This window comes from Athene noctua, chromosome 2, assembly GCF_965140245.1.
Source record: "Athene noctua chromosome 2, bAthNoc1.hap1.1, whole genome shotgun sequence".
Lineage (NCBI taxonomy): Eukaryota > Metazoa > Chordata > Aves > Strigiformes > Strigidae > Athene > Athene noctua.
Window position 1 is genome coordinate 39617427 of NC_134038.1, and position 144179 is coordinate 39761605.

General features: G+C 37.7%; 1 long non-coding RNA gene across 2 annotated transcripts; it reads left to right on the top strand.

Annotated features, from left to right (window-relative positions):
- Positions 1–32206: 32206 nt before the first annotated feature.
- Positions 32207–108776, top strand: LOC141956856 (uncharacterized). Of its 2 annotated transcripts, none has more exons than XR_012633026.1 (3): positions 32207–32293; positions 100511–100634; positions 108646–108776. It is a non-coding gene; the product is annotated as an uncharacterized LOC141956856 (long non-coding RNA). The 2 variants fall into 2 exon arrangements; XR_012633025.1 differs by lacking the exon at positions 32207–32293 and adding an exon at positions 78828–78901.
- The last annotated feature ends 35403 nt before the right edge of the window (positions 108777–144179 follow it).

Here is a 144179-nt window from a genome sequence, read left to right on the forward strand (position 1 = left end):
CCATCTTTCTTGTAAGACCCCTTTATATACTGAAAGGCAACAATAATGTGTCCCTGGAGCCACCTTCTCTCTGGGCTGAACAACCCGTCTCTATAAGCCTTTCTTCATAGGATAGATGTCCCAGCCCTCTGATCATTTTTGTGGTCTTTCTCTGGACCCACTTTAACGGGTCTATGTCTTTCTTATGCTGGGGACACCAGAGCTGGGTGCAGCACTGCAGGTGGAGTCTCACCAGAGCAGAGCAGAGGGGGACAATCACCAGCCTTGACCTGCTGACCACATTTCTTTTTATACAGCCCAGGAAATGGCTGGCTTTCTGGGCTGAAAGTGTGCATTGCTGGCTCACGTCCATTTTTTAATCCACCAGGTTCCCCAAATCCTTTTTTACAGGGCTGCTCTCAATCCAGTCACCCTGTAGTCTGTACTGGTACTGGGGATTGTTCTGACCTGGATGCAGGACCTTGCACTTGGCCTTGTTGAACTTGATATCAGGAAAACTCAGCCATCAGTGAGCTGGGTTTGTTCTGCAATCTAGCTGAAGAGCTGAGTTCATTTTAGCCTGCCAGGATTTCCCCTATTCCTTCTTTCCACTTAGTATTTCTCAGTGTCTTTCAAAGCCCAGGTGATCTGAGTGTTAGAGTGACAGTGTAAGCAAATTTGTGCCTTTGCTCAAAAGATGTAACCAGAAAAGTGGTGCATGTATCTCCTCCCACAGAACAGAAGAGGCTGCCCAGGGTGAACTCTCACTGCAACACTCACAACTAGAAACTTGTATTTGTTTTTTAAATTGAAATGAAGGATGCTTATTTCTAGAACTTCTTTTAACAGAGAGAATAGCAAACAATGTAATTTTGGGGAGGGAGAAGTGGGAATAGTGGCAGGATGCCTACCTTGACAGTAGACCTTGGTGCTTTGATTGTCCTCTGATGAAAGCCTTTCCTTTTCTCCTGCTGCTCCTTTGCTGCTTGCTGCTAATACATCCATGTAATATGATGTGGGATGTCACGGTTGTGTCCTGAAAGAAGTGTAGGCTTCCAAAAGGTAATTGCTTTGAGTGCAGTGTTGTGCAAGTGTTCCTATGGTATTTCTGGTTCTGGAGCTGGTTTGCTAATGCTACCTGTGTGTATCACAGTTTGGACATGCCCAGAATTATCATATTAGCACTTGTCAGAGAAAAAAATGTTGGTTGCTTTTTTTCGGCTGCAGTTTTCTAGGGAGAGAAGAGGGAAGGACTGAGGCAGTGCTGAAATCTACTGCTGTCTCCTCTTCTTGTTTGTTCCTACCCCTGGTAGGGCAGAACTGGTGAGTTGTGAACAAAATTCTCGATCAGTACATACCACTCTCACGAGGCTGTCTGAAAGTACTGTTTTTCACAAATCCTGTTTTCCCCAGTACCTAAACATTTCTGCTGAAATATTAAAATTATGGGAAGAAATTTTACTCCATTAAAAAAAAAAAAAAAGAAAAGAAAAGAAAAAGCAGAAAATAAAAGAAAAAGCACAGAGGTCAGCCAGTTCCAATGTAAACTTCCCCCTTCTCTCTTCACCCGCTGGATGTTTATGATAAATTGAATGCATCTTATCTGTGACTTGCTTACATAATGAGGTTGGTCTTTATTATCACATTGCTGCTCTCTCTAAAAGGAGAAAGGGTGAGCTTAGGTTTTAGATCTTTTGTAATTACAGGAAAATATGCAACTAAGCCATGTTCTCCTCACAGGATTCTCAAAGCTTTTCCATTTGATCCTTCTTACTATTTTAAGAAGAAAGTGTTTGGAAATGTATGTGATTTTTTAATTTTATTTTTTATTACTCTGATGCTTTATTGTGCAACTGTGTTGGAAGCATGATTGATGCCATTCCTACCTGCCTAGAAAGATAATGATAAAATATCTTAGGGAGTATTTTCTCCAAGTGATGCATATGTGGAATTCCCATTAATGTTAATGGGAGTTGTGCAGATCCACCCAGTGAGTGAAGACAACAGCAAAGATTCAATAGTTATATTAGGGTTTATGTCCTTCATGACAAGCAGACTTCTAAGTGGCAGGCAGGTTTCTTTGAATTTAACAGAAAGCCATGCTAAAAAATGCCAGTTCTGTATGATATGCAGATATAGTGCTATTAAATCGCATGCCCAAATCTTACAGTTATAGCTGAACTAGCTAAAGAAGTAGGCTTCCACTAATCAGTTTCTGTAATTCCAGCATCATGGCTGGAACTCAACAAAGGATTTTAATAAATTGGCAGAAGCTGAAAATGAGGAAAGATGAAATTCAAAACATACCCCTAAATGATTTTTTCTGAGCAAAGCAATGAGGATGAATTGAACACCCAAGGCAATACTGAGAAGGCCCTGAATCTACATTCCTTCCCTATTTTCTTTTGCCAGCAAGAATCTAGTGTGAACATGTGTGCAGCCTGGCATGTCGGCTGAGGTCCAGTGTTTGCACTTACAACATCTGGCACAAATTCGCTCCAAGTGAAGAGACAGGTTTTGTCATTCTGTCACCTACTGTCTGTCTGTAAGTTTCATTACCAATAGTGTAATTGTTTGTATTGATCAGATAAAAGAAAACACAGATTTTTAGTAGCTCTGGAGATTTTTGCAGTTTACAACATTAAAATGGGCATACCATTTTATGTTTGTTACTGCTTTTCCTGAGGTGGTGTTGAACTATTGGTCAGCATTGAGTCGTGAGTGGATGAAAGTCTTGACAAGTTCTAGGAGGTGTTTTTAAGAGTCAGCCATGCCAAAATATTTACTATTAAGATATTTAGTTACATTTAGAAACCTTAAAAAATTGCTTTGATTTTCATGTCTGACACTCAACTGTCCTTCAAGTTAGAAGAGCCAAAACTGTCTATTAAAATGGTCTTTTAAAAATCTTCTGCTGAAGAGGACAGAAACGCTGGGGCCTTGAAAACATTCTTACAAAAGAACAAGTTATGGGAAATCCTTCCAAAACCATGGCAGATTAGATCAGCACTAAGAAAAAATGTCTGCCACCTGAGAAAAATTTTGTCATAAATGTTCTTAGAAGTGGTGCATGTTGGATTCTGCTCTTCAAAGCCTTTGGAGTATTAAGATTTATTAATACAGATCTCCAGGCCCTGAAATTGGATGTAACTGTGCTTTTGCAGACCTTGCTGCGACGGCTGAAGGAGTGCATTGAGGCCTGAGAGGATTCTGTGGCTATGCCTGCCCCAGTAGATGGAGCAGAGTCAGGGTGGGGACTTCAGTGTCATAGAGTGGCCATCATACTTGTTTATTAGCACTTCAGGCTTGTGCCAAACAGCATTTTCTTAGACAAAACTTTCTCATGTTTTGGAGAATAACACAAGTTAGGGGCTGCTCTCAGTAGGGAGATTGGATTAGACCACATTGTTCTGGGGAAGAAGAAAGAGTTTAGCCAGATGGCCATGAGCCATTATGACATTTGCCTTTAGGGTTCACTAGTCTGTTTTATTTTTCAGGGTAGTCATCACCTGTAAAGTCTCATATGTTTGTAGCAGTGGGATGCCTGTTAGTAACTAAGACAAAAATATCCTGATTCCTTTGAAGCTTTTATATGCATTGACCCAAATCACTCATTTTTTCAAGGACTTCATAAAAAAAAAAAAAATTCAACATATGAATTAAATCAATTTGATATCTCATCTCTCAAGTGTTCAGTTGATAGTCTGTCGGCTAATCCTAGTTGCTCTCTTTCCCAAGGCACCTTGGAGATGCACAGGATCTTGCTCCAGGCTAAATTAATTATTCTAGTGATGGTGGCAGCTGCATGATCCCAGCTGCCTTCTTTTCTGGCCACATGATAGCAGTAGGGCTCCAAGAAAAAGGGCTACAGGCTTCATGTATTAATCTAGTAGTGGGGACTCACTCCCAACTGTACTTGTGCTTGAGTCAACCCTTGAACGTACACAGTATGGTTCATGGGAGGTCCATGCATATGTTCCAGAAAGCACTGGGCCTGCTGCGTGTATGATTAGGTCTACCTACATCATGTCTGCTGATATTCGCAGAGAGAGAAGTGGCCCATTCAGCCAGAAAAGCTGTGTGCCATTGTTGTACATGTTCATGACTACTGTTCAAGTGTCATTCTGTTCCTTTTGAGCTCATTAACTCAAGAGCAAATATTTGACTCTAGGGTGTCTTGGTTCCAAATTGATGCCCAGCTATTGCTTAGCCGACTTGGTGCCCCAAGAGCCTTGACATGAGACTTCAGCCAGAGAATTCCTAGTGGCCTTTGTTTCTGTTGCTTGGCATGATCCCTTTCAAGCAGGGAACCTGAAAATGCCAAACTGGTCAGTGCCTAAACCTTAGCAAGATTCACAAACCACAGGTGTGTTTTTCTGATCTTCTTGGCAAGTCCTGATATAATAAAATATCTCAGGATGTCTTTGCCAGCTTGGGTCACAAACAAAACTCAATGATCCATTTCAGATGCTCAATAGCCCAGTACATGGAGCACTCATGCATAGTACAGAGGCTCATTTTCTTCTCCTGCTTGCTTTCGGACACATATTTGAAGCCACATCTTACTCTCCCAACAGAAAATGTTCTACCAGGTCAAGAATTCACCAGATATCACACAATAGCATGCTCTAAGATGAATCTCTCATCCTCTCTCAGTGAAGATAATCTACTTAATATAAAATACTTAAATATTCATAGTAAATATTCAGACTGTATAGCTTAATGACTATGGCTATTGCCTGGAAGACTGGATTTCTAGTCACTATCCTAATGAATAAACATCTGAGGTTTACAGATAGTGGATGATGCCAAAAAGAATGTACTCCTTTCAGAGTAGGGTGTATTATCTGTGATTATTTAGCCAAGAAATTATTACAGTTTCCTTCAGCTCCACAGGGGCAAATTTTGACTGGAGAGACCCCTGTTTCTAGGAAGAAATTATACTTGCAGTGCAGAGATACCATAGTGATAGCATTCTATACAAAAATAAAAAAGAACGTAAGACAAATTCTTTAACCCAGTCTCAGTATTGTCGTAGCCTACAGGAAAGATCTTCAACTGAAATTGCAAAGTTAGACTGACAGTGGTGCTTTTGGATGATTGCTCCTATTCATCAGACTTCCATTCCTTAGTGAAATCAGGTTGAAGAGGGTTACATTGTTTTTTCTGTAGTGTAGGCTTAGGAAAAAAAAAATGTTGTCTTATTCATTTATTATCAAATTTGAACAGTTTGCTTTTGAAATGCTAAGAGTTACCCCAGCTGAACTCTCCTTTTTAGGAGGTAACTAGTTCACATTGGCTTCCATGGGACTCTAAAATCAATATAGAGAATGAGAGATAGGCAGGAAAATGTGCGTTAATCCATTAATTTAATCTCCATCTTCAAGTCTTTACACTAGAAAAAAATTAAGGTTCTGATACATTGGAATTTTTTCTTTTCTCCTATGACCCACTTAGAAATCGAGGTCATAAAGTTTTGCCTTGTCACAAGCTATAAGTTATGGTGGCACAGCAATATTTTTTACCGTCCAGATAAAAAAAGGAAATTACTAACTCCATCCTTGCCTGGTGATGCAGTTAGCTGCCTGAGGTCTCAGTGGTTTCACTTCATTTAACATGAGGAAGTATAAAACTGACATATAAAAATTCCCTTGAGCGATCATTCATAATTGTAAAAAACCCCCTTTTTGTAAGGTTTTCTGATCTATCCACACATTGATTTTTATGAAAAAACATCTTTTACAAACAAAAAGTTCTTTCACATTTGTTACATAGCTTTCTATTTTGGTTTTCATTTGTTTTATTTCAATACTGTGTTTAAATTTATTCTCTACATCCATTTTTTATGGTCTCTGAGATGATCAGATGTTGAGATTTTGAGAATCTTCTGCCTTTTCCAGGTATTGCTGGAGATGCTAAATTTGGTAATGAGCCTTTTTTGACTTTTTTTGTCAGTAAAATAATCCATATTAACAAAGTTAACATTGCTGTTGTTTTATGAGTCCAGTCTCCCATATTCAGTGAGGAAGAAGACCTTAGGGCTCTTCAGAAGGAATTTTTTTAAATTGAAAACATAGATTTCCATTCTGTAATTATGGAGCTTACAAGCCTCATGCTTTGAATATCTAATCTCTCCAGGTAGGCTATATTCACAGGAAATGTTGATCATACCATGGTGGCTGGAGTTCATGTGTGTAAGACATTTGGAGTGATTGCAAATATATTAAGATAAATGTGCAAACACTAGTGATTTGTATGAAGCACTGAAGTCAGTATCAGTATTTCCCATGTAGTCCTGAATGTGTCAGATCTGCGGAATGGTCTTGTTAAAAAGAAAATGGATCCTTTTAAAAGATACCACTAAAGTTTTGCAGAGCCCAAACTCTTTTTTCTTCTAATTAGTTACCAGGTAATTTATATTTTGACTACTGATTGTTTTAGTCAAGGTAAAACAGTGATGAGAGTGACCAAATGCCAAATAAAGTCTGAAACAAACAAGCGTGCTTAGGCCTGAATTCGATGGGGAAGCCAGGAGATTTGGATTTCAAGATTTTGTGAGGAAACTATAAATAAAAGCAAGTTATAAATAGACCTCATTTTAAAAAAATGAGAATGATAACAGATATTCATTTATAATGAGGAATTACATCAGACTGACCAATTCATAGCATTCTCAGAGAAACTGTATATGTGTTTTTAAACTTTATGCTATTGCAGCAATGTGAGATCATCAAAATCTCAGCTTTTAAGTAGGAAAAAAATTATCCCTTCATGGCTGTATAGAAGAAACTGGAAAATGGGATCCCAGAAGGCTTAAGATAGAAAAGTGAGTCATGAGACAAAGTTAAAAATATAATTCTACTGATTTTTATAGCAACCTTTAGCTCTTTGATGTCTGCCTGAAAAATCTATGAACAGTTGTCACAGAGAGACATTGCTGATGGCATCCAGTGCCTCTGAGCTCTTAAGTTTGGTGGGAAGAGCCTCTGAATTCAATGTCACAGTAGCAGGTTAGTTCACCTCATTCCTTTCTCTCGATATCTGTGGCTTCCATGAAAGAGAAAATCATCTGCCCAGGACCTAAGTGAATGGATGTAGCATATGCCGCTGTTACCATTTAGGATATGATAGACTGTATGTCTTTTTAATTTTCTAGAAATTAAATGTTGGTTACTTGGGTAGTCAGTGTGAGACAAAGGAAACTGCCAAAGATAATTCAACCCACCTGCAGTAGACACCTGATTTAGACTGGGATGAATTACCCTTGAGAATTGGCCTCACTGGTACTGGGAAAACTAGGTCAGGCAAGCTGTATCTCTTTTAGGTGCTTCATGTCAGGTGAGAGCTCTAATTACAGGCCATTAAGCTTTATCCAGCAGTAATCACAGTAGAAGGAAATTCCTCATGTGACTTCTGTGAAGCTAAATGCTCAATGTCATCACTTGACCACCTAATTCCAAATCCATGTGCCAGCATATGGGGCACTATAGATATCAAAGGTAAATTTTGTTCCACAAGGACAAAATGATATCTTTTTCCTTATTCAGAAACAAATTATTATTTTCAATTGAAATCTTGCAGTAAACCCTAGATTACATGCTGAAGTAGATACTGATTAGGAATCTGCCAGTTCACAGGGTGAAAGTGGACCACATTATAAGCAAATGAAAGCAAAGACTTGCAAAGAGAGATGCCAGGCAATCTTGGGGTGGAATGCCTGTCAGCTCCACCTGCAGATAACCAATACAAAAAGCACACAAAAGACTAACACTGATTATCTGTTTCAGGTGTTTAAACGGGTGGCTTGAAAATGCATGATATGACCGTAACTTATATAAAAATCTCTACATACGTTGTTGCAAGCATGATATGATAACCAGAGATGATATTTAATTAAGTATTGTATATTTTCTCAGGAGGCTCTTTTGTCTCAGAAGATGATAAAATACTCAGGTTCTTACAGATGGTTCCCATTCAGAGGATTGATAATTGATAATTGATAATTGAGTGCATTTAGTTATTAAGGATAATTAAAGCTGTGTTTCCCTGAATCAGTAGGCACCATACAGAAAGAGAACAGTTCTTTTGCTCATAGCTTCGGGACCCATTTGCACTGGGCTTGCTGCTTCCTTGAGCTTTATTTCAAGTGTTGGTTTTAGCTGTAACCTTAGTATTTCTAACCTGGTTGTGAGAGTGCTGGGTATGTGTGACAGCTTGTGCCTCCCACTGCTACTTCTGTAGCAGTAATCAGACCTCTCTACACTATAGATGTGGGAAATATCTTTTGTGCCTGTAGATCCTTAACACTTGCACTGGCCACAGAGGCAGGAACTGGATGGGTTCCACATCTACTGGAACTTGCCGTCACATAAATGTTTTCTGGTCTGGGATTTCACTGCCTTTAGACACATATGTATGCATACCTCACATGTGACTAGTAATATTTGAGACAACGCCCCTCCAAACTTCTTCCATGTGCCTATATGCTTTCCCCATGGTAAAGCTCCTGTTGTATAAAATGAAGAAGTTTTCACTAAATAAACTGTATCTTTAAAATTGGATTAAAGATAAAATTGTCACTGGTGAAACACAGCTGCCAGATTCTTCCTGTCAGCTACAGATTATGTGGCATAGCCTGGCGGGTGCTGGGCCCTAGGAGTCTGATCCTGCCTGTTTTATTAAGCAGTATGAAGCTGGCTGTCAGCTATTAGCATGCAGAATATTAGCAGCACCATACCTGTCAAAAACGAAAAAAGGGCCTCCATACAGCTATATCACTGTAATCCATTCATCAGTTTATTGAACTGAAGCTTGATAGGGGGTTTCTCAAATGCGTGTGATGCCCCATGCTGTTAAGAGTTTTGTATTTTGATCTCAGATTATGCTGAAAGATTTGTGCTAGCTCCCTTTTGGTTATGTATCTGAAGTTGTTCAAAGGCAAAAGTTATTTCTTCTAGAGCTGAGTGTAATTTGCACTCACCATGTTGCCCCAGAGACACCTGTTTCATGGTTTAGGGTACGGGAGGTGGATAGAAATTCATCCTTCCATTTTGCTTAGTGTGCCACTAGAGGCATCCTCTGCACTCCTGTGGTTCTCCTGCTGCAGGCTTTCAAATCTGGGCCTTGGCCACTTTGTGTCTGGCCATAGTGCAGTGAAATCTGGCTACAGCAAAGCTGAGGAATGATGCCAAGATGTGGATTAGGGAGGTTCCGCTTGGTGATAGGCTGTTGTATGCACTTTACAGAGGTGAGATGGTTTTATGATAAGAAAGGTTTGCATCTGAGATTAAATGAAATGTGCAAGAGAGAAGATAGACTTTGGTATCTTTCTGAAAGGCTCGGTGCCATTCAGCTACCAATCCCCCCTCTCCAGCCCCCCTTCATCTCTGTTCTTTGTAAACTGTTGGCTGAAGATCCTAGAGCTCTCAAGAGGTCTTGGCAGAGGTTAAAGCTGCTTGAATACCTGGTTAGATTTCTGTGTGGAAATCTGGAAAGTTGGCAAGGGACAGTTTTGTGGATATTCTTTTTGTTCATTTGATGACCCAGAGCACAGTAACACCATAAATACATAGAGGTCATGAAAAAGTGTCTTTAGGTAGCCTCAGAGTTCAAATTTCTTGTCTTCAACATCCAAAGTTCACATCTGTGGTCCTCACCCTCTGTGCCCGGGTGCTTAGACTGTGCTCTGTTCCCTTTGAGAGAGAGTAAATGTAATTATCAGACTTCCTGAATCACAGTACATAGCTGACAGCCCTCTTCAAGCCCTTATGTAGTTCATTAGAAAACATGAAATTTACACAGGAATTCTAAAATGCAGGAAGTTGAGTCTTACGTATTATACCAAATAATATATGCCTGGTTTTAGTGGATGGCTTTTCATGTTTTGTTCAAAAATATTTGTGTCCTTTCCAATACTAACTTAAAAATATGTAAAATTGCCTTACTAGCAGAACAGCAAAAACTGTTGCTAAAACTAGCTATCATGGAGCAGATCCTTATAGATCATGCTAGTGGAATATAGATGCAACATTTCCTTCAGGTTCTTGAAACTGAAATGGTTACTTGCGATTGGTGGAGCTATCAACCTTTGGTAAGATTTTGGTTGGTCTAAAAGGCTGAGCTTTATTTTATACTATAAATTGCAAGTTTCCTGGGATACCAATCTAAGATTGTGTGTTATCAATCTACATTCTATAAACTTTATTTACTATGTCAACAAGTTTTTTAATCTCAACTTTTATTTTTCTTATGTAGTTCCCAATCCTCAGTAATTTTGAGAAACGTATATTTAAGGATATACAGAATCTATATACATATGGTTCTATAGCCAGGTAGATGTTTGTTAAAATCTGTCATTTTTCTTAGTGAGGTCTGAGGATTCTGTAATTTTTCTGCACAGTGAACATAGAGCTTGAGCAAGAAACTGAAAACTTGATATGCAAGTGGATGAAACTTGAGTCTCTCCAAAAAGTGGCCTCCAAAAATTTCCCCAAGTTGTCTGGCAGGAACACTGTAATGAAAATAATCAGATTTGGCAATTGTGACATCTTACCTTTGTGGAATACCAAGGAGAGCCACTGAAATACAATTTTTCCAAAGTAAATAACATATCCATTGAAAATCTTTTGAGAAGAAAATTCCTTTGATCTTTATTTTGAAACTCATTATTTTCCAGGATATGATGTTTCCTGACAAGTAGCTGAGATGCTGTGATAATATGACAACAGTAGTCCAATGTTCTGGCAAACTAGCAAAAGCGAAGATGCAAAGATGTCAAAAATTAAGCCCAATTGTAAAGTGAATTTCCAAATTTTTGTTCTACAATATAGACACAAAGTTTTATCAAAAAGAAGGCCCATATTGTTAAGATATAGACTAAAGAGACCAGAGCTGTCCCACAATCCAATTTACGTGTTTAAAAACTTATCTACTAACCTTTAAAAAAATTTATCTTCAGCTATCTAGAGGAACAAGACTTGTTGCACTTGAGTGTACATGTCAGGTAATCAGTAAGAACAAAACTAAATATTGGAGTTTGGACCATCTGCGAGGTGACCACATGGAGGACCTACTAGAGCCATTTACCATGTGAGATGCTGATCTCGAATCCTACAGAACTGCAATTCTTGGTGTGAGTTCTGGCCTGAATGGGGTCAGAACCGGTCTTTGTTAAACTATAAATTTACACATTTGGAGAAGCTGTTATGTGGCATGAAAGGAACTGTGTGGTGGGTCTGACCTTTTATAATATGAGGAACTGGCAAACTTCAGCATGTTCTGCAGCTAAATATAGGGGGACAACAACATCATTTCCAGATTCAGAAATCACATTCAGATTCAGAAAGACAGAAAATATTTCAGATTTGCCCATATTTAGTATAGATATTTCTGTGTAATTTTATGTCCCTTGGCCTTCATCAGTTTTTCTACCTATGTGCATGCCTCACATAAAGACTTTTCTGTTTCAAAGCAAGCCAGAGCAAATAGTTGAAAGGGTATCTCTGTGACAAGTGCACACAAAGTTCACAAATTAAAAATCTTTTTAAGAAGAAAAGCAACCTGAACATGGGTTTCTCTGCAGAAGGATTTTTTATTACTCTTAATGTCCAAAGACAGTAGTTCACATTATGAACTAATGGCCTGTGAAATGTCATTTAAAAATAAAAGATGTGATTGAGTCAGAGTAATAACAACATCTTTGACTATCCTATTTTTTTTTCCCAATGTTTTGAAAGTCATTTGGGTTTTTTTTTCTATTTTTTTAAAAAAGATACTTGATCTCGGGCTAAAATACGACAGACTTAATTACAGACCATAGCTTTTTTTGTCTCAATTTGCACAATTTTGACAACAGTGCTTTAAATGCAGGGACACTAGCACAGCTTAATTGAAATTCTGATGATGTTTTTTGCACTAATTGATACCCATGTTGGCAGACTGAGCTCAGCGACCCAGGAATGAATGGACAGGAAGAATGAGACTATCAGCTTAGCCTTGCAGGTGGTCTTTCCTGATCAAGATTAAAGAACATTGGCAGAGCACTGCAGGAGAGCCAGCACCGCTGATACCCTATGCTATTCTCATTTTGTATTTAAGCACAGGATTTCAGTGTTCAGGCTGAGATTTTCAGTCTGACTCCATTTGCAGTAATAATAAAAATAATAATAATACCTAGAAAAGACTGAGAAATGACTTGATTACACTGTGTAAGGAGGTTGGCAAGGAGAAAATACCAGGTACAAAAGAGGCCTTTAAGCTCACAGAAAAAGCGATAGGTGAGAACTAATGATTTGGCTTGGGTTTAGCATGAATTCATATTAGTATGAGATACAGATTAATAAGGGGGTAGAAGGAGAGTGTTAATAAATTCTGAGACAAACTTCCAAGGATATATTAGATTCTGCATCCTTCAAAGCCTTCAGATAGCTGTCTAGCACAGGGTCTTGGGCTCAGCACAAATAAAACTGGTAGGATATACCATGGTCTACAATATACAGGAGATCAGACTAGTCAGTTCTGTCCCTTAAAGGCTATTAATGCTGTTAATACTTACTTCTTATGTAGTGTTTTCATCAAAGAATTTAAGAAAGCAGATCAACTGCAGTGTTCCCATTGTACAGATATGGGGACTGTATCACAGGGAGGTTAAATCACTTGTCATAAGACATTTAAGAAACCAATGGCAGAAAGAGGAATGCACAACCTGTTTGTCAGATTATGTCTTATCAACTGGCCACAATAATCCGTGGAAAAAAACCTCACAGATACAGTTAATTTCATTTCATATTTAAAAACAAAGGAAGGAAATAATATTTGGCAATTGAAAACAAAACAAAACAAAAAAACCCAGAACAATAGATTAGACTAGCATAATGATCTCTTCTCCCGATGCCTCTAGGATGCACATAGGACCCTCTTAAGGTTAAATTAGTAAGTGAAGAAATATTAGCCCAACTCTTAGTTCAGTAACTTCAGAAGCCTCCCTATAGAAATCCACTTTTGAAGGCAACCTTACCCCATTTGGAAAATGTTTGCATGAGGAACTTCTATTTATTTTTTAAATTAAAGAGCATAACTGTTAACTGGCCTAGGGTTAGGGCAGCAACTGCAGCAGTTTACCTTGATAGGAAGAGGCTTTGTTGGAACTGCGGTGCTGAAAAAGCTGACAGGGCACTTAATCTGGCTTCGTGATAATTGAAAATGAGATGGCCTATTGGCTTGGGATGTGCATTTGGTTTTATGGAACTGCACCAAATCAGATCTTAAGGTGGAACCTATAAATGGCTTTTGTACATCTGTGCCAGACTATTTTTTGCTGTTTTTCATTTCATAAGGTAGAGCAAGTACTAGTATAAATCCCCATCCTGAAACATGTCAGATTTCTACTGATGACAGACTATACAAGAACATATGTAAACTGCGGGGGACAAGATAATAAAAAAATATAGAACCATTTTGAAATGTTGCAATATTGGTTTTTATATTGTTAAATATCTTTATTGCACAGTGTAGACAACTGCCAAGATTTTGTGTGTGAGAGGCTGTGCCAATATTTAAATTCAGATGCTTCAAAATCCTGGGAGGAGAAGGAAAAAAGAAGATGTTTTAAATGAATAGATGGTACAGCCTGTCCTCCATAACATAGTGAAATGTTCTCTGGTAACTAAATGTGATCAGCTAGCAGTTCTGAATGCACTATCACATTTATCACTGATGTTTATTAATATTATATTTCTAGGGCAATAAATCCAGGTTATTGTTAAAATGATATTGTTCGCATGAACTAAGGTTCATTGACCTAGAATTAGGTTTAAGAATAAGCTCTTTTCCTAAGACTGGGTGTCTTGCACACATGTAGGCTGATGTACATTTTCACAAAGGTGCATTGGTATAAATTTGAATTTAAATCTCTCTACTGTACCTGCTGATCATAGATAGCTGTGCTCTTTTTAAACACAATTAAATCCCATTGTTATCAATTGTCTGCAGCTTGAAGAGCTCACAGTAAGGCAGAGCACTTTCAGAGCTGAGCAGATACTACTTATGCTTAGTTTGCTTTTTCTGGTAGGTTGGGAATGGTCACAGTGTAGTCTTTGGTTTGTTCCTGGGTCTGCACATGTCAGCAGAAGGGTGAGCTTGAGACACCATTAGAACTGTCACTGACAGGAGAAGAAGAAACTGGGATCAGGTTTTGAACAGCTGGAGTCCTCCCCATAGGATCTGAGGGAGGCAGGGTAAAGTGAGAGCTTGTAGTTCTCCTACAGCCTTGTTTGAAGAGCCAGGTCATTCATCTGAAGGGTTGGTCAGATGGGCATTTGCCCATGATATCAAGCAGGGGATTTGAGAAAGAAGGAAGTTCTAGAGGAATATAGTCAAGATTTAGGAAGTTTCTTGAATGTTCATATGCTGTAGTTTGTTTGCTGCAGATAAGCTTATGATGTAGGATAATAGCAATGTGATTAAGTCACGTGAATATTTGATTACAATTAGAATGGATTCATTCTACTATTCATCTTTAAAAAATGCTGCCGCCTTTCTTTCTCGTGGGTGGGTGCTGTTTTTATTTAAATTTAGAAGGTGCAAGAACATGCAAATGCAGCAGCACAGTCTTATCATCATTTTGATTCAAAAGTCAATGGCCCTCTGAGAAACATGCAGTATCTCATACATCAACAGGATGGTGAACAGGAATATAAAGTATGCTGGTAGGATATTGCACATGCTGAGCCTGATTCTTCTCTCATGGACACTGTTAAAACACAGGAGTAACAGCACTGAAATCAACACTGTTATACTGGTGTATGTGAAGGAAGAGTCAGGCTTTCTATGTGTCAAATTCTTTGATCATCTCAGTCTGAAAAGGAGACCCTTCTAAAATGCTTTGGAAGATACATTCACTGAAAATACTCAGCTGAACCAGCACTTCAAAAATGATATTTTCTTGTGTTCTTTGAAGCACTTAGTCAGCTAAATCATTTGAAATACATTATTACAGAGGCAGTCAGTGTCACTGCCACAGCCAACGTTCTTTTGGAACATCCATTACAAACCTTGTTTTGAGTATTTTCCGTAGTAACTCAACCATTTCTATATTTGCTTTGGACCCCGGCACAACAAGTTTGCAGCCCTTGTAAATTCCTACTGAAAATACATGAAAGTCTGTTTAGCTGTGTGTGTTTGTTTCTTTCTTAAATTAAAAAAAAAAAAAAAATCAGATCAATTTTTTTGATCTTCTAGTTGAATATGTATGTAATTACTTGAGAAATATCTTATTTTGAATGTTGAGAAGGAGGTTAAAATAACTAGCACTATACTCCTACAATAAAAAAAAAAAATTAATCTGTGAAATAAATATATATTTTCATCTTATATTTTCCCTGCCTAGAAATCTCACAGCAACATTTTATCTACAGGCCAGTCCCAATATCCTATTGTCAGTTTTGACTTTCAAGACAAACAGCTAAAACTTGGTTTGTACCTTAATTCTGCAAGTGCAATCTTTCCTATCATCTTCTGAAGACACCGTGAAATTCAACCATTCCCTTTTTATAGATGATGAAATTGAGAGGCGTAGTTTTTTAAATTTTATGAGACCTGGACATGAAAAGCTTCTTGTTCTACAGAAGAGGAAACAAATCCCCTAATGATTATGACAAGAACTAAAGAAAGCCCATAGTTTGCATGAAGGATAGAAGACTTTTATGTATACCAATTTCTCAATGAGGCTTTATTGAGAGTTAAGTTACAGTTTTCTTAAGAGACATAACTTCTTATTGCACTAAGTGCACAGAGGCGGCAAGAAAAGAGGTATTTATGATACCAGTGAAGAAAATTGTAGTTGTTTCTCATATTTTAAGTGGAGTAAAAAGATTCATGTACATCTCCTAGTAAGTTTGGCATTTTCTCTGTGTTCTCTAATTTATTTTATGATCTTTTTTTAAACCAAGAAAAAGCTCTATAAACAGACATTGACTATGGAAGAGACTGACAAACTTCTCTCCACATGGTAGTCTTGTACTTTGGCTCACTGTTTTTTTCTGTGTGCATTTTCATTTTGAATCATGCTTTTGACATGTTGTGATGTCTGTTGTTTACATGCTAAAAAACATCCTGGTGTTGCAACGTGCTTTTCTTGTTCACCAGCAAGCTTCTTCTCAGATTTGACTGGTAACACCTAGAATTACTCACTCATGAGAAATATTGCCCAGGCTGGCAGGCAGAAGAATATTGATCTGAGGACATCCACATATTCCTGGCTGGTGCTACTGCATAATAATATGTTGGTTAAGGCTTCTCTTCAACAGCTGTAGCCTTGTCTGGGGTCATGGTGATGACCTGGCTCCTCAGTACTAGAGGGAGAACCAAAGCCAAATTGGTGTTAGAGGAATCCCCTTGCCTTGAGTGCTGTTCAGCATAGATGCTGGAGTACATAACTGTGGCATGGGTTTTGGTGTTTTTCTTGGTATGCATATTATGATTGTTTGATATTTTGTATTAGGTATACTTCATATTATGAAAAATGTTTCAGCTTGCTAAAGTTTTGCTAGACTTTAAGTACATGGGTTGACATTTTCCCTAATGGGTATTTGCTTCAGCAGATTTCTTTCCTTTTGTTCTTTTTCTCTTGAAGTTACTTTCAAAAAAGTTGTGGTGATTTTCAGTAACCAGGTTTGAAAAGCAGCAGCAATACCCTTTTAACCCTATACAAGAAAACAAAGGAAATTTCTGGTACTTTTCTCTTTGAAGAGCTGAAGAGTCCGTCTGCTTTGGAACAAGGCATTTAGCAGAAAGGAGCCTTCTGTGCTCTGTTTTATGTCTGTGTCTCTTGCCAGCCCTGTGTTTGGTCAATTCATGTGCCTTTGGAAGACTGGTTTGCACACTCACACATAGATGGTAGGGAAAGCTTGGATTTCACCAGCAACATTGCTAACGAGGAGGCTGAGGCTCCTGTTGCAGGGTTTGCTCCCAGTTATTGCTGTGGCCACAGTGGGCTGTGCTGGGACCAGGGATGGTGGCTCAAAGGGTTTGTCCCCATGTGCTTTCAGGGAGTCCTTGTGGAGCACAGACAACCTGGAGAAGGAAGCTGGGACTGGGACAGAGACATTTTGCATAAGGTCTCTGGAGTGGAGTGTGGGACCGGTGTCTCAGAGCACTGGACTGATTGCCTCCATCTGCACCAGTAGAAGAGCTGGAGCTGCTGAGATTGGCCAGGCAAATGCATAAGGGTGAGGTGAAGAAGGCCTCCTGGCTTTGGATGGAAAATCTTGTCGTTTTAATAAAAAGTTATTTTAATTAAGCTTGTTTATAGGGAACATTGGGAGCATTGATAAAAATTGTTGGACTTTGTGACAAACAGCATGAATGCCGAGTGCCAGTACTCTGCTCTTGGTCAGAGGCTTCAACACACTGGATGTCTTGTAAGACTCAAAAGCATTATCCTGTGCATATCTATGCAAGTGAAAAAGCACTTGAGAAAGAAGCATAATGTGGCCTGTAAAGTCTCAAGCAAAATATATCTACCTTCAGAATTATTTGACTAATCCTCCTGAAACTAATGCTTTTGGTCTTGATTTAATTTTTTAAATTTTTTGTTTTCATTTTGCAGCTCTGCATATCAGCAGCAGTAGTTATTTGTCTCTTCTGACTCATTTTAGGATCACCTTGTAAGATGAAAAATAAATGTGTATTACCTTTTACCATGTCAGGATTTGGACACCTGCATTACAACTGTTCATATACTGTTATACTGTCTGACTGTTAACAAAGGTTTGCTTAATATTTACAGCAAGAATTTTGCAGAAATTTGTTGCTGAATTTTTAGATTCATCTATCAGGGTACTAAGCCATGGTGTTACTGTAAAAATGTTTAGCAAGACGAAAAAAAGTGTTAGCAAGACATTTTTGTTTACAATGGGATGAAATCCTTATCTTAGTACCATCATCCCAACAAAATCTACACAGCTGAATTTTTTTTTCCCAAACAGTTTTAAATTTATCCTGAAGTGGCTTCAGAGAACACAGCTTGTCTTGTTTGGAAACTATAATTAGAAAAGAGAGTTCCCATTTTGCTACTGATATTTCCCTTACATAAGATTCATTCAATAGGTAAAGAGCACTGGAATCAGTCCTTCTGGTGTTCTGCTTCTTTCTGAAACTGTTGTCTGATTAGCTGGTAAATAAGTAAATAAGTATTAAGTGTTGGGAGCCAAACTTTTGCTACTAAAAGCAGTGTGAATCCAGTGTACTCTAACCCAGGGTGATTACTTTAGGGTCAGACAAATTTAAGTCGGGAAAAATAAAATGGTAGATAAGTATAAGTATTTTCTTTGTGAGTTGTGTTTCTGTATTAAATATTTGTGCATGTGTGTATATAAGCACTTTTTGGTAAAATAGTGATTTATCTTTTACTAACTAATACTGTGAGTCTGAAGTATTTCTTTGATTGTGACCTTTAATATAATTTTTTTCAATTTTCTGTTTAGCAGCTGACTTTAACATATTTCAAATAGAGCTATTTAATATAGCCCATTATAATTTTCCAACCTCATCATAATCTATTTTTCTAGCAGGGTCACCTTTAACATATGATGAGATGAATGTATTTTATTAGTATCTATTCTTTTATAAGGATCTCTGATTGAAAGCTGCATTTTTTTCTTAATCCATAAGATTTTAAAAAAGACTCATACACAAATTTGAAAAATTAAAAAATGGGTTACTCTAGGATAAAAGTATACTCTCTTCTGACAGTCGTCCTCTGTCTTGAATAATATTTTGTAATCTACTGACAATTGACTCTAAAAGATTTCTAATCTGTCCTTAGACATGGCATATAGCTGCAGTTTGGTATAATATCTGTTTCTGCTGTAAAGAGCATTTAAAATACTTTTTATAGTATTTAAATGTACTGTGTAGTTTCTTCATTTGGGGAGAAAAAAAAAATAAGGCAATTCAGAGTTCCACTGCTGGGGGCTGTCTGTTAATCTTCTTCCATTGTTTTATTTACACAGATTTATGAAATCCCAACAGAATTATATTTGTTTGTGTGTAGTACTGCTACTTTGATGAGGAGGAAGTAGTGACTCTGCCCCCCATACACAAATTCATCAAAATGTTTATTCAATTTCAGGCTCATTTGTTTAATCTTTTAGACAATAGGAATATAGAAAGCTTATCAATGGGACTTTTGTTTTGACCAAACTCTAAAAATATAGATGATTTTTTTTTAATTTGGAAGAAGGTTTATTTCTGGTCTGCTCTGACAGAAGGGTGATAGGTTTCTATCTCTTAGTCTAATTAATACCTTTAATCTTTTTTAATGGTTAAACAGTCTTCCTTTGGTTGCAAGGCAGAGAGGAGATAAAGGCACATAAGGCTGGAGGTTAATCCCTGTATTTTATTTCTTAATTTCTGCTATAGGGATTCCCTTTCCATCATTTCTGTTTACTTTTAAGCACTCTTCAGATGCTGGGAGAAAGAGACAACAAAAAGTTTGATTAGGGCTATCACTCAAGATTAGGCAGACATTAAACTTTTTGGAATTTAATAAGAAATAGTTGTTAGTTGAACAAATGGGCTAATCTGGTTCTATGCCCATTTTTTATTATGATGTCTGAGAAGGAAACAGAAAATAATACTTTTATGTGGATGGTTTTGTTCAGAGAGTGCTCTCTGCCTTGCATTATTTCAGAAGAGATTGTATGTGAAATGCAGTAACGCAAAAAATTACAGAAAAAAACTATTAGGTGTCTGGATTAGGAGAATACTGTATGCATTTTCATTGGTTTCTACCAGTGTCTTAGGTCACTTCTTCATGGACAAAATCTTATGCCAATGTTATGTTAACTTAAGTATGAAATTAAAAAGGCACAGAACATTAATGGCATTTCATTTAATATGCTCTCACCTTGGAAGTATGAGGTGAGACATTCATTTAAGTAAATTCTGAGGTGGTTTAAAGGACATTCTGAGAAAAAAAAACCCTCAGGTAGAACATGGGAATTTCTACCACTGACAGTGGTGTGGGTCAGGTTTTAGCCTTGTTGCTTCTGGGGGAAAAAAAAAAAAAAAAAGAAAGGATATTTTGTCTGGATGCCTTCAAAAGGATGTTGGAGATGGATACATTGTACTTTACGGGTTGTAAGTACTGTCACAGAAAGAGTTTGGTGATAAAAATCACCTTTTCTTGACTTTTCCATTTAGAATTTTAATGTGTTTAAGTGAACAGTAGATGTGGGAGTATCCTGCAAATAAGATTAGAAGCTCTGATGTAAACCTTCCAAAGAGATTATAAGATTTAGGATCTGGGCTCAGACATGTACGTGTCCTTAAAAGAGACTTTTAAAAGAATTGGATTTGTTTTATTTTCTTTTGTATACACAGAAATGCTGTCTTCTTCATTAAGTGAAGCTTGTATGCTAGAGAAACTTGAGTAAATGGCTTTCCATTTGCCATTGAAATGTTATGGACTATTTTCTGGAGAGGAATTCTTTAAGTAAAACACAAATCCAAAGACCACCAGCTAGAGATATAAAAGTTAGACAAGAGCAGATAGTACCTGTAGTTTTTATATGATTTTTTTTCTACTTTGGAAAGTTACAACAGCTTTATAAAGAGTCATGCTTCTTTGAATGTAACATACTTGTTCAGTGTCAGTTTACAACAAAAGTAGTAAATGCCAATATTGCCACAGTCTCTGCAATATTAGTTTTCTGCACCATGGGGTGCAGGCTAGCTCAGCCACGCTCTCTCCTGATGGGGCCCATCTATTCCCATACACCCAGCAGCCATGGGTCATGCAGCCATGGGGCTTGCAACAGGCAATCTCCCTTCCATTCACCTCCTCCCCTTCTCCCTCCAGCAAAGAGCCCTTTTGGTGCTATGACGACTTCTGGAGGTGATACTTTCAGAGGCTAAATGGTCAGCGGGTTAATGGAGGTGCCTGAAAAGAGGGAATTTTGGGTTCTCTTTGTGAATTGCTACATGCTTCATAGATGAAATAGGAAAACATGCACAATAGTATTGGTGGTGCATAAGCAAAACAAGGTTTTAAAAAAAGGTGGTTATTTGGTTGACATTTTGTGAAAAAATATGCAAGTTCTGAGGCACATGAGTTCTTCATGCCACATTTATGAAATATCTCTGAATGGTTTATATTATGGAGATTAATAAACTAAACACTTGATTTAAAGGTTAGAATCTTAACTGACTATCCCATAATGTATGATGTACTTCTACAAGGAGTAAGTAAAGTTGCTCTACTTTGGGCCCCTCAGCTGCTTAAAATTTAAGCACATGCATAATTGTTTTCCTGAAACAGATGTAAAGTGTTCAAATCTGGCACGAACAAACCCTCAATTTTCAATTATTCTTGTTCATATGATTCACCATGACTTAAAAATCTGAAAGAATTACAATTAGTGGTGCCAGAAATTCTGCACTTCATTTTTTGTTTGTTGATAGGATTACTGCTAGATGGAGGAAAACAGTAGAGTGGTTGAAAATATTCAGGTTTTTTTCTGTTTCATACTATTGATTTTCAGCTCTGCTCTAAATTATTCAAGTTGAACAGCAGTTAAGCCAGTGGATAATATTTTAAAATACAACTAGGAGAATGGATTTTCATTCCTCTCTCTTCCACTTTTTGGAAGAAGTAGCACTTTAGCAAAAAAAAGGCAACAGGTCCAAACAGTCCAAGGGTCTCCAGTATTAAGGGAGACGATGTAGTTCTGGATTAGCCCAGATTTATGGACCGAGGAATTCTTGAGTTCCTGATTTAAAACAAATCACATAGTAGATGTGATAATGCCACAAACACTGGGAGCTCTGGGACTATTGAGTCTGAAAGGATCCTGGCCTGAAAGGGACCTCAGGGGCAAGGTTTTCCCAACAGGCACCTCTGTGGCCTGCAGAAATCAGGAGAATGAGATTTGGAAGCATGTTTGCATCTCGGGTAGTTGTTTCGATGTTGCTTGCTGAAGTGCGAACCTTCATAAGGTCTGAAATGCCATTAAAATGAAATTGGTTTGGGGGGATTTCTAATGTGCTCTTTGTAAAATTCCATGATGTAGTTTGTGACGAAAGAGGTAAAAAAACCTGAGTCGAGAAATTCGTTAATTTGTAAGGCATTGTATTTTCCCCTGTGCTCAATCCACTTCCATTTTGCTATGTCTTATACATCAGCAATATAATCTCTATAGCAGGGAATGTTGGAATGAGGCACCTACAAGAAACACCTGATTTATTATTGGGGCAGCTAGGTACTATAGTAATACAAATAATTAGCATTAAGTGGCCTTTAATGAGGGATTTAAAAGGGAAGAGCATATTGCCTTTATAGAATAGTTCATTAGACATAAATGTATGTTAAAAAGTCCATTTTAATTTAGTGCTTCATAAATAAGAGTGTCTTATCATAGAGGAAAGAGGCGATGACTTTTCTTATACTAGCCTCACCTCATTATCAGGAGGATATTGGCAAATACAAAGAGCAGAGGAAGAGTCATGCAGTGATTTCTAACCCAACCATGTCCTCAGAATTGACTTTCCAGATTTTTTTTAAGAATGGTTTGTTGATATTTGAAATACGTACCCAGTCTCTACCCCTCTAGGCAGAATCATGCTTGGGAGCTCTTGATTTCTGCAACCAACCCTTTGAAGGAAAGATTTCTCATTTTTACCTCCACAATCTTAATAGAAATAAATTAAAAATTGAAAAGGAGACTGGAGAAATAGTCTCAGTTATGGTGATAGGCTGGAAGACCTAAAAATGTATAATTTAACTACAAGATGATACTGGTCTACAATATTCAGAGGGTCAGCCCTTCACAAGAAATTATTTAGTGCACTAGAATTAGGTGTAATGGCCTAAAATATGGTCTGAATATATGTAAAACTTCCTGACTGGTAAGTCTATTAGTCTTTGGAATAGTCACAAGAGAAGTGGTAGAAGCCAATGACTTGATAATTAAATATTACACTGGAAAATTTGTTATACAGAATGATTCTGTCTTGGTTTGGGAAGATACCAGGTTACCTAATAAGACTTCTGAATCTACAGAATACACATTCACAAGACAATTTTCTTTTACAATAAAGGAAATATATTTTCTCCAGGCAGCTTTGGAACAATTGCTGACTCTCTTTTGGTGATACTCTTGGGATCAAAGGCATCTCATGTGTTAACACAACATTAACATTAGTACTTAGTCTTTGTAAGTTAGCTGTCAATTGTACAAAAAGACCTAATAAATATCACCCGCCATCACTTTATTATGGCAATGAATTCAGAGCCAATTCTGATCTAAATTTGTAAGCTAAAAAACAAACTTGTTAATAAGATATGGGGAAAAGACCACTATAGAAAATTTTTTCATTGACTGAAACAAGCATGAAGTATCTTGGTAAAAAGAAGGCAGCTAGAGCAAAATTTCCATTCATAAATATACATCCGCTATTTTGGTATCTTCTTTATCTACAGGGTATTTTAATAATGAATTAGATACAGAAGCAAGTAAGCATAATGTAGTATTTTCTGAACTACTCATCGAGTAATCCCAGTATTAAACAGATAATTGTCAATAACACAATAAACATTTATAGTCTGTGTATGCCCCTTATGAGAAGTGCTGTCCTGTTGCTATGTTGGCTTTCCAGGGAAAATGCGCTTTGCCCACATCCTATTGTATAAATTGTCCTTTACTACAGAAGCTTTATTCATAAAAATAAACAATCAAATTTTATCCAGAGGCCCTTTTGAGTTCTGGAGAAGCACCATTTTTATATTTTACTCATACAAACTGATTTCTGTTTTCCCCATAGCTCAGATTCTGCTTGAAAGCTAGAAACATTGTGATCCTGCTTCATTTTTTGGAAGTATTTATTCTGAAAAATGACATACTGTAAGATAGCTCTGAGTGAAACTGCTGTGCTCCCTCTGAGTCAAATTCTCTCAGATGAATCTGATTGTCAATTTTTTTGTTGTGAAAGACTCAAGTTTTTTACTTCATCTACTTGTTTGTTATGGAATGTGAACAACAGTGTACATGGATAAAGTTTTATTAAAGGAAGAATTTAGACACGGTTTGATAAATGTAGAAGACGTGGGGTTTTTTGGAATATGACCTCAGGGATTTTCTGGTTTTTCTTTAAGCTTATAGCACCAATAATATTTTAGAAAAGAAAAGGTCCTTTCTCAAAGTCACCAGGCCACACTGTCATTTTTCACCATTGTTTTCATCTCAGCTTCCTTTCCAAAGAAAACTTCTTTCATTATAGTACCCACCGGTGTGTGTAAGGAAGTTCACAAGGTCAGCTGTAGTTATGAACCATAGCAGAGACAGAGGCAACAAAGTTTGGTCAATACCAGAAGTTTTTGTCATCCATCTGTCCTTCCAACTCCCATACAAACCGTTTCTCCAATATACATATTGGAGAAATGTCTCACACAGAGAGATTCTTTTTCTCGCAAAGCTAATCCTTTACATCTTCAGAAAGATAGCATAATCTCTTAAATACCAAATGTGTATTTATCCAATGTTCTGAATGCAAAATTCCTCCAGTATCTAAATTCTGAATGAATGTAGAGATCTTGCAACCATGAACAACTCATTAGTAATATTAAACAGACTTTCTGCCCCTAAATTCTTTCTTACTCACCTTATCACACATATACCCTACACAAAGTGCTGCCACTGCCATGAAGGCCAAGGTGCTGGAGGTCTGACTGCTTCTGAAGGTCAAGAAAAGACCTTGTCTTATTTCACAGACATCTAGAAACTGTCAGTATGAGCATTTCAGATATGAACAGACATGCCAGCAAAACAGACAGAATGGTCTCCTCTTACATGATCATAGCCTGAATAGCTCTGGACATCACAGACCACTCGTTACATGGTGCAGATGACATGGACAGAACGGTTCAACCCAGGATGGAGGTGTGACATTTCTGAGTGGCTGTCAGAGCACTGCTGAGAGGGAACTGCAATAATCCATGTGTGAGGTGCTAAAGCACGGCCATGTACAATAAAGTCTACACTTAAAGGAAAAAAATGGCCATTATAATTGTCTAAGTATAATTCACACAGTGAAGCTTATCAGAAGGCATTTGTGTGTCATTGATGAGACTACCTTTGCAAAATGTATATATTTACTTTGTAAATTAACCAGAGAATGTGTAATTTATTTCTTTTACTACTTCTTCATTAAGCCATAATGTTGAACTGAATTATATTTGCTATAAAGCTTGTTCAGTAATTCATCTCCAAATGTAAGGAATGTATCTCTGTTTCATGCTTTAAATGGATTAAGCCTGTTACCAAAACTATAGTTGATAAGAAATGCTGTCTAAAAGTTTTAATTTAAAATGGAACTAAATGTGCTGTAACTTTAAAAGGTTTGTTACCTATTTTTTTTTTTTAAAGTGTTTCTTTAAAACTGATAAGCTCCTTTACTCAGAGCTTTTGTAAATATACAAAACTGGAGAAAGATGAAGGCTCTGACTTTATTTACATGTCACTAGAGTAGAAAGACAAGCTTTAAATTACCGTCAGTCCAGCCACAAAGTGTTCTCATTAGCTTTACCAGGGAGCCAGACCTCTTCTCATATTGGAGGGAAATCACATCAGAAGGCACCAGCTTCTCCCTCATCCTGGAGAGGATCTGAGGCGGAGGTTTTCCCTAACAGCTGACAGCTCTACATGTTTGTGCCTGTCAAACATCTGTCTGGAACACCCTCTTATGGCTCGGTGAATATGTCAGCTTTATAAGGTGGTGGGCCTCCAGAGGCACCCCAAAAGAAAAGGAGAGACTGTAATACATTCCCTCTCTTAGCAAGCACACATGCTGCCCCAGTAGGATGAGAGCTGCTGCCTGCTGCTCTGGCTGCAGGAGATCCTACCTGGGTAAATACACTCAGTATCAGTAGAGCCAATTTCCCAGACTTGTAGTTGGTGAAGCAGCCATGGTGAATGTCAAACATTATGATTTTCTTTTTAAAGATTAGATGTGGGAAGTAGTGAATGTCTGAGCTTTGTGTGTAGTGTGGAAACTGAAACGGGTGTGACTGAGACAGGGAAAACTCCACCTGCCTCTTCTGGAGCCACATATGCATCCAGAGGAAATGCCCTCCCATGTCCTCTTTTTGAGAAAAACCACAAGGTGACGTCTGTGGTTTTGGGCCATGTTCTTGGGGAAAATTAACAAAACAATCCACCAATAACATCAATGTATTTTGAAGAAAACATCAAGATTTTCAGGTTGTGCTATCTTCAGTATTCTGTCTGAGAATCATTGGAGATGTTGCTTAATTCCATCAACAGGACCTCTGAACTGATTATCAGTATGTCTCCACTTTTAGCTAAATAATTTCCAGTTCTGGAACAAGCCAGACTTTTAAAAGTCTAGCATTGTTCAGGAACTACTTTGCAAAAATAAAGCAGTTCAAGAGCTCACAATTTTCCACTTTTCCCAGGAGTGTTTATAAAAGCTGCCTTTTCCTCTGAGAAAGTATTCCTGTTCGAAAAACTTCAACCTCGTTTTTAATTCCCAGCATTGTTATTGAATTGCCATATGGCCTTGGGCAAGATACTGAACATTTTTCTGTATCTGGGTTTATCTATTTAGTAGAGTGCTTACACAGCACAGTGCGCCCATACTAACACTTCAGAAAAAAGTCAGACCAGCCAGTGCCATACCTCTGGTCAAGTAAGTACTTTTAGGGAAGAACAGCAGAATTGATTATTATTATTATTATTATTATTCTGTTTGAAGAGAAGAAGGGTAAGATGTGCTTTCTGTTTCTCCTCAACCAATATAATACACTCCTGGGGAGTGTATTTTGGAACAAAAGGAAGAGAAACAGAGGAAAATTGAGAGATGGGCCCCATCTAATTGGATACTTAATTCCCTAGCAACTTAAGTGGAAAGTCATTTCTTGTTGGCACAAATTTCCTACCTCTGGGCAGATAACCACTTTCTGGAGCCATCATCTAATGCCTATGACTACACTCCGAAACTGTTACTGAACGCAGATCAAGGGGGATCCTTGGTGAACCAAGAGAGGAGGTTGGAATAACAGAAATAAAAACTAGGCAGGAAGGTGAGAGATAGTTTTAAAGAAAATGCAGCTTTGGAGGGAATTCTGGGCAAAGGGAAAGGAAGCAATGTCACCTACTCCTTGAGTCAGCAACTACAGGAGATGGAACTGCAGGGAAACACAACCACAGATATTGCCTGTTGTGTGTTTGGGAGCTGGGGAGAATAAATGAAGGAAAGTGATGACTTTGGGAAAGATCCCTGTGTTGTACCCAGCTCCACCCTGGAAAGACAGAATGCTCTTACCATCCATCTGCTTACGGCAATATTGGCTACCTGACTGCCAGTCTTGCTGTGGTCCAAGCCTTCATCATATCACAGCACGGTGCATAATCAGTTTTGACTTGCAAGAAATGAAAGAAGAAATCTCAGTGAGATCTGCAGATCAAACAAGACACATAATCAACTTTGGCCCCGCTTATTCACACTGAACATCCCTACCGTCTCTTCTCTCCATGTTAGGCCAAATTGTAGTATTTGCCACTATCCTAGGTAAGGCTTGAAGCAATATAGCACAGTATTCAGATTTTACTGTGGAAAAATATCTGACCATATGTTATTACTACACTCTCTTTCCAGTGTCCTTTGGATGGACAGTACAGGGAAAATAACAGTGGTTTGGTTTATAAAGTCCCAGATGAATGAACTTTTAACAGTATTTATGTCATTCTTCCTAATATCTAATATAAAGAGCATTGTACATTTTTTACTGTTCCTGCTCTGTTTGTAGTATAGGTTGTTGTGTTGTTCTCTCTGTTAAATTACCTGTAGTACCACTTCCTAATACTGGAATGAGCCACTCTGGGTGGTGGCTACTCATACACATATCAAGCAGCAAGTGCTAACTGGGACAAGCCCACAGTGAGCAACGCTGCCTCACTAGGAGGGCTAGGAAGGGAGGCTCAGAGGAACAGCTTAGGGGTGATTTCTGACACAATAGAATGTGTAACCAAAGTTCATCATATATTTCAAAATTTAAATTCAATCTGAAGACACAGTAGCATCTGCTGTACTGCCTGGTTCTACGTGCTGAGGAGCCTTTGATGGAAACATCCACTCTTTGTTGAAACTATAAACAAAAATCTGCCAACTTGCTTTAGACAGGAATGTTATACTGATTATGAATTAATTAAAGAAATTATTTTTATTCTGCTGTGCCTTGGGAAAATGAATTCTTTTTCTGGCCACAGACAGATTGCATGTTTTAAATAACTAGGTATGTATTTTGTTTAGTTTAAAAATTTTAATTTTCTTTAAAGACATACAGGTCTTCAAGGCTGAAAATAAACTGCTTCCTTTCATTTCTGTTATTTTGGGGGGGATTGCATTAGTGAGAAATGTGTTTGAAAGCTACTACCAACCTTAAGAATACAGGTGTGGATAAAACCTCTGGATTGTTTTCATGCACTTTTACCTCCTTTTTCTTAGTAGTAATATGACAAGAATAAAACCAGTTTTGAAAATACAACTGTGACATACTGCATTTGAGATACAAAGTAACCGTGTCTAATGATAGGAAGTAATGACTTTATCTTTAATCTGTAATTTAATGTATTTCTCTTTATATACTATTCATTATAGAACTAGCTGTTTCCAGAATGTATTAAATATTTAATATGACAATGCCCACACGATATTTTTTTATGTAAAAGATTTAGATCTACTAACCCAAGTCCACATTAAGCTGTTATCCAGAGCTGCAGCTTCCCAATTTATGTATATACATGCACACATATATATATATATATACAAACAGGCAACTGTTTTTTATATGGAGAGATAGCTCTCAGTTGTGCAAACTAGTAAAATCTTCCACACTATTGTTATAAAAAAAGAATTTAATATTCAACTATTCCAAGGAAAAAAGGACTCTAATACAAAAAGCCATGCTTTTATTAGAACCGAACTGAGTCTGCTGAAATTAAATACTAGGGCTGCAAGAAATTAATCCAAGTAGTGGGATAAAAATTGGAGGTATTTACTGTTATTTTTTTCCTTCTCCAACCTTCGGTCAGGTACATTATCATCAAAGACAAAGATTAATAAAAACAGTGTAATCTCACAAAGGTTGCCCATAAAGCAAGATTTGTCCCAATCTTGCTTTATTTTAGAAATATTTTCTGATTTTCAGTTTTAGTTTAGTTTTAGAAGTATTTTCCCAAGAGTACTTAAAACTGCTGTGGACCTTCCAACAGGGACCACACCTTTGGAGATATAGATTTATATTTAGAATGTCAAGTGCCTTCAAAATGTGCCAAATTAATCGCAGTCTGCAGTGCCCAACCTCCATGGTACATTTTTTGTCGTACTTTATGCCTCGAGCCCTTCTGCCTCCACCAGCCCAGGATGAAACACCTTCAGGGACAGAGGGGACAGTTGTCCCCAACAAGGGACAACTTGTTGGGAGAAAATTCAAGTGACAATATGTGTCTGGAGCCCAGCACTTCTTGCTAGTCCAGGCTGCGAAAGGGTTGGGTGAACTGTGAGTATAAACACCATTGTGCTCTATTAAGGCTCCTCATGTTCACTAGGCGTGTATTTGAACTTCAAGACCTCAGAGAACTTTCCAGTTTGTGAGTCTAAATCCTCTGTGCAAATACATTTTACAGCAACATCCAGGAATGAGGAGGTCATCTTGGTGTCTTCCTCCACATTCTGGTTTCCATGGGGAAAAACCACAGACACAAGGACCAGAAAGAAGCCATGTCATGTTTCTGAGTATCGTCCTGAATATGGACCAGGACCAGTCAATGGATCATACCTGGGAGTTGTGCAGAGGGGCACATATACCCTAGGAAGATGTATCTAAACCTACTCTTTGAATATCTAAGAGGATCAATCTACTATTATGAGCCAGGGCTAACACAACAGTTTCTAGAAAAGCTGGATTTAGGAATATTTAGCAAAATGTCTCTGTTACCAGACGCTTGGACAGACAGGTTCATTTTTGCTCCTGCTATCTTACCCTGATAATTGATTGACCTTATCAGTATTTGCATAAAACTTCATAAAACTTTGGCTTACTTTTGTTTCATTTGTCTTAATTAAAGAGGCAAAAGGTGGTTATATAAAGGAAAAGACATTAACAAAAGTGAAATTTAGGGGGGCAGTCATGACAGGAGTATTGCTCTGTCTACTGTAGAATTGGTTGGTATTTTAGCTCTCATTGATGACTTCTCATAGTCACTTCTCCACCTTGGACAATAGGGAGAGCATTGCTCTCTCTGCACTTCCATTTCCTCACAGGTAAAATGAGGGGACTTATATTTTTGAAGCACTGTTTAGAATGTAGTGGTGCAAGGAATAAGCAAGCTATTATTACTGGAAAGTTGGCCAAAGGTCTCCTATTGTTCATCATCACTCACTACTCATTTCCTCATCCCTTTCATCAAGTAGCACTCATCATTCTCACATGACAGCTGTTTATTTTTCCATCTACATGCATTTAAAAAGTAGTAAATGCTGAAATTAAATGCAGTGTATTAAAAGAGCTGATGCATGTTGCATATCTAATGGAGACTCAGTTGGAGCACCTAGCAGAAGAGGAAAGATGATGAGACAGGCAGAACTGTCATCATTTTAACTCAAGGAGGGTGCTCTGATACTACAGCAATAGCCACAGCAAGCAGGATGGTTGTGACCTGGCGAAAGGTATGGAGGAGCACTCACTGGAAGTGAATGTACATGTTGAACACAATAAATCGCTTTCTCCTATAGTGGACAGAAATGTACACTGTTAGAAGTCCAGTGCTATGCAAGTGTTTAACAGTCTAACACTATAAATATATGAGACCAGAATTAGTGCTTAGTGAAATGATAGGAAATTCCAATTAAATCATGAGGTTGTCAAGAGGTAAAGGTGGGATTTGTCCCGGAGGTTAAATGAATATATGTGTGTTTGAATGTTATTATTGTTGTCTTTATATGGGTATGCTTCAGCAAGGAATGGTAGAAGAGCAGTAGAAGAAAATGAGTTCACAAATTTTCTAAACATTACATGCTATTCCAATTCATCTAAGCAGTGGTCCTCTGGGATTATCTAGAGTTTAGTCCCTTAGCAGGCTAGTTAAAAGTGTGTGTGTGTGTGTGTGCATGTGTACAGAAATGTTTCTTCTAAGAACATAAGGCCTCTGTGGATTGTCTTGTACTGTATTTTCCACCAAATTACTAGGCCAATGCTTTACAATAAAAGGGACAAATATATTTTGCACTACTTCTTCCATCAAGAATAGACTCCCGTCCTTACATGGGTGTTGTTCATCAGTACCCATGTTTGTGTATATGTTTGATTTACAAGGATTTAAATGTTAACCTCTCTTGTTTAAGATACATAGAATGACCTACCACCTCTATACTTTACCTGACTCTCTCCTTAATGTGCTGAAAGGTCCAGTTTCAGAAAGTTAACAACTGCATTAACAGAATTAAAATATCAGAAATCAAAATGGAAATCCATTCACTTTCTTATGAGAGGGAAGGTAGCAAAGGTGTGTGTCACACAACATGACAAGACTGAGTTCAGAGATGGGTTATTTTATTCATTTTGTATTTGTCTCATGCAAAAGGTATGTAAATGTAATGCGTCAGGTGATAGATTTTTTTTCTCAAGTCAAAGGAAGAACCAGAACAAAAGAAATCCAGATTATTCTTTGTATAATTAGCAAAAGGGATTTAGTATTGATCTCCCAAAAGAGTATATTTTCAGGTGTCTAACCTCATCATGCCCATATGCACACCTACAAAACTGCTTCTCAAAACCCACCTTTTTTTTTTAATAATAAATCTGTGCCAAGCAAACTGTGTTGCCACAGATGATTAACTACTTAGAATGTTTGGCCCTAAGATCTGAGTCAGTTTTCTCAGATTTACTCTTACTGTCCTGGATTGTGTTTGAGAGGTGTGAAGGTCAAGTGGAGTCTGCATCAAAGGTGCAGAAAGCCAGAAATTTTGTAGCTGTGTCCATGTTTCCCACCCCAAAAGACCATCACTGGGAAAGTACTTCAGGTATATCACAGGTCTATGTGCAAGAACTTGCTCTCAGAGAAGTAAAAGAGGGATCCCAACACCACCTTTTCTTCTGTTGGTCCTGATGTTTCATTGTAAGCCTTTTTCTCTCTAGCTTTTCAGCAGTGGAGAAATTGGGATAAAATACCTACCTTCAGAAGAGCATGCACTGCTACAGACCCTGCGCAGAGAAGAGGAATTACCCAGCTGAGTAGAGGTAGGTGTCCAAGCTTCCCTCCATATGATGTCTTCTAGTTCTTGCCACCCCAAGTGAGTTCTCGCTGCACTGGTTCCCCCAAGGTGTTTAACTTCCCTCTGCTCTAAATGGGAGCAGAAACTCCAACTTTGGGGCTGAAGACTTCAGGGGATCACTGAATGTTTTGAGAACCTAAACATTTTTCTTTGATGAGGATTTCAATGCCTCGGGCTGTTTCAAAAGGCTCTGAGGCCCTGAATCACCCAGACATTTTTGTTACCTAGAATCACTACAAATATCTTTGGTCTGCAAATACATCCGAGATAAGTGACCATGTGCATTTGACTAGCCCCACTGAATTCAACAGATCTGCTGACATGCTTTGGGTTAGTGTTTATGTGCTTCCTGACCCAGACCTAAGCAAAGATAGTCTACCAAGATTTTATCTTCTCCTTAAAACAGTGGCTGCACTACAGCACTCAGACATTTACATTTTGCTTTTGTAAAAGTCCATTGTTGCTTTGTTGTTTCTCAAAGCTTCCTCTGTTATTGTCCACAGCTGGCATACTTTTTGCTATCTTTTTTTTTCCCTTGATGTTTTTAATTCATTGATATTATATATATTTGTGAGGTACTAAGATTTAAAAAATAACTAGAATTAAAAAGCAGTGTTGTTCTGGGATATTAACATGGTTGTTGACTCAGCAAAAGGCTGGATTACCCAGTGTCATTCTAGAATTTGTGTTAGGAGAGCGTTTATGACTACATACAGGTGTTTTTTCTGGAATATATGAAATATATTTTCGTATGAAATATGAAAACACAAAGAAGTACATAAATTACAAAAATATGTGAAATGAAGACTAATCTGTAGATCCTCATCTTGCTATACTGTACCATCTTGCTGAGATTATTATGATTTCACTGTAGAAATGAGAAGAAACAGCTATTTCTTGTAACAGTACATTTTTTTGATACATGGAATACAAGTTGTAAAATAGTTTGCACTAATGGGAACTGGCAGTGTTCTTTGTTTGCCCTAGTAATTAGGAAGAGATATAGTATTTAGCTTGTTTAAACCTATTTTTCATAAAGAATGACTGAATTTGTTGCTCAGTTTCACACTGCAACATTAATTCATTTTATGCTTTAGGGATGGGCACGTGGGCTGTGACAGTCCAAAGACAGAGCTGGCCTCTGGTGACACTACAGATATGAAACTGAATATCCTCAGCTTGCACAGCAGAGTATTTCTAATGTTTATATTTCTGAATTGGTTTATTGAAAACATAAATAAAAGAAAGGTGAGTCTCACCTTCAATTTCTTCAGGATGAATAGGGCAGAGTGCAGAGATGTTTAATTTTATGAAGTGAAATAGGAAGCCAGGGATTTGTGTGTTTATTTCAGATGACTGCTTAATTTCTAAAAGCAGTTTTCATAAGTTGTAATGAAAGAAAAATTTATTATAATTACCACTGGAGGATTGTTTGTTTGTTTGTTTCTCATTATAATGTATCGATTGGAAGTGTTACAGTTGAAAAAAATAGAGACTGTTTCAGGATGGGTTTCAATTTCCACATCTTAGGGAATTTTGATTTAGAAAGAATACATTCATAGAGTGTCCTGAGATAGAAGGGACCCACAAGGATGATGGTACACATTTATTTCCTACCTGTTGAGGGGGAATAGTGGTGGGGGGTCTTGTGTGTGGTGAATGTTTTGGGAAGAGCTACACTCAAAGACTATTTCTGAACAAGATGAGATTTTTGGCCATACTTGTCGTGCAAGGAGTGGTCCCTGTCCTCACAGCTCAGTTTCTGTGACACTTTTCTTGCTGGTAAGCATGACCCTCTTGCACCGATTACCTGTTGTTGCAGAAGGTGCCCATCATTACAGATGACGGTCATGAGAAGAGGGCTCTGAGTAGCAGGGCAAAAACCTCAGTCCTAACCATATGTGGGAAAGAGCATTGTTAGTTCATTCACTTGACAGGTACATAAAGTTCGAGATAGAGCTTTTTCATACTAAATAGCTTAATTCATAAATGTAGTGAGGTACAATAATCAAAACTAAAATTTAAAACACAAAAGCAAATCTTGGTTAGGCACTCACAAGTGGATGTTGTGGTTCTATTTCTGTCCTGGTCTGGCAAAATCTGAAAGATCCTGGGCTGCCAACTAACTTAACAGGGAGACAGGTATCTTTGATCAAGGGAAAGGTTATAAAAGAAGCAAGTTATTAAAATAAATGTCTCAATTGCATTGCCTCTTATTTATGCCAAAGTTCAGGTTTAGCCTATTGTTAAGGTGGAATGTGGATGATGTTCTGATGTGGCCAGAGATGTCTGCATTACACATGGTCCCTCTGAGCAGCCCTGGCAGCTTAGTTCTGGTTTCCTCTCTCAATGACTGTTGAAGAACATGACTGAGGGGACCAAGTCTTATCGGGCTGTATAGGTGAAGGCTTTGGCAAAGAGGACAGTATGCAAATAAAAAATACTTATCTTCTACGTTTTTCCCATGATGAAGTTCATCTCAGAGCTGAGAAAACAGGTGTTTGCAGAGAAGCAGGCACTTGTGGACTTGCGTGGCACCTGGTGCTGCAGGGAAATGTAGCTTGGGTGTAGATACAGAGCACCTGTGTTAGAAACAGAAAAAGCCAACCTGAAAAATCACCATGCTGAAACCTGCCAAAGGCACTGAGGGCTCAGGCAGCTGACAGAGAGATATGATGAATAAGACATTGTGCAGCTAAATACATTAGCAGACCACTGGGTACTTGAATGCCCTGACAATGAAGGCTGCCTAAGCGCTCCAGCTAAATAGATAGACACAATCCAATAGTTTGCGGGGTCTGGTGGAAATTATTTCACAGCCTGTCTATGAAATTCAAGAATGTAGGATTTTGTTGCAAATCAGGTCTGGTTTAATTTAATGAACTAGTATTAACAAGCTTCACGTTCCGCATCTTTCAGTCTCTCGGCTGTGTAGTATTCATTAAAAAGAATATATGCAAATTTTAGCAACATAAACAGAATTTAAAATAAGGAATAACACAACAAACACTCAAGAAAGCTTTCTGGTTTTCCTTCAGGATGAGTCATCTGTTTGCTATAACCTATCCTCTAGTTTGTCCTCTAAAATGCTTCTACCACAACAATTAGAAGAAAAGGCCACAACATCACCAATCCAACAAGGGCACTGGAAGAACTTTCCTAGTGTGATCCCTTAAAACAGACCTTGGTGAGTGGATCAAATCCTGCCTCCAAATGGGGTCAGAAGGAGCTTTGCCTGAAGGGCAACGCTGCCCTCTCTGTCTGAAGCCAAATCTTTTCTCATTCATCAAGAACTCTTCATGGTAAAATAGCAGTTGCCATCCCATTTCACTGCTTCTCCAGGCAAAGTGTAAACCTCAGTGCACTCAGCAGTAAATTCCTCTAAACATTTACGTGAGCTGAAATTGCTTCATCTGTTGACTTTTGCTCAACATGCAGCACTTCATCCAACCACAGTTGCACATATCAGATGGACAGCACAGGTGGAGTGCCTGTGTTGTATGCCTGAGTTTTGTCTTTTTTTTCTGGATGGTAGTCTGCTTCCTCTTTCTTCCTTATTTACCTGCTCAGTTGAGTCTCATCCGTTGTGCCTTCCATGGCCTCCAAGAGCTGTTACGGTAATGGATGCCCTTTCTGATGATAGAATGGTAGTTCTGTTCCATTTGCCTTCTTTTGTTTTGGATTTACAATTTAAGAGTTTGTGTACCAATCCCCACAGCAGTTAGTTATCTACCCTAATCACAAACTGTTGTCTTCTTTGGATAGCAACAATAACAACTGAGGGAAAAATACCTTCTATATTCCACTCCTAAGGAAGCAAGATTTGTGGAGGATTTAACAGTAAAAACAATGCTTGTGGAAGATGCCACACTTGCAGCTGTGGAGGCAGTAGTCCTCCGATGGCATGGCAGAAAACTAGGAACAACAACCTCAAAGCACAATTACTCTGTTGGCAAGCTGCCATAAAAAGAACTTGTAGTCGTGACCTTGAGGACCAAAGGGTCTACAGTCCTCTATGTTTTAGGCCCTAGTCCAAATGAGCTCTGACCTCTTCCTGAGAGGGGAGTCAGCAACATTTTGCCAAGACCAGAGTTCATGTCCAGAAGTGCAAAATGAAATTTAATTTACCAATTGGAGGCAAGGGAGAATAGGGATGGGAAAAAGAGCCAAAAGTACCAAGTTTATAGACAGCTAAAACAATGCATTGGCCTTGCTTTTTATTAATTAAAAATTGGCTATTTTAAATCTTTTGTGTTTTGTTCAGAAAAAAACAAATTCATTATTGCATTTCATTAAATGGTAGATTGTATATTGTTTTATTTTACCAAATGAGAATTGGAGCAAAGTAGAAATTTAAGCTTAGAAAACCATTATTGTTTAGGTGTATAATTCTTTCTCCTGCTTTGCATGCCTGGAACTAATGTGGCATTAAGTATATTCTAATTTTAAAGAATTTAATACATGCATAATCTGCTTTCCAAGCAGAGATTAGATTTTTTCATATTAAAATAAATTGGGACAACTGAGAAGCATAACTTAGGGCATATTCATTTAAACAAAATAGGCAAAAAATTTTTAACATTCTTTTTAAAGCATTGATATACTATACTTTAAAGAGTATTGTGTGAAGCTTTCATTGAAAAGGACTCATATGTTCTGATTTGAAAGAAAAATTAAGGCAGTACAATTGAATATATGGGAAAGCTTGTATTTATTGTATGCATTAGTGCTTTTGATATCTTAAAACACAGAATCAAGTGTTTATATACAGTAGTTCAGAACACCTGACACTGCAGAACTATTTGCTAAAAACAAGAACAAACTTTCAGCTTTGGGATGTTTGCAGAAATATTCAGCAGCTGAAGATGTTTTCATTTTGTGTTTGGGGATGCAGCTGGATCTGACTCCCAGCAAGGGGTAGAGCAATCAGCCCTGAAAATAAGGTCCCTTAGAAAATTGTACCAAGTTCAGCATCCAAAAAATGGGGTGTAGAGGGGGTGGTGGAACATTGCAAGGCATTTTTAAAAATGCTCCACAGCCTCCACTGTCCCCCAACACATCCTTTTGTTCTCTATCTCAGTAACAGAAGTCAATATTAAAGCTTATGCGCAGAAAATGACTTTTTAGACATCAGAATTGACCCATTATTTTGTTGCAGAACATGGGTAAATCCTACCAGACTCTGGAGAGGTGTGGCATTTCAAGCTTTAAATAGAAGAGTAGCTTTGAACAGGGAGCTGGCATATACTAGGACTTCTTTCTAACCCTCACAAAATTCTCAGAACAAAAAACATGCTCCTTTCTATGACTAATTTTAAACTATTTTTTCTTCAGTGGTTGAGAGTCTCAGGTTACTACTAAAAGGACTTTCAATCAGCGTGTGAGCCTTTTACACGGTGTACCATTTTATTTGCGCCATATCTTTTATCAAATTAACACATAAAAAGCTGTCATAACAATTTCACATACTTTTCACCTAAGTGACCTTCTGTAGAGTAGATCTCGGCCAAGGAATAATATTACAGGCCTAATCCTGTTTCCGCTGATGTCCTTTACAGACTTGCAAGTAAATACACTTGTTTCTGTCTCTTACAAGTCATAAACAAGAACCTGACCCTACTCTGCCTTTCTCTTTCTTGCACACACACAAACACATGCACTAAAAAACCCATCTACAGAATGATTACAAGTGTTTATGCCTCAACAAAGTCAGATTCAGGACACTACTTGTCCTCCTATTTTTTTTTCTCTCTGAAAAGTCTATAAAGTTCATACAAGATTTGTTAATGGAAACAACTTTGACTGCATTTTCTTCCTTGCTCTTTAATTGCTTTGGTGGCCTTATACTTGTACCATCACCTTGTTTGGGTCTAATATGGGAGAATTTTGGATGCAAAGCAGGTTTCATACCATGTCTTTATCTTATGAGTCCTGATCCCCTTCCTTTTTTTTTCCCCTACTGTTTCACAAAGGAAATGCTTTTCCTTTTTGTTGCTGCATTAAGAAATTCACATTACCAGGCAGACAGCCCTAGATCTGTCTCTCCCCAGTCTGGGCACAAGAGGATCTGCAGTGTGATGGCAAGATGTGGTAGCAGGCTGAAAGCAGCTACCTGAGCTGTGCGCCCAGCACTGCAGGGTGCCTGGCAGCCCTCCTTCTGTCCAGGGGACCCCCAACCTGACCCCCACAAGGCAAAAGAGAGCACCCACCAGACATTCCCAATGAACTCAAAAGGTAGCATGAGAGTCATTGTCAAGCAGTGTCTCTAATAGGGCTCCACAAGACATCTTCAGGCAGTTTTGTGTCCTACATGCTGTAGTGTGATGTATGATGTCAGACCATCACAGGCCAATAGGATATAAAATATTTTCAAAATGGTATGATAGTGCTTCTGTGATAATCACAAATGGGGGAAGTTAGCAGTGTTGAGCAGTCTCCAGGCCATTACTTGAAGGAATTTACTTTTGCCACACTCCAGGAGGCAATAGAAGTGGAGCGAGAGCTAGAAGTCGGCAGAGATGGTTCTTTAGTACCAGAGTCAGGCTAAAATCTTGCTACACAACTCTTTTATATTTGCAGGGTACTTCAAATCGTGCAGTGCATTTATTTTGCCAGATAGTCAAGGAATCACAACTCTTTTCCGCTCCAAACTGGACCAGTATTTCAGTGAGAAAGTACCGGTTTCCAAATATGAGTAGCGCTCTTCTGTGCCATAACTGGCATAAAAACTTCTGGGTTTCCGTATCCTTTTGATGTGAGAAGTGCTACATATCATGTATCAAAAGTCATAATTTGAATGCATTCAAAAAAATTATCATGGATGAAGTAGACATATGCTTTTATTTTTGATCTTTGAGGTATAGAACATACGTTTAAAAAAGAGGTCACTGTCACAGGTCACCCTCCAGTTTTCATCTGCCAACACATATATCAGGTGCCTGTCTATACCACAGAAAAAGGGTGATTGTATTGCTCATGGGTGTTTTCCTTTGGTCTAGGGAGCATCAGTAAAGGTGCACATCCCTGGCAGTATGGATTTTCAGAATGGGGTAACCTCCTGGCTACATCCACTAGGTGCTGGGGTTGATATCTTTATACATAAGTTTATTTATAAATTAGAAAGATGTTTTTCTGAACAGAGGTGGGCATAAACCATGCATAAAGGAAAATGGGTGCTTAAACAAGCTTTGCTGATCATAAACTTTCTAAAATAGGAATTACTTCCTAATTATACTTTTCATTATACTTAAGCAGAGAAGCACTTTCTCGCTCTTAAATAAAAAAAGGCAATTTGATACAGAAGTCCAGATGTGGCATATGCTTTTGATAAAGACTGTTCTGTGTAAATCAGGTGAGAAATTTAGGAGAGACATTATTGGACTGGCTGCCTTACAGAAAGCTGACCCTGCTGGTACCTCGGACACATGCTTCATTACTTCATGAAGCAGTTATCTTTAAAACAAGTTAGTGAAAGTTTATACATAAGTATAGTAACCATATTCCAAGTCAATTATATGAGTCATGTCTACAGGTTAAACAGAAGATGCAGGTACTCCAGTCTATTTTGTAATTCAGATCATTGGTATGCATTGGGTAATGTGATTTAAAACCGTATTTGCACTTCGAAATAAAAAAGGGTCTCAGAAAGGAGATACTAACACCTCTTTAAATATATTGCTTTATTTTTCATGCTGAAACCACTTGACCTGTGCAATACTAGGTTCTTTACCTATACAAATAAATCTGAGGCTTAATCCTTAATAACACATACTACAGACATTCAAGAGCTGTTAAAGTTATCAAATTAGTATTAGGGGAAGAAAAAAGAATAACCTACTTCAGCAGTAACAAAAATAAACCACCTACTTTAATTTAAAGTATTCTTAGGAGAGGAGGCATTTTTATTAAGTGAAAAAAATCAGGAAAAAAGCTTTTCAAAATTGACCAATACATTATTTTGAACTATATTTATAAAATATTTAGCTGTCTGCTAGAACGGAAAAAATATAATATTTTTATTAGACATACTTATAAATCATTGTCAAAACATTTACTGAAGCTAGTGGTAAATATTATTTATAGCAACACTGAGCAAATAATTGTTGATATATTCATTTTTTCTATTAATAGTTAAATGGCTGTTTCCTCCAAAATCTTATTTAAATCAGAAATGCATATATTTCCTAGACATATATATGTAAATATTTTCCCAAATCCAGACAATATTCCTGCATTTGTTTTTGGACTTTAAAAAATGGAAATTTTCTGTCAAGAATTTACTTATTTTGGGATGCAGCTTTGAAAAAAGAGCAATATGTTAATGCTGTTGCGTGATTGTATGGCAACACATTCTGTATTCTTTTAATTAGATTAGCAGATTATGGTTGTAGCTGATTAGAGTTGAAAATAACTTCATAAAATAAAATTTAGCCATCACATGATTTAACGTGCTTAGCAAGAAGTAAAATTACTGGAGTTTGAATCCATACATTACTTTTGAAAAAAGCTTTAAACCACTGTAGCCATTCTTATGCATCCATGTGTGTGTGTTTTCTGAACACACTTAGTTTTTTTAATAATGCAATATGGTCATTTCCTTTTAAATACTAATTTCTTATTCCATCACTACTTCTTTGAAACAACTTTTAAATTAAATAAAAAATGTGCATAAAAGAAAGCATCATGTCTGCACCTAGTAAAGATAATGAATTTTTCCAAAGTGAGTCCCTTAAATAATATATTTCTATAACGTTGGTATGGCAGTATGCTATGCAAACATATATAATAAAAATTATACATATAATGAATATTAGATGCAAAATACACTTTTGATACCTTTTGTGCATATGAGGTACTTGAATATAGGACATTACAGTGTCTGAGGAGTTTATGAAAGTTTTTCATATTACTATCATGGTTTGATTGCAAATCTGAGAGATGGTTGACATCTACAGTGAAGTATGCTGAAAATAAATAGACCACAAAGCACATAAAAGCTGTTTATCGATAAAAGTACATTCATTGGCAAAAATCCCCCAAATCTTTTCATTCAGTAATCTTTGTTTTACGTGACTCTTAGTGAAATATTCTATATACCAAAAATGATTGTGACCAACAGAAATACCATTTTGTAATTAAAATTTGAATAATTTTATACATGGCATTTTAGCTTCCAAAAAAAAAAAAAGTAATATCACAGAGATCAAGTGTTTGGTTTTGAATAACTATGACCTGTTTTGAATACCTATGACCTGTTTATTTTTAAACTAACTGTACAATGTCTATTTTATATTAACATCCTAATCATTACTAACATACATATTTGCTGCACGCTCAACACTTGCTTTATGAAATAGTTTCAGTTCCAGCTCTGTAATGAAAAAGCAGTATTTTGAATGTTAAGGAATACTTAGGGAAAAAAATCCTCACTTAGATATAACATTTATAGAGCTATAGCTAATTATTTTCAAAACAGTGATTAATAAGTGTCCATTTTCATGTCATCATTGGTAATAGATGCAATCTCACTCAGGTACCCCGTCATTCTGTTTAATACAAGTGTATCCTAGTGTAAAAAGGAGCTTGTCATACTTATCTCTAATGGTGAATGATTTCTTTCCCTCTTCCTGAAGACACTTTGCACCCAATATTCTCAAATCCTATCATGCTACAGGCTGACAAATAAACTAACAACAAGGTAGGTAGCAGGCTACATTAACGTGTAGGTGTATGTTCTCTAGAAGATATGCAGAAGATAACTGGATTTTTTTTCTTGTAAATAAAACAACATACACATATGAAGAGATCTGTTTGTAGGAACAGACACAAAATTTTCAGTAAAATACCATGATCTGAGAGAGCAATATGCTGCAAAGAATCATTGCTTTTTCAGAAAGTGGGAGGAAAATTAATCATTGTTTTCTTGTTGTTGCTGCTAGAATTCTTCAAAATGCAAAAGCAGACAGGATCTATCTTTGTACCAGTGTTGCAATTAATACCTGTAACTTCTGCTGGTTTTCACATATTTCTGTACTTTCTATGTTTAATTCTATTTTCAAGCAATTGTACTGTATGAAACAGACAACAGTTTGTCCTGTTTCATGGCTTAGGAGGGGCAGCTGATTAATCCCATGTCAACAGTCTTGACCCTATGCAGAAAATAGAATCATAGAAGGCCTGCTTAACAATATATCAAGGGTACAGTTGCTTATTTTCTCTGGTTTGTTAAATCTATAAATCACCCACAAATTCAGAGTAAGTTAGAACAGTGTAGTTCAGTCATTATCACTTTTATCCCTTTTTTCTTCTTACACAGTAAATGTGTTTTTTTCTTTTAAATATTTTGGTGTAAAATGACCAGCATGTTATCATCATGTTTTTCTGTATGCTATCAGCATATAAAAAGAAACATATGTATTTGTTCATTGGTTTAGGCTCATCTTTTCACGAACGGCAAGATCTGTACAACATAGCAGTCCCATAAAGCAAAGACACCTCAATTCCTTCCATAAAAAGCTTGAATGTCATGGCTCTGTGCTGTAAGTGCTGACTCATGTGAGTAAGCTTTACTCTTCTGAGAAGACCTATTAACTTCAGTCAGGCCATTTATCCTAACGAGAGCTTGCAGAATTGGGTCCTTCCAGCAAGGTACTCAAAGATTATTTTTGTTTTTTCAGAGTGTAAGGTTTACAGGGTATAATTTTAATTGTTTAACATTTAAAAGGATTCAAATTTTGCCACAAATGTGTATAAAATATTGTTCTTCCACTATTGCTTTTGCTTAAGTATAAACATACAGTATCTGGTTTATATTAGTCTGTCTGAAACTGCTGGGTAAACTGGATGAAATAAAACATATATAACAGTCTTTTTAAACGTGGTCATGGGCAAGAGAGAACAGAATGAATGTACACATTTTCATTTTCAGTAGTGAAGCACAATGACTTACCCAAGCCAGTTTGGAAGTACTAATGAAATTTTAAATTTTAAGGTGTGCATTTCTATATGGCAGCTCCAGAAAAGAATGTGGCCTTTATTATTGTAGGCACACACTTCCAGGTTAAAAAAAAAAAAAAAAAAAAAAAAAAAAAAAAAAAGGCAAAAAATGTACATAACATAACTAAATAAAGCCAAAATCTGTGGAAATCTTCTCATGTAAACTGCATAATAGCACTTCAAATGGCCCCTTTCTGTCATCCACTGTAACCATCACATTCCCATTTCTGCTGCAGTCAGGTGAACTGTCAAAGAGCTATTACGGTTGGCTGCATAGAATTCCGAGGAAAGACAAATCTGTGCAATTTTCTCCTTGGACAATAAATGGTTCTTTCGGTGCCTTTAGGTTTTCCTAAACAATTTTGGTAAAGAAAAAAAGAGGTTTTAATTTTTTTTCCATATTTTTTACATGTATGTGTTAATGCAAGGGGCTTTCTTTGGGCTGAAATCTTTACTATGAATGTTTAGCTCTTTGATGGATGCACATTAGCATTCCAGTATGTGGGTAAGATTTATATATTTTTTCCTCTTCTGATACATAATGTAGCTTCAAGTAGATGCTTTAGATGGTATGATGGCATGTTATATTTTAGTGTGGGGTTTTGCACCATTAAAAGAATGGGTACACATCAAGTAGAACAACGAAATGTATACACTAATGCAAAAATCATCCAATCTATTATTAAAAACTAATAACAACCTTAAAATATTAAATGCATTTAGTCTTTCATGCCTGTTTAAAATACTGCATGCTCAGAAGTGAATACATTATTGTGATGTGTAATACCACATCTTACAAGCCTTATCTCATAAATAAAAAAGACGTATAAATGACGTGCTTCTGAAAGGTTTTTCTTCGGAGGCAAGTGTTTTGTCCATTGTGGTGAGGTACGTTGTATAAGCAAAATGAGAGTTTGATTATGTCTTTCATATAGTTAATAAACATGCAGTTGTCAGAAACCACAACGAGGTTTCTTGCTGGTTGTTTTTGTCTTCTATAAAAATTAAGGTGTTTCAGTACTGACCTTTGATCTGTTGAGTCATCTTCCTTTTTTTCAGTTCAATTTGCCTTACTGATCAGTAGCATAAGATGGAATTTTTATGTTCTTAGAAAGAGGGCAAAAGACAACTCTCCTTTAATTTTTTAAGTTGGATTTTTTTGTTTCTTAGGTACATGATTTTGCTAAAATTTGAGACCTTTCAAATTTAAAAAAGCAGTGCTGGATTTTAATTATAACTCTATTGCTTCACCACTGAATTTCCTCATAGCAATTGCCTGTTTTGCAGCTCTTCTATGTAGTAATTTTTAAATAAGACATTCTTTATATTTAATTCAGAGCTATACTAGAGTAGAAATTGAGTTGCGTTCACTATTTTTACTCTTTTAGAAAATAAGATTTTAATTTGGTACCTCTTTCTGGAAATAGCTTTGTTTACTGTATTCCATATGTATAACTGCACCTCCCTATAGAGTGTTAAGGTTGTAGCCCCACAAACAAGTTTAACATAGACAGGGAATGGTCCCTGCCCCAAAGTGTTTACATTTATGATAGATACTTCCATTCTGAAGCACTGCCATAGCATTCCTGAAAAATAAAGCAACATGATGCAGATTAGTCGGAGAGAACCCAACCCTCAGCCACAGAGCTTACGTCTGCTCTTTTCAATAGACGGTGTTACAGAAGAGTTTTTTTGTGTGCTGATCTGATGATTCTTCCTGCTTTTATTTCCCCCATGCAGGATGTAGCATCTGTGAAGATACTTGATTTTATTTTTTTTTTTACAAATATTACACTTTGGAAAATGCTGTTTGCGAGCTTATTTGCTTCTGCTTTTTGTTTATAAGCAGAATATCATTCATTTCTGCATATCTGCTAGACTGGACAAATCAAGGTGACAATCCATGGTTAACTCTGTCAGGCCCTTTGTCCTGCTGCTTCTGTGGATTGAAATACAATGGAAACAAAGTGGAATATATAACCATCCAGCTGCCTTGTTGTGACAGCGTGGCCCCGTATTACAGTGCCTCAGCCTGTTTGTCTATCGATAGCCAGTCCATGAGATGACAATGCAAATCATGTGAAAGCTCTACTGCAAAATAAAAAAATCATGTCAAGAGAAGGAAAAAACAACAGACTTGCCTTGAAAAATAGAAACTCATAAACGGCTCTGTTTTTTGTACAGTTGCTACATTCAGATGTAGGGCCTGTTTTTTTAACCATGGTGTGATTCTAAGGGATGCAGGTAGGCTCGTGCATTAAATCTATCATATGGTGTCTGCTTACAGGGCTCTGCACTGATGTTACCTTTAAGGCAGTTTATATTTCATTTAAGCATGCAATTAATCATCTTTACAGTGTTGATGTGACTGGCATCAACAGCGTTATTTAATTAAATTTGAAATTATTGTACAGTAAATACAGGCTTCCAACTAGCCAGTCCAAATTAAATGCTGAGGTCTATTTCTTACCCATGGTGTTTCCAATTTAAATGTTCATCCAAAAGGTTTCACTTCATGGGTCGAAATCATTTTAATGTTCTAACTGTTGCTAAACCCAAAGATCAACTGTACGTGAGTCCTGTGCATCTTTAGCAGTAGGAATGTGTACACATTATCTATATTTCTCATATTCCATTTCATATTAGTGATTTTATGACTGATGCTCCTTAAGCACCATTTTTCTCCCAATACTTTGTCTCTTCTGTCACGTCAGCCCAAAGCTGCTTTTGCAAAAAAAAAAAAAAAAAAAGTCTTTCCTCCATTTTGTTTCAGCCTGGTAATCAAGCAATTAGCCCACAAAATGGAGGTACTCCGCTCCGCTTCTCATCCTGCGTCTTACTTCGGGTGGGCTTTACCTGCACGCAAGCAGCAGGCAGAGCACTTTGCCGCTGAGCCTGTGAAATCGGCCCCTGAAGAGCATTCCCACGATGGCCCGTAAGTGGCCACCGCTTAGGGGGACTCTGGGAGGAGGGAGACCTTCCCGGTGGGATCACCGGAGAATTACGTATGGCACGTGCGTTACCTGCAAATTCTGCACTGGCTACGGGAGAGAGTGTGTGGCTGCACTCCTTCTCCAGCTGTACTCCCCAATTTTATAACGACCTCAAAACGTGAGGTGAGCCAAACTTTAAACGGTGGGAACATTGTTGTTTTTCACCTCATCTTTTTTGTCAAAAAGGAAAGAAAAGAAGAAACCAAACCTAACCAAACACACAACACCATTTGTTTTATGTTACAGCTTTCCACAGACAATTCACAACATGTCTAGCAAGGAATCAGACCAGAAATACCGTCTCACTCCTATCATATATATAATACAGCTTTTGAATACTGGAAAATCTGTCATCCGTTAAGTGCAGCTCAGGTCTTCTGTGTGAAAAGCACAAGCCTTTTTTTTTTTTTTTTTAATGCAGTGCTGCCATGTCTGCACTTTTTTGAAATTGCATATTTATCAGGTTATGAATTATTTATGAGTGGGGAAGGGAGGGGGAGGGCTGGAAAGGGAAGGAAGAGTGAGAAAACATATGCTTGGGCAGAAGAATACCTTAAATGAATCCACAACCAAGTCTTTTGAAGGATTACTTGTAATTACTTTTTTCTTTTTGTTTTGTTTCTCTTGTGCTTCTCTTGGTCATCTGCTGTTCCTATTGTGTTGTCCATTGGGCGTATTTGGCTTTTAGGGAGCACGAAGGGATTGGGAGTAGCGCTTGCTACAATTTTGCCGTGGAAATGAATCGAGCATTTCTTTGACTTCTAAAGTACAGGGTGTTTAATAAATATTAATCCTTCAACTGTCATACTGAATTATTGTCAAAAAGAGGTTGACAGATTGAAGATTAATGACATGTTTCATAAATTAGAAATGAACTATCAGCAGAATGTCCAAAGTAAGGATCAAGAATGGACCTGATTTGTACCTTAGACCAGTTGAACATCCCATCTATGTCAAACCTGAGCTCAGACTTACGCAGAAAACAAAGCCAACCCTCCCTTCCTCCCACAAACACACCTTCTGCTCTTCATGCACCAGGATCTGACATCAAGATCCTTTCTTCTCTAGGATCTCTGTGTACTGAAATAACAAGGTTGTCTCAGACACCAGATAATTTGATTAGACAGAGTCAGATCTGTACTCTTCTTTTTTTTTTTTTTTTCTTTTTTTTTTTTCTTTTTTTGTTTTGTTTTGTTAGAGAAAAATTGGGGTAAGTGGAGTAATTTCTCTTTAAACATTTTGATGTTGTATTTTCCCACTATGAAAAATACCACATCAGAGAAAGCTGAAGACATGGTATTATAATGGTAAACTGTAAAAATGATAGCTGCCTCTTCAAAAACACACAGAATTTCTAATATTAATTATGTATTAAAGGAAATACGTTTTCATAAAACAAGTAGCAGTAATTTAATATAAGGTGACAGGATTTTTAGGAGAGGCTAATGTGTGTCAAAAAATATCGTGTATAGTCTTTAATCAAACTCATGATTCTCAGTTGAATGATTGCTTGTAAAGCTGATTTTACTTAATTCATTAAAAGCAAATCTCTCTCTCTCCCCCCCTCTTTTTTCCTTTTGTGATTATTAGGGGAAAAACTAAGTTTAATTTGTGTAAGAACAGATCTTTTTGGGGTAGCTGAATCAAACAAGCAGTCATTTGGGGTGCCATTCTTTCTCTCGGCACAGAGGTACACAATATGAAACTGGGCTACCAGAGTGTATAAAAATGTTTAGCTTAATCACTCCCTAATGACAGCGACTTATGTCCTTAGTGCAGTCGATTTGTTTCCTGGGTTTTAAAAGTAGATTATTTCCATGGTGCAGGCTTAGTGTAAGCTGTTGAGAAACCACAAGCACTGCACTTCAGCCTGAGTTTGGGACGTTCGCCAAGGGTAATCTGATTAAAAGGGCATTTTTTACAACATTGTGGTGCTTTGAAAATTCTGTGCAGCCAGATAGAGTAGGGCCAAAAAAAAATTGCTTTTTCAAAGCTAACAGTTTTGCCTGAGCAGAATTAAAAGCGTGATAAGCAGCATCACTGGAATGATTCTCTTCGACAGTCTTGCAACTGGATAAACAAAGCATCCTTAGTAACACATCTGTTACAGACCCACAAGCAAATTCATGATCTATTTAATACAAGGTTTTTGCTTGTTTGTTCTGCCTTTAATCACATTTGCTTGCTGCATAGGTGTGAGGTTCTGAGGCCTTGCTTTATCTGTAAGAATGAAAATGTTTCCCTTGTTCTACAGTAGCTTTTCTCTTTCATGATGTGACATTTATAAATGTTCTGCTATGAAAGTGGTTATTTGTGATGTGCTCTAAGAACCAATGTTGGGTACCATATTCCTGAGAAGTTTAGCAGATGTATGTTGTTAAAAGATAATTATCCTATCTCAAATCTTGGATTTCTTATAAGATAGAATGTAATACTAATTAAATATGTCATGTTTGCACACACCAGAACATACTCAGAAGAATTGTTCTTAGATCATTTGCCTTACTGAACTACTTTCATATTCTTCTGCAGCACCTAAATAAGGAAGAAAAGGTAACAGATTTCTTTCCCCTTCTTTACAGCCCTGTATTTCTCTGAATGGCAAGTTCATGCTGGTCTCCACACATGCTGATAGTACAGGACTGCTTACAGCAAGACATTTGTATACACAATATACTTCAAAGTCATTGGGTTCAGCGAGACTATGCAACAGATCAGACTGGCACTAGGTTCTAGTATGACAGGCAAAATGAAATTTGTTTTCTACAAAACAGGCTATTTTAGTTTGCTTAATAAATATTGAATGACAAGACATGGTTTCTTATCTTCTACTACATCACATGGTTCTCTGGAAGGGGAAAAATATATAATGAATTAAATTTTCCGACTCTCTTGTCTTAATTGTAGCTACTGAGTTGTAAGCAAAGCAAGAGTGCAATGCATCATAAACTACATTTTTTCCCGAAGAGGCCTCAGTGATAGAATTACAATTATATTTCCTTCAAAATGGAGATTTATATTTTGTTTTATCTCTTTCCACATAGGTCAAAACATCTGTATCTTCCTCTGTGCATGTGGTAAAGCATGTTTTTCCTGTCTTCAGGAGTACCTTGTAATTTTTCCATCAGCATTTTAAAACTGACAACCTTATGACTACACGAGCCTTTTAGATATATCACTCACAATTTTAGTTGTAATGTGAGGTATAGACAACACTGCATTTACTCTAGCTTTGTTTTACCTATCAATATATACATCCCACATTCACTCATCCATACACTCATACCTACATGTGTGAACACATGTAAATATACAAAAGCCATTGCTTTTCAGCAATTGTTTTCATGTTATATTCAGCATTTCTTGCTGTGCCCCTCTCAAATTTATGTGTCTATGTTTGTGAGATAAAAACGCATGTAAACTGATTTTAAACCTGGAGGATGCGGAGCCACAGAGCAATTCAGCAGCAGCATTTCCAGCGTGAGGCTGCGTGTCCCAGAGCCTTGATGAGCTGAGAATAGCTTTGTCAGGGCAGCTCAGCTCGGGAGCCTTTGATGCAGTGCTAAGTTCAGTTTTGAGTATTTACTGATATGTGTCTTCAGCAACTGTCAAAACTGCTTGGAGCTATGAGATTCAGGTTTTTCCAATCCCAGTGACCAGCCAGCCTCCTGAGGCAAAAAAAACTGCTTCAGGGTAGCTATAGCCCACAAATGCACTTTGTGTGACCATAAAAAAAGGCAAGGGGAAAAAAAAAAAAAAGAAAAAAAGGCAATTTTATTGGGAGAAAGACTGAATGAAGGTGTCTTTGTGTCAGACTTTGTTTGCTGTGTTGTTACCACTGTTCCTCAGATATGGAAACAGAGCGCAGGCGGAATTAATTGAGAAACATCTGTTTATTATCACTGTTTACTCTGTCTAGGTCAGCACAGCGCTGCTTTCTGGCATACTGAATGTTGCCAAGTTTTCTTTGAAATCTTCAAATTCAACATATACCTTTATTTAAAATTTTCCTTTTAAAATTGAATTTCGTGCCTCTTAAAATGAGGTATTCATGCCCGAAAGATGACCTGCTGTTCTCAGGGAGAGAAGGGGAAACCATTAGAAAAGAAGAAGATTTTGTGATAATCAAGGACACCTGTGATTCTGTGTTGCTTTCGAGAGCACAAAGACCTATAGATCTGCTCTTTCTTCAAGAGTAAAATGTCTGTGATCCATAAGAAGCTCCAATCCTTCATTTTTCTCACCCTAAAGAGAAAAAGGGAAAGAGAAAATTATGCGCCATCAGATCAGCTGCTCTCTGTTTCTTCTTTAAAAAGCTGAGGATGTTGCTATTTAACATAAAACCTTGTGACCTTACTACTGTGGCTGCTTTGAAACACCAAGCTATTTAATGATGCAAATTGCAAACAGAGGGAAAACATCAGAAGAACCTGTCTGGAAATTAGTGTGTTTGACTGAAAATTATCTAGCTTAATCGAACTTGCAGGAAGTGGATTTTCTATTCAGAAACCTGGCTTAGAGCTTTTGTCTGTCAGGGCTATTCTCAAAGCGTATGGGACCTTTGGGAATGCGAGAATTAAGGCTCCATGTATCACCCACAGTATTGTGCTTGTGTCTGATTTGCTTGTATTTTAGACTAAAATCCTTCAACATGAGAGTCATATGTTATACAATAACAGTCCTTAGTCCAGACAAGACCAAGCAACTGCTATGGGTTCAGGTCCCTACTTTCTCAGAGAACCAAAATGATGATGTTCAGCCAGTGTGACTAAGGGCAGTATGTGTGCAGGGATGATGCTTATCCATTCATCCAAGCATGGAGGGGACCCTCCACAAACAGGCTTCTTTCTTTTTGCGAGGAAGAAAGACCTCAGCCGCCCATGTCACACTCCTCTGTAGCACGGGGATTTGCATTGAGAGGAGCTCTATGGGCAGGGTGATTAAGATGAGGGAGTGGGAAGGCCAAGCAGCTGCTGGTGGAAGCAAAGTGCCTCTGTCAGTATGTGCCCGTCCTCGCAACTCTGCAAAAGCATCTTGGTCAGATGATTCTCACTCTGTTTACTTTTTCCAAGACCTCATTGCCAGGTCTTTTCAGGTACAGAGTGGATATAGTCCATTACCTTTTCCAAGAAAAAGGAAACTGAAGCCACTTAAACAGGTCTTCCTGGCAAATGTATATTTTTCTGAATGCAAGTATATATCTCATTTACCATCAGCACATATTCTGTTAGGAAATTAAAGGTAGAACAAAGTAGATAAACCATGTCCTAAGTTTGGTTCAATTTAAAATCTCTGAGTGTGCATGTGGAAAAAAGACTGTCTTAAATATGTACTTCAGTAAGTCTGTCTCCCACATCTACACCAGTTGCGAATGGTTAACTGTAATTTATTTGGATGAATTTGCATTGCTGCCCTGGCATTAAGAATGGGACACTTCAGTATGCTGCCACTGGAAAAATAATTTGCCTAATTAAAGGGTATGTTTGGAGCTTGCAAAGCTCAAAGCTAAGAACCAAAGAAAAATGGTTAACTAATAAAAAAATGTAAGGAAAAATTCATGCATAAATTGTTCAAAACATTTAAATGGGAGTGCTTAAAATTAGGACTGTAAATTATCTTAAAACATAAACATCTGAAGATTCTGACTTCTGTTTTCCATCATATCAGTAGGATTTCTGGGCAGTCACAGTCTGACAAGTTGTTTTTGTTAGGTACCCATAATTTATTTAGTAGCCTAGATTTCAGCACCTTGGTTTAGATCTTTAGTTTAATGTCATGTTCTCAGTGAATATAATGAGAGCTTTGTCTGAGTAAAGTTAGATGAAAATCTGAGTTCTGGTATTTTGTCTTTTGAAAACAATTTTAGAACTGTAGAGACTTTTCTAAATCTTATAGAAAATTGTTGCAAAATAAAGGACTAAATAATATCTTTCTGAAAGTTGATTAAATTGGATAATGTTTTATACCGGAGGTATTTTCATGAATATCTCTATTTTGCTAGGTCCAGAGATTTGTACTGTTGTATCACATAAGTGCCATTGATTTTCAGATGATATAGCAGTATTTTATGCGTATTTTCGTTTGATTCAGGCACTACATTACCAACTGTGCCCAAGAACAAATATATCCGTAGAGGCATTTATATTTATAGTCATGGCTAGAGCCCTATTGAAGAAGATTCACTATTAGGAAACATACTGGTGCTAACTTTATCTGTTCTTCTGCACAGAGATATTTTTAACAAAGAAAGTCTAAGGAAAGAGTTGTATTGTTATAATTCTCTATCATGGTGAACTTATCTTTTTATTGGTGTAAGAAGCACAGATAAAATAGATATTTTTCACATTTACCGTTTTAGCACTGAAATTTCTGCATCTCTAAACTCCATGAAGGCTTGGAGCAAAAATGGCCATTCCTGAAAACATTTCCTTTTCTTCATAATTCTGCTGGCAGTGCTGTAGAATCACATCCTTTATAGGTATCTGTCACAGTGTGACAGTGCAATACCGCTTCTTCACTTGCTTTAGTCCAGCATGTCGTAAATTTAACTTCCAGGAAATAACTCATACTGCAAAGTGCTGCATTCGGTTATAAGCTTCATGTTGAAATGGGTTCATCCTGTTTTCCTTCTTTTATAGGTAAAAAAATTTGGGTTTTGTACTAGCAAGGAATGTTTTTAGGTGTAGGTGCTGAGGACATTGCCATTACTTAATTCACCTTGTATTAATACTACACAAGAAACACAAAAACTAGCTCTTGATATATTTTTTTTTTAATTCACAAAGCAAATAATTTCCATATGTCTGTGCTCATACCAGATCAGAAAGTTATAAACAAATCAGTTGAAAATAGGAGATTTGGTTTTCAATGAAAAATAGAAACCCAATGTTTTCCCTGGAATTGTTTGGAAAAAAATTAAACAGTAGGGAAATAAGAAATAAGTATATTTCATAGAGGATATTTAAAACTGGAGTTAAAGTATTTATTTTATCTTTGTGATTGTTTTAGTCTGCAGGTTTCTCAGTAGAGCCTCTACATGCACGTCTTAAATTCTGACTACTACTGTTAGAATGAAACAATAATCAATGTGTCATTCCTGTTTGTAAAAGAAATGCATCTAAGCTGACCATATGAAGCACTATGCAATTAGTCTTTTGTAAACCGACAAATAACAGCTCTAATACATAGTTATCAAAAATTACTGGAATAATTTTTAAATCATCTAACACAGAGAAATAGTGGGGACAAAAAGTGCAGAAGTTTAAGAAATTCATTACCAGTTGGATCTAAGTTTGGAGGAAATAATGAAAATTTCTTTATGCTGTTTTATTTGCTACATGCCTTATTAATGTTTTTAAGTGTAATTGACACCACTACAACATCGGAGTTAATAATCCCTAATCCAATGGGGACTACAATGCTGTTTCCCTTAAAACAAAGAAAGGCTTGTGAAATGTTTGAAAAAACACGTTGTAATTGCTGAAATAAATGGCAAATTTTAGAGGAGAAAACAAAAACAGAATATAGAAACTGCTGGTCTCCTAGGTAAACTTAAGTAATGACAGGTCTGAATAGAGACTGTTTTTAAAGGGTTCAGTGTCAGATATCTATTGCATTTACTCAGCTCCCACACTACTTTTAAAGAGATCACTTGATTCCCAACACTGAGTGACAGAACAAAACTTTGCTGTAGAATAGAGAAATAATGTCTATTTTGTTCTCCAAAACAGAGTCAAATACCAAAATTGTGTCATTTCAACATTTTAATGTTAAATACACATGGGCCTATATTGAACGCATTACAGAAAAAAATTGTGGAGTTCTTTATTTGCATCTTCATTGGGAGGATACTAATTCCTGTTAAAAATGGATTTTAATCCTGAACCCCTAAAGTATTCAACAGAGGACAGGTTAAAAAAGTGCAGATGGGCACTCACTGTGAGTTACCTCCCGAGGGAATGTGTTAGAGGAGCGTGCCAAAGGGCCTGAAGACTACAGTAAGAATATGTATTTTGTGTCAAGGTATCACATCCTTCACAGTGCCCTGGAATAATCCTACAGGGTATTCTTCTGAGGCAGAGTTTAGTCTCTGGACAGATAAGAAGCAGCTGCCAAGACCTAACTGAATGCAAAAATGCTTTACTATACCCACTCCACTGGAGTTTTATCAAGACAAGCAATGCAGTGTTATATGCCACAAATAGCCTGCTGCAATTTGACAATCATCTTGAGCTGGAGACATTTATTAACTAAAGTGTCTTAGAAAGCCAAAAACTGTGCTCAGAATCTCATACAGAAATTAAGAAAAACTGACTCTTCAGTCACATAGTTATTGCAAACAAAATTTCTTACCCTTGAGATATGGTTCCAGAATTGTTACAGGATTTCACAGAATGGTTAAGGTTTTGGTGACAAGACAAGGTTAGAGACTGTACAGTTTTACTGTGTATAATATTCAGCTTGTTTGAGAAGTTACAAGTTTGGGTTTTTTTAAATGGCATAGTGAGACATATTTTGATCTTCTTGCCTACTTGGGGAGTTTTAACCCATCAGATAATTGTCACATTTTTATACCATTTATGAAAACTCAGAGACCACAGTCTTGGTTGGCTTGGGGTTGTTTGTTTGTTTGTTTGTTTGTTTTTATCCCTGAAACAACTTCTTTTATTATTATATTTCCTTTTTTTCCCACTTAGATAATTTGAATTGTAATATAACTGTAAATAGTAATGGATTTAAAACAGGAAAAATTTTCAGAATTACATTTAATATACTAAAATGTCAAAACAAAAATAATTATTTGTATATAAGGCTTTAATATTATATTTATTTTATTTCAGACTCAATTATCACTGAAACAGTAATTAATATGATTTTTTAAATTGTCCTTTAAAAAGGTATTTTAAACAGAAGCCACCTGCTATTTGTCTCACTCCTCACACTTTAGAAAATGCCTCAGATCAGAGCTACAAACCAGGAGTTTCTTAAGCACATATCTAACACATCTATCGGCATTTATATTAAAAGTGGATGGTCTGGTCAAATTAGTGAAGTTAAATGGAGGTGGCATGTGAAACTTTGTAACAAAATTTGTATATATTCTATATATGCTATATAGCAGAGTCTAAGTGACAGGAAAAGTTGGCTTAAACAAAATAGTCAAAGATAAAGGATCTTCAATTTAGTAATTATTTTTCATTATTGTATCCCTCTGGACTTTTTTTTTCCACCTCCAGACTGGTTAAGTTTCTTACATACAGATATCATAAGTGGAACAGTTAATTTGTCTCCATGCAATTATCTCTTACAGTCAGTGGGACTGTTGCCGTGAGTCAGAGTTTGCAAGTTTGTTCTCTTCATCTTTCCGGCAAGGAGTACCACCAGTTTCACAAGAAAGTCCAATTTCCCAAATCACGAATTTCAGCCCAATTTTGCTGACAAGTTTGTGCTTTTAAAGTATTTGAAAGATGAAGGTTTGAGTTTTATTAGGTAAAGAAGCTCAGCTCTCCAGGGTTTGACTTTTACCTGGCTCAAGTAGATGAAACAGTGACTTTCGAATTCTTTGGACTATACCACTTCATGAGCCTGTACCTTTGACGCCTGACCCAGCACATTAAAAATGTTATGTCTGCTCTCCCACCTGTGAGCAACATGAATTTTAGCCTTACTGATGTGCTGTTCTCAAGGGTGGAACGAATGCAGTTGGCTCTGAGCGTTTCATCGTGGGAACAAAGTTTGGCTGTTTTTGTCACTGGTGTTTCAGGACTGTTCTTACACGCGCATGCACACACATGCCAGTTGTTGTTTCCTCACTTTCTCTTAACAAAAGGAGAGCTGTTGTCAACATTTTTTTTTCTACTCTCTTGGTTGTATTTGTCGGGCAAAGATCATCATGCTCTGATTTAGTGTTTTCAAATAAGTGTGCCCTCTGGTGCAGCGCTCTATTGAGAGACAACACAGCCCAGGCAGGAGAGTTCAGCATGGCCACTAATAAAACACAAGTGCTGCTTTGTCAGGCCACGAGTGATTACTTGAACAAGTGCCAACCAAGAAACCAAACATTAGAGCACAGCTCTTCAGACCCTCAAGACAAAGGGCCAATTGACTTTCCTCATTAGTTTTTGTGCCAAACATGTAAACACAGTTTCCTCTCTATCTTTGATGCTCAAAACATGCCAGCTTGTTAACATCTTGGGTGGTATGGTGGTTTATGAGCCTGTAAAGACTATTATGTAGTGGTGGGTTTTGTCCTAATTGAAAAGCTTGTCTTATCCTAAGGACGCAAGATACTGGCATCTCTTTGACAATTTAGAAATTCTGTCTTTGCTCAAATAGACTGATGAAACTGCCTAAAAGAAATCTAACATGCATAGGACCTTCCTCTGTCACTCATACACATTAAAGTTAAAATTAAGACTGGTCTCCAGCTCACTGAAAAATAAAACAAAAAAACCCACAAGTGATAAGAGCAACTTTGGCTACATACACTGCCTGATGAAACCTCATTTGTAACTACTGTGCAGAAAGCTTACTGAGATTTTTTTGCTTGATATTCTTTGTCTCATACTTCTTTTATATTGGGGAACTCTGACATTTTAACTTCCTTTGCATTTTACTCCAATCTTTCTTGTTTCTAAATGCTGTGACTGTACAAGATAATGGAAATTGGAACAATTTCAAACAACCTGAAATGTTTGTAAAAGGTGTTGAATTTTAGTCAGTGCACAGGGAATGTTTTCTCTCTTGTAAATCCCCTTCATATATGGTGTGACTGCTGACATGAAATTTTATCAAAGTAAAGCACTGACGGTGTCTTAAAGTGATCACTTCATGAATGACTGTGCAAGGTGGTGAGCTCTATGAACTGGCTTCTCTTTTTATTTTTGCAAATTATATCCATATCTTTTATCTGAAAAGCTGAGTTTACCTTTTTTCCCCTGTACAAAAATATGATGAGGTTTTAAAAAATGAGGCTGATTATTAAGAAAAAACAAACAAAAAGTATACACACACACCCCATTTAGGTAATTTCCAACTAAAATTGAAAGAGGTTGATTTGCCAGCCTCTGTCTTTATTGAAAATATAAACCATATAACTTCCCATTGATGGGTCTAATGAGAACTTCAATACTGTCAATGAAAAAACTGTAAGAAATAGGCACAAGTAAGTTATTTTGGATTTCCTTTCAAAGTACTAAAAGATAAGAAAGGAAAATAAAAAAAAAAAAAAAGGTGTTCTGGTATTTTTTTTTCGCTGTCTCTCTCACACATACACACAGAGACAGATAAATCTGTCTTTTAAAATAAAGGATCTAGCATGTGTGGAGTTATCTGCAGTCAGAGCAGTGAGCACATCGTGCTTAGTAGAAGCCCAGTTGCTTCTGGGCTTGATGACACTGAATAAAAGAAAGGGCTAGATTTTTGGTGGAGCATTGGCAGCCATCACAGAGGCACAAATGTGCTTCTCCTACTCCCTTACACTGAGATTCTGTGTGACACTAAGAATAAATATTACTTGAACAGTAAAACAAATGTATAGAATAAAATGACATCTAATACAGTATCTAACAATGAAACTCCAAGGTTTTCCTCCTAGGCTGCCCCACAGCCAAGAACGCCCAGGGCCCATGTCCCTGGCTCTGCAATTTCTGGCTTGCAGGGTCTTCAGCAGTAGCTGAGCAGGCTCCCAGGTTCCTCCCCCCCCCCCCCCGCTGCCACTGCAGGGTTGGCTGCTGGAGGTTTGGAGGTGCTGTTTGCAGCTTAAAATTTCTGCCTGGACTCTGTGTGATTTAGGTCTCAGCCTGCAAGGTACGTTTGTTTGAGGTTTCCCTGCATCATCCTGAATTAACCCTAACCCAGGAGTAAAAGCAGAAGGCTGTTAATCATCCTCAAGTAGACTGTTTGTAGACAAACAAATGGTTTCCACCCAGAGCAAGCCGGTTTTCCAAGGTAGGGCTGTACAGGAACAATAAGGAAGCAGGCAATCTCTCAGCTACAGATATGAGCTACCTGAGGGGGCTGATGGTGGGAAACCTGTGACAGATTAAGTTTCAGATGTTTTCAAAGAGTGGTACCTGTGCTATTCACCTTGAGGGGAAATGAAGCAGAGACTAAACTGTCTTCCTGATAACAAAACCACCTTTGGTATGCCACCAGGGAAGGATGAGCAAAGCTGAGGGGAGTTTGGTCTGGAAAGATATTAAAAACACTGTGCAAAATTGCATTTTTATGCCCAGGTGCACTGTCAAGTGCTTGCACAGAGTCAGAATGGAGTCCCAGAGGACCCTCCTGCCCTGGCCTGGGGAAAGGGCAGGGTTAAGCCATAAGGAGGTCCACAGGGTCAGTGCTCAATCCAGGAGAGATTGTGAAACAGGAACTTCATTTCCCAAGAAGGTTTTACTGAATTGCCTCCTCACACAAAATTTCACTGAGAGACTTCAATCCAGGGCAGTGTCTGGGCTCTTCTGATGCTCTTAAGACTTAAATTGCTCTGGGAGCAGCTGCAATTGGGACCAAACACTGCAGCCATGTGAGCATCCAGAATGCAAGATCTCAGCCATTTCTATGAGAGCTGGAAGCCAACTCTCCGAAAAGTCCTCTGAAATTTCCTCCTATAGTTTCAAAACTATAGCTGTCTTTGGTATTTAAGGAGTTTTCCTTACTAGTAGAGCTTCTCCTAGGCTTCTCTTAGAACAGGTAATATTAACTTCCTAGTGGTGCCAAAGCAAATTCTTAGTGCAAGGGCAAGTGACAGATTTGGAGGCAAAGAGCTGGGAAGGTTCATCTGAGTAGTGTGGGCAGGTACTGGTAAAACAAAAGTCAGGAAAATTAAAGGTACTTGTGGTGATGGTTCAGAGAAATATGGATGGCCATCTCTCTTTTTCTCTCCTCCTTCCTCAAATTCACACTCATCTCCCTTGCTGATTGCCTTGCGTTACAGGAGCCTCAGCTTCTCCTCATACTCCTCTCTCTCCTTCCTCTCCCCAGACCTCTGCTTTCTCCTTCAAGTTGCTGACCTTCTTCATCTCGAACCTCCCCCAAGAAGCAATTCTTCTCCCATACCAATGTATATAGCATGTGCTGGGAAAGTTCAGTTATTGAAGTTCTGCCACCTTCTTGATGGTCTCTTCCCTGTGGGTGTGAGGCTTCCATGGCTTACTCAAGAAGGGGGTCTTCCAGACACTCCAAAAATTTTGAGGTAATTTGGATCTGCTCTCAGAATCATTAAAGCCAGATACTGTCTGAGGCAGGTGATAACAGTTTTTTCTCAGGACCAAACTTGTATATATGACAGTCTGGGTCAGAGAGCTGCAGATATTGAAGGACTATCTCTTGTTATTCTTTATGTTGTTTGTTGTTTGTTTTTGTTTTTTTCTTCTGAATTTGATTGAAAAAGCCTTTTCTGTAGCACAGTGGATTTGAACCAGAGCTGAATTAGGCTCAGTCCACTCTGTATCAAATGTTGCATTTGTTTTAAAACTTCTCTTTGCCTTTTTACCAAGTTTTCCTTAAAGAAATAGTCATTTTGAAATGTGTTTCCAATAGCCACACATTTTTGATTGCCCGATGTTCAGGGTGAGTACATTAATAACGCTCAAAATGTGGTTTGCAGTTTTTCTGACATCTCAACACTCTTGAATTTCAGCAATTGAATTTGACCTACAGAACCCTTCACGCAAATCCCTTGAATCGATCGCGTTTCACAAAGCAAAGCCTGCTGTAGTGTTGCTGCTAAAGGGAAAATTGAAGAGTACGGTACTGTTGCTCTTTTGCTACCAAGTTCATCACGGCAAAATCATGAGCTCACGATAGACCACATAAGTATAATGAAACTCCCAGCATTTTGATGTATAAGCCAAGACCAATGCCTTGACCTTTCAGGGCTAGTAAAATGGATACAGGATTTGTGGAAGAGATGTCTGTTCTTATCCTGAGTCAGGCAGTGTATATAGAGATAGGGTCACTGTGTGCAAGAAACACCATTCTGGATGTGTTAAGATGGTTTCCTACTGAAGTTCAGCATTGTACTGAAATGGTAAATTTCAGGCAAAAAAGAATTTCAGACAACACTGTGACAGAATAAGCATTGCATGGGGGGGTGGGGAGAGAGTCTGCGTGAGAAATCACTTTCTGTTAGTTTTGTCACCAGCTAACTCTGCAAAACAAAATGATCATCAGTAGATCAAGAAGATGAAGGTTGAAGTTAACAAAAGGTCTAAAACTGTGCATATCTACCTTGCTTCCAGATTTAGTCTCTATCTGAATGTTACTCATCTGATCATTTGCAGCAGTTTATTGTTAAGAGATTTGTAGATTCTCAGAGATGGGGAGATTGCTCAAGCTCTATCAGAAACAACTGGTCAAAGTATGCATTAAATCACACTGGAAACAGGTGCAAATTACTTCTTTGATTCTTCAAGTTTTTCTCCTTCTTTGTGTATACAGCAAAGTAGCATGAAATGCCATTTATGAGGTCTACTGGTGAGAAGAAAGTACATGACTGTAGGTGTCAGATTCTTTTCTTGGTAGGGTTCATCCTCTCTTCTTCAAATCCACAGTGATTATGTAGTGAATTATTAATGGCAAGGTAAATGCAGTTATTCTGGTGGAAAAGAAAAAGATGTGTACTGTTATGACTGAGAAATTGTTACATAGCAAAAGGATAGGTTGTCATTTACGAACCATTTTTATATTTAAGGCTCTTACATTCTCTTGTTCCTCTCTAAGTAGTTCCAGACAAAAATGAGACACTAGGACAAGAATTAAATTTCTCATTTAAAGGTCACTCAGTGCAGTGGGAAGACTCCCATTGGGCCCATCCTTGCAATAAATTCTGCACAGGCAAAAGGCTGTGCTGGCTCAGAGTAGGATGGTGTCTGATCCCCTTTGGGTCAGGGCAGCAGGACTAAGAACTATCCAAAGACATCTAGTAAAGGGGAATTGTCACCTTTTTTTTTTTTGTGAACTAAAAAGATGATAACCTTATAGAAGAAAACAGTTCCAGTAAGCCTAGTCAGAGAAGTGAAAGAGAGTCTAAGAACAGCCTATGGCTGCTGGTATTTAAATATGACAGGAAACAAAGAAGCATCCTTTATTTCTTCAGTCACCTCCATAAATTGTGGGGATGTTACAGGCATTTCATGATACTAACTGAACAATTTATTGATTTGAGAATAATTTCTGTCTAGTGTAAAGAAAACATTTAGAATTCTCCATTTGTTCTTTATCACCTAAAAAATTCTGCAGAAATGAGTATTTTCCTATTTCTGTATTACCACCTGTAGTTTATGTATGTCATATACTTTTATCCAATCTCCCTCTTTAACACTCTTTGTATGTCATCTGCACTCAATCCAGAACAAATAGAAATACAGTTTGATCTCTTTGTCCGTACAATTGCTATTTATACTATATCACCATGCTTTCTTCTTGTTCAGCACCTGGCTAAATGGAATCCCAATCTGCTTTCACATTGTAATATTACTTACTACAATGAGGTAGCGACACATTTAGTTTCTAGGTGCCTGTGCACGTACATAAAGAAGTTCTGTGGTATTCAGAGTAATATATTACTCTTCTAGAAAAATATTCTGTTTCTCTGAAGCCAAGCCTTTTAAGGAGTTAAAAATATTATCTTTGTTCTTTGTAACGCACAATTTTATTCAACTTATGGAAAATGATCTTTCTGCTTTATTAAACCCATAAAAACTTGTAAGTTACAAAACCTACTGGAGAATGTTTACACTCAACAACGCCTTTTTCTAAGTAGCACTGAAGGTGGTTACATAGTTAGAGTTCTGATTTGATCATTTATTTAAACTGTTACATGATTGAATTTTGTTCTGGTTTGTATTCAGGCAGCTTCTCCAAATATGTTAGAGATATCATACATTGAAATTCCAAAGTGGGTGCAGGGCTCCCTACTTTTGTTCTTCTGCACTAGTAGTTTTTAAAATGAAAGCTTTAATCTGTATTATATAGGATCATTAATTTCTGCATTTTACACTTGAGCAACAGCATTCTGATTATCTGCTGCAATGAAAAATAAGCAGCCCTGCTCCTGCAGACTTAATTACTTACTGCAGGGCCCATCCCTTCCTAGTTATGGCACGCAATCTGCAAATGGGGTCAAAAACATTATTAAAAACCAAATTACCCACTGGATGGAGAAAACAAACATGCAACTGTGACCTAGAGGACCTCACCAACATAGGAGGCAAGACTAGCTGCACACATTACACAGTTCTACAGAATTTGCTAAGGAGCTCTGTTTTCAGTTAGACAACAAAATAAGCAGCCAAATGAGCTCATTGTACAAGATAGCCATGCATGTTATCACAGTATAAAGTGTATTCCGGTTAAGTATTTTATAAATAGGGGAGGTGACTGATGCAGAAATACACCAACGTGCTTTGGAAAGTGTGCCTGCTGATTAGATGCCTACATACAGTGTGAGATTTATAGAAAATCTGCTTTGGTAGCAAGAACCGGGAACATGTTCCTAAAATCTTGCTGTGTGGCCCTCTTGGAAATTAAGCTCTGTATGCCAGATCCTTCTAAACGTGTGATTCAGCCTTGAAGAAAATTATAAATAGACTTTCAATGAAGTAAATATACTGTATCTACCATTCTTTAAAAACAGTGTTGGTTGCATTTAAGAGCAAGCAGTAGGAGTTATGAAGGATTTGGGAAATTTTAAAAGTTAATAAAATACATTAATGCTTACTGAAACACATGAAAATGGAACAGTAAACATGACTGAGTCCTTTGAAAAAATAATCTATTTGTTTAAACATAGTGTAGAGGAACATGGCATAATATTTATATGATTTCCTCAGCTGAAAAAATGGATGAAAAAATTGATCTGAGATAAAATTTTCCATGTCTAAAAGTCTTATGGATGGTAATAGAATTGTACACTATAAATGAAATGCTGATCTATTTATATTAACAGAGATACAGTATTTACTTTCAATATTTATAGCAATAGTATGCTGATCTAATTTATAAGACAATGGGCCAAGGAATCTGTTGTTTCGAAATTGCATAAAAGCAATAATAAAAGAAAACAATAAAATATTTAAAGTGCATACAAGGAAAATAAGTCCATAAAACACACAGTTAACGTTAAAAGATCATTCAGTGCCACTTGGAACATGTCTATTTGAATACATTGGGTTTAATTAATTGTAAGCACTGAAATTTGCTGAAGCTTAAAAATATGATTCAGTCCAGCACATAATAGTATAAATTTTTTTTAATGAAATAAAAACATTATAAATTATAAATAATAAAACTCCAGGAAAATGATCAGGTTACAACAAAACAGCAGTAAGTTATCAACTTGCAAAAATACAAGAGATGCAGTGAGTATATAATTATCTAGATATCAAAAGAAATTCCATGGTAAAGTTTGTGCTGTAATTTAAACTTCAAAGAGTATTAAAACAATATTAAATATTTGCATTTGCTGAATTCCATCTGCGAGTCCAGCAGAATGAATCTTCGGAGTGAGATTGTTTTTTCCTTTAATCAGCTACTAAAGTTTTTCTATGGCCCTGTGCCGCTGAGCTGCTGCTCTGCTTTTCTGATAAGTCCATCTGGATAGATACCCATGATCCAGACTTCTTGCCCACTGAACTGATATTTTAGCCAGAAGTCACATGGACATTTTACTATTGAACACAGAAGGGCTTGTCCTCTTTATGCTTTATGCTTTGGAGTTGTGGGCCTCTTTTTTGCTTCCTGGTGCTGCACGTCTGTTCCCAAGCTCACTGGCAGTGTCAGAAGTGCCAACCAGCCCCAGAGAGGATGGTGATGGTGAAGGGAAGGAGTGTGGATGAAGAGCTGGGGGAGAGCTGCAGTGCTCCAGCAATCCAAGGGGTGGCACAGAGAGAAGGGAAGATGCTCCTTAAGAAGGATTTTGGACAAAATGGGAATTTCTTCAAGGGTTGGGAGGATGCAAGGACTAGCAGGACTAAGGGTAGCTTGTAGTGGTGAGGAGTCTTGCTGTGTACATAAACAAGAAGGCCTGACAGCAGGGAGCTGGAGCTGTGCTTAGGAGCAGAGAAAGAGAAAATCCCAACTGCATCTGAGCAAAATAAGGTAAAGACGAACTCACAGCTTCCTCTGCTCTGTGGATTCAGGTGGCAGCTGGCTCCCCCAGAATTTGGCTCAAAATCACTTGGCTGCCCCAACCCTGTGTGCAAAGCATCAAAGCAGGCCCAGCTTTAGAGATCCAGCTTGCTGAACAGAGGCGTTGGTTTCTGAGAGACTACTCTCTGGCTGGGGAGAGCGCGGAGCTCAAAATCCCCACCTCCTTCTGCTGCACATCAGCAGCTTGTGCTGCTCCCTGTGGAGATGGCTGTGGGTCAGCCTGAACTGGGTATCTGCTGGCAGGAGTCTGAGAGCAGAGCCCGCACTGCAGCCAGGGCGTTACTTTTGCTGACCCCCCTGCCCTGGAGTGGCTGGGGTCAGCACGCCTCGGGTGCTGCTACACAGCCCCCAGATCTCCACCTGCTTCTGCACATGAATCCCTGACGTCAGAATGAAAATGCAATAGCCCTGTCAAGTTTTTGAATTGGGGATGAGGGGAAATGTTTCAGAAGTACATGATGATCAGTGCAACAACCTGGACAACTGACAGTGCACTATCTATTTTTATTTGCCAATGTGATTGATTGTTGCAGGAGCAGCCTTTCAAGGAGAAAGCCTGAAGTCCTGTTCTTGCTGTTGTTACAAGTGTTACTTGCTTAAATATTTTTTAATATCTAGATCTGACAGGTTGGTGTCTGGATTTGCAGGCCAATACCCGATATTCACTTTCATATTCCAAAGACAAGGAAACTGCAAAGCCATGAGGTAAAAGAAATGAATGCAACCTATCACCAATGCCTTGCTACCTGCTCCAGGAGAAGTATTAAACCAAATCAAAGCATTTCCTTGATGTTTATACAATGACAGCAGAGTTTTTGTTCACCCCTTCGTCTCAAAACATTGCTGGAGCAAAATGCACAGCAGTGGTTGCAAAGGGGGGGTCCTGCAATAGCAGTGTGAAATGGTTGTACAGAGGCTTCAGAATTTTAACTCTTTGAGGGAAGAGTGGGAGGAGATTGGTTTCTTTTACATTCCCTTGGAGGGATTCTGGACTTACCTTGGCATGAAGGACCAAAGAGAACTTGAACTCCTCTGTACATTCAGTGGAAGTCAATTGTTCCTCTCTTTTCCTTCAGCAGAACCGTGGGTCTCCCTGCTTTGCTCAAGTTCTCCAACTCCCTCACAGATGCACTTATTGACATTCCCTGTGATTTTTTCCTCAGTCTCTAGATCAGTTTATCTCCATTTCCATTCTCCTTGCTGTGGCTTCTTTAAATACATGGTAGTTTCTCCCTAAATTCTCAAGGTAGATATTAGTACCTTTGCTGAGAAAAGCTGGTTTTTATTGGCCAGTTAGCAATCATACACAGTTGATTTTTTTTCCTTGGTCTTGTTATTTGTGTGTCATTTCTGCTGCATAAAAAATGTTTCAGTATCTTGCAGTTTTAAATTGTGTATTGTCCCATTTTTAATGGTACAGGCTCACTTCAGTTATTAGTCACCCATAGGTGAACCTCTTTAAGAGATACACCATTTTGCAAGTAGAACTGAAATTACCTCCAGAATGCCTCCATGTTTGTGATCAAACATCATGAAGAAACCCAATTTTTGTCACTAAGCACATGGATTTTAACCTTTTTTATGAAACGCCCAGTCCTACAAATCTGAGGAGATGAGAATCTGAGCTCTTGGAAACAATTTAAAAAAAAAACAAAACACTTTTTGGTGACACAGAAAGCTAGAAATTACACTCAAACATTTTAAGAAAAGGATCCCAAAGAAGTGGGATGCACAAATATGGAGTAGAGAGGGTGCTAATGTTGCAGTTTGTAAAGAAATTAAATTAATTATGGCTTGTAAATACCGTGAATACATTTCTTGTGTATGAAATATGACGCTGAATGCACATAAACAAGGAGGAGGAAAGCTGTATGGAAACACTGGCTGTTATGTTTTACTTAATGGTGTGTGCTTTGTGTTTTATTTTACACAGACATTCTTCCTTTCTCTTTTCCTTTCTCTTTATTTTTCTCATGGTCAGTGGTGTATAGACCAATCTGGACTCATAGGAATTGGCTTCTTGCATTACTAATAAGATGTTTTGTGGGTACTTTGTGGGTTGTCTCTCAGTCATGCCATTTCTAGAATGAAAACTCAGCAAATAGCACTTAGGCAGACATACCATGAGACAGGAGGTCTGAACACAACTCCAGGGAGAAAGAAGTCGTGTTTCATTCACAGCTGGGGCTGGGTTTTGCAAAAATGAGGGTATGGGCGTGCTCCTCTCTCTGCCATGCCTGATACCATTTTCAATGGCAAAACATTGCCCTGCACAAATTCCTCACTAAATCACAACATCTGTCAGCTGGACTAAGCCAAGCTTGGGTTTAAAACCTGTACAAATAGTGCAACAGGGTCATTTTATTCAGATTTTCTTTTAATTTTACACTGAGTGATTTCTCAGCCTCTGCAGCGTCTACCACTGTTGTTTAAATAATCTTAATTAGAAATTATTTTGTCTCTGGTCCATTTTCTTTATCATCCTGTTCTGTGATAACTGGTGTAACATACTTTTAAGACTTGGGGCCAGAGGGCAAGAAGAGGTGAATGAATTCTGCAGGAAGATTTTGTTTAATGTTGTGCTTATAAGGGATAGTGTTTATGACAAATCAGTTAACTGAGGTGTTTTGAAAGGAAGGAATGATATCAAAGGACTTAAAAAAATTTGTTTGATGTTTAGGAGAAAAATTGGAAGCTTGGAAAGCTAAAATATCTTAATTGTACAATTGATCAACACCAATCTGATTTCAGAAACCCATTCGGTATTTGCTTTAACATCTTCTCATAACACAGGTTTTTTTTCTTTTTTCTTAAGTTGTAAAGTAAAGCCAACTCAAATGAGCTTCTAACATGTATTTGTGAAGTGTCATTGTAGACTCAAAATTGAAAAATAATGTGACCAACTTGCATAAAAGTTAAATCAGGCCCATCCTAGCAATTAAGAGGATTTATCTTGTGAACATAATGTTTAAAGGTAAAAGCATGGTTAAAAACAGTGTATATTTTAATCTATTTTTTTTTAATATTTTCAGTTTTTTCAGGCCATTAGTTAAATATAATATGTGAAATGAGATGATGAACCTTGCAGAGTGCCTGTCTATATACTCCCATAGAATGGACCTAAATAAATTGTCAATAGATACAGAATGCAAATGGAAGCAAATACTGATAACGACAAAACCATGCATGTCAACAACACTGTTAAAACCAGTGTACTTAATTAAAAAAGTGAAGTCAATTAAAATCAAAACAACAGTGCAGCATGTACAAATGCTGGAATAATCATTAGGCCTTGCTGAATAATGGAGGAGTATAGAATTTTTTTTTTAAGTGAAACAGCAGGGGTGATACATTACACAAAGCAACAATCTACAACAATATGACAATTGAATTACTTCAGCCCCATTAGGCAGGTGCAGAAGAATAATTAACATTAATTTCTTCAATGGAAAGGCAAAAAAATAAACTTTTGTCTAGTACAAACTGCTATTTTTTCCCTCCAAAATGATGAGAAAATATGACAATGAGCAGACTGATTAAAATTAAAACTTTACACTTATCCTCTTCATGAGACTGGTTAATCATGGGATAAAATATGTACACAGTGTATTTTCTCATAGTCTGACAATGTTAGAACAGGCCACCATGGCTTGCATCAGCTTTTGGTCTTTTGCTGAGGTATAAGCATTGATTGCTCAGATTAAAAATAAAATACAAAAGATAACAGGTTTTGAATTTTTAAATCCTTTATCATATAAGAGGTATTCAGTGAAGCCTCAGGTTCCATTCAGTATCTGTTTTTCCATTTCAAATTAAAAAAAAATCTGTGACCTTCAATTTCAGTCTGAACAACAACTGTTCTCTAAAATGACAAGAAAGAATGAATAAACTTCATAATGTCTCATGAATTGTAAGCTGCTTCTTAAACTCCAATTCCTTTCCCAATGCTTTTCCCTTTGGAGTTCTACTAAAATAATTCTATTTAGTTCTTTTGAAAGACATTGATTTGGAGACAGATAGCCATGCAGTTTACTGAGGCACATTTGATACTCTTCCTTTAGAATTAAAGAACTGGGTAAACACTAGCACTGGTCATATTAGAAATATATTAATTACAGATATAGACAGAAGATCTCAAGTGATCGAGTTAGCATATCTTAAGAAGTTGCTGCTCTGCAGCTGGAGAGACTGCAGAAGGATTAATGCTCATTTTATTAGCTGAGGCTGCGTGCTCCAGTAGCTTTAACTAAGCCATTTTACCTTGTGTGTGCAAGAGCCTGTGAGGGGCTGAAAAGCCCTGGGTCTGTCAAACAAATTGTCCTGTCTACACCATCACCCACCACCCTCTTGCCTTTGGGCAGCTGATGGGCTACTAGTCTGCTACTGCCACCCTCCATCCTGAACTCAGCTACTGTCTACTGGTGTACGTCCAGGTGTCTCCTGTAACTGCATATGGCTCACCTAAGGCTGTGTACCTCACCAAAGGCATTCAGATGTGCCTCACTCAGGGCTCTTGAAGAGCTACAGTGTTTCCTGTTTCTTCCACCACAGTCTTCAGATCTCCAAGTTGATGGTGTTGCGAGAGCTGAGAGGAGCAAATACCAACCCATGTTTATTAAAACAGCTGATACAGAATGGAAATGCTAAATACAATAAACGTTTTCTTTCACAGATTGAGAAATGCCATGGGTTCCTAGTTACCTTTGCCTTCCAGGTTGTATGCGTTATTATAGGGTATTTGGCAAGTTTCTACCTCAGCATCATTAACCTCTTGGATTTTGAGTCATTACTGCCACAGTGGATTTCCTTTGCAGCGCGCTGCTTGTGGTCAACAGTTCAATGCAATAGCAGACATCTATCTAGGCACAAGTGTTAGGCAGCAAGACTCACTGCTTAAGAACCCAGGATTTGTTCTGGGGTTCTCTACAGAGGGAGCTTAAGGCAAAGAACATCTACAAGCTCAGCCAAGAGTAGGGAGACTTTGTGGGGTGGTTGCTCTGGTGATTAGACTCACTATAACAACCACTTATATGCCCTAGATGCTCCATTTTGTGTGCAGATATTCTGCAGCCAGAAGTACGGTTTGCCTGGAGAAGTCTCTGAGTTAGGAAAAGTAGAAGACAGTGGAGAAAAGGTCATCTCTAGAGAAGAGAAGCTAAAAAAAGAGACAGTACTAGAGATATGAAGAAAAAACAAACAAATGATTGCAGGAGTTGACACAAAAGCAGGCACATCTAGAGAGAGCTGTTTTATTCAGACATCCTGCTCTGCATCTCTAGTTACCCCCTTGTCATGCTCTGCAACCTGCTGAGAAGGATTCAGTCTGGCAGCGTCATTACACTGTTCCAGGTTTCTGCTACAGACTTCTCCCTTTCTGCATTCCAGTCCTGCAGGAAATCATTTTTGTTTTCTTGAGTAGAAGCAAAAGTTCCTTCTTGAAGCTTTCTGTCCCTTGAATCATTGATCTACTATAGAAATATTGTGCATACCTATTTATTAGCAAACCTAAGCAGGCCTATGCATGCCTTTTCTAGGGGTCAGGTATGTATTTTTTCCATTCAATTCTAGGAGGAATATATTATTTTGTTGGTGATGTGCCACAGGAACAGTTTGTCCTGCTTGTGTTCAGCAATGACTACACAGTTAGTTCATGGGCTGTTACATGTTTCAGACTGAGATCCACAAAAGGTGACCCCTGAGAAGAGTTTTCCTAATCCAGCCTCTGAAATCCTGCCTCTTCAAAAATTCACATGCCTGCCTCAGCACTTTGGAGAGACCTTCAGCTGAACGAAGGCCTAGTGGAACAAGACCACTTTTATTTAAAGCCACTTCTGAAAGCAGAAGTGGTAGTTAGGGTGTTGTGATTTGGGGCTCCCTCCTTCCCTCCCACACCTATAACATATTTCTGAGCAATAAAAAGAATTAGCCAGTGGTCTTCTTTGTCTGTGATGTCCATACAACCACTGAAAATTTATAGGAGCAGAGTAAGAGGCCCATAATACTATTGCCTAAGAAGATGAAGCTGATGAATGGAAAGACCTGATGAATACATTTTGCATTATGACCAATTTCTCATAGAATATGTGAACTTTTGTGCATGGCCCTCCCTACTTCGTAGACTCTCTTCTCTGAAGTGTCTGTCTTGATCAGTAGATTAGAAAGTAATACTTGCTGGCTTACTTTCCAGCTTTATTTATGGCTTTCTAAGGATAAAAATTATGAAAGTATCTCTCCCATGATCCTACTGTGAGGGTGCAGCTTCTGAGGTGCATGGGTTTGATTCCCATTTAATAAAGAAGGGAATCGAATCCTGGATACACATCTCATTTCCAGCCTTTGCTAGATGAACCCCCTGAGATTAGCTTAATTATTGTGATGAAGGAGAATCAGCACCTGAGTGGGAGATAATACTTCTCTGTGGTGTTATTTTAGTTGGTTTCTTTTGGGAAGTCTCTGTCTGGAGCCAGAATGAAAAATGGAGGCTCCATATAAATCAAATGGGCACACATTAAGCCTACTCCAGGGTTAATACTCCTTGTGCCAAATAGTTGGATACAACTGCTGCTTATCACACAATGTTAGACTGACACACAGAGTCTGTATTTGTCTCATCAAAAATAAATTTTAACTTGTACTATATGTACAAACTCATAGCCATGGTAGACATTTTTTGCCTTCATCTTATGAGTGATCAAATGGTGTTATTTTTCATGATAACATAAGCATGATACTTAGGAGATGAACTGCATTCATGTTATCTCTGAACACCATGTCCTTTCTTCCATCCTTCCCACCCTCAATTTATTTGGAGAATAATAAAAAGGCTTTCTAAAACTGGTACAGAGTGAATAATCTCCTGAATATTTATTCCCATTAAAAGTAGATGCTTCTTCCTTTCTATGAATATTTTTCAAATAACAATGCTTTCGGCTAGTTTGCTTATAAAGAAGGCTGCAAACATTAGTAAAGGAATTGGCAGTTTTTATTCACAAGAGTTTTCTCTGGAAGGGAAGAAGTGTTTGGTGAATCCTCTTTCTTGCTTACCCCCAGCAGTTATCACTGCATATAAAGAGGTTGGATGAGCCCTGAAGGTAGTAGGAATGTTTGTCCCTATATGAGCATGTTAGAAATGCCAAGTCAGCGTGACTAATGGATACGACAGAAAGCAAAGCCAGTGATCTAAGATGAATAGAAGCATTAGAGGAAAAACAGGAATGCAAATCTCACATTGTTAGAAACACAGACCTTATGCCTGCTCCAGAGTTTTGTTTCATCAGCTCTTATAGCTTATGGGCTTCTTCACTGTACGGAACAATTCTAAAATCTGCAAAAATTGGGAGAGCTACAGCCTGTTGAAGCTGATGTTTGTATTCAAAGTTGCTTGACAGAAGCTGCTAAGCAATACTGAAAATGCTGGCAGGAATCCCAGAGTTCGGAGGGAATTTCCATGTGCTGACTCAGCCATGAATTTTAGCTCACTGGAGTCCTACACCTGATCCTATTGAGGTTGTGAAATCTGGAAGCAAAACTGAATTCAAAGTGAGCTACTGAAATACTTAAGAGAACATGTAGAAGACATGAAAAGGAAGAGTACTGGATGTAAACACATAGTATATAGCTCACTGTCATACAGAGTACTGCTCTGAGGAAAAATTACAAAGACATTCAGCTGAACACGAAGTCAGGTGACATCATCTGGGAATGGGGACAACAAAATTCTTGCCCTCTCAAATTGACAAGATAGATTAACAGGTGTTCAGTCAACCACAGAGATCCAACTGAACAAAATATGTTGCCCCTAGAAATATCTTAAATACGGAAGAGAGTACTGATGGCCTTTAAAGGCTTTCCATTTCCTGAACTGTCTTACTTCTTTATGTGCTACTTTTAGCAAAGCGAACTTCTATACATAGATTTCAATATGGAAGTTAAATATATTGGGTTTTAGATACATTAGGGTACAATTCTGAAATTACTAATGAGAAATTATTTTTCTAACAGTTTTAATGAAAATGGAAACTCTGGATTCCAGTACAGATGCAGAAATATGATGATTTTTCTGAAAGAGAAGGCCATGCAGAGCCTATCCCAGGCCCTGTGAGAGCAATTTAATTGAGCTGCAGGGCAATAATGGGAAGAGGCCCTTCTTTAACTAACACTTAGGTATTCCTATGGGAAACTTACAGACAAATTCTCACAGTCCTGCTTTTTTTATTTCCTTTTTTCATTGTCAAGACAAGTTCTGAAAAGCTGCTTGCTGGTTATATTTTTATTATCCAGTAATGCTTTAAAACATTTTAACATCTCTATTTGTATGGGAAACATCATCCCCTTCCTTCCAAAATCTTTGGAAACTTATCACCAACCACAACATCTACTTTTCAGACTCTGGTTGGCACTGTTCATGTCTAGAGCTAATAAAACAATTCAGAAAAATTCATTTGCTAAAATAAGTCTCTGTCTGCTGTGACTCATCAAATGCATCACAATATTCTCAAATTTCTTGTTGACTTGAAAGTTTTGTGAAAAACACCCTACACAGAGTTCTTAGCCTTTCAATCATTTCTCAGCAATCTCTTGCAAGCACTCAGTGTTTCAACATCAAGATTATGATTGGATGTAAACCAGGAAGATTGCTGAGACTGATTAGAACCTCTTCCCAGGGCTAACACTTGCAATTAAAAATTGGAAATGTTTGTAGCTATATAGGAGCCTGGTTAATTTTTTTCCCATTTTTCTGCTATTAACAAAAATTTGAATAAGACCGAGAAAGTTTAATAAGTGGTTGATTATGGATTTGTGATAAAATGATCTTGCTATTATGGGCAAGATTTTCAGAAGCAAAGTTTTCATCCATTGAGGTCAATGAAAAAAATTCTGTTTGGACTCAGTGAGAGGGGGATTTTAAGCACTGACAAGTACTTTACAGAATCCATGAATTCGTTCAGAAGGAGGAATAAAGATTTAACAAGTTGTAGCTTTCAAAAAATCTTATGAAAGTGCTATTGTATGCTCTATTTTGCACACTGAGAAAGGCAAACATCTACTTTGATTCTGAAATTGCATTTATTTTACATGTAATAATACAGAGTTTAAAAAAAAAGTATTGAAATATATAGCTTTTTTGTATTTATTTCAACTTCCATGCCCTTTAGCTTCAATGTCACTTTATTTTCATTGAGCTACTTGAATTTTATTAAGGTTTCTTTTTACTTGGTGCTAAAATATTTGTGTTGACATAATTAGATCTTATGGTCATAGAATAACACTTACTCAGCTGAATATTCAGCATGTATACAGCACATGTCCTGTTTCATTAACAAACTCTAACCTACAGCTCTTCCTCTCCAATAACAGAAAGCAGAATTCATGAAATTTGCAGTAAATTTTCTGTGAATGAAATCCACTGAAAACAGTATTGGTTTTTTATAACAGCTGTATTCCCTGAAGGAAAAGCAATTTTCTGCCCAATTTTGGGTGGTAGCTTTGGGGTTTTTGCTTATAAGCAAGAAATTATTTAATTTTTTTTAAAGTTAAAATTCACATCAGACTTTCTTCCTAGAAATAGAGATACATTGCATTATTTCACACAAGGCTGCGATTGTGTACCGGTAGATTAGCGCAATTTCTAGCAAATATTTAAATAACATCAGGCTTGTGTTTTAAGTGCTCCGAGGGATAAATAGTTCTTTGTGGGCATGGCACTAGTGTAAGCCATGAGGAGCTGCCCCATCATGAGCAGAATGCCAGAAAACATTACTGCAAAATACTTCTAAGAATTAATCCTGTATGGAGCAGTTGCTTACTCATGAATCACCTCCTCATATGGTGTTGGTGACCTACTATAACAGACAAACTTGTACCCAGATCCTTTTTTAGTTCTCTCACCTCCTTTCAATCTGCTTAACAGCTTCCAAGAGCTAGACATGTCCCTGTGCATGTAAGGAAAAGCTATAGTTCCTGTCAGCTGGATGGGCATTTGTGGATTTTGGGAAATGGAGACAATACTTGCATGGTTGTAAGTGCAGGAAGAGTTCAGTGTTCAACAGGCAACCAGTTTAAGTTCTGACATAGGTTTCTTCAAACTAACAGGGACTTTGTGATTTTTCTCAGGGAGTTATCTCTCTAAAGGTCTGTCAAAGGAAGAAAGAGAAACTATGATGTGCAGTAAGCTTCTGTTTTAAAGGAGTACACTTTTCAGTGTGAAGACTCACTTTGTCCCTCTAAAATAAGCAAAACCTTTCAATTAATTGGGGAGGAAAAAAATAGTACAGGCAGCATAGCTTAATTTAGCTGTGAGATTTTGGTAGGGTACATCTACAGAGTATTTTTTCAGGCAGATTTGATCTCACCCTACTCATTCCCTGAGCCAACTGCAAAACCCAAATCTCTATTGGCAGACATGTAGCTGTAGTCCTCACAACACTCATTCTAAACTAATAAGTCTGGCAGAGGGAGAGAGTATATTAGCTCATTCTTAGTTCCAGCAGCTACCCAGAAGGCATTACAACACACTTGAGATATATCTCATACAAACTACTGATATGCCCACACTGCACAGAAGTGACTGCAGTGTGCTGTAGGGACAGCTCAGACACCAGGAGCTGTGACAGCTCAAAGTGAGGTATTACACCTTACATCTCAGGCAGACTATTACTGAGTTAAAGCTGGTTTAGCTGTAACTCCTGTGGTCAAACCTGTGAAAAGAGTCCAGTTTCTTCCAATAAATAAACAGTAATCTCAGGGCAGCATGCATGTCTTCTTTATCTGAGCTCAATAGCTCTATTTAACTTCAGGTACCTCTGAACATTTCCTGGATGTAGAGTTCATGCAATATCACTTCTAAAAAAGTGCCTTGCTTACAATCTGCCAGGTCAGAAAAAGAGCAAACCGTAAGGAGATGAGCTAGGAGAAAGTATAACACATGGTCAGAGGAAAAAAGTGGCACTTTGTTGTCCCTAGCCTTAAGTTAAAGAAGACTGCACACTTCAGAAGCTGATAAGCATAATTTTTTTCAGGCACCAAGTAGCACGTCTGGAGCTGTCAGCTGAATTCAGGACTGAGCTCAGGATTCCTGATTCAGAAGCAGGGTGACCAGTACTGCAGCAAGGTGCTCTGTTTACTCTTTGCAGAGATACAGTCTGTGGATGCTTGGACTGGGGATCATCTCTGCTGGGAGCCTGCTTTGTGCCCGTGCAGACAAGGCCAACAGCATGCTGGGCTGTATCAAGAGCAGTATGGTCAGTACATCAAGGCAAGTGATCATTCCCCTTTTCTCAGCACTCCTTAAATGATACCTAGAGTACTGTGCCCAGTTTTGGGCCACTTGGTACAAGAAAGACATTGATCAAATGGGGCAAGTTCAGTGGAGGCCCACCAACATGGTCAGAGGCCAGAGCATGTGCCCTACGGAGTAGAGGCCAAGGCACCTAGACTTGTTTGTACTGGAGGAGGGAAAGCTCTGGGGGACCTAAGCAGGGCCTTCTAGTACCCGTGAGGAGGTCACCAGAAAGACAGAGCCAGGCTGCTCACAGTGGTGTGTGGCAGGAGGAAAAATGGCAGTGAGCATACATTTTAATAAGAGGGGTTTAGATTAGATATAGAGAAAATCTTTTGTACCCTGAGGACAGCCCAGAAGTGGTAGAGTCACTCTAGGGGTTCATGCAGCCTCCACACTTGGAGGTTTTCAAGAGCCAACTGGATAAAGTCCTGAGCCATGTGGTCTGATCTCATAGCTGAGCCTGCTCTGAGCAGGAGATTGGACTAAAGACCTTCCAATCTCAATTATTCTGTGATCCTATTTCTTCAATAGGGTTTTTAGTGAGGCCCAGGATGCTCCTAAAGGTTCTCTTAAAGGCAGAACCTGTAAGCAGACATATTTTGATTAAAGTATTAGCCAGAAATATTGACTTTCATTCAGGTTTTACTGTGAAGTAACACTAGATGACTTTGCATGAGTTTCATTCTCCTTCCATAGCAGATGTCTTTTTTCCTAGTCCTTCATCACTGCTTAGCTCCCCAAATGCATTTTCCTTCTTTTCCCAGATTTTTACTTTGTTGCCAAGCTCCCTTTACATGTAGATATAACTTCTTTTACTGAAATTCTTTATAGTAGACTCAGATTCAAAAATGCTCACAAGGGCAGGAACTGAGTGGATTACCAAACACCAGATGATATGCAACAACTGATTATGTACTCAGCCCATTGCAAACTTTGTAAGAAGCCTATTAGCTTATGTCTCTTACATTTGTGTGGAAACTGAAGTCTTGCTTTACCCTTTCCATGCACAAGAGAGTGCATGCTGGTGTTTAGTAAATAAGCATTAATGCTTTAGGGCATTTGTGTTTCTGGGCTCTTTTTCTCTCAGGTCACTGTAGAACACATCAGAACAGGCCAATATGATACATATTCAACTGGGAATTAAGGAATACACTTCCTCTTGACCTTAGTGTCTTCCTGGGTATGAAATACAGTTGGTAGAATCAGCCTTATTAGTTGGGGTATTTATATACTTACAATGTATATAACTTCATTTATCATATCATGCTATTTTCATGCATAATACTCTCAGGTGTATTGTACAACATCAGAATAAGCTGTGTGTCAAATCTTTGAGTATTCCATGTACAGGCTGTTTGGAACATTCAACTGTGTTAAAACTGTGAATAATTAAAGAAAGAAAAAGGTAGTTTGACCTGGTGAGGGAGGAACTGACTTAAGAAATGCTAGAAACTGACTCTAAAATGGTGCCCTATTATGAAAAATACAAGTCATGAATCTTTCTCTCAATATAAAAAGTTATAGATGCTTCGCCTGGCCATCCTCATTTTTTCCTTAAGTCTACTCTAAATTTTTTTCTTGTGCTCTCTAAAATGTATCCAAGTACCTCCCCAGAACAGTTCTGGCCATGTTGTCTACAAACATCATGTGATCACACCACTTTTATTCAGTATAAATCAAAACTGCCTCTAGACCTTGAAACTGGTATTTTCAAAGGAACTTAAAGGATTTAGTCATGAACAGCCCTTGGACTTTTATTGGGAATAACAGCATTTTTTTTTTTTTTTGAGAACTGCAGCCTGAATTCTTCAGTCCCCACATCATAGCTGTGCTCAAAAATAAGACTTTTTTTTTTTTTTTTTCTACATAAAAATGAATCGTTACATTTAATTCCTAAGAAATGGACATGGACCACCAAATGAACTTTTCCTTCGTTCTCAGTTAGACCCATAGGTACAGCCATTTGTCTTTAGACTGAGATGTTGGTGTATATTATTCTGCCTGCATTTAGTCACTTCTCATCCATCTTTCTCATTGGTCATGCCTATGCCTTTAGGTAACTTGTTAAATGTTGCTGAAGTTGAATAACTGAAAAGCTACATAATGCTAACTGTTTAGTCAGCTGGCCAGATGGTATCATCTATTATTTCTTGTACTTTGATTTGGATGCAATGAACTGAGTTTTGTAAGCAGAAAATTAAGTATGAAGACTACTCACAGGTCACTTGTAGAAGACCTTAACATAAGGAGGTCACTTGGGCTACAACTTACTACTTGATAGCATTGCTTGTGTTATATTGCATGTAACTATATGAATAGCTTGAATATGCAGTTACAAGGTTGAAGCTGCAAAGTGGTACTACTTCTGGATAACATCTTCAGTCCTTATTTGAGCACTGTTATAAAGCAAGGCAATTAAATAGATGGGAATTTTGCTAAATAAAAGGGATGACTTTAGAGTGAAAGCAAGCAACAATTACCTACTTTTACTCTCAATCAGTGATAAACATAGCCATTATCAGCTGATAGGAGAGTTTCCTAACTGTTTACTTTTACAGGTCACAATTTAGAGCAACCCATGGGCTGTTCTAACCTGTGGGCATCCTGACTTTCTTTGGCTTCTATTCATTACTCCTCATGGATTAGCTTAGGCAGGTCGTCTCTGGTCTCACAGGCTTACACAGATCCTATTCAGATAAGACGAATTATTCCCTTCTGTAAAAAGCTGTGGTGTCTGACTTGAGGCTGTTGATGTCAAGATGCTGAAGATGTCAAGATGAACAAATCCCAAAACATTTCCTTTGTTAAGTCTGAGGCTGAAAGTCCTGTGGTGTGTTTAGCTGAAAGTTTTGCCACTCTGTTTTCAGCTGCAGGCTACCCCTCTGTAGCAGGGATGGCCAAGTACATCCTCTGAGCATTTCTCAGTGGGTCAGTTCACAGTCAGGTGGACTCTCACCTGCTTTAACTATACCCCACTTAGCACATCTTCATCTTAGCCATTTTGTCTACTGTCAGTCAGGATTTGTTTTAGTCTAAGGGTCTGATCATGAGATCTAAGACATTGCACGGACAAACTGAGAGGTGAAGATAGCAAAGGAAGAGTCATGTGTCTTCTATAGTCGAGTTCTGCAAAGTGGGCACAGCAAAAGTAAGTAACCCTTATGGAAAAGAATGAGTTAGGAGGATAGGAAGACCTTTCCTGTCAGTAGAGTAAAACTTGTTTGTTAAGGTATTTAAAATTAGGCAAACTCAGTCAAACTGAGACTTACCTCACATGAATATTCAAAGTGAGAAACGATGTTGTGTTATGCTGCCTTCAGACTGATGAAGCAATAAGGTATTCAGTGAGGTAAGTCTTAGAGTATCAAACAAACAAGAAGGTACCTGAGAAAGCCACGGATCAGAGGTTTGATTGTTGTCAGGGAATCTGTCTTTCAAGCTGCTTATCTGTGCTAAAAATTGGTTTGAGCACTTCAAATTGCAAGTGCCCAATCTGCATAAAGTGGAAGTAATATGCTGACAAAGTCCTGTACAGGTAGCAATCAACATCATCCTGGATGAGCTACAATATTGCTAAGATGTTTTAAGGAGGACCTGCCAGAGAAGCATTACAGTAATTAACCCTGATTGTCAGAATGTTGGGCAGGCCTGAGTCTCAGGAGCTGAAACATTAAAATAAATAAATAAAAGATTACTTGATGTACATCACTGCTTAGAAACTGCGAGTCTGAAACCAGCATCTTGAGTCCATAAAGATAATGGCTTGCTCACAATTGATGTGAATGGATGACAACAGAAACCTTTAAAGGTGATCTGCAAAGGCAAAAAAAAAAAAAAAAAAAAAAAAAAGGAGGTTGTACCATTTTCACTTCTTTGCAATGACTAAAGAAGGCTTGAAAGCTTCTTCCCCCTCACATTTCACATCATATCTGCTCTGCTCCTGGATGATTCTACAACATACTAGAGGGAAAGTATAATTATGACCCTGCATTATACCACAGAAGTAATACTGAATTAGGAAAGAAAAGGGCTATGTTGGATTTTTTAAATTAAAACCTCTGAACTCTGAGAGTCTTTTTATGCATATTTTTATTAACAGCTAGTTAATTCCAGATTTCTTTCTTAGAGGTTTTACTTCTATCTCTTTCAAGATTCTATACATCCAGTGCTACAACCAAATGCAGAAATAAATGCTAAATCCAGTTCTTTGGGTGCTCCACAGACATCTCCCGGAAAATAAAACTAAACCTGATATTACCAGTATTTAGTCAAAAAAAAGAGTATAAAATAAGTGTGAAGCTGCCACTCTGTGTTGTCACACAGCAAAACAAGGAATGACGGTGTGACATAATGCCATTCTCTCTGCCATCTTTGAATCTGTAAATGCTGCAACATTAAAAGATGTGTGTTTAAGCTCTTAAATGAGATCCTGTGTAAATAGCATCAATATCTGACACATTAGCATGCAAAAGTTGCTGCAGCAGCCTATTTAGCATGAGTAACTCAACAGAATTGAAGGAAACTTGGAGATCAAAAACATGTGCCAGAAAAAAAAAAAAAAAAGTGCACTACACAAAAATGTATAGAAACTAAAGGGCTGGATTTTTCTGGAAAATTACATTCTCATCTGGTATCTCACAAATCAAGATTGGTTTAGGGGAGCTCTTTTGTGACTAATGCTATTGCTCAGCAACAGCATTTACTGCCGGAGAAGGAGAAGGACTAATCAAAGCTGACCCAAACAGTATAAGCAGATATTCCACATGGGGTAAAAATTTGAACAATTTGTGATAGCCATGTGAAAGCATTCCTTAAATCTCTCCAAAAATAAGCACAGATAGGCAAACAGTCACAGATGGCCAAAAGATCAATCAGAACATAACCCACAGGAAGCTTAGTGCCAAAAGTAATTGACATAGTCGTTGAATCAATTTCTGATGGTACAGACACTTTTACATTCAGTCTGCTTCCCCATGCTGTAGATCATTTGGCATGTCATTCAAATCACTGGTGCCCAATGTAAGCTTGTAGCAGTTATGAGAGGTTCAGGTGCTTTCTGGGGTTTACTTTCCACACACTCACAAAGGTGCCAGGTGAGGACCAAGTTATTGTTTCTGGTAACTGAGCATTTATATGATATTTGCTTTTGAGACATAATATTTTCCCCAGATATTTTCCACTTTATCTACAGGAATAGAGAGCCCTGGGACACTGTGGACCTTTGCACAGGATGTTCCTTGACAATGATTACAGGAAGAGAAGAAGGGCACAAACCTTGTTGCCAATGTGCTTTTCACGCTAAGCCTTTAGGTCACTAGTCAGAGCAATAGCAGTGACTTCTACAGTTCAAAGATTACTGTACAAAGTAGTAATGGAGAGCATTTTCCAGAAAAAAACCCCACCCTATTCTTTTAGCATAACTAAAGCACTTTTCAAATCATGAGAGATTTAAAAGTAAAAAAGGATTATATTGCTATATCTGGCAGGAGAAAAGAGAGAGACGGGAATTCTACCTGGAGATACACCCACTGAGGAACTGAATCAGAAACTGAGTTTAATGCTTCTTTCAGGCAGGAGATTGCCAGCTGAGTAGGAGCATATTTTGTTTGCTGGTGTGATCAGTAGAAATCACACATTAGTAATTTCCAGCTGCCTACCTGTCTATAAAGTGCCTATCTGTGCACTATCCAGAAGTTTAAAGTTGTTCAGAAGTATAATAGATGAAAAATGTTTGAGGTATTGATGGGTATTTATGGCTGTTCAGCTGAGGAAATGAGTCCTCTGTTTATTTCAATAGGCCTGAGCACAAAGCTACATTTTTGTTATGCTTGGGCAACATAATATACAGAGTGTCCTAAGATGTGGGTAGTATGTCATTCAAAAATGTCTTGGTGATCTAGGAATCTGATATGTTTTGCAACTAGTGGAAATTTCTGTCACTTTGGGGTGAAATTGGAGATTTTGGACCAAAGAGTCACTCCTGAGTGTCATGAATGCTTGCACCTCCTTCTGGAAATGAAGGGTACGGAAAGAACAGGTAGATACCTCTTCCAGAGGCATACTAGGATGGGGAGAAACCTTCTGCATGAAAGAAAACAGGAGGCAGCATTATGGACAACTAAATACAATAGATAGATGTCAGATTGTCCTAACCAAGACGATGTCATTCATCCTAATACATTAACAAAGACATCACAGAGGGCTGAGGCACCGGGGTCCTACAACAGGCCTAAGCGCACTCACCACAGGTCATAAATTTGTGACCTCAAACTTGGGTCTCTACTCAAGAGTGACCTGTGTCTGGCCCAAGGGATAGACCCAAGTATTTCCAGCCCTACAGCTGTAGCTTCCTGAACCCTAAGCTGAAGGAAAAATGTTGTTGTGCATTGCAACACTGAAGTTTAAAATGCCCTGAAATACATACACACATACATACATACGTATAAAATGGGCCACAACTGTTAGATGACCTCCAGATATATCAGTTTGCAATCAGGTAGCACAACTAAACAATTTCAAATCTTGTAATCCAAAGAAACATGAAACTTTTCCACAAATGATAAAGAGTGAAATTACATTTCAAAGTGGATTTTCCAAAGAATTATTTATTCTTAACCTGCTCATAGCACAGAACATTGGAAAACTAACAGCAAATATGGTTTCCCAAGTAGGGAAATCACATTTGTACTAGATAAGCCTCAAGTTGTTAGGGGTTAAAATGAAACGTATTGATGCATATAGAGACATCAGGTGGAAAGGGCTTTCCTACAGAGTGAATGGTGATAGACTGTCATAGAAAATAGAGTATTATTTGGGAATGCCTAAAGGAAGAAAGAAAGAAGTATCTGAAAGGATTTGGGTATTTTTCAAAATTCAGATCCATTATCAGAATGAAGAAATACACAATGGATATGATGCATGCAGGCCAAGCAGTAATGTAGTAAATAATATATAATTCTGGTCTATATTGCATTTTTGTGATTTCACGAACAGGATGTTCAGTGACGAGTACTGATTTTGAATGTACAGGATGAAATACTGTAATTATTTAGTGTCCAGAAATGCTGAGTCAATACCCTTCCCTTCACCCTCAGCGCTTCAACAACTTCTCATATTTATTTTTTAAACAAGTCAATAGTTTCTTCTCATATGTCTCTCACTGCCTGTAAAGGCTTCCCTTTACATCCACATATAGCTGAGGAGACACTTCAGTTTACAGACTCCTGGTGCAAGAGCTTAAAACAATTCCCTCAGAGCTTCCACAGTCTATTATTATGTCAGTATAGTTGCCCTGATACAGTAAATACTAAACTGAAATTTCTCATGAAGAATTAGACTGTATGGTTTTTTGCTAGGTTTAGTGAATGAAGTAACTCCATAGTCTATAACTAGTAATAAAACTTTTTGCTGTCATTTTAAATAATAGTGCAAAATGCAGGTAGAACACTACAGAATTGATTTTGCACCTATCAAACAAGAAGAAATGTAATTATATTGTATTTGTCTGAGGAGTATTTGCTTTCATTTAATGCATTTTCTTCAAAACCCAGCAGAATTCAGTGGTTTTCCACGAACTGCAGCAGGATTCAGCAATCCACTGCAGTTCCTGAATTTTTTTCAGAGATGCCTGTGCTCCTTAGTAATAAACAACCTAAGCTATGGTTTGACCACTGCGCTTTTCTACTTGTGCCCTGTTATTTCAGGAAAAACCCAGCTGGACCCAATTTATCTGTGGAAGTATGGGCTCTAAAGTGAAGGCAGCTTCTGTGTTTTTCTTAGTTCTCCTTTTACAACCTGCTGCTTTGCAGAGTTTTGCCACTTTGATAGGACAGGACTAAATAAATTTCCTCCCATTCGCCACTAGCCACTGATCATGTAAACTCCTCTGCTGTACTTTGGACCAGACGTATACAGGAACACACCTGTGTTTTTCGTTCCTGTAGAAGATAATTTTGATCTTATTCACTCTTTCAGCTGCGTATTTTTCCTGGAATGTAGTGGAGGGGGGAAACCCCACACTGACATCAGGTAACAAGACAACAACAGAAAAATTTTCAGTTCCTATTGCTGCATGTCATTTCTTTGTACTCCCAAATTCTGCCCCTGTCGTACTGTCAGGAGATGGTGGTTAGCAAGGCATCCTGAAGTTCAAAGCAGAGGTCTGTGCCTTTGAAATGGTGTTAAAATAGAAAGTCAAAAAATTCTTTATCTAAATAATGGTGAGGATAGCTGACCTGTTGGAAATAAAGAAGTATTACTTCTAAAATTATCTGGAAAGATATCCATTGACCTCAGTGGGTGCTTGCTCTGGCCTGAGGAATATCCAGGTAAGTTTTGATGCTATCACATTTAAAATAAAAACCTCAAATGTCAACCAATTCACTATTTTAAAGCATGCAAAATAAACCCGGGTGACCCTTTTAACACTAGTTTGCAGCTTCTGCAGTATCACTGAGATGGTCCAATGAGTGGAGTTTGAAAATAATAGATAATTTTAAAAGTATTTAAATAAATAATTTAATTAGTTTTCATTTCTCTTACTTGCACCTCATAAATGAACATATTAAACTGTGAAGACTCAGGAGCCTCCAAAAGCCTTTGATGTGTATTAGAATAATCTAATAATTAACCTCAGGATTCACCAGCATGACGCATTGAGATGAAGTGAAACAGTGCTTATGATGAAGGGAATTCCAGATTTGCCAGCCTCAAGTTACCGAGCTGGCTTCATTCTCCTCCACTTTGCCATGGAGAGCTCTGAGCTGCCCTTGAACTAACTTTTGCTGCATTTTATTCTTGGTCAGAGGTTCTTTTTATTAGTGCAGATTTTTTAAACAGCTGGGTGCATCATGCTTAAAAATGCAATATTGAGAAATAACATTTGGCTTACATAATTTGTATGTAAAAAAAGAAGGTCTATTTTCTCTCTGGACTATTTTTGTCTGTACCTGATATTAGAGAGCATTGTTCAGCCCAGAGTAGCTACTAAATTCTTTGTATTGATGTGGTTACCTGATCTAAGTGTGAGCCCTTTCTTTAAAGTGAGAAAGCCTATGTTGGCAACTTACCCTGCTTCTTTGTCTAATATAGCGTGGACACTAGTCTTACCTCTGTTCTGGAGGACAGTACTTCAGCTCCTACAAGTGCCATTGAAGAGGTACCTGTTTTGTGTTAATAAATTGCTCCCCTATCTTTAACAGCAAGCATAACGGTTCATAATAATACAACTTCCTATTTGTACCAGGGCCAGAAGTGGTCACTGATTTTATGTACTCAGATTAAGTAAGTACTTTAATACTGACTTTGTAATGTACTGGAAAGCTTCGATGCCAATTGGACTGAATGGTAACCGAGGGCATCAGCAGCTCCCTGAAAATGAACACTCAAAACCTGGAATTGATGAAGGAGTGGACATTTAAAAACCTGGGCAGCAGTTTCTGTTGTCTGTGACTCTCTGAGTGCTTTTATAATATGCTGTGGGAGCCAAGGTAGTCTCAGACTCACTGAAGAGGGCCACAACAACGATTGACCAGACAGGGTCACTATATTGCTTTCATTCACAATACGATTCAGGAGGGAGAGGGGTTGGCAGAAATGTCTACAGGTCTGTGCAGCAGCAATACTAAGAACAAAATTACACAAGGTAATGCTTTAATCTACTGCTTAAAGACTACCTCTCTGTAAGCATACCCTCTCTTGCAGCTGCATAGGCATTTCTAGAACCCCCTCCAGAGTAAATCAAAAGACACACTAGAATGAGACACAGCAATACCACTTGTAGTGTGTTTCCACTTTTACAGATTGTACCTAAGTCTTCAGAGGGATGACTAGGAGAAGTCAAGGTGTAGAAGGATTGCTGTTGCTGAACCAAGGAATGACGACCAAGGAACAAAACCTTCTGAGGTGTCCCAGTACCGCCCCTTACCCTTGAACACCAAGTATTAATTTCTCAGTGTTAACAGAGGTTGTGTTCAACCTGTAGTTATAATGTTGTATTGGGAAAGGAGCAACATACGTAGCAATATATCCTGCTCTGACCCTTTTTTCTTAGTCAAGGATTCACCAAGAGTGACCAATATTTCATTTGCAAAAACCGGATGAATTTCATTGTGCCTTGAAATGAGGGTAGAAGTCTCACAGAAGCTCTAGAAAGTTATTCTCAAGGAAGAGGAAAGCTGTTCTCTCTCTCTCAGACAGGCTACATTCAATATATCTCCATTGTATACCCACTGCCTCCCAGTGCATAACCACTCCACTTCCAGATCCAGATCTTTGAGATCACTAACACAGCAAATTCACCTATAGATTTTTCCAACACACAGTTCTCGTAGCATTTGTATCTCTTAAAAGCAATACAGTTTATCCAGGCTAAAGGTAGTATGTTCCTTCTGTTAAGTGAAGCAGCAAATTTATTCAAAATAACAGTTGTATTAGGGCAACCTGAGATGCAACTGCCTGGATGAAATTTCCTCCCATCTTTAGGGATACCAAACTGAGTCATAGTGTAACTGAAGTTATAATTTTACTTATTTTTGTCAAAGAAGCTCCCTTTCCTTTTAGTTCTTGAACAGTGAAAAGTCTCAGATGAACTGTAGTAAATAATTTTTTGTGGTCAACCTAGGAGGGTATTTTAAGAAGGGATATCTGGTTTTGACCATGTTCTGTTCAGTACTGTCACTGGTGATGTGACCAGCAGAGCAAGGAGAGCGCCTGTATTACTTAGGAAGAAGTGCAGCACTTAAAAGACTACATAGGATTTCAAAGCCAGGTGAATGTTTGAAAGCAGCAAAACAGAGTTTTGCAAAAGACGAGTGGAGCCTGGAAACTTGGGAATGAGGCTTGAAATTGGGCCAGGTAGCAACAAGGCAGAAAAAGAATCTGAAGTTTACAATGTGCCACAAATGCGTATAAGGCTGTTGCAAAAGAACAAATCTCATTCTGGGATGTTTTTAAGAGCACTGTTGGATATAAGTCAGAGGAATGAAATTATTCTGCTCTACTTGCCACTGGAGAAGCCTCAGTGGAAGTACTGTATCCAATCTGGGGCGCTGCATTTAGGCAGATGTATACTCACTGCAGATACTCCAGAATAGGAATGATCTGTTTCTAACAAAAGTGGCCAAGGATGAAAGGATGAATGAACTAGCCTTATTTCACTTAATAAAAAGGAAAGAAGAAAAGAAGTGTGATAATGATCTCCCAATTTGTAAAAGTTTGTTAAAAAAAAAGGGCTCAGTTATCTCAAGTCCAAGAGAGGAAGGCCCAGAAGAAATCACCTTGCTTTGCAACAAATGAGATTTAAATTTTTTTTAAGGGAGAAATCTAGGCACAAGATTTATGAAAGCATTAGAGCAAGATAACAAGATGCAAGTCAAATTTCAATTAGGAAGATTTTTAAGGACAGGTTAGGCTTAGGTCTGGTGGCTTAGGTATAACTGATCCTTGTTCTTCGAAAGGGTATGGAGAAGATGACCTCTTGCAGTTCCTTCTAATACTTAAATTTGAAAAGGTGAATTCCGGTCTCCCCCTTCTCTGTGCAGAGGTATAGAGCAGGCATTCAGAGGCTGTGATGGCAAGACAGTCATTTAACTTTACAACTAATTATCTTTTGCCATGTGTACTTCAAACATGCTGTCCCATATTATGATGTCATAGAGGTTGACAAGAAATGTGGACCCAGGACAGCACATGCTGCAAGGTTAGGAGCTGGAAGAGATTTATAATCCATATCCCTAGAATTTGAGAGTTTGAGTTCCTCCTGGTTGCCTAATGTCCATCTGAAACACTATTTAGAAACACATCCTGATGCCATGATGTTTCCTTTACTGTTCTCATTGGGGAAAAAAAAAAAAAAAAAAGTGGTGTCAATTCTCTGTGAGAGGATCAGGGCAGATTGCCTGCATAAATTGCACTAACTTTTAGACTGTGAGCTGAAGCTGATTTTTTTTTTTTTCTAAGAAGTTCTAATGCATTTATTGGATTTGAAAAGTTTCCTTGAGATGAAATCATATTGCCATACAAAGATGTATCTAATCAGACCAAAACAGCCAGCTAAAATTTGCAGGCTGACTTTCTACAGCAGGGATCTTCCACAAGAACATCTCTGCCTTTCATAAGCTACAAGACGAATATGAAAAGGCAAACTTGAAAATGTTTCCCCTCTCGTTATTCAGCAGACAAACATGGAATCTCTGAATCAGCACATTAAAGCCTTTTTCCAATCAACACATACTAACGATTAGGAAGGCCTGGGAAGTGTTATGTAGGATTATTCTGGAAATTGCTCTCTGAGGCTGCCTTAATCTGGATATGACTGGTTGTGAATAGGTATGTGTAAGTCACTATCAATTTTCATCAAGTTGGCCCAAGCCTGTTTATCCTTTTGCTGTATGTGATGACACGCATTGCAGTCTAGGTGAAAATGTCCCGTCCGCCTCCTAGAAAAGCTTAATAATTCATTTGTAGCCCATCTCATTCTAGACTAGTGCACAGTGCTTATTCTCTGTGCTGCACAGCCTGCTCTTAAAGCAGCAGGACTGCGTGCTACAAACAGCTTTGCCTGACTTCTCCCCATTTTTCATTATATTGATATGTAGCCAGTGTGCGCTGTTAACATTTTCAAAACAAAACAGAATGACGAATCGATACTGGGGATGTTTGGGAGAAATGTCATGACCTTGATTACAACTGGTACAATTCAGCAACCGAGCTACAAAAGCAATTTCACCCCAGTGCCATCAAGGTAAGGATATAGAGGTAACAAGTTGTTCACTATATAACTTTCGTATAGGATGTTAGAGCTGCAAAACAAGCGGCAGCTCATTAGTTTCCTACTCTTTTGTTGTGATGAGCCCCTCTGGGTGATAATGCATTTGGTAAAGGAAAACAATGTTTCCCCTTTTTCTCTCTTCTAAGGAGTTTATGGCTGTGTTTTAGGAGGCCAGTACTTGCTGCACTCACCAAGAAATGGCTTATGTCACACCTGAAATCACGGTGGGCTGAACGAGGTGAAGTGGTGAAGTCACGTAGTCTCACTCCTCAGGCTTTCTGTTGTTTGCTTTCTTGCTTTTCTACCTGGGCAGGCAGTCCTATATTCAGCTTCAGGCTGTAATCATCAGCTGTACATCCAGATCTTTAAGCTCTTAGGGTGCAGCTGGTGCCGTGATTCAGCAGTTCTGCCTGCAGTAGGTTTGCCGGATCAGGTCCCTTAACACCATAGCTGCAGCTGTCCTGTCTGTGCCGCTTCCAGGAGCAGCCAGCTGCTGTGCTGCAAGGGGATCCCATCACACGCTTGTGGCATTGATGCCGGTCAGACACCTCCCGAAATCTGACTTACCTCTGTCTTTATCTCCACCATTGCTTTTAAAACACATTTTTATATGATTTTGAAAAGTACCACTCTTGCTCTCTAAGCACTGCTGAAGACCCACAATTCAGAAGCAGGTGGGCATTTTTAAGCTAGGCAAGATGATCTGGGACTGAAATACTGAGCTACGGGGCTGCATGTACAGTCTCACACCCAAACTTCCCCCTTGCATCAGTGAAGAAAAAGACAGACTGACAGCTCTGAAAATTTGAGGGGCTATCCAGGGCTGGGCAACTTTGCAACTATGTAGGCAGAAGGAGGGTCTGTCTTTTTCACATTAAGTTTGCAGTGTCTGACACATTCCCCATCCTCTGTCTCAGCTGCTTTGCACCAAACTGCACTTCCTCAGATTGTCTGGGCTTTTTCCCTTCACTGCTTCCCTCCTCTTTCTGAGGCCTTCAGTCATGGCAGGGTCCTGGTTCTCTCTTTCTGCCCCACACTGAGATTTTTAAGATTTTGGTCTTCTGTACTAAAGAACCTGAAATTCTGTAGTCTGCTTGGAAGGGTTTAGTGGCTTGGGACAGCTAGGGGCAAGTGACCTTAGATTTTGCCTGCAATTTGTGAGAGCAGACTAAGTGGCCATTTCTAGACTCCACAAGGTTACTTCTTGCCCCCCTGACACCCCACCCCACCCCCACCCCACCCCCATTTTGGTAACTTAATAGTTATCAAAACCATACATTTTTATGTTAATGTCTGGGCTGATCATTGGTGTCTTTGTATAATGCAAGGCTAGAGAGCAAGCAATATGCATGTGCTATTACAGAATAATGTGTCCTAATGTTCAGAGAAGCCAGGTTACAGTTTTTTTCCCTATGAACTTGACTGGTCTTTCAGACCCAGGCCCAGGCTATATTCTTGCTGATAAAATAAACAGGGCCGGGGCATCTTCCCTTTCCCTGAGTAGCCAGGCAAAATACCTATATATTTTCTTACTCTCCGAAATAGCCTCAAAACTGTCAACTGGGAATGATCTCTGGCCCGTGCTAGCTCCCAGCTGTGCCCAGGCATTGCTTGTGAGAGAACCAATTGGCTCAGACCAGGAACTGCACCAGCAACCTGATGGCATGGGCACCCACACCCCAGGTGTGTGTGGGGTGCTCTGTGTCTGTCTGCTTTATCGCTACAGATGTAGCCTGAGGGAGCCAAGGTCAGATGATCCCAAGGCATGCATGTATCAGGATGCCAGCAAGAAAGAGAAACCCATGGATCCTGAAAAAAGGCTGTAGGTCTATGTGAAAATGCAGACACACATCTGCTACGCAGTTCATGTAAGGAACAGTAGCAATGGCTGTCCAGTGGCATGGGCACTAGCTTTGCTAGCAGCCAGAAGAGACACAGAGGGTTGTTGGCAACAATATGATTTGATTTGCAGTTTGTAGAGCCAGTACTGTTGCATTCTCAGTGGTTTTTGTGTCTACACCAGTCTCGACGACCTAGCAGAATTATACTAGCTCATGGTCTAATTGAGCCCTCATTTTGCTGCACAGACAGCACAAATGCTGGATTGCCTACAGTGCACGCAGGAGCTGCCTCATAAGCACATATTGGCTCAACTAGAGGTCCCTTTAGCCCGTTTCTCTTTCTCTCGTAGTGGCCCATAACAGATGCTCAGGGAGTAGCAGGGCATGCATCATGTATCCCAAAGACAGCAGCTGAGCAAATCTGGGACAAGGAAGACTTGAATAAAAAAGTGTGTTTATTGTTTTTAGAGTTTGGGTTTCATCCATGTGCTCTGGCAAAGGGAAAGAGTTTTCTGTTTACATGCATCGCATCACTCCTGCGATAAAAGCAAATGGATCTTTCTGGCCTGCTGCAATGCAACAGTGTAAGTGGTATCATCCAAAGCAAACTGCTCCATATTCCTCCACAGTTCTGCCCTTCCACACAAGTGTGACATAGCCTAGCTCCTCACTAAAGTCCACTGAAGCAAGGGAGGCCTTGCTTTTTGGTTGTTTTGTGGCAAGATCTCTAATAAGATTCAGGTCTTCTGGCACTCTTGAGTCTGGGGGTCACCTAAGGGACCAGGATCCAGTTATAGATGGTGCAGATCAGACTGGATATAGAGCATCCTAATCCAGCACACTTTTCATCCAGCACAACCCAGATGAAGAGCACTCTGCACACACATACATCTCTTTTCTCTGAGTCTGGGCCCCATACATCTCTATGTGGCCCTGGAAAGCCTTGCAGCCCTTGGCTCCTCTGCAGCAGCCCTGTGAGCCAGCCCTGCCACTACCTCATGGGCCCCAGTTTTCTCATTGTTCTGGGAAGCTGATAGCAGATGTCCCATCGTGCATGGAAGAGGGCACCTGGGAGAGTCCATTCACTCTGCAATAATCTGTTTTGGTTTTTTTTTCTCAGAAATCAGTAGAAAACAGAGCAGGACAAAGGAGTTTGTCTGAATATAGAGGAGTTTCTACTACCACTGCTTGAACCCACACCTGAGAAGCATGTCTAACTAACAAGAGGAGAAAGCAGGCAGGGAGGTGGGTGAAGAAAAGAAGGAAGGTGCTAATGAAATAAATAATTTTCCTAGGACCTAATGGCAACAGCATGCTTATGCAGCTAAGCAGGACCTTTGGAAATCCTCCTGTAACATGCTGACCCCTCAAAAGAGCCTCAGCAATTTAATAGATTTTACTCTCTGTCTCACTTTTTCTCTCCTTTCTAAACCAGTGATCCTCAAGCTTTGCCAATAACATGGTAAAGACGCCACACTCCATGCAGAGATAGCTCCTGCCCATACATGTGTATGCAGAGAGTTTTTTCATCTACTTGTGCCCTGGTTGCTCACTGGAAGATTTGGGTTAAAAAAGCATATTTCTGAGCTTTACCTCAGTTAAGACTTCTGTAGGTGGAATGCTGCAAGTGTTCAAAAACACTGTGGTTTTGAAGCTGCCTCAGTGCCTAACTGATAATTTGTTTCACTATCCCCCAACATTCCCACAGCCCAGATCATATACTTAGCCAGTATTAATTGCCTCATTATAACAAGACGGGCAAAACTGGTACCGAAGAAAACAGCAGAAATTACAGAATGTAGCATTACAGCCTGTCAGCTGCAGCCCTCTATTTTATTTAGTCTCTCAGAGTCCCCCTGCTGAGAGTGTGGCCAGACTCGTGCTGGAGGCTTCCAAGCCCCAGGCATGTGCCACATCATTTAGCCCAGACTTGCCATAAGCACCTGTCTGTCCTATTGCCATTCAAAACAGGACAGTACAATACACTCGTGCTGCTGATGATTTCGTGTCAAAAGGCTCATCTCCTGTATGTGCCCTACAGCCTGTCTTACGCATGTGGCTGCTGCTTCTGAGCGGGGGCTGGGTGCTGGGAGGGACAGGATCTTGTGTGCCCTTTGGTGCCAGCCTGGCCCTACAGCATGAAGTCGTGATGCCTGCAGTTGTTTCACACCATCCTCCGATGGGCTCAGGCTTCCTCCTCTGAGGGAAGAAACGGGGGATGGACACCTGATTAATATCTGTACTGGGCTACGAGTGCCCCTCTGAATGCTGTCAGCATCGCTCAGCGAAGTTTGCCTCCCTACAGCCAGCACTTCTGCACTCAGCTGAACCCTTAGCTGCAGCTGTCTTTGGTCTTCCCCATCCTCTGTGCTCTTTATGCTCTCAACTGCCTTGTCTTTCTTTTTTCTTTCCCTGACTCTCCCCATGTGTTTTTCCTTTGGGACTGCTCTCTGCCTCTCCCCTTCAGGCTTCCTGTCTCCCCTGCAAGCCAGCACTTCCGACAGCAGGAATTTCAAGATATGGCACACTCATACATTTTGTATTAGCTCTAGGGGCTCTTAAGCCTTCTGACTTCATGGGGTTACACAAACTAGCAAGTGCTGTAGCCCAGGAATGCACCTGGAAGTAAGAGAAAAGGAGGGGGGAAAATTAAATGCTTAGCAACAGGAATGCCACACTTTTGAAGAATTAACTAGCTATTCATTCAATCTGAAAGGGTTATTGCATTAAGAACTTACATTAGAATTAAAGGGGGAAAAAAGCACTTGCTGGCTAAAGGCTGAGGATAAACCCAGCATTTCTTTATCACTGCCTAGGGAAAAGAAAAACCTTAATTACAATACTTGTCTTTGAATAATATTTCAGTCATAACAGCACATTTCTCAGATTCTGCATGATAAGTGCATTAATATTTATTCATTTTCTATGACCTTTAGATAATTCCTAAGGGCCCTATTTTGCTAGCGTTAATGGTTGCTCACTTTTATGCTCCTTCTGTACACTGGTCCAAAGCTTGATCACCATATATCAGCATCTTTCTTGTCTTTGGAAACCTATTCCTGTGAATGGGGTGAACAAAATTTGGAGCTGACTTTGTTATCTAGCCTCAAAACAAATCTTTAGAGTCAGAAATCTTTTGCCATGGTAGACCCTGGTAGACCTCAGGCTGAGTCAGAGACCTATTCCTGTTGAAACTGGTGGGACAAACAAAGTCTTGCGACCACCCTTTTCACACTATTTTTCCTTGCAGTCTCAATGTTTGTCATTTACTGATATTTAATTCCCTTTGTCAACTTTAATCTACATGCTGCTTGTCTCACATAGAGGGACTACTCTGGAGACTACAGGAGTAAGACTATCTCACTTGGATTTCACTCATGTTACTTTTTAAAAATACGTATATTTGCACATCTAACACCTTAGAAATTCTTTCTACACTCTGAAAACTGATTAAAATACTTGGAATTTGTCTTCTTCACCCACTGGCATTCAAACTGAAGCAGGTGTGGTGAGTTTTTATAATTTCAACAATGCCTAGATGAGAATTTTTTGTCAATAATAAGGCCTTCTTTTCAAAATGTTTAGTTTCTATGAAAAATGTTGGTATATCAAATTACAGAAATCTCGGTTGGTTTCCGGTTATAAAAATAGGCTAAGTATTCAGACACTGGCACCTGGCTTGGTTTTACAGAACTTGTTTACAAATCATATTTTGAGCAAAATTACTTTAGTATTTATAAGTCTGGACTAGATAAGATCACCATCCTCCAAGTAGTTTTCAGGCAAAGCAAATCTATAGTCCTCCACCTAATGTCTGTGTGTATGTTTGCAAAAAAAAGAGAGCACTTTCAATACCTAGAAGCAAAAGCATGTGTATGAGCGCGTGTCTCCTTCCTTCTCTTTGGTACACCAAATACTAAACTCCTAATCATATTGTTCAGTCTTTGGGGATAAAAATACAATTCTGAGAGGAGTGTAAATGCCCTTTATGTAAAGAAAAGTCTCTTATCTGCAGTGATTTGGTGAATCGGCTCTGTGATGATATCTGAAGTGCTGTGCATCACCCACAGAAACTGCCTCCCACCTTTATTTTTTGGCTCAGTAATTTCAAGAACTTGGAGTGATAGCTAGGCAGCGAGATGCCAACATGGGACGTTTATTTGTATATCAGTGGATCATAGTCTCTTTTTCAACTAAACAATTTAGAAAAACAAAAGACACTATCTTTCTGGATGGTTGTATTTCTTTCATAAACAGCGTCAGTAGATAAGGGCATACTTCTGTCCTCAGCTAAGGAGTATTTTATCATGAAAATGTATCAAACTATTATCTGGTCATGTACTTGTCCCAGTGAAAAAAAAAGCTTTTTTGAAAACTCAGAGAGGAAATGCAACAGCCTTAGTATTCAAAAGTCTTCTGCTGACAATACAGGACAACAGAGGCATTTAAAAAAAAAATACTGTTTGTTTGGGTTTTTTTTAAAATACAGAAGATACAAATCTTAGGATCCAAATTAATTTTGACTACACTTAGAAACCAGGAAGAATCCAGACTAGTTGCAAAGATTTGCATGAGAAGTATTCAATGAAATGAGAAGAAAAGGTTTTTTGCTTAGAGCAGGCACCGGTTTTAAGCCTGATTTAGACTTTGTACGTGACCTTGGATTTATAATCTGATTTTCAGCTATTCTTAATATTCACAGGAGCTGGAGAATTTTCTTTAGAAACTGGATTGGTCACTATTCCCACATCCTAGGCACTAAATTGATCAAACCCATTTCCAAGACAGGAGTCCCAAATCCCTTCCAGAGCTTGGAGCCCATATGCCTCAGAGCACTGAAATGATGGATCTCTTCCCGGGAGCAGATTACTAGAGCATAAACACTGTGAACACCTATTAACAGCATACCAATCGCTGATGCCGTATCTGGAAATGAATTCGATATATTCAGTTGTTTCAGAGTCTTATTTCAAAGACAAAACACAAGATTTCTCCCTCCCATACATGAGAAACAATGTTCTGGCTGACACAAATAAACATATTACATGTATCATAAGTACAAATCTCACAGTATTTGTCTCACTAGGAATAGCCATTGTCTCTTGGCTCCCAGGTAGCAATACTCTGATGATAATCTACCTCAGTGACCAGCGAAGTATGATATAACATTGGGACCAAGAGCAGACGTGATTCACATGTAGTTCAGCATGCAGTACGACTTTCCTTTTAAACACATGGAAATCTAAATTCACAGCCACTGTGAACATTAAAGGGAGGTGAAAATACATCATTAACTTATGGACAGGCTTTCTCCTGACCATATTGATGAAGGATAAACACAGCAACCTTGACTAATATTTTATTTTAATTAGAGTAAAAGTAAATTGCAATAAGCCCACAACACAGAGAATTAACAGAAAATTAAATGAGCACTATGTATAAACCTGTAAAACCCCTCTGAGGCAATTTGAATTCTTCATCAGGCTGGGAACTGTACATATATTTCTTTTTTTATTTATTTTATTGAGTGCTCATGTTTCATTCCTGAGCAGGCCTGCATGTATTGATTCGATCTCATGTTCAGTGAAGTGTGTATGTGCAAATGTCTAATGGGAGCGAAGACCTGAAAGACAAAATGGTCTTTTTTTGGCCAGACCACACACCCTTGGAGATTTGCTTGGCCCGAAGAGGATGTTATTGCACAACTGGCACAACCTCTTTCTGAAGCCTAGAAGGGAACTCATGAAGCAACATTTGTGCATTGCAGCTGAGAAAAGCTCTAATTTGTGCTGCTTATCTCTGATCCATGCACAACAGATCTGAGAGGAGGATTTTGCCCTTAATTTGTTCCCTGGTGTCTACACATTTTGAGTGTGTTAGATCAATGAATGATGCTACATTCCATATGTGCCACAACACGTAGACCTAGATAGGTACACTGAAGATGAAGAGGCAGCCTCAACTTTGAACTTGCTGTTTGTAAAACAGCTTTAAACATTAGGCAGATGACTTTGTAAAGTGAATTAATTAGCAATAAAGACCAAAGGCACATTCTGTGTAAATAAACAACATAGATTTAGATCTTAGTTAAAACTTGGTGAATGTCAGCTAATCAGCAGGTCTGTGGAGTCTGTCAGGCTTTGCAAATCCTGCTTTTCTGAAAGGAAAAGTAGTACTGCTCCTAGCAGAAAACGCCTAAATAAGGTTTGAGTCTGTATGGTGGAGTGAGACCTGCAGCTCCAAGATTCAGCATCTTTAGCTTTCTGCAGGAAAGATCTTTTTATAGCTGTTTTTTATTTAGCTAGGGGTTTCTCTGGGGAGGGCAGGAGGGCGTTAGCTCAAGAATTCACTTGATAGATTTCAGATCACTAGCTAATCTGTCACTTCAAGGGGTGACAATGACAGCAGGGAAAGACTTCCTAATTTATTCATAAAATACTTTATCTGTCGATTCCATTTATTTAGTTCATTCTTCATAGGTAAAAGTATTGAAAAAAGGAAATTAATCCTGACCTTGGAGGTGAGAAACAGAATGATGATAACTCTAGCTCTGGGGGCATGAGTAGGCCAGGACTTTTTTCACCCAAGAGTGTGAAAAACATGATAGACTGATATTATCTCATGCATTTTACCCCTTGAATTCTTGTTGATACCACAATACCACAGAGGCTTTACTGACCTATTAGCAACACTTACTGGAAGCTCATATTCAGTATAGCAAGTCACATACCTTGCTTGTTATTTTTGCACAGCACAGAAATGCCTGTGGTACATTTTGTCTTTGTGCAATTGTTGCTGGTGAACATATTACATCATGTCAGAAATGTCAGAATTTTCTGAAGGAATTTTTCATTAATTTTAAGAATTTACATATATTTTTCAATGAGCTGCAGCTTCTTTTTGAATTCAACACAGCCTTGAAAGAATTATTGTATGATTTACTGGGCAAGGACTCTGAACAGCAAGAATTCATTGGCCAAACCCCAATATCATTTTTTGTCTTTGATGAGTGCTGAAAAAAGGCACTTAGAATTTAATTTCACCAAGAGTTTTATGTCCTTAAATCTTAGGTGATGCAACATACAATATATGGAAGACAGTATATATATGGAAGACAGTACTACTGTTGATTCATAATGATAATATGGAAGTGTTTCATTGCTAAAAGTTAATTCCTCATTACAGGACAGAGTACACTTATTCAAGCACACTGAGGTACTGTAACTTTTCTTTTAACTGAAGGCTTTTTCACCAGAAAACCCCAGACATAATCCTTAGTACACATTTCAGAAACACTGAGTCTGTGCAAAGTAAGGTATGAATATTTGAGGTGACACCATCAGTTAATGGAGTAAGCTTGATCAGGAACTGAATACCTCATTTATTGGTCTACACTATCTTTTGAGGTGGTAGATGCCCTGTTTCTGGAAACACTAAAGGTCAGGCTAGACTGGACTCTGAGCAGCCTTATCTGAAGGCTTATTGCAGGAGGCTTGGACTAGATGACCTTTAAGGTCCCTTCCAGCCCAAACTATTCTATGATTCTATGACTGCGCTTCACAAGCTCCTTACCCACTTCAACTGGTCCTCACAGACAGTCCCAGCCTTTTTCCTCCAGATTTCAATCTTCAAATTTCAGCTTGTTTGTGGTGATGAAGCATATGTAGTTTGGATTGTATATTAGTTGTTTTACAGGTACACCAAACCTTATTAAGGGGGAAGTCTTCAGAAAATGTACTTCTAAAGAGGACCTAATGTATGTTTTTCAAAGGCATATAGATTGACCAAGTTTCAGTTCTTTTTAGCAGATGTGTAAAAAGTACATTTTTACATGAGATTGCTTTCTTGCCAGGCGTCAAAACCTTACACCAAAGAATGGAAATGTTAACATTTCTCACAATATGGCTGTGAAAATGGATTTAACAGCATCCTTTTCCTTAATCCCATTCTTGGGATGGCAAATAAGGTTTTAACTAACCTATTTGTCAAAAAAAAAGGAAAAGGAGGCAACTAGAAGCATGTATTTGTTGTGAAAAACATAGGTTTGTTTTTTTAAATATAGCTAAAGACTGTAGCACCAGCAAACAGAGAGCTATCATGAAAAGGGAAAGTTGTCACCATGTGAATTTCAGATAAATTCTTCAATTATGGAGCTCTCTCTCAAGAGATATAGAAATGGAAAGTAACGGTACGTTGCATGACTGGCACAGCTTGGCAGCACTGGGGACAAAGCTGGAGTTTTCTGTGATGGCTTTACATTTTCGTGGGTTGCTTTCAGTTTTCCTCCTACAGAAGATCAGGACAGGGAGAACAGTGCATAAATTAGACTCATCACAATCCGGAGCTGGGATGCAGCTGAAGTACAGAGCAGGACCTCTGAGCTGGGAGCTGTTTCCTTATCCCACAGTTTAGCCAGGGGCAGAAAGTCTATGTGTATTAGCTTTCATAACTGGACCTCGGAGCTCTTCAGCCTCTTTGCTTTTTCTTCTTCCATCATTGCTTAAATCAAGTTTTTCAACTCTGTTTCCTCAGTGTAGTATCTTTCCCTCATTATTTGCCTTGAACCTATAGTATTTGAAACTGCTACATGGCATCCAGCTCAAATTTTTGTCAGGCCCAGGACTCTGTAATATCTAAAACATATGGAAGTAAATGCACTCAATACTGTCAACATGACTTAGGTTCAGTAAGTTCAGTACACATTGCCAACAAAGTAGTGCAAGAAGATAATATTTATACCAAGGTTTTAAAAAAATGCTGTTTTAGAGAGGGTGCAAAGAAATGTGTATTTAAATGTAGGTCATGATTCAGTTATTGATTTATCTACTCGGCTATGCAGGAATATATCATTAAGAGTTGTTAGACCAGAATCTCATTGAAAGCTTTGTTCTTTGACTTAGAGTAATGGTCACAGTGACTATGAATATATACTGCGAGGGTTTAGATATATATAAACATAAACACTTACATGCCCATGCATAAATACACATGTATGTATGATCAGAAATATGAACGTAAATATGTGTACATGTATTTAAAAATATTTGCATGGAAAGCTAATGGAAGAGAAACAAAGCAGCTGAAATTACTACCACATCTACATTCACAGGTCTCTGTGTGTCAGAAAGGGCCACCACTACTGGCCCCATGACAATAACTACTTTGTGAGTAGTCGGAGCTCCAAGGGTCCTGTGTCACTGCAAACCAGAATTTTGGAGGTGCTTGCTGTGACATGCAGGAATCTAGCTTCCATAAATCTGTGAGACAGTTAAGCAGATAATGGCCATTGTCATTAATACAAGTTATATATGTAGGGCCCTGTGCGACTCAGTGGGAGACTATACTGTAAAACACGCTTTATTTTCAGGTATAAGGATCACACATTAATTTAATGTGGTAATTAATTAAATTAATAAAATAGGGCATAATAACTTTTCTGCATGGGAAAATTAATGTTAAAATGCTAAAAATTAATTTAAAAAATCAGGAAATGGCTGGAGAGAGAATGGAGAAATACAGGGGGTAGAGAGCGGATTTTCCTCACCTCTGTAGGCAGTAATCCTCATAGTGAAAGCCTAACAGTCGGGCTGCTCACCGGTCTTCCCTCACAGTAGCAAAAATCACAGTGGTCTTGCTTTTTCACTGGTTTTGCCCTCTGGTTTTTCAGAAACAAATAGGTGTGAGTTCCAGCTATACCACCTTTCCTCTCATCTCCTCTTTGCAAAGCATACTGAAGCAGAGAGCTCCTCCACCTAAGCAATTTGCCACCTTCCCTTCTATGTGGGACACCAGACAGAGCTGTATAAATGGTTATGATTTATTTGTTTTACAGCTATTCAAGAGCACCTTTTTGCATAAATAACATTCAGACCTAGCCACAGACCTCTCTTGACTGCTACCAGAGCTTGCCAGAGAAGAGCATCTTTTTGCAGAGTGAAGGAAAAAATGGTGACCTGTGCTTTCTCAGCGTTTCTTCCCAGGCATTTCTGCTCCTTCTGGGTGACTGTATCTGTGAGAATGCCTGAGAAAAGAGGAGCACAGTTCAGAAAATAAAAACAAGGGAAAATAAGCATAATTTGTAATTTCAGATTTACTGAAATATGTAAGGAAAAAGAAGTGTCAGGATCTACTTTGTCCCCATCTACAGGTCCCTGGCCATAAGACAATTCACAGAAGAAAGCTTCTGGGGATGGTGAAAACACTCAAGCTGTATGGAGAAAATGAATGGCTCTCAAACCGTAACATGGATCCAAAATCATGGTAATTTCCAGGTACTGAAGAGCTATGTTAGATGTCCCACTTTGCATTCTAAATTTATATGCTCCTGTTTGCCACAGAAACTTAATTTTTTTAAAAGCAGGTTAACCTGAGTCACATATTGAGTCATAAAATAATGATAGTCAATTCTTTGTATTGACTAAGCCTTCTTTTAGGCTGGCGGAAGAGTGTTAATCTTTAGAAAGATGCTATTTAATGTACCTTGCTGATAAATGCAAAATACTTACCATGATATGGGAGTGGGTCTAAGAAACTGAATAATAAATTCTATAATGAGAGATACAAGAGAGGCAGGTGCTTTGGTTAAACACACAAAGAATGGATCATGTTGGGTTTTCATTTTCCTTGTTTGCAAACTGCCTGATTGTGCCAAAGATATATATCTATATATATTTCAAAATAATTGTTATTTTTAAATAGATAACGAAAACCCCATTCAATTTTGCTCTCAGGATCACAGTATTTCACCACTTGTATTTATATTCATTGAATTCCAGGGTTAAATTTCAGAAACAGTAGGATACTCACTTTTATCCTAAGATTAGAAAAATGTCCACTCTCATTTTTTCCAGCACTGAATTGAACACAAAATGCTTTCTGAAAATTCAGTTGGCCTTTTTCAGCCAAAATTTCTTAAGCATGTCTGTTCATTGTAGAGCTGAGGAAATGCAGAGAGGATGAAGAGTGCTGAGGATTTTTTTTTCCTATGTCTGCAAAGCATTTTTACAATTTTCCTTTGAAGTCTCTGCAAGTTATCTAGTGTTTGTGTTAACTTTCTATATGAAAAGAGAAACTGATTTATCCTCCTAGGAGTCATTTTAAACATCAGAGAAAGTGAAGAGCAGGAATGAAATCTACCTGACTAAACAAAGCCCAGCAAAGAAAGTACAGCCATTGTAAGGGTTTGTTTTAAATTCTGACTTGACTCCTGCAATAGAGCTATCCAAATTCAGCTCCTAAATAAGTGAACATTGCAGCTCCCAATCCAACAAGTGAGATTTCTCTCTGCACGCCTCAAGCTTCATTTTGGCTTAGAACAGACAGATTTCAGAGCAGCAGCCATGGGGTAAAATGAAAAAAAAAAATAAAAATGCAGAAGATATAGGTAGGAACAGAATTTATAGCATCTTTTATGATAACTGCTTAGAAACAAAAAGAATTTCACTACCTGCTAAGAGGTTTGATGAAACTACAGCAAGTTCTGCATCAAAATTTTTCTGATTGGTCCTATTAATGGAACATGTTAAGTTAGTTTTGTTTTCAGTGAAGTTAATCCCCCTCTCATTTAAGAATTAATACAAGACACCCCAACAAGTTTATTTTAGTATTTTCTATATTTTTTGTCCCTAAAAAAACAGGGGAAGAATAATTGGGTGTATGGGATTTAGTCTTTGTAACTCAAATGTCACAGAGAGTCATAAAAGTCCTGACCTTCTGTGCTTGATCTCCTGATGATATATGACACTCATGTCTGCATATTTTAGTGCTTATTAAAGGAATAATGTTAATGGTTAAGGAGTATGAAACCTTAATTAGATTTTGCAAGCAGCTAGCTACTCTAGCAAGAGAACCCTTCATTCTGTATTTACTGCAAACATGCCAGAATGTCACCAATATAATCTGAGAAGACTGAAGTCAGTCCAGCAGCTGCAACCAGTTGTTAAAAATGAACCTGTTCTATATAATTTTTAAAATTTAATATTTTATTTTATTCTCAGGTGGAGGTTTATTTTTGTTTGAGACTAAAAATTTAATAATTATGGGAGAATGAAAAAGAAAGAATTAAGCAGGACACTCAGGATCAATTCAGCAGTTTATTTGGAATCACTCCTCAATTTGAGCTCCCGTACATCTATTAAAGAGGTTGTATTAGTTTATGTGTTTATTTCAGAGTTAGACTTGGTGGAATGATGCAAGAAATACATTTGCAATATAGTCACAAATGAATGACCATTTGTTGTTACTTTTGACACCCTGACAGAAGATATTTCCAAGTGTTTGTGGCCCAGTATTCACAGTATTCAAAACAGTGTCTGTGAATCACCAATATTCTCCAAATTTGTACCTGAAATACATTGTTCATTACTCACTGTTCATTATTTGTTAGTCATAACTCATTATCTTTTGTTAAAGCTTCAGTCAGCTAATCAGGAAACAGAAAATATAGTGTATGACCAATAACATCACACAAATAATGATTAATCAAAATGAGTGGTTCACGAACAGCACAGTGACTAAAAATCATCAAAGACATACAATACCAATGTATTGACACAAATCAAGAGTGGTTTGTGAATGAATCATGAACCAAAAGCCAATTTAATTTGGGGGGTGTATAGCACTAGTAAATGAGTGTTTTGGCATAAAATACTAAGTTTAAGTATCACATTCCTCTTTCTTTAAATACTATTTCTATTTGCCTTATCAGAGTGAACTGGGCAATTGTAGTTGACTGTAGATTTGCCACTGTCTTTAGTGAGAGAAGGATTAGGTCCTATATGTGTTTTATTAAGACTATTTGCTAGTTAATGTTTTCTTTGTACCTTCTTGTTCCCATGGATCTCATCCTGGGCCTCACCTTCTGGCATTTTTTATACTGTTCTAAAAGAAACCTTGTTTCATGCATTGAATGATGCAAACAGGCATTTCGGGGACTGAGGATCTGATCCTATGTCGTAGTTCTAGACACTTATTTAAATTGATTATTTTTGTATGAATTCAAAGTAAAGAATAATTTTATTATCCTTTAACTATATTTCAAAACTCTAAGTCTCAGCATTTTGGAAGATCAAAATTCCTGGAGTTGATGGATATCCATTATAGCATTAAGATACTGAATGGGTTATTTACTCCAAATTAGGCTCTAGTAAGTTGTGACCAAGTTAGGAACTACATCTGAAAAAAAGTGGTTAAACTAAAAGATGTTCTGAAAAGAATGAGCAAAATATAAAGACACAGAGTTTACCATGGAGCTCTGAAAGACATTATCGTGATCTCTGAATTATGTGACTTTTGGGGCCCTGGTTTAAATTTGTTGTCATTCCATTTATTTAAAATGACAGTGGGAAGATATAGATTCAACAAATTATATTTAATTCTTTTCCTGGAGGAAGATAATCATGGTGCATCATGCAGTTCCTTTTCTAGAGCAGCTACATTGAGATGTTCTGAGATTCTACTTCAAACTGGTAAATCCAGAGATTATTCTGAATCAGTCAGGTCTAGTTAACTTGGAATTGCTGGAGTAAGAAAAGCCAAGAGCTTTTAGCGTTGTCTAAACAGATTGTACCATTATTTATGTGTAGAGAGCATCCTTATTTTGAGGTCATATCTAGAGATCTGTAGGGATAAGAGACCATGAACATAACAAAATTTAGGGCCAGAGGAGAACACCTGCTGTTGTAATTGCATGATGTCTACTAATATCCTGCTGAAAAGCCTTTTGTTTTAGATGTGAGTATACAGCATTATTGTCATACTTTATGTGAACACACATTTTCAACAATAATTCATTAGACATATATTTTTAGTACAATACTGTGGTGGTGCAATTCCTACACCTCCCTGCCGTCCTTGTTGGGCTGCTTGGTGCCAGGTGTGATTCCGTCCACATTCCCCCGAGCCATACACCAATCTATGGAGATAAGGACTGAATAACCTTGAGGAGCCTGGCTCCTGCCCCCCTCTGATTGCTCGGAAAAGGTTATAATGGCCCATCATCTCCTGATGGCCTGACACACCTGCGCCTGGGATGTGGTCAGATGGAACAATAATAGGGTTGCATATTATTCAAATTCTTGTGCAACTGCCAGAAGGCACCAGATAGCATTTGACAAAAGTCAATCATCTTGGACCCTATAAACTGCGACCACCAGAGAGGCCCTTTGAGCTCTCCTGGATCGCAGCGGCCTGTGACCAGCATCTCCCCTGAGTTGGGACGCCTCTCAGGTATCGTCTGCTCAAGACGGAAGGCCAGGGCGAAGTCCCCCTGCTTGAGAATGCCAAGGCATTGTGAGTATTTGCTCTAAACTCGAGAGGGAAATTTTCTTTGAGCTAGCTTCTATTTCACCTGTTTATTGGTGGGTGTGCGTGTGTGTGGGTACGTACCCTTACCCTTGTTCCTGTGTGTTTGTCCCTTTTGTGTTCATTTTACCGAACCCAAACCCCTTTGTTTCTGTACGTATATGTCTGGTTTGTGTATGCGCATGTACATATGTGTATAAATTAAGGTACCGTTAAGTAAGTTAGAGTGAATCTTGTCATTTTAGAATCTGAATAAGTCGCTTTTCTGTCTGAGTTATTTTGTATTGACAAATAGTTGTTAGTTATTAATAAATCTAGATTATATTTCTAAATCTTTACCGTGTCAATACTTTCATCTGCGACAAATACCAATGTTTTAAAGTAGCTTCTTGGAACTTCAAATCAAAACTAAACAGCAGCATACTTATTTATAGCTGTAAGCCATATATAGTGCATGTTACAGTGCTTTTGCAGTGTAGTAAGTGCCCTTTAAAGAATAAACAAGGACAGTAATAGTAAGTGAAGGTATGCAAATCATAAACTTAATGCACCTTGTACCGAAATCTAAAAAAAAAATTATCCTTGGTGTGGACATATACTGCACTTGTCCAATCCAGTCAGAATAACTGGTCTAATGGACAGCTCTTTCCCACAGGGTTTGGAGAAGATGTTGATTCTGCAGTGTAATTCCCCTCAATTTTTCCCTCTCTTTGAGCTGTATTGCCATCATACAAAGCTATTTGTTGGAGAATTTACCATCTTTTCCCATTAAAAGAAACTGTTTATCTTTCTAGCTTTCCTAATTTCATGTAGCAGATGATGCCATGCATATAAGAGAGCTCAGAGTGACCTTTTGGGCATGATTTTGATGCTTTTTATTGGGAAATGCTTCATACACACACAACTTTTAAAGCAACATAAATGTTCCTATATATACAAGAAAAAACTCTTAGAAGATACAGTGTGCTGGTGGTTTGAATTCTTTGATTCATATGACAATTCATTTTGATTATTTACATTTGATTATTTACAATATCTACAAATGTCCTACTTCTGATATTCTGAATGTCTTTTGTTTTACTAAGTGTTTCCATCCATGTTTTCACATAAAAATACTGGAACAAGACTGGAAAATACCCCGTGAAATAGGGTGAATTTTTTAACATAATATTAACGGCTTCTACCACTTCGTTGTCTAACAATGGAGAGGTGACCAAAGCCAGCAAGACTGGAAATGAAAGTACATAGTTTATGGTGAGAAAAGCCATGACCATGGTCTTACAGAGGAAATAAGTACCTAATCTTCATACATGGGGACACTTCCTTCTTATATGCTAAAACATACATTTTAAGGATGTATAAAAACTCTCCTTCAATGCTCTAACTTCATATTTACGCTCCAAGCAAAATTTGAAATGCTGTGACTACATATGGGTTAACTATGCCTGAAGGGATAAACTCAGACATTGAGAACAAGAATTTTCCTGACAAATAGTGGTAAAATCTGATGATTTCAGAGCTTGTGCTGGCTGGCTCCAGATAAAGAGAAACTCCTTTTAAATCAGTGAAATGACATAATTTACACACCGTGTCACTGAGATCAGGCCAAGGAAGTCTGCAAAGTCCTATTAAATGTAATTAGGCTTTTCTTGCCCTTAGTTCTGTGTGATATGTGTTGCTCAGTGCTTTCATTTTACTAGCATGAAGAGATCTCTGTCACTGAAGAGATTCTTGTTGCTGTTGCAACGGGTTTGTTCTTTTGTTTTATGTGTTGAATGTTAGTGGTGATACTGGAACGTGCAAGTACTGAAATACGGGTAGCTGTACATTCAGAGCAGTAGAGGGATGTCATAGGTCGTTGTCTCTTTTGCTAGATAAACAGTAAATGTTTGTTTGTTCCATCTATGCCACATAGTATAAACCAGTGCCTTCAGTAGCTGAGCATGTTCCAAAAGACCAAGGACGTTTGCTGCTTGACCCATTCTGCATTTTTCCATGAGACACACGTACGATGAAACATGTTTCCCTAAAATGAGAAGTAAGAATAATCACTATGATTACCTTCAAATTTTAAGGATCTTAGCAAGAGGACATATGTAAATGAACTGCAAAAGCACATCTGGCATATGATATTCTTTTCTCCATAAAAACGTGAACAGTTTCCATCCACAAGTAAAGAAATTCCTCTTATTTGTGCTGTGAAGGAAGACTGGCTTAAGGTCTGCTGTCAGTTCTAAAGCATACATTAAAGATTTGTCACTGTGGAATGTAACTGTGACCTCTGCAGAGATTTGCAGACTCGCACTGGGTGTGACTGTGCAGAAGCCAAACCCCATGAGTCCAAAGGAGTGGTGCTAAAACACCAGCAGCAAGGAATATGTTTTGGTGTTAAGATTTCCAAACACTGGTAATAAATGATAAGCCATTGTTTATGGCTCAGAAATGGAAACTTTTCCATTTGCATGTGACTTGTGACTTAATCCTTTTGGAAGTGATTTCTCTGTCAATTCCTCTTCAAAATACATATACAAAAAAGACTTTCTGTGATATTACCCCAGTGTAAACTTTGCATCTAGTATATAGAATTGAGCTCACAAAAAATTGTTCCAGAAGCATATATGCTTATAGCTCATATGGATAATGAGAACAGTAATAAAACTGAGTTTTCTCAGTTTAGAAATTATGACCAACAGATATATATACATGCATCATTCACAGTTATGTTATAAAATATTTTTGATGCCATTAAAGGACAAGGTAACATGAGGACTGTCCTATAGCAATTCTAGTAGTGTTAACATCTACTCACTAGCTGGATTAATTCAGTCATTACATTAATTTTTCATATGGTTTACCACTGATTAGAATTTTCTAACTTGTTAAGAAAGCACATTTTTATTCAGTAAACTACACAGGCAGCTTGATTTTTCAGAAAAGTTGACAAGAACCCATTTCAAAGTCTTGGAGAATAAGAGCTGTTTGAGTAGTGATGGGAACTGATTGCAGGGAATTTTGGCATCACTGTATTATAGGCATCTGAGGATTTACCGTGTTATACAGGAGAGCCTGAAACGAGAGTAAATGGCATTTCTGTTGCACATTGAGCTCACAGGATAGTCTCAGATAAATGCAAGTGAAAAGAATTTATTTATTTATAGTTTAGGCAGTATGGTTAACCTATCAGTAACGGTTAGGCCTGTGAAACTAAACCTGTGGTTTTACCCACTTAAGTGCCATGCAAGTGAATTTACCTTTTATAATGATGTCAAGGACCATGGCTTTCAGATGTGACATTTGCACATCTAACATATTAGGTGGTATATAGAACTGTAATAGTCAAGGTTAAGAATTGAGTATCTAAAATGAAAAAAAAAAAAAAAAAAATCTATATCCACTTTCATTAGCTGGGCATTGATACTTTTTTCCTGGTTCTTTGAATACTGAAAAAGTTCATTTATAGAAATGTAATATAATTTCAAATCATTGCTCTAAGGTAAATCTCTGGAAGCTAAAGTAAATAAAGCTAAGGTAAATCTCTGGAAGATTTTTACACTTCCATTGACACTTTGGGAATAAAATGAGAATTTGTAACTCTGTACAGAAATTTCTGCCATGGTTGTTGATGATAGACCAGTCCTGTTAATATACAGGTATTTTAGAACTTATTTCAAATATATTTTCCATTTTAAAGTTATAATGACTAAGTACACCTGCTCACTTAAAAATTATCCTTTAGTTGTGTAGTTTTCAATAGCTTAATCATAATTTGATTGTCTCAGTTTGTATGGCAGGCAGTTCACCTGCTCTTCATCTAAACTGAAATGTTTCTTGTTTGCACATCAGAAAATATAGAAAGATGATAATATTTAGAAAACAAAGAAATAAACGAAAGCTTCATTCAAACACATTATTTATATAATTATCCTATAATTAAAGTAATTACAGTTTGTGGTGAAAAATTGTCTTTATTTTTATTTACAGGTTTCTTGAGGGGTGTTTAATGACGATCATAGAGAAGCTACATGAAAAATAATTGGAAGTGTTCTCATTTCTGCAAAAGATTTAAGTTGAATGGGATGTGTTCTTCATGAAAAAAACATGCATTTCTACAGTCCATTAATTGACAGGCCTGTATGAAAGAGAGTTAGCCTGATGTTCAAAGATATTTGTGAGCTTTTATAATCTTAACTACAGCCACAGCTACTCTGGATATGAATTTCTGATGAAGAAATTTTACTGTTGCAAACAATAAAAATGGTGTAAATGAAAGATTTCTTGCCTTGTATTTTTCAACTTCTAGACTCAATTTGTTCTGCTTTTTAGAACCAGGAAATCTGGAAACTTAAAAAGTGAAAGTTTAGGTGTCCATGAAACTACCTGAAGCTAGGAGCAGTAGTTTTGAAAAAGAGCCACTATCAAAAATACTGAGCTGAGACCCAGAACATGAGACTGCTACTCAGGAAGCCAACTCAAATAGTATTTTTTCCTTTCATTGGTAGATAATCTATCACAGGCAGCAGAATGGGGGACAACAGGACCAGGGACCATCTCAGAGGACTTTTACCATAGAGAGGTGCCTGTTCTGTAGCTGTGTTACTCAGCACCACATATTGTCTTGCCCACAAAATACCCTGTGCACAAATATTTTGGGCTATTGGGAGATGACTGAGGACCCTGCTGCTGTATAGATGTGGACAAGGGTTTCTCATGGAGCCATCCAGATTTTCAGTCCTGGATTTATTGTTTTTCACCTCACAAGCCATGTTTTACCGCTTCACAGAACTACACAACAAAAGTAGTTATGAGCGGATTAATCCTAGAAATGAGTTACATACTTCAAATAACACATACATGGGACATATTTGGCAAGAAATACTAGTCAGCTACTGCATTTGCTTGATTACATTCATGCAAATATCGATATGTGCACAATCAATATCTGCCAGGACTGTGGAAAATTAGGAAAACTATAACTCTTATAGCATGACATTCTTTTATTGTACAGCTAAAGGGAAGTGTGTATTGACTCAATTTCCAGAGAAAAACATCTATTTATTATTTGAAATGAGCCATATCAGAAGACAAGATGGATATTTCTACAATGATAATAGGCAAAGTAAAACTTGTTTGAAAATTTTATTTCTTCTTTAAATATGATCTGCAGAATAGTTTGGGTTTTTTTTTTTTATTTTTTTTTCTATCTGGCCTCATGAACAGGGTCTAAGAAACAGCAAGCACATAAGGGCTTTAAAATAAAGATTATAAAAGTTCTTCCATCACAGCCTCCAACAACCTGCTTTAATTTCCAGAGTGTTATGTGCTTGCACAAGCTGCTGCCTGCCATCATTATAATCATCATATATGAGTGCTTTCCATGCAGGCTGGAGAGTCTCAACTAAGCACCATTTTAGGAAGCACAAGAAAATGTCTGTTTCTCTGAGGGACATCTTGATTCTCTAAAAAAAAATTGCAATACTTCCATGTGTGTAAACTGTACAACATTTACCTAAATGTATTTGTTCTTTGGAGGCTTAGGGGTTCTAGACCTCTCTTTAACCCTCTGGTAATGGTCCACATGCATCTCCTGCTGTATTTCCACAGTCTGCAAATGGAGGGAGAACTAACTGCCTGTGAGCAGGCAGTGGCTTCCTACCCATCAGTTTGTAAGGCATGGATAAACAGTTTACTTTTAATATATGAGAGCAAGCTTGTAGCCTTTAATACGCCAGAACATCTGTACAAATTACTTGGCAATTCATGTTCGCACATACCACCAGTTCTCGGTGAACTGGGTGTAGCTGTTCTTTTGCAAAATAGCAGGCATCAGGACCTCTGCAACTTTGAAGGTTAAAGCAGATCTGAAGAATAAATTGAATAAAGTGAGAGGTCTGGGTCAGCTGATCTTCTCAAGAAGTATTGAAACAAGTTAAGAAGAGGTTTGGGCATACATTGCTGAAAAGACCCTGGAGTTTAGATGGGGTTGGATTCTTGAAAGACTCAGTGTATCACTACAGCAGTTTTTATGTGTCCTACTAATCAACTGTTCATAACACTCAGGGAAAAAAATCCATTACCAAATAATCTCTGAATTAGTTAGGGCAATAGTTAGGGAGAATTCACAGCCTCATAGCAATATACCTGATGGATTTTTGTACTCAGTACTCTGACTTATGAGAAGACTAACTTTGCTAAGTATGATCTCTTCCTAAAACTGCAATCTCCTTGAGCAGTCAGTTCCATTTATGACTAACTCCGCTCTTAAAATGTTTCTTAGATTTGAAAATAAATTTTCCTTTTAAGTCAGACTTAACAAAAATCCATAAAATAAGTCAGAAAACATTCTTCTCTCAAGTATACTTTTACCACCATGTTGGCACTTAATAACAGTTTAAAAAATACTATTCTTAAAGGTAACAGATTACTTTTGGGGCACTGAAAATTCAGAATAGATAGTTCATCCGTTTTATTTCTTTAAAGAGTTATTTTTATGAATTGATTATTAACCAGAGGAGCTCAGCCTGGCAATGTGTCAGACTGGCAATTTACATCTTCAGCAGAGGATTTAGGAAAACTACACTGTTTTGACATGTTTCTTTCACTTTGCCTTTTAATTTGGTTTTATGGATCCTCTTCTTTGTTTTAATTTTGACATTCTGGAGGATATTTAAGAGATTGCATTTTCTTAAAATGTTGATTTTGTTATTGTCACCAGGTGATATCAGAAAACACAGAAAATCTGATTACAGATGCACTATAACATTTGTTCTATTTTAATGTTCAGAGAACTTTAATGACAGTTTGTTTTACAGTCAGGGATGACTCTTCCACTTTTCCTAAGAGTTCACCACATAGCTGGTATCATAACTGTACGCCCTTGAGAAAGAGAGGATCTTCTGTTTTAGTGTATCTGGAAGTCAACAACTTGTGAGTGCAAGCCCTTTGCAGAGTTGGTTTCTACATGTGACGTAACAGGTCTGGTGTCGTAACAGGTACTAATACACAAAGAAACATTGATGTGTTGGTTTGCTCTATTTACCATTAAAATGATAAAACCTTTTCATTTCAGCTCTTCCTTAAACTAATAATATAGCAGGTCAACATCTTAAGTGCATTTGGAATATGGTGAAAGAGATGAAAATAGAATAATAAAAGGAGGAATGCTCTCAGGGACCTTAAAATTTAGCTGAAATGTCTGGATAAAACACAGTTTGGGAGAATATAAGCCCTTTGGACAGGCACAGAGAGTTTTTGGACTTAAGATTCAGGCAGCAGTTACAGGCAGAGTATTGGCTGGTTTTGGACTTGTCCTGGTTAATGAAGTGGCAGTCACTTTGATATAACTGTTCTTTATTAAGTGAATCATCTGCATAATAAAATAATCTGTCAATGATAATTGAGTCTGCCTTTTATTCAGGTTGCAGTGATGTCTGCACTTCATGCAATGCTTCTGGACTTTCCAACTCACACTGCTGCGGTATGGCCCAAATCACACCAGGTACAGTTCAGCTCCTGAAAGGAGGGGCTTGCCCTAGCTTTTGAAATGAAGCACATGCTGAAAGAGTAGGTACTTTTGGGTGGTACAAAAAGGTAGCCTTTCAAAACAACCCATACACACAAGCATATCTGAATTGCAGGAGAATATTAGACTTGCACAACCCTATGAGAGTTTTATCCAGCAAAGCCATTTATTTTTCTAATAGTACATACTTATGCTCTCACCAAAGATCTTTCAAATCATCCATTAGACAGCTATCAACCTTTTCTCCCGTCAGCATAAGACCACTCTAACACGCGCTGTGCAGACCAATCAATTCTTGTTCACACGTTGTTCACACGGCAGTGACTTCTCACAGTTCAGTGTTGCAGCTGTCCATTGCTTTTCCCTGCCACCTTGGCCCAACTCAGCAGTTTCTTTTCTTTTTCCCAAGGCCTGTTTCTCATCAAAGCCTAGCTGCTTCTCAGAGGCCGTGCAAAGCTGACAGGCTGATGTCTCCCACGTATCTGTTATTCCGTAACTTGCAAATCAGTGTTTAGTCTTAAAAAAAAAAAGATTTTTTTTTTTTTTTCTCCAATTGTACTTACATTCAAGCTAAGTTTTTCACACAATATACTCAGGCTTTATCTCAGTGACAAAAATTTCAAATATTCTATTAAGAATTTGTAATCATGGAGTCTATTGCTCCTTTCAGTTTTCTGTAAAATCTCTCTTGTTAGTCATCAACTTTTCTGGTTGTTTCTCACTCTTTACCATGGCTTCCCTTACTCCTCCAAATGAAAACTGTAAAAGTGATTAAAGGGAAATTTCAAAACCACTCATTTCTACTGTGTACTCTCTAGTCTTTTCAGTCAGTGGTCAGATTTCTGACTGTCCTTGTGAGAACATGGTTTTGCCAACACAGGGCATTTTTGGATACATATTTCATTTTTTTCCTCCGTATTTTTACTTGGATTTTATTTACCATTTTTTTTCTCAGACTCTTTTTGCATTATTTTTCAGTCCTATTTAACAACATCTCATTAAATTATTCTTTTAATATTTGAACACTTTTTTTATAATGACTCATTTTCTATTACTGCATATGTATGTCTTGGGAGATCTGATATGGCTCAGCTGAACAAACATGTTAGTTGAGAGTTTCCCCTCTGACATATTCCATGTATCAAGGAACTGATTCACACTATGTGGGTAAAATTTTCTAAATGTATTGAATGCATATATGTACTTTAATATTTGATTAATTACAAAATAAACAAGCAAAATCTAAGACCATTCAACTGCTTGAAGACTTTAAATTCTAGCCACTATGATTCTGAGCTAAATAGGAAATGTTTCAAGACATTTGCAGATTGCAATCACTATATTGACATGGTATGAGATTTCCATGCTACTGATATTGACCTCTATAGAAAAAGCACTTATTAAAAACTTTCTCTTTTCAGCAAACCGATGTTTTTACAAAATAACCACCCCATTCCCTTTTTTTCCCCCAAGTAATTGTATTTTAAATTCCTTAATCTTATTCATGTGCAGAATGTCATACACTAGGTTTTATAAACTCTGAAGCAATGGAAACTATTTTGTGTGTTCTTTATCAAAGGCATTTTCGGTCTTTGTAGACCAATCAAGGTGTCCAGTGAAACAAGAATTATCCTCTCGTACCAGAGAAATTCCCTTACTTATGTCTCACTGAAGATCTGAATCTTATAATCTAAGCATAAAAAAGTAATTTTTAGGCCCCTCCAAAGCCTTTTGAACGGTACATAAAAGATAATCCACACTTTAAACAATGGCTCAAATTATATCTCCTCTGGTATATGCTGTGGAATTTGGGTGGATGATTCATTTCTACTTTGCACTGAGATGGTTATTCAAAGACCTTGTTTCTTCTTCAGAAAAACAGTATTTTTAAGCCATTATAACTCCTTAACTGCTGTTTAGGGGAGTTACTTGTGAACACCATAAATTTGTGCCCAAAGAGGCAGAGTTCAGCCTGAAGCTTTGAAGTACTGATATCAAGGGGAACTTTGACAAGATATGCAATAATAGAATGATGTCTATCTTTTTCACCATTAAACAGTCTTCAGTTATTTTGTTGAGACATTAGAACAGAACAGGACTGATCAGAAACATTGTATACAGTTTTGAACCCACTTTCCCCAGTGATTCTTTTTCCTTCTGCTAAGCCTTTGTAAGAGTTTAAACAAACTTATTCTTAAGTTGAAATTCATAAGAAAATATCCAATACTTCTGTAATTTCCCCCAAATCCCTGGGGTTTTTAAAATTCCGTTTAGACAATCAGCATCAACATCTGCATCCATGCATAATTCCAAAGCATCTTGCACCAGACAAATAGCTCAAAATTATCGAAGCTTTCCTTTTGTCTCTAAAATTACAAACACAGGTTCAAGAAAGTGCTCTAAGCTGATTGACACCTGCTTCTTCTTTTCTTATGTCTTCACCACCACCTCAAACCCTGGGGGAAAAAGAAGTCACCAGAGGTTAAGCTAACAGCAACTATCATAGATCCATAAAGAAATGACGGAAAATATGGAGAACAATATTCACAGCAGTCATTTTATTTCATTAATTTCCTAAGAAGATACTCAGAAAGAATATCAACCTTTTCCTTTTTCTTTCTTAAGGAAGTTTGGTCTAGTCAGAATCAGCTATGTTTTGAGGATCGGGCGATCTCAAGTGGCATTACCACTGATTTTCAGAAATACTCTCTTTGTCTCGGCACAATTGTTTTTCTGATGGAAAGAGAGACCTAATATTTATCAACTTGAAAAATGGGAGGTTGTGACAACTGCACTCTGATTTAACCGTAAGAAGTACTTCACTCCCTGAAGTACTATGGTTACAAGTTTTATGCATGATATTATCATTATCCTTTTTTGTTACTGTTAAGGAACAGGATTTACTTCACTGTTATTAATAAATATATTTTTTAAAGTATGAGCAAAACTCTTCTTACAAAATTTGATTTTAAAATGTGTACAGTGGTGTACATGAAATTATAAATAGATAATCTTTAGGAAAAAAAAAATCCCTATTAAAACCAAATGAAATTAGAACAATTTGCATTTTTCTTAAAAGAAGCAATTATAAACATGTGCAATTATACAAACACTTAAAGGAAAACTGTTTTGCTGTGTAGAAAAAGAACAAGGAATTTCTGAATATAAACTAAACTGATTTTATCTTTAAGAGGAGGAACCTTGGTCACAGGGAAGTTTTCAGGTCTCACCTGAAAATTTAAATAAAAGTCCTTCATTAAGAATTATGAAACAAGCCTTCCTACATATTTTTCAAGGTATAACTATGACTCATTTATTTTATTGTGTGTTCCCAACATGTCTTTGTCATACAACATTTAAATAAAATAACCTGGATTTTTTTTCTCCGAGATATGAATTAGCCCATGGCAACAATTTCATTGAAGTATTATTGTGACTTAGTTTTTCAAGAAATAAAAGAGATTGGACATTCATATGGCATAGGGAATATCAAGAATAAGGAATATCAAAAATTAGAAGAAAAGAAGAGCTTTAAGGATGACTCTGAAGACATAAATGCTAATACTTATTTGCCTCAGCCAATATGTGACTAATGCAGATTTTCTCTAACATCTGCAGGAGTCACATGAGTGGATGGATTAAATACTGAGTGAAAATACCTATGGTAAACAATCAGATTAATAAAGCACATTAGGTTATCATGACAGTAAATTTTTCAAGAGTTTGAAAAGTTGTCTATTCCTTTCTACACTCAATCTTATGTAAATCTCATCCCCCTAACCACCCAATTTGTATAGGACTACTTGTATTCTTGATGGGAAGCATGTAGGTAAGCATATCTATGAAAAGCCTGAGGTTTCTTTACTAGAGAAAGTAATCAAGTTGACATGTCATGTCCCACTCTCTTTGAAGATGATGATGGTGATGGGTGGAGCTATCTTGTTTTCTTCTTATGGGAGAGGAATAAGAGTAGGAAACAGGAAAATGAATAGGAAACAGCACCAGATATCAGTAAGATCAATTTAGTAATCATGGGTTTAACCTGTCAAACACAGGTCATTTGGCCAATTCAGATGGGTCTGTATTTACAAGACATCATCTTTGAACAAATATAGATAATGAAAATTTCAAGGCTGGGTTTCTCAGTGTGGTTCACAGGAGGTGCAAAAAAATCCCATTAGCTACTAACAGGATTTGTGCTCCTGTGTCTCATGCACCACTTTGAAAATTCACTCTCAGTCATCTGGAAGCAAGGTAATATGCCAGGCATTCAAGATTACACCATTAGAATACAGACAAGAAGCTTAATCGGCTGTTGTGTACAAAGTAGCAAAAGCATAAAGAATTGCTTATGGTTAAATATTTCATTTCAAGCTTGGATTTTTCCACTGGACCTACCTATATGTGAATATTTAATCCAATAAATTAATGGATCTTTACTAATTTGTAACACAGCTTTACAGTTAGTTGGAAATTGTTTCCAATCTCGGAACCACAAAGTTAACTAAAGATCAAAGAATTCCAAGCAACTTTGCTCATAAAATCTGAACAGTTCAGTTATATACAAAAAAAACCCCAAACAAACCAAAGCCAAAACACACATATGCACACACAAACTGTGCATTTACTCATTCTATTCTGATAGTGTGTTATGTTAACAGTAGTCCAGATAGGTCTTGGTATTATTTTTAAAATATTTTAAAATCATTCACTTCATCAGATTTTTATTGTGACAGAAATTCTTTGTGTTTCTCTTAGAGGGTTTTGGATAAACTAGTCAGTGAAGTACACAATTTGCACTATAATTTTTTCCTAAACTTGAGTGTGCTGCTAACTCTAGTGATAGATCTTATTTTCTGTCTCACATCACAGGAAATGAAACTGGAACATGCCAAGCAGGTCCAGAGGAGTATTATGGATGGAGACCATCATAGTACATTCAATCCATGAATTCATACCAGTGAATGACTCAAGTCAAAAAAATTCATGCCAGGTCTTATATACTTATATAAACTTCTACCAGGTCTTTTAGTCTAGAAAAATGTAAGTGGACAGCCAGTAGTACCAACAATTAACTCTATCAAAGGCACTATATATCTTGACTATAAAACTGTGAAAGAAAATGACGTCCAGAAGATTCCTTAGAGCACTTTTCTGTTTTCCAATGGCAAGCTCTTTTCCCCAGTCATATGAAAAATGTCATATAGTTGGTGAGCCACTCAAGAGATAAGTAGCTTCTAATCATGAAAAGATATGTTTGAATTTATAATCATAATCCTTCATATGATTATGAAGAGTTTATCGACATATCTTTTAGTGAGATGAAATAGTGTATTATAGTAAATGTTATCATTTTAAATAATATCACTACATGCATGGGGTAGTGATAAGTAATACCGGAGGAAACCAAACATTTAAATGCATGAGATACTGGTTTTGTATCAGGATGTTTGGTTAGGCTGTCCCTGGAGTCACTGCACACACTGCCAGAATCTTGTTCATCATACTGGAAGTCTTTCTGATAGCAATGCACCGACTGTCCTCCAGAACAGCACCTGAAGCTGTGCTTAGCCTTTGGAAGTTAAGCTGAAACTATTATGAAAACCTCTAATGAACCCAGAAAAAAATCTCTGTTGAAATAGTTAAGTCCTGATATGTTTGTAATAACATGTTTGCCCTTTTTGCATTAATCTTTGTCCTCAGAAGTATAGCTCTGAAAATTAGCAGCCCAGCCACCTCTACAGGCCAACTCTGGCCCTGACAGGTTGTGTGGCTAGCTAAGCAATACTCTCCATTTATGGGAAGACCAGTAAACAAAGAATATCTAAAAGATTTTCAATGGTTTATGTAGGAAAAAAAGCAAGTTTTCCAAAAGTTAGCCTTTTTAGATGGTAGGTAGATATTTTTCAGAGTTCTTTAAAGTAAAACCTAAATATTATCCCCAACTTCTTAATTTTTTTTAAAGTATCAGCTAGGTCAATTTAGCCAGACAGTTTGGATGTGCAGAACATTACCATCTCTGATGTTTGAAATAATCTCATGAAGGCAGTCCTAGTAAATTCAGGGGCGAGTGTGGGATTATGTTGTGTCTTGGGAACATGGCACAAAAATGGCTCTGGCTGCTAACTTGGATGATGTATCTATCTTTCTGTATCTATCTTTCTAGTATCTGGCTTCTTATGAGGCAGACATAACCCAACAGTTAGGCATTTAAGGTCTCTAGACAATGCATGGGGGGACATAGAGCATTAGGACAGAACCCAAACCACCCCAGGAAGCTAAGCAGAGAAGATACTATATCAGATACATGTGCAGACTCTGTAATGTGTGATGCTTGAAGTCTGACAGCTCAAAGTTCTAAGCAAAAGGATACATCTTCAAATTTTCCACTTATTAGGGCTGTGGAGAGGTACCTCCATCCACTCTCCTGAAGGTAGAGAGCCTTCAATACAGGCCTGCATTCAAAACCTGACTTTAGCAATTGCAATGTAATATCAGGAGACAGGACAGATTTTAATTCTTCTTTCACAGTCCAGCTTTGTGGATCATGCTCAAGTGAATGGAAGGCAGCCAGGCTTGATCCCCTTCTTCACATGAAGAGTCAACCATCAGTGCTCCTGTGTTATCAGGCTGAACAGAGCTACTGCTGGGGTAATGGTGAAGGGAGGAGTGATGCTGGAAGGGAACACACTCTTTCCTTCCTGTTCAACTGAATCTACCCCACAGAAAATAAGTCATAGATTCAGAAAGCACAGGGCCTGGGAACATGAGTCTAACCCATGCTTCAAGGACAGTTCCTATATATTATGTGCAGCAGATAGCAAAATGCATTAGTAATCCTGAAAGCAGTTGTCAGACTCAAGTTTTGACCTGATGAGTGCTCTTGCAACTATGATACAAAGTCATGCCCTGTCTTTGCAGTGCATTTGAATATTCTTATCATAAGACTAAATATGGCTATTCTTTTACATTATCAAGGCCCCTTTACAGAGATCTGGGTAGTGCAACCTTCGTTAAATGAAAACTGCCCTCAGCTGTTAGCCTTTCCAAAAAGTTTTGCAGACCACCTGAGGTATTTTAAGTGGGAATTATGTAGTCTGAATATTTCATAGTACTAATTATCTCCCACAAATCCTTACCCATGTCCTTAGATAGTTAGGTCTGTTGTAATTGTGCCACAGCAATTTATAGAAGGTGAGAGAGTGAGTTCACCTTGTTTCAAAATCCTTTCCCATCACAAATTACTCTTTCATTCTAATAGCAATTTAGACCGTTGACGGATAAGTTTTCTTCCCTAACAGTTTGAAATAAGCCAGTCATTACAGGTCAGGAGCTTATTCTGAATATAACTATGCATATATAATGATACAACTGGTGAACTCAAAACCAACAAATAAATGTACTTCATATAGTGTATAACAGTTCTTTACCTTCCTTCTGAGATGTGGACACAAAATTTGTTCCTCTGATATGTACTTAATTTTAGATTTTGGTGACAGAGACTCATCCAATTCAAAACATTTTGCCTCTGCTCAGTATTTACAGAACATGGAATTCATAGTAAGTGACCACGTTTCTACTGTCTCATCAGGGCTTCAAAAATACTGTTCTGTGCTGTTTATAAGAAGTAGGCAGAAGACATGGCATTTGTGTTTGGATTCTCATTTGTGGGCTGCTTGACAGTCTTCTTTTCCTGTAATGTATTCATTGCAAGATATATTGGTTATGCAATAAAGTATTTTTTAATTGCTAGCTTTAGAAATATTTAAGTACCCAATTATTTTTATCTAAAAGACTATTATGGAAAAGAAGGAAAAGTTAAAAATGGATAGGGCCATGGCTAGACAAGGATTATGAGTTGCACAGTAAGAGCACCAAGACTTTGATGAAGTGTATAAATAATTAGTAACAGACTTTAAGACATCTTTCTCTTGGTTCATATACCTGTTCTCTTTTAATTCCATCTGAAAATATGCCCATTCATTCACAGCAAAGGACAGGTAAATTGGTGACCAGGTCAATGAGAAAAGTGATTCATGTTGAAGCACCAAACACCAAATATTTTCTGCTCATACACAGCTCAGATGCTTATTCAGAGATTAGGCACAAATACAAATTTATCCTCATTAGCAAAAGATCATAAGGGACATGAAATAGACTTGGATGTGGCAGTCTAGTGCCCATAAATGTAGGGATGTGGGTACATGTAATAATTTTTAACATCTAGTTATGAATATATGAATGATGTTTAGTGATGTGGACAGGAGATTAATAAAAACAAGTAACACTCCATAAATAGGCTGTCCCATTTTATCTTTTTTCAATGTTACATGAATACCCAAGTATCCTTTTTTGTTCATTTTCCACAAACATTGATGGGATGAATCTAGTCACCACAAATGTATATGATCTTAAAAGTCAATTGGTTTATTCACTGAACTTCACTAAACTGCACCTCAAAAACCTTCACAGCCGTATTTTCACATTTAAAGAAGTACTTTGGCACCTAAAGATGGGGGCAGGGCACCTAATATAAGCTCAATATGACTAAAGATAAATGTCTAAGTTCCATTAGATTCTCAAATCAGTTTGAAGTTCTGGTCTTGGTGTACAGATACTTCTTACAAGGAGGAACAAGAAAAGATCTCAGGAGATGTGACCAGACAGCTGTTTACCCATCTCAAGTAACAAATACTAAGGGTGTTTGAGAACTGTTCCCCATCAGTCCATTGGTTTGCAGAATATCAAAAACTATTAAACAAATAACAAATAAATAGAAAGCCAAGGAAGACTGCTTGCTAACTTTGCTCCCTGTTCTAGTGATTTACAGACCAATTCTACAAAGTGTGTCTCCCCAAAGATGTTTACAAAACTAATACAAAATCAATTCCTCTTATCAGTGTATATCCAGTTCAGACTCTCATACAGGGTTTTTTATATCATATTATGTAAATCATCATTGCTGTCAGCTCCATCTGTGATACTTGCCACTCAAGTGAATTACTCCAGTTGGAATGAAGTGGTTCTGTTAAGGGGAGTCTGAAATATATCATAGAATTACTTCAATCTCAATATATATTTTTTTAAATCTTAATTTTTCTGCATCAAAACATATAATAAAAGACTGGAGTCCCCATCCCTGGAGGTGTTTAAGAGTCGCATTGACATAGTACTTAGGGGTATGGTGTAGTTGGGAACTGTCAGTGTTAGGTTAATGGCTGGACTGGATGATCTTCAAGGTCTTTTCCAACTGAGATGATTCTGTGATTCTGTACTATGGATACCACTGAACAGGCTTACACTTTGAACATTCCTTATATTTCTGAGTTTATGCTGTGCTCCTGCCTCTAAGCCTCTAGGTAACTGGACAGCTTTCTGACTGCACCCTCTCTCTAAAATAGTTTTTCCTGTTCATTTGAACAGCTGTAATTTTCACCAGGTTGTCTTCTAGCTAGATTACAAAAACATTCCCTTCTTCGGCCTTGACAAAAACATGACACAGCCATGATACCTTTCTCATATTCAAAGAAGCTTTCTGCAGAAATGACTGTTCCTCAGAGGACAATGCTAAGCACTTGTCTTTCCTTATATTCTGCTACAGAGCTGAACAGACCTGACCTAATACCATGTCTTAATGTTTTTAAGTAGGTAAATAAATATTTCTACTTTCTTTCAATACCTACTTTCTTACCTTTCTTGTACTTGACAATGTTCATATGAATGTCATTACAAGATTTTTTGTAATACTTTAGGATTTTGGGGGAAAAGGTGTAAATACAGCAGAACCAGGAGATACAAGTGGCTGAAAATTCTAAGACTTCTTGGTAAGAAGGCTCAGACAACATATTTTTAAGGAAGATATGCATCAAATTGACTGTCAGTCAACTACATAGTGTTGTATGAAGACTTTCACTTTTCCACAACAAGGGGAAGAAAAAAAATCCCTGAAATAATTATCATCTCCCTTTTAAACGTATATAGAGAGGAAAAGTGCTGTACCACATTAGTGCAATTAGAATGGAGTTACAGTCATAAACGTCTGCTTCTTTGAGAGCAGCTGTAATGTTTCTTTTCCTTTTTCTTTTCCTTTGCTGACCAAGAACTGGTGAAAAAGACATAGTAGGGGTTGAATAGAGAAATTTAGAATGGAAGTTAATTTTTAGGAAAAATATCATCAAATCTAACAAAAATTATAAACCTCAAAATTTTCTGATAACAAATACAGGAAATATTATTTATCTACTCATTTATGCTTCAGATTTTGTATTTTTTTATTATACAGAAAAAGCAGAATAAAACTACAGGGAGTTTTCCTTACTTGATTTTTCCATACATTTTATGAGGTTTTTTTTATTTCACCCTGCAGAAAAAAAGTGGAAGAAATTGGGGAAAAAATATGTCAAAAACTTCTGAGACCCCCAAACCATGTGTAATTGCTACTTTAATTTCTAAAATTAATACTAATGACTCCTCATAATTTTAATTTTGAGGTGAAAGAACATATATAATTTTAAAAGGTTATTTTAATTAAGACTATCAACTGTCTTTAGTTTGGTTTGCTTTTATAAATAAGGAAGACTCAACGTATTCAGCTGTTGAGGTAAACTGTATTAGGGCTCAGGTCATAGGACCAAACTGTATCACCTTACCACTGGCTGAAGCTGAGGGCAATGCCTGAAGTGGTGAGTGTTTGGCCCTTGAAGGTAGGACTCCATCTTTTCTTTGAGGGACCAGAAACCCTTTGGCAAAGCTGTCAAAACTTTTTGGTTAGTGATAAGCCTGGCATTGCTGACTTCCTGATCTCACTGCTCCATACAACCAGAGCCATCCTGCCAGATGTCTATGACCAGGTATCCGCAACCTCCCTTGCCCAGTGTCCTCACATTCTGGAGCCCACCAGCATGATGATACACAGTGCCCGCCAGGACTGCTGGCCACACAGAGTCACAATGTGTCGGTGCAACCATGACTAACATTGCCATCAGCGAGAGGTGACACCCCGTTGACCCGAGCACTCAGAGGAGTGCTGGATGTGGTCCATGGTTGCAGCATACTGACTTGGCCTTTCCCTTCTGCTTGTGCTTACCAAGCAGCTTGCATGCTAAATGTCTGTGGGTCAAGCCAACAGGTAAAACTGGACAGTTTCCTACGGTCCACACAAAACCTTCCAGGCTGAAAGGTTGCAATCTTGACCACAGGCTGACAATGCAACGTCCACCAGTCTCAAGAGAAGCAGCAGTTTGCACCAGACTCACCATCTCCAGTCTCCTCAATGGGAGAAATGCAATTGTAACCTCTTCTTGGCTGCACCTCTGCACCCTGCTACTACTCCTTCCTCCATCATATGGCAAGCTGTAATATGGAGTTGCCATGAGATTTCTCTTTTTTTTTTTTTCTGGTTTTCATTGGGCAGAAAATACTTCACAACTATTTAAAGGATTATCTTTTATGGAAACTATATACTTGTAGGTTTGTTTCCATTTGAACATTAACATAATCAGTGCTTTCTATCTGAGGTCTCCAGAGATATACCTAGTAAGTTCTCGTGAGACCTATGTAGCAATCCTGAGACCAGCCAGCCAAATTCATGGTGAAATGTTTTTGTAGTTGGGTGTCTGTGGCCCAGAGCTTATAACTTCTAAGAAGTATCACTGTAACATCAGCTCTTTAGTGGCTCCAAATTTTCCTGTAATTTATAAATCACTAGAATTCAGTCTGAGAAACTAAGTATAAATGTAGGATAATGATTGAGACAATGTACAGAGAAACTATGGTGTTGATCTGAAATTCATACATGACTGAATATTTCAGTGTATGAGCTAGCTGCTTTCAGAAGCTGAGCTATACTTCTTCCAGAAGAGGGGCAGCAAAGAGTAACTCTGATGGTACTTACTCAAATGGAAGAGTCTGCAGGAAACATAATCAATGAAAGATGGGGACCAGTATGGTTCAGGCAGTGGAATTTTGGTAAGGGAAGAAGATTAAGAAAGAGACTGATGGGTGCTACAGTTTTAAAAAAGTCACAAAGTCTGAGATATCTGGGGAGAAAACAGCAAACAGAATGTTCATGTTGAATGTAAGACTCACTGAATGTGAAGAAAGTTGAATGAAAGTTTGAAAAAAGACATAGCATCCAGTAGAGAGGTCTTAGAATTATAGGAAAACACCATCCACTTACCAAGAATAATCAAATATAATAAGAAAAAATCATAGTTACAGTCTATCAGTTTATGTTTGAGTTTATAACTATCTCAGGAGATCTTCATCAGAGAAAGCTGCAGAGTCCAGAAAGCTCTCTAAGAGGAAGTAGGATTCTAAATCAGATGTAGAGAGTGGAGGCTTGATTCTCAGAATGATGATTCGAAGGGACCTTCTGGCTGTGCAATAGTAAGTTAAAGTGGAGCTGGCTTGAAGCTCCTCCAGAATGTCACTCTGAGAAACATACATCAAATGCCAACATCTAATTCAAAACCCTATTCATATTCCTTCTTGACCCAAGAAAATTTTCTGTTCTGAATTGTTCATTTAGGGCTGTTTTTTAACAGTGAGCTTTGGGAGATACTTTCATCAAACAATAGATTTTATACTTAACTGCAGTAAGGATATATTTTTACACATTCACCTAAAGATAACCCTTAATGTATTCTAGTGCCCTGAACACATTGTTAAGTTGAACTCACAGAAGATTTGAATTTTAAAGGGAAAAATGCTATGTATCCTGATTATTCATGAAGCAATAAGGTCAGACACAGCTTTACCATATGTAGAGTTTAGAAAACCTCAAGTATATAAGGCCATTGGGATTCAATAGATCCCAAGGATACCAAATAAGGGCACAGCTGTTAAACAAGTATAACACTTCTTTGTATTTCTTCTATTTTTCTAAATTACCATTTGGGGCAATTTAACACTGTAGGACAAGCAAAGTGGTCTTCTCTTGCTGTTACCAACAAGCCATTTATTGCTTGTATAGCCCCAGAAATAACTAAAGGATTTGGATTAAAGAAATTTAGGTACTTTGTATTGTATATTCATGCAGGTTTTCTTCAAAGTATTTGAAGGGAAAAATGAAAAAAATGGCCTGATAATAACCATAAATATGCATTTTGCCAGTTATGTACGCTAAAGTTATTTGCTACCTCAGGAAAATTTAAAAAGACAACTTCTGAAAGGCAAGCTGTGGAAAAGTTCCTATTAAAACTTACTCTTAAACAATGATGATTTCATGGATCATACATGACAAAGGAAGATGTTTTTCTTCAATTTCATTTGTTGTATTTTACTTTTATTAAGTAATCTGCTCATTTATATTTCAAGTAAAAGCAGTGTTAGTCCTGTGTAAGTGAAAAATATGTTTCCATTAACTTTAGCACTTTTAGCTGATTTTTTTATATATATATATATATTTTTATTGGATAAGATAATATGTAAGTGACATAAAATTCCCTCTTGGTTTATATTAAAAATATTTACAATATTCCATAAATATGTGAGCTATTATACTTTATAAGTATTTAGTATTGAATGGATTGATTAACCAGCTAGCTAGATACATAATTAAGATCTCAAGGTCTCCTTTTAAGTTTGAGCATAACAGCCAATGAGAAGTGATGTAGCTGCTTTGGGATGAGCAAAGCTTTTAAACATTACCCTTCAACCCACAGAGCAGTCTCCCTTTCTTCATGAAACAATGTTCTTGTCCATAATTTTAAGGGCCTTTGTAAATGGTGTAAGCAGCAGGACCTTTGGTTCAGCAGCAGTGATTTTTCCAGTTAAATGTGTAATTCACCAAATGGAAGGACAGACACCTTGGAGACATCATTATTCTTCACCTATCTGTCAGAAACTACAGAGGATCTAGCTGGTTCAGTTACAGCCTTTTTATCTTCAGTCTGATTTCTACAATTTTTTCAAAAAGATCCACAATGTATTCATCACACCATGAGCAAGAATTTCAGCCCTGGCATCACCAGTTATAAGTTCTGAGCTGAGTAAACTAATTTCCACTGATTTCAGTTATGTGAAGCAGTGGGTGGAAAGGTCACTCTCATTAGCGGGGAGATATGCTGCTGCCCTGGTGGCCAACTGGCTTTGCACCCTTTTAGTTATTGATCTGGGAACATGCAGAAGTAGGCAATGGCTTCAGGGCAAAGCTCAGCTCTCTCTTCTTGAGGCTCTCCTAGGAAAGCTACCAAAGGCTTCCTTCTACATTCTGGATCTCTGCTACAGGTAGTTAAGGTTAGGCAGGTGAAATAACTAAAAGCAAAACACTCAGATTACTAATTCCTCCTGGAAAAAAGCTTTTTTGACGGACAACAAATCCAGGGAAAATTTTCTTGGCATAGCAGAACCCTGTCAGGTCAAGGTGTCTGAATATTTAGTTTTGAGAAAGCAAAATCTTTCTGCAACCAAAGTCAATGAAAATGTTTAATATCCATAATTTTATTGTGTGGTCCTTGTTCCTGACATTAAATTGCTGATTCAGAGCCAATGTGGAACTGGGACTGTAATCCCAATGAAATTGCAGAGGCAGTCAACTCACTTCTTCTAGAGGGGTTGTCCTATTCCCTGAGATCCTGCCAATGAAAATGACTAATGTAAATCAAAAAATGCAGTTGAGGAACATCTTCAGCATCCAAAGAAAATCAGTTCATGACAGAAGAAAAAGGTTAAGCATTATTGATTGTGAAAACAGAGGTGCACACTAATGGTGTGGGGGTTTCTTAAAAGCAGCATAAATATGCATTTTAGAAATGGATCTGGGTTGTTAGGCTATCACAAACACATGTGAGTGAGAGGAGAGAGGGGGAGAGGGAACTAGGTGATACTGCTTTTCAGGGAACATTTAGATAATTTTTGAGTTAGTTTTCTCAGATTGCCTGGTCAGGCAGCCTTACTACTACATCCTAATATGGACACTCAGATTCACATGCTTTCTCCTGTTAGGCCAAAGAAAGATGACTGATGCTCCCCCAAGGGAAGGAAAGCAAAATAGACAGTTGGTTGGGAAAGTATCCTTACTGTGTAAATCTCTCACAGCCTGTCTATTCCCTACTCCTATTGACTGTCAGAGTTCCTCATACAATGCGGAAAGAAAACTCTAGCAGGAGAAACAGTGGTTTCCCTCCCAGGTAGCACATGGGCTTATGTTCAACAAGCAGCCAGAGGCAGCCATCCTCCGTGGACAGTCTGAGGCAAGCACTCTTATTGTAAGGCAGTCTTGGAAACATATGTCCTGCTCTCAATCCAGACCCTCAGGTTAGGCTACTGCATGAAAAAACCGCAGTGTTAAATATTAGACACTCTGACAGCAATAGCCATTTAAAATGAAAATAAAATAATATGACAAGTGTCCCAACCTTCAAAATATTCCCTTGGATTCAATTCCATTCTAATTTGGGTAAAGGCACCGTCAGCAGGAAACCAGGTACATACACAAGAAGTAGAAGCAACAGCAGTATGGGTATTAACCTGTGACTCTTTGCTCCCACAGAATACCAGGCCATACTGACCATGGTATCAGGTCAAATCAGTATATTCCTCTTCCTTTGCTGATGGAGGAAAAAGTGCTTGCTAGTTATCTTAGGATGAATACAGGAACAAACTGAAGGCCAAACAGAAACAAGCCATTGAAAGCAAAGTCTTAAAACCACTTTGGTTAGTCTCTGAAAAAAAATGCTTACATTTATTCTTATATGAATACTTTTAAAGCTTTCTATTAAAAAAAAAAAAAAAACAAACAAAAAACAACAAAACAAACCCAAACCCTTTATTATTTCTTTATCCCTTTTTTCTATCACTTATTCCTTCCTTTTCTAATCAATTATTTTCCACATGGTCTATAATTGCGATAGGCCAGCTTGTGATGTTATAGTTCAAAATGGATAAGCCAATTTTTTTCTTAAAATTTTCCTTTATTTTATTAGTGAGCCAAACAGTGATTTGCACAGTAGCTTTCTGAATTAGGTGTCTTGAACTGATTAACAGTCTATTCTTCTGTCATAAAGTGATGAGGTTGCATGTTATAAAGCAGAATTTCCACTTGTTCACTTCTGGTCTGGTTTGACAAAATAATAATTTTTTCTACAGGGAAACTTTTAAGATGTAGAAAAGTTTGTTCCATTGAGAACTGATGATTGCTTTTTAAAGTATTTCTTAAAGGAGCTATTCTTTTTGAAGAGAAACCAATGTCAGAGTTCTGTGAATGAAAGAATGAGCTCTCCAAAATGATTGATTGTGCTGTCTTACTTCTCTTGATTGATTAGTGCTTTGGTTCTGAAACTTTGGCCCACAGACCATCTGTGTCCTGCAGAGGGCTTGCTACCAGAATCTTTAGAGAGCAGATGGATCCCGTGATGATGGCTTCTCTGCTTGATTCCTGTTGTTAAATCATCTTAAAAGCAGTTAAAAATTCATGAAACATTTTACTAATCGGACTTCTAGGAAAGCAATTCTAAGTGGGAAGATTGTTTGTGCTTCTGAAGTTGTTCCCCTTTTTAATATACATAAATATAATTAATAACTTATTTATAAAGCCCCATTGGCATGACTGAGGTGCTTGGGGTATTATACAACCTCATCAAAACAGAATTAAAACAAAATGAACAAAAGTTCACCCTCATTAGAGTTGAGCCAAACACAAGAAAAATTGCAGACAAGGAAGCAGGTTCTGCTTCTCTAATCATACAGTCTCGACATTTATATTTTTTAAATGATGCTGGGGTTTGAAATACATCAGCATAAGCCTCAAATCATGTACAAATAAGGATGAAGTCCCTTTGTTCCTACATAAGCTTATTTTTATTTCACATAACCTCATACATTTTCCTAGCTCATCTATTTCAGACATGAAGCATAAAACAACAAACCTGTAAGATATTCTGCACTGCTGAGGCTCTGCATAGTGTCCCATACAGCCTTTCCCAAATAAATTGGCAGAAAAACAGATGTTCCAGGAGCTGTGCAGTAAATGTTTCAACTGTGGCCCACTAGGTACTGGGGAAAGTTATAGAGCAAGTAATGGGGCATTTTCCACTCTTGCAAATGAGGGCTGTGGGGCAGAGCTCCCTACTTACCAGCTCTTTGGGCTGGGGAAAATCATGTTGGTGTAAAGATCACTTTTACAGAGAGCTGCAACCATATGAATTTCAATATCATCTGTCCCAAACCTAGGAAAAAGACCTGCAAATTAACACGTAGTCATGTATATATTTAATCACTGGAATGCACTTACAGGAGTAATTTTTAAAGTTCCATCTGATTCATACTGCAGGTAAACATCAGTTATATTTTTCTGCAGTATCACTAGATACCGCTGCCACAATATGAACTTTTGTAAGCTGGCTGTATGAAACAAGTGAATTTGTTCTCCCTCCCTGACAGGCATGAGCCAAACTGTCACTCTTTACAAATAGGTTAAATAGGTTACGGGAGATAAATACAGAAGGAAAAAATAATGGAAAATATATAGTGGATGTTAGGCTGTCATTAGCAGCAGCTGTTTCTGATAAGGCTCAGCTCTTAAACTATTGAAACAGGGAAAACAGATTAAAGCTGTTTCTTTGATGCCTTAATACAGTATCTATTTAATTTGAGATTACATAGTTCATGAGGCATAAATCCCCAAATATTTTTATAAAATCCTTTAACAGCCTTCAAAAATATCACAGTGTAATTTGTAGAATTCACTCTCATGAGTCTGGTTTTAGAAATACACCAGCGCGTGGATGATTTGAGAGAGCAAAGAGCTGAGCCTGATTTGGGGTTTTTATCTCAAGGTGCTACATTTGCTCTAAGCAATAGGTTTCAAGGAAGCTCAGCTGGAACTGGGGACAAGTATTAATGGTGGAAGTTCAGTGGCATGGGTGGGAGCAGAATAGATGGATAGGGATGTGCTCCACTAACGTGCAGTGAGACTGATGAGGGCATGTGCACTCCTGTCCCTCTGTACTTTGAAAATATCTACCCCAATATATCATCTGACTAATTAAACAGTGATTCACTCAGAGGAGTACACATCAGATTGGACTTGAATATAGATGCCAGATCCAGTGTCCATTAAAATCTCATGAGAAGGCACTGCAGAAGAATTTTGGCTTTTACACTAGAGCCATCACTGCTACAATACAGATATCACAATCCCAGCTACATAAATGCCAGGAGACACTGACGTGAGGCAGGAGAGCACTATTTTCCTGATCCGCCTTCCCAAATTTCGTTTACAAGAAAAGCAATGCTGAGCATTTCACAGAGTTCGTCCTTTTCAAAAAAGGCTGTCATTGCTGAGGTACAGTCTGATCCCTCATGCCTGGGAATGTTGCAGTTCTGGTCTAGATCTGAGACCATTTAGCTGTATGGGAGGAAAACAAGAAAAATTCCTTTGAATTGCCTATCAGTTTGTATAACTGCTTCCCAATAGCAGTAAATGAAAAACTAGTATCAGCAGAATTCACATGAAAGTAAAAAACCACCAGGTAGAAAATGTTACAGCCTGAAACTTATGGTCAAATATTTCTTTCTCCTAAAATCTGTTTTTCCACCCTTTATTGCATAAAATTTTCTCCTGAAATAATAATAATAAAAAAACCCCAGCTGTTTACTTTGTTGTAATTTATTACAATAACAACATGAAATGAAACTTTACAAGCTCAATTACTAATCACCTTTTTTCCCCTCTGGTTGTTCTTTACCTTTCAGAACACCTTGCCTGAGTAAAAATTGTCATTAACCTCTGACAGCTTTGAAAATTGTATTTGGACTAACAAAAACCAAAGCAATTTGCTATGCCAAATCATCTAGCATGAGTATAAATCTATGAAGTCAAAGTCCATAGTTTACATAGAGTATTTTTAAACAAAGATCTAGGGGATCTACACATTGTACTGCACAATCTTCAACTCTTTCTTGTGTGAAATGGGTTTATGCAAGTCTGGTTCATTGCACAAGGCTATTCAGTTTTGTTAGTCCATTGAGTTAGTTTCTAGGTCAGCAAAGCAATAAGAACCTTTGGGAAAAAAAAAAAAAAAAAAAAAAAAGCCAAACAAAAAATCAACCCTAAAACCTAAAATCTACATCTTTATTATGTAAGTCTTCCTGCTCACACACTTCTAGTTAAACACCTCCTTTGAAGAACAGAAATGGGATTGCTGAAAGTTAAGTACTTGAAAAAGAGGAAACAAGGCTAATGATTGTTTCGCCCAGTGGAAAACTCTCCAAGTTGTATTATTTCAGCTCCTATAAATATCCAGATAGGATTTTCATGCTGCATTGGAAAATTCCACAGCAGCAACTCACCATTTATTTTATATGAAATTCAAAACCCCCTTTCTTTTATGCCTGATCATTTCTTGGGTACAAACATGATCCACGGTTTAAGAAACATTTAGTAATTGTCTGAGAGAATAAAGCAGTTGTAAAACCTGCATCACAACAAAGCACAGGGCAATACAGAATTTTGCCCTGCTCATGATCATTTTTAATGTTGCCTGTCTATGCGTAAGTCACAGACAACTAACAAGATGTACCACACAAAATGTAAAGCCGTTTTTTTTTCTTTCCACTGTATTATTGAAATCAGTGGAGCATAAGGATAAGAGAAAATAGAGGAAAAAGATCAGTCTTTGCCATTTCCATAGTAGCATCAGGCTAGAGTTGCATGGTTATTTTTAAAAAATGAAATAAGTCTGGCTGGCTACTTTGTATATAAGTGCATTTCTGTGCGTTTCTATGTTTAATACAATTTAGGAAAACCTAGAGAGATTACTTAGACGTCTTTCACTTGAAGAACTGAAAGAATAAGTCCCTGGCCCCAACAAGGTATCACAAAAAGACAAAACCTGGGAGATGGTTTCTCTGGGCTGCCTTGTCACAGTCACCTGCATCTTAACCTTCATCCATAAACCCCGCCCACATTACACCAAGCAGACACCTACCATAGATGAACAGACAACAGCAGGCACGGGGATAGATCTGAAACTGCTGCCTCCCATTCAAAGTTAAATCATTTCCATCCAGCTGGGACTCAGACCTTTCTGTTGTCTACTGAGGCCAGACATCAAACTAGGCAGAACAGATCTTTTTAAAAGATAAGTTCCTGGGGCATAATGGTACCTGTCTTGGAGTGTAGGCCAGGGCTAGGATATTTCCTAAGGAAGAAGAGATTTAAAGTCTGCAGCTCCCACTGTAGGATGAATCCATCCTATTCAATACTTGAGTACTGAATATCTCAGTTACCTTGCTGTTAAAAGTTTGTAAGTTGTTTCTAGGTGATGCTGAACTGAAAGCTATTACTGCTTCAAAAGAGGTGATAGCCACCAACCTGGATTCAGTTGCTTTCAGATATAACATCTTTGTCTCCTAAGGCAGAATGACAAAGAAAGGATTTATGAGATGTTGAGGATTAAAACTATTGAGGTTTCAAACAGATTAGTGCTAAAATTGAACCCATTTTAAAGAGAGTCCTTACCTGTTCTGCTTCCAGCATGTAGCAAATTATAAAATTGAGGTGTGTTATTTAGCATTTCTGTGCCTCTGTTTCCCTAGAGAAGATGGCAACGAAAATATTCAGCTACTGTGGTACAGTACAGATTGTACAGCCTCTCCTTGTCAGACTTCAGGGGAACTTCTCAAGGTGACTGAACTCATCCATACAGCACTGGGGTTTTCACAATAGAGCTCCCGGAATGAAAGCCAACATATTACTGTCAGTGCAATATATTAAAATGCTGATGCTGCAGAAAGAAATAAGGGTAGAAGGTTCTGGATTCATGGACTCATTCAAAAGCAATATAAAATAAGTAGGGAAAATGACTATGTGGTACCAAAGCACAGTGGTGCCCATACTGAGAAAAGAGAGAGACTGTTTCTTTGTACTGATTTAGAGGGAGGCTGCCAAGGCACATCCAGTAAATTACTATTGTTCAGAGTCATCTGAACACGGATCTCTAAAAGCTGAGTTTGATATACAGGAGAAACATTCAACTGATTGTTATATAATAATAATTGACTGCAGAGAAATGGACTTTCTATGGAAGCTGGGATTGTATTTTGAGTTAGGGAAAGCTTTTTACATTGTGTAGCAAAGCCTTGGGCTTTACTCTATTGGAATTTACTTTTCCAGACGACTCAGAATGCTGCCTGTCCTGGCTCAGAATACTGCCTGTCCTTGCAGCCTGTCCTGGGGGCAGGCGATGGGCTGTGGTGCTGCAGAGACACACAACAACTCCAAAGTTTCATAAAAAAACATGACTTGAAGGAGGAGGAAAAACAGAGTCTACTCAAGAGCCATGTCTGCAAGTAGCTAAAAATGAATCTGAAGAGGGATGTTGTGACAGTGACAGTAAGGAGGGAGCATGTGCAAAGCAGCTGAAACAATTGTGGTTTTGTGCTTTGTAGTTAACTTGATGTTAAAATCAAACACACAGCATTATTTTTAGCACTTAGAAAACCCGAGTAAAATGCTCCAGGCAGCTGCTATCTCTTCTGTCTTGAGTAAATATTTGGTTTTGTCAGTTTGATGCTTAATCATCAAAATGTAGAACTTCCCTCTTTTCCTTTTCCTTTTCCTTGTTCTTGTGTCCTTGTTCTTGTCCCTCTCCTTTCTCAGCTTTCTGGAGCCTGCAGATTTTAAGAGAAGGAACTGCCCCTGAACCATTTCCCTATTCAGAGGTGTCTCTTTGAGGTGGCCAAATGGCAAATGTTTGATGCATCTGATTGTGTGTCTGAAAGAGGAATTAGATTTGCCTTCTACAGATAAATATTCCTCACATGATGAAAAAAGACAGGGACAGGAGAGGGGAGATCATGCATGACGTTTTAATTCTGTTTGCTTCCTTCTGCCCACACTGAGAGCTGCTCAGTCCTAACAGTTACAGCTTTTTGAGGATGTAGTAATTTATCTGCCCCTTGATGCAAAGGTGAAAGAAGAGGAAACGTGACTGATTCGTATGTGGTTCACATTCATTCTCTGCTCCTTACTGGACTATTCTAAATAATATGAGTCAGTTTATTTTGGAGCAGATCATAGATCACAAGAGGTTGCTGAGGATGGTGTCAGCTTTCTGGGACACGGTGTCATCCAAGGCCTAGTCTGGATTCTTATCACAATCAAACACTGCCGTGAGTTGACACTGAGGAAATCAAAGAAAGAATTTCCTTCCTTGGAACTGATGAGGTCTGGTTAGAAAAATATCTGCAAGGAATATTGAGGAGAATGTAAGTGATACATCCTATGTCTTCCTTGCTGATGGACTGATATGTGGACTGATGGACTTTAGGATAGATGACATTCTAGTGTCACTAGCTAGATACATAGAACTAGCTTTTTCATCCATTTATTTGCATGAGGTGGTGAAGTTCAGGAAATAAGATGTTTCCAATGTTCCTCACACCAGTGAGTTAGAAGCCTTGTTACATCTCAGGTTAGCATAACCCAAGGGCACCCAGTACATGGCTCCAAATAGAAGTTTTGCTACTACTTTTCCTCCTAAAAAGAAAAAAAAAAAAAGAAAGAAAAAGAAAGAAGAAAAAGAAAAAAAAAAGTGGAGAACATTCAAATGGTTGTAGTCTGGGAAAATTTAGGATATGTCCTCCATTTTTCAGTCTACCAGAGCCAACCAACAGTATGTTTCTGGAACAACATGTCCACAGAGAGATGCTGACCTCAGGAGTAAGTAGCAAGTTCATTAAGGTGCACATGCTTTCCTCTTCTGGGACAGTACAGTGTGTTGCTGACTCATATGGGGTGCATCCTTGGGGCACAGTCCAATCCTAAATTATTAAGAAGGATCCAGATTATTACATCTTACTCTGCATGCAGTTTTGTTTAGTTTCTGCATCTGCAAACCAATTTTCAGTTTAAGAATGAGAATCATGCCTTGTAGCTCTAACCATGGTTCCAATAGAACCAGATAGGAATTATAACAAACAGCAGAAGGAATGAAAATAAACTTGATCTGGGTTCAGACTGGGCTAGTAAAAAAGGAAAGAAGAATGAAATCACAATTCTTGCTTATATAAATAGCACCTGTTTTGACAAATTTTGCATGCCTATACTTTCTGAATTAGCATGCTTCCAAAGTACCACTTTTCTCAGAACATAAATGACAGCATTGACAAAAAAATAATACAGGCTGTTACTATATATGTTTGTAATCTTTAAGCTTTGCAAGCAAAGAATTGTTGAATTCATCCTGTAATTCCTAACCTAAGCAAACTTGCTTGGTCTTAGCTCCAGGAGTTAACTCCTTCGGCAATAGTACAAGACACAAGTATCTGCCTACTGAGGCTCAAATGGCTGCGATCAGCAGCACTAGTGGTGCAATCCAGAGGTTGATACTGGGTCCAAATCTGTAAGATCTTCATTAATGACCTGGTCAGTGGCACAGCGTCCACCTTCAGCAAATTTGCAGACAATACAAAACACTGGGAAGAGTGACTGATATGCCAGAGGTTCATGCTGCTATCAAGAGGGACCTCTACAGGCTGGAGAAACGGACAGGAACATCATGCAGTTCAACAAGGGGGAGTGCAAAGCCCTGTCCCTGAGCAGGAACACCCCCAGGCACCAGCACAGGCTGGGGGCCACCCAGCTGGAGAGCAGCTTGGCAGAGAAGGACCTGGAGGTCCTGGTGGACACCAAGTTGAACATGAGCCATCAATGTGCCCTTGCTGCAAAGAAGATGAGTGGTATCCTGGGCTGCATTAGACAAATCAATGCCAGCAGGTGGAGCATTGTGATCCTTCCCCTTTAGTCAGTATTGGTGAAGCCACACCTGGAGTGCTGGGTCCCAGTCTGGCTCCCCAGTACAAGAGAGACGTGGACGTACTGGAGAAAGTCCAGAGAAGGCTCAGGGGGATCTTAATAGCATACATAAATACCCTATGGGAGGGAATGAAGCAAAGTGTGAAAGAGTGCTTAGTGACAGGACAAGAGGCAATGAACACTAATCAAAATACAGGAAATACTACTTAACCATATGAAAATACTTTTTTTTACTGTGGGGATGGTCAAACACTGGCATAGGTTGCCCAGAGAGGCTGTGGAGTTTCATGGTCCTGAGAAACCTACTATAGCTGACCCTTCCAGAGGTCCCTTCCAACCTCAACTCTTCTGTGACTGTGTAATACTTTTTACACTACATCAGCAATATTGCGGCAGTATTATTTCAGCTGATTTGTATTTGCATTTCTGAAATGTCTGCAAATAACAGATATTTCTTGCTCATAGTATCCAAGTTCATAATTCCCTAATGCTCTTTGAGACAAGGGTATCTTTAACCACATTTAGGCATTAAGACCCTTTGGCTTTAAAGACCCAGAATCAAAATGCCATCTGTTGTACAGGACAGCCCTGAAAGACTCACACTTGGAAATGCCTCAACAGGATAGGTTTAAACAAGCTCTTTCCCTAGGAAGACCATCGCAGCAACTCACAAACTGAAGTGGATTGGCTGATGGGTGTCTTTACAAGATTTTCAAAGATGTTCACAAGACAGACATCACCCTTCCATTTTTTTTACAAGACCTGAAGTAGGTAAGACTATAAAGCCCATAGGCAGCATCATAGCTATCTTGATCACACACTCTTGAAAATGAGCAGAGCTGAGAACCATACCTGACTGATGTTGAAGCATGCTCATCCATTCAAGTCAAGACAAGCACATTACAGTTTACTGTTCGATTGAATGAAACCAGATGGGATTCACCCATTACTACAATTCCAACTACCGAAATGACATTTGGCTCTTCTCTCTAATCCCTCTTTCTCTGACATTAATGCAGGAATCATTGTAATAGGTAGGCTTGTTATGGAGAACTCAATAGTAATAAAAAAATACAAAAATTGCTGTTCTTGTATTCCTCTTGTTGTTGAAGAAGAAAATTATACTGTAAATTAAATCTGATTTTATGACATTTTGCATGCATATAGATCTTCATATGAACTCAGGGGAGCATACTTTATTTGAGCTCTGTAGTCCTTATACTTTTTAATTAATTTTTCTTTGTAATTCAGAATAAGTTTCTAATGGATTCATGGAACAATATGGGGTCACTTGGGGGTGATTTTAATACCTGAAATTCCCATGGTTATTAATCAAAGACTTTTTAGCCTTTTAGATAAATTATCTGCCTTCTGTTTAGAAGATTGAGATTAAACATGTGAGAGAAATTGTCCCTACTGACACAAGGAAAAAAAGTCAAGAAAAAACAAAATACAGCATTTTGGATATCTCACAAAACTGCAGAATATGCTGCAGATTTTCAATTTTCTTTCATCTAGCTTCATGAAAATAATTTGTTATGAAAATAGCAATGATTCTCAAAAGGAATGTTTTTTATTTTCTGACTATAAATCTCAGAAGCTGTCAGAAACAGTAAAACTTTTTCTAATTTGTGATTTACAGTTTACCAGTGACAGTTTAAAAAAAAAAAAAAAAAAAAAAAAAATCAGGCTTTCTAAACACCTAAGAAAGAAAAAAAATGTTCATTTAGCATGTTTATTCGGGAATGTAAATTTGCATACTATCCCCTTAGACAAGAGTGGTTACATTTTCATTCACTGAATCCTGAATCATATAAACAGAGCCAGTTTCTGTGCAATTGATTTCATTCCTCTTGGCTTCATTGGGTTCAATAATATGAAAAATCCTAGTAGAGCTTCTGTTCACTAAAGAAACTAAACCCTTTCTTTTTCATACATTTTCACTTGTTCTAGAACTGCATAACTGTAAGGTAAGGTCCTCAAGGCACACCAAAAGCAAAAGAACATGCATCTGAAGTGATACATATACTGGTTTTCTATAAATGTGAAAATAGATCAGAACATCATATCTCACAGTTCTGTTAATCCTTCAAAAATGGCTAATCCTGTATCAACAAGCCTCAGCAAAACAAAGCTTTTAAAATAACTGTGGACTTGACTCCAACTTTTCAGATGTAACCATCCTCAAAGTGTGTGGAAATTCAATAGCTATCTGTAGTTCACTTCTAGCTCTCAGTCAAAGATAAATTAAATTTTATGAAAGTATTTTAAGTATTTATAACAGCCCTATTATTATAATGTCTAAGTATTTTACAATTTTTCATCACCTTCTGAGGAAGGGCTTAATTTGTCAGTTTGTTAACCTAAGACACAGCAGCTCTCAGGGGTTACTCAGGGTGTCTGAAGCAGTTTAGTTGCATTAGTGCATTGGTTCAGCTGGATGGTTTAACCTGGTCCTATAACACATCCAGGTGGCTCACTAGGTTTAATCACCTGTACTGCTCCATGCTGTGCAGTATGGCATTATACTCTTTGAACTGCATGAAATAAGACTAAGTTGGTTATTTGAAGTCACACAAAAGTCTGTCACAGGACCTGGATGTTGCTTTCCTAAATCTGATGCTGTTGTTACCTGTTTTGCATCCTCTCCTCTCTCTTAGCCACCAATGACATGTAAGTTGGAAAGACTCAAGGCAAGGGGAAGATAACAGCAAGTCAGCAACAATTAACAACAAGAAATACTCCTACAAAGGAGACCTAAGTGGGTAAATAAACCATACATTCTCTTAATATGATGCCACTTAATATGGCGCCAAAACAGACCTCAGAAACATTTTTCACTTTCATCCCTAAGGAACTCTTTTCTGGAAAGCTAATTAAAAAGAAAAGACCTTGATGAAAGCCACAGACAAAGTCAGGGATATAGTAAAGCCACGAGATGAACAAAACAACCAGTCCTTGAAGACAGCCCTACACAGTGATGTACAATGATCTCTAAAGCAAATATTTATTTCCTCTTCCTATGGAGGCTGCATTTAATAAATTGCAAAACATCTTCAGAAAAATACGTTTATGCACATTGTAGTGTATACAGTGCATACTTAACTTCATCACTATGATATTATGAATGCTGCATGCCTTTTCTTCCTAGAAGATGTCTTCAGAGGTCTCAGTATTTGTTCTGCCAACAGAGTAAAAAGATTAGTGTAAATACAGCTTTGATCCCTGTAACATAGAATATATAGCACACATGTTTTGCATCTTCATGGAAGGAAACAGTGTCAAAATACATATATATATATATACATGTATTTATACTGTAAAAAGGAAGAAGAGAAGACACACAGGCCTCAAGAATGTCCATCTATCCACAGGTTTTATTAAGGTGTAAAAGCATTACTTGTATTCGATACTCAGGCTTGGCATTTTGCAGAGCTGTCTCATTCTTAAAGTGAAGCTAGTGCGAACCATATTCCTGCCTTCATTCGCCATGATCTTTTCATGAACTTGTGGGAATCTTTATGACATTAAACCTGGCAGGAACATATTTGTCTAGTAACTGGAATACTAAAATGGCTGTTAGGACATCCTCCAAGTTTTTGAGAATTCAGCCACCAGTGTTGTTCAGGAGCACAAGTGGTCGAGTGGCTCTGTCTCAAATGAGAAAAAGAGAGAGGCAGCGTGAGTCAGACCAGATGGCTGTTGACCTTAAGGCATGATAGAAATGGATGGGGAAAGCTATTCTCAGCTGTATTTCTTCCAGATGCCACTCTGGAAACTCACCTAGTCCTGGTAATGGAAGAAGTTTTACTTTTAATATCAAAGCAGTTTTACTTTTAGTATCAGATACTTTGTTTCTGATAATGCACATACTTTCAAAATTTCTTTCAAGACACATAAATTGGATGACAACAGGAAAAGCGATGGAATTTACTTTCTTGAATCACAGTACTGCACAGTCTGAGGGATAATTCTACGAAGCTATGAAAGCATCATCTTTTCTGAAATCACACACTGCTAATACTTACTTATTACTGCCCTTCAGAGCTGACCATTGGAACAATACTCTAAAGGAAAAGGACTTATGTTTAAACTGAATGTTTGAAAGAAAGTATGCTTTAATTTTGAAACTACTCTGCAGTTTGAAGGTTTTCATTCTGTACTATATGGAATGTGTTACAATATAAAACGTTCAAAACTGAATCAGAACAGTGAGACAACCAGAAATTATAATTTCTAGTTTTATTTCAGAGAATTAGATATCTACTGAATTTATTCCAGGTAAAAGAAACCAGAAATTTCTAAATTTCAAAATCCTGTGTAAAATGGACTTGTTACTCTTAGTCAATACAAATTTGGTGTCTGATTTGAGGCTTGGGTCAAAGACTTTTGAAAATAATAGAAACAGTTTAATTTAGCATGCTCTGGATTAGACCCACAAAGGTTAAATTTGTAGACTGTGAGATAAAGTTACATGAAGGAGACACCTTTCTGTAGCTGTATACCTTGAGCAGGTCTAATGTTTTGCGCTTATAATGGTCTGTTCATGACCTAACAAATAAACCTGAATGAAACATAATGAGTAAATCACAGCTGAATCACAAAAATTTAAAAATAACCACTTCCCAAGTTATTTTTACAAAAGATGGAAAACTAAAATATTCATGTGAATCAACTGGAAGCGTTAACTAAATATGTTAATTCTGAATGGGGTATGAAGGTCTGCAAAGTCTTCCTTACAATTTTGTAGTTTTGTGTGGTTTATCTTACTTTTCAGCAGTACCTCTAGTATTACCAAGATACATTATTATTCCTGAGAGAGAGTGTAATTATAGCATGTTGTATCCTTTTGAGTGGGTCAAATAACCTTTATACCCCATTTTTAAAGTATCAGTGATGCCTAAGTATCCTACAATATATACTGCTGACTGGGAAATTAAAATTGTATTTAATTATGCAATGCTGTGTGGAATTGAGAATATATTGTACGAAGTCGCTTTGACTGACTGTTACATACTTTCTGATGGCATTATTGAACACTGTGCTAATGTAGTTGCCTTTGTGTTATATGGAAATGAAGGAGTCCAGCATTGCAGATGTTATATATTATTTAGAGGTTCACAACTACGTCATTTGTTTTCTTGCTTATGCAACACCTCTCATTCAGTCAGACTATATCAGCTTGCAAAAAATCATATATAGCCTGAAGAATCTGATACTTGGTAATGAAAGCCAAGTCTGTTACTAGAGCTGAAAATGCTAGTATTTTGTATTGCCCAAAATACGTTCACTTGACTTTGTGGGAGACCTATTAAGTGGCATCAGATGAGAATCTGGCTTTGTGTGTACTGTCCCCTGGGAATGTCATGTGTTTCTACATGAAACTCATAAATCACTTTGATGTTATCTGGACTTCTATTATTATAGGAACTCCATAGACTAGGAAAATCTGCTTCTAAATCATGTAGAACCCACTTATTGCTTCTGGGCATTGAGACTGATATTAAGACTGCACCTTCATTCTGCCCTGAAACACGCACTATGCACAGCATGGGTGCATATGCGGCCAGAAGCAGGCCATTATCTATACTTTGATTACTCTTTCATTATATCTTCACACAGCTATACTGACAACTCATCCTGTTCCTATTTAAAAACATAAACAAACCAGATATCACTTATCATGTTTTCACCTTTAAATATTTGCAGATTATATTGAATTGAGAAGATGAGTAAATAATGAGAAATACTGCAGTCAGGTGTAGAAGACTCAGAACATTTAAGTGCCAGGACTAATAGATGGCAAATACAGTTCACTGATCATAAGAGCAGAATTATGTGTTTTAAACAAACAATAAAAGGAAGTAAATATCGTTTAAATGGTAAGAAACTGAGCCATCCTAAATACAAGAAAGATTTGGAAATTATTGAAAAATAATATTTTTGCACCCAAAGTTCAGGCACAATGATGAATTCAGCCAAGATGTGAAGATGTATTCTCAGATAAATGCATTACAAATCAAAGCTAGAATCATGACTAAGGCACTGATCCAGATGCTGAAGGTATGGCATCAGACTGGCCACAGTCTTTCAGGAAAGAGGGCAAAGAATCTGAAGTCTGGGCATCTCATAATATGAACGCACACTAGAGTGCAAAATTGGACTGCAACAAGATGGAAAATAAATGATCAGAGAACAGAGAATAAACTAATTGTACTGAAAAGGAGAAAAAAAAAAAAATTCTTAATCACACCATTAGGTACCAAGAAGGCTGAAAACAAAAGCCTTGGTAAGAAAATTCACTTCAGGAATTATTTTTCTTTTAAAAACTCGCTGAAGCATGAAGTGCTGCTGAACTTAAGTGGCTACATGATTTTCTAAACAAAAGAGACATAGGGAGCTACATGAGAAGAGAAAAAGTCAGGAGTGGAAAACAAAAGGATGAAAAGAAAGGAATAATTGTAATAATATTTTTTTTTAACACTTAAAGGCAACAGCAGAAAACGGGCAGAGGTGAACTAGACAGTGAGCATATGCAGAGCAAGAGACAAACTCTTCAGTCGAAAGCATATGATTTAAATCCTGCTGAAAATTTCTAAACAGGTGACTGTATACAAAGCGCTTTGTGCCCCTAGCAGGCTCAGAAGGTTTCGCTGGATGTTCGCTGCTTCGGAAACTTAGCTATGAGACCCAGATTAAAACATTAAACAGAGCCCCAGATCTGCAGATATGTTTGTGCATCTGACTTCTGAGCATCTGGGTAGGAACACCTCATTGATTTCTGTGGGTTTGACTACATACTGAAAATGTAATTTGCAGTGCTGGTGCCTTACGGTGGATTTCAAATCTCAAATTCTGATTGCTGGTTTTGAAAATTTTCATTCCTTGCCTTGTTTACAAGAAGACGGCAATTTTTCACAGAGCTCTGCCCCCTCACACATACTTAATAAAAACTCCCGCCATGAAAACCCTATTTGACCTACCCAAGGGGATTAATATTATGTTTAAATCCAAACTACAGGAGAATGATCTTAAATCTTAGGAAAGTCCAGACGAAAACCTTTTGCTTAACTCTTTTTGCTCAGTAAGGAACAAACCAAACCTTGATGTAATTGAGCAATCTAAATACTATAAATTCTCAATTCCAGATCAAAAAAATGTGGTTTAGAGCTTGTCTTGACACAGGTCTCATCCAAAACCCATGAAAGACAATAGAAGTCTTTCAAAGTGCTTTGTAATCAGGGCTGTTACCCTTTGGGTCCAGCATTTAAGTTTTTTCAAATTATTATTGGCTCTCTGGCCTATAAGTAATAACATTGAAATGTAGTTAATCCTCATATATTTTAGATATTTTCTTTTCAAACTCTATGTTTTCCAACACATTCTGAATTAATGAATTAGGAGTACCAACATATTATTTTTGTTACAAAGAATCTGTTTCTCAATCCTTTAAAATATTTCTCCCCTTTTGGTTACATATTTTTTCTCTTCTTTTTTTTTTTTTTTAAATTATGTTCTTAGTGTTTGTTTGGGTTTTTTTATAGTGAAATCACAGAATCACAGAAGATCTTAGTCAGATAACAGAACTGGTTTCCAACTCATGCTATAAACCATTTCTAACTCTACAATAAGGACAATTATCCTTGTGCTTAGCTTTTTCTGTACTCATTACCACTTATCTCCTCCTCCTCTCAGACATTTTTTACTTTTTTAGACTTTCTTCGTTTAGGCAAACCCTTCATATATCAAAATTCTGTAAGACTTACCAGTGCTACAGAGCTAATGTAACCTAATGTAACACAGCTGATCAGCTGCTGGAATAAGACTGATTTTCTTCTTAGCATGAACCCTTTTTTTTTTTTTTTTTTTTTTTTTTTTAAACATAGAAGAAACAAACCTGCAATGGCTTATCTTCCAGTGTGTATCCCAAACTGTTAATTCAAATACTGCTAAGAGGACTAAAATACATTTATTTAGCAGTGTTTGTTATATTCATTCCACATTTTCTTCTGTAGATTCTGTAAACTCTTTATGTTTATTCAATTTCATTGAGAAAAAAACCAGTGCTTTAGTTTTCACAGAGTATAGAGACTTGAATTAGAAGTTGGTTTCTGAAAATATTTCGTTTGCAGTAATTCTTCATTATTGTTATTAAAATAACAAGTGTCAAAAATGCCCTTTTCTTACACTGTTCCACTCTTTTCATTAGATTCTGCTTTTATTTTTATTCTATAT